Genomic DNA, 126,036 nt, shown 5'->3' on the forward strand with positions numbered 1-126,036 from the left:
AAAAGCAAGTGGAGAGGGTACTTCAGGACATGGTTTAGTGGGCATGGTTAATGGTTGGACTCGATGATCTTGAAGGTCTTTTCCAACCTAAATGATTCTATGATTCTATGATTCTATAAGAAGCTGGATGCCGATTGCGATGGCGATACTTGATGCCGGTGGCAGTGCTGATGCTGATGACAATGCCTGGCAGCAGGGGAACCTTCCCGGGGCCCATGGCCGAGAGGGGCCGGTTGGGGTAAGGTGGCCCCGGCGAGCAGAGCAGCAGCGCCGCCCTGGCGGGCATGTCTCGGGCTGCCAGAGACGCCTACAATCGGTTGGGTTGGAAGGGACCTTGCAAGACCATCTAGGCCGACCCCCCCGCCAGGGCAGGGACATCTCTCACTCGATCCGGTTGCTCAAAGCCCCGTCCAGCCTGACCACGAACACTTCCAATGACGGGGCATCCACAGCTTCTGTGTGTGACCCATTGCAGTGTCTCACCACCCGCGGGGGATGTCTGTCTGCGTCCCGGTGGGAGAGTGGGGGTGCAGGTGCCGGTGCCGGTCGGGCGGGGGAACGGCCCCGGGGCCCGATGGGCGGGGCTGGGCGGGGGCGGGCGGGGCGGCAGCGCCCCCTGGCGGCCCCGCCCGGGGCTGTCCCCCCCCGCCCCGCCCCGCAGGCCCGGCCCCGCCCGCGGCGGTTCGTGCCCGGCCGCAGCCCCGGCTCCTCTCCCCGTGTCTCTCAGGCCGCAGTAATACACGGCCGCGTCCCCGCGCCGGGGCCGGGCGAGCCACAGGGCGCTGGACCGGCGGTCTGCCGCCACCGACAGCCGCCCCGGCGGGTCCGACAGCTCTTTGGTCCCTTTGTGAACAAGCGTGAGGAATGCGGGGCCTTGGCCCGGGAGCTGACGGTACCAGTGGATGGACTCGGTGGACTGTATGTTGGGGTGTGAGCAGTTGATGCTGATGCTGGTGCCCTCGGTGGTCTCCGCCGACGCCTCCTGCTGCACCTGGGCTCTGACCTCAGCCACTGGCGAGAAAGGAGAAGGAAAGACCAAAGATCACCAAAGATCGCTCAGCTCTGGTGGCTCTTTTCCCAGAGAAACTGTCAGGAACAGTGGCAGTGAGACAGAGCTGGACTGGAACGGATGGCGACATGTGCCCATCAACAGGGATGGAGCGTGGTCCTGGGGCAGGTGTGTGGAGCAAGGGGAGAGGTCTGGGAGGGAATGTGAAATTGATGCATGCAGAGTTAGAATGAATGTCGGGTGCAGGGATGGACGGATGGATGAATGGATGGATGGACGGCGAGAGAGAGAGGAGACAGGAGAGTTGGGTGTCTTGCAGCGAAGGATGAAGGGTTGAATTCAGAGGAAGGGGAACGAGGGATGGCAGAGCGGCAGGGAGGGGGAAAGACACGCTGAAGAAGGAGAGGAACAGCCCGGGCACAGCCCCCGGCCCCGTCCACCGCCGCCAGCCCCGCGCACCCAGGAGCACCGCGGCCAGCGCCGCCAGCGCCGCGCCCCGGCACCGCCGCATCCCGCCGCTCCGCCGCCCGCGCCTCGCTGCCCCCCGCCAGCCCCGGCTCTCTGCTCCGGCCGCGGCGCCTCCTCTCCGCCGCCTCCGCCAGCTCCGCCCCGGGGCTGAGCCCTGCGCCGGCGCCGCTCGGGGTCTCGCCCGGGCTGCGAGGGCGCAGGGGCTCTGCACGGGCACCGCTTTGTCTCCTGGGCAATGCCCTCTCCCGCTCCTCCGGCAAGGACACCTCCCCAGCAAGAAGCAGCCTGCGCAGCGCCAGCAGCAGCCTGGCACAGCAGCAGCCGGGCACAGCAGCAGCCTGGCACAGCAGCAGCCGGGCACAGCAGCAGCCTGGCACAGCAGCAGGGCCCTGACCCGGGAGATGGACCAGCTTCCCAGAGCTGTCTCCGAGCTCAGGGGCTGCCAGCAGCAGCCACTGGTTTCCTGCGGATGGCAGGGAGGAGGCTGAGAGCCTCCCTCCCTTCAGCTGCCTCTCTGCACTCGCGGCACAGGGCCTGAAAGTTGTGCTGTGGCCAAGGGGCTCGGAGGACACATGTGCCCATGGCAGCGCAGGGCTCAGGGCAGGGGAGAGGGGGAATCACTGAGTCAGAACGCAGGTCGGAAGGGACCTGCAGAGGTCATCTACATCACCCCTCTGCTCGGAACAGATCCCGTTAGATCAGGTTGCTCGGGGTCACGTTCAGTCCAGCCTTGAACACTTCCCAGCCTGCATGACTGCCTAGGCTGGTTTCTCCCTCAGATGCAAAATCTTGCCCTTGCTCTGTCTGGCCTTCATGAAGTTCCAGTCAGCCCATTTCTCCAGCCTGTCCAGGTCCTCTAAACAGGAGCCGTGTCTGACAGTTACGGCCCATTCCCCTTGCTGGGTGTTATCCGCAGACTTGCTGGGAGTTCCCACTCATGACATTCCTGACAACGTTAAAGAGTATTGGTCCTGCTACTGATCCCGACTACTACACCCCATCCGTAAGTGGTGGCCAGCTGGGCTTTGCACCATGGTCACAACTCTCTCAGCCTGGCAGTAACAGCCATGTTTCCACCCACCTTGTCATCCTCTAACTGAACCCATGCGTCTGCAATTTGGTCATCAAGGAAGTATGGGAGAGGCTGTCAAAGGTCTTGCTAAACTCTAGGTACACACCTCCCCTGCCCTTCCCTTTTTCCACAGTGCCTGTTACCTGACGAGGAAGCAATGAGTCTGGCGCTCAGATGCAGTAGAGCCTCAGCTCAAAAGCAGACCCACGAGGAGGGGAATCAGCCCTGGCTGAGCTCTCCCAGCAGAGCTGCCTGGCACTGATCTCACCGAGGTCACTAAAGGGAAGGGGGAAAGTACTGCACTTGACTGCACTGAGTCCAAGATGGTCCTGGCCTCAGGCTGACAGCCATTCAGGCAGGGAGATGGGCTCAGAAAATTTACCCGCTGTGCACGGCCCTTGTCAGAAAGAGGGTCTGTTCTGGACACCCCTGTGGGACAGCAGCTGGCTTTGGGCGATGCGGTCTTGAATCCAGTGCCCCTTCCCTCCCAGGGGCAGTTGCTGGGCTCTCAGACTGGGATTCCAATGTGGGGCAGGAAGGTCCTTGTGGGCTGAAGTCCAAAGCAGTCACCAGTTCTTTGCCTTTCCTGTGCAGGCCACAGGGTCTGGCCTTCCACTCACAGCACAGGGATATCATGCTCTGTGTTCCTTTCATTCAGTACCTGTTTGACACAAGGTCTCAGTCCCTGCCTGACAGAGCACCAGGCCGATGAACTGCACAAGTACATTTGGCCTTGACACGGACATGAGAGAGGTTGTGCACGGCCCCAGGCACCACTGACCCTGCACTGGAAGCAGATCCACTCAGGGATGGCCAGCGCAAGGTCAGCAGGATTCCTCAGCTTCTCCTTCCCCAGAGAGCAATCCCCATCCTTTTGAGCGCTCTTGCGCTGGGGAGAGCCGCTGTGTCCTGACCTGGAGAGGCAGGCAGGGAGGACTGCCAGCCATGCTGAGGTATTCCCAGTATCGTTTCCACTGAATTAAACTGTGGATCAGAACTGGTGTGAAACCATCCTTGTTGGGGCCTGAAATCAGCAGCAGCGGAGCGTGAGCTTTGGAGGGGCAGGGAAAGGAGGGCTCAGGAGACACTGGCTGCATTCCAGTGCCTCTTGCCTGGACAGTTCTGTAGCAGTCTGGTGCCATCACCACTCAGCTGCACTCAGGCTCCTTCTGACCCTGGGAACCTGCTGCTCTGCGGTGCTCCTGGAGAGAGCCGTGGAGAGTGTCCCTGCCGTGAGCAGCATATTCCCTTGTGATGAGGGACACACAAGGACACACAGACACAGGATTATGCAGACCAGCTTTGGATTGCACACATAAATATGCTCCAACGTGCATCCACACAAACCTGGTTGCTTACAAGTACACGCAAGACAAGAACACACACAAGAACACCATGAACCATGGACCGTGCTGAGGACCCCTGGGGACTGGGCAGTGTTAGGCAGGAGGGGGTCAAAACCTAGGAGCACAACGCACACACCTGGGGAGGCAAGAACAAGAATGGACCATCAGGTTGAGCTGAGGAGGGAAGGAAAGACCAGGACATGGCACGTCCTCATGCACGGGAGCCCATGACAGCCAGCTGAGCATTGTTGGAGCTCCTTCCTGAGAATGACATTTCAAACAGCCCCAACAGGGTGAGCCAGGCTGATGTCACTTGTCTGCTCTGGACCTGTCCAGCACTTGAGCTGTGTCTTCTGCCTGCACTGCTGCATTCCTGCCCGAGAAATCCTGGGCCTTTCATCCCGCTGCTCAGAAGAAGCCTTCTTTGGGGAATGGGCATGGAACAAATCTGGAAATGAAAAGGCAGCAGTGCAGGAAACCAAAGCACAGCCCATATCATTAGCTGCGACGGTTTGCATTGAAGATGAGCTTGTCCGAAAATTGTTACCTCTGCCTCTGGTCCTGCAGCAATGAAGGGCAGGTATAAAAGGCAGCCCAAGTCCCTGCTCTCTCATCCACTCCTCTTGCCTCCTTCTCCTTGGGAACCAGGTGAGTCTGAAGCCCCTTCTCCTTCTCTTCCAAAGCGAGATCTCTCCTCGATGGACCTCTCCGTTGATACTGGCTCTGGCCTCTGCTGGGGTTTGGATCTTCTTGTCCTGAGAGGGGGAAGCAGGGAGAAGGAGTGCTTGGAGAGAGGCTGGGACATGGTCGAGGGGCGCTTTGGTTTATGAATTAGGAGAGAGTCTCCCTGGGTCAGGCAGTTCTTTGTAGGGCAATGAAGACTGCGTGTCTTCTGGCCGAGCCTCTGCTCCCCACTCATTATTGGCCTTGGCTCCTTTGTGACAGGGTAACCAGGCTGCTCCTCAGTCACCCTTGTGCTCTACTTCCTCCCTGCTTCTCTCCCAGGTGCACCTCCAGCCCCACGACATGTCCTGCTACAACCAGTGCCTGCCATGCCGGCCCTGTGGCCCGACCCCGCTGGCCAACAGCTGCAACGAGCCCTGTGTCAGGCAGTGCCAGAACTCCACCATCGTCATTGAGCCCCCGGCTGTGGTGGTGACCCTGCCCGGCCCCATCCTCAGCTCCTTCCCGCAGAACACCGTTGTGGGCTCCTCCACCTCCGCTGCTGTTGGCAGGATCCTCAGCTGTGATGGAGTGCCAATCAACTCTGGGTGCTGTGACCTCTCTGGCATTTCCAGACGCTACTAGGCAGGAGGTGCCCCATCTCCAGATAAAGATGCTGCAAAAGCCCCAGGGTGACACCTTGAGGAACTCAGAACATGGTGCTGGGCAGAGGATCCGTCTTTGGATGCTGTTTTCAGTATACCTGAATGGTTTTGCCTTTCTTTCCCTTTTCTTTGTGGCTGCCTATCGCCTTGCCCACACCGTCTCCCAAACACCAGCCTGGTAGAGACCATCTGTCTCCTCTCCCTCCACGCGGCAGGCATGATGCAGGAACTTCCCCATGGCCAAGGACTCCAGACTCTCGGCTGTCCCCAGCACTCCCTGCACTTCTGTCCTCCACTTGGAGTGAACTCGTTGCCCTCTTTTGACTCATTAAAGCTCTGCTGCATTCAAGCCTTGCCTCCCTGTGGTCCTTCCCCCTGTGGACACTCGCCAAGCGGCCAAAGCAGAAGGATGTTGCTGTGGGGTGGATGGGGGGAGGTGAGGGCACAAGGAGACTCTTCTCCATCCAGAGAGGAATGAGAGGCTCCACACCCTGCAGTGGATCCTCTTTGGGGCACTCTCTCATGGAGCTGAGGAAGTCATCCCTGGCTGCTCTGCTGCCTGTGACGATCAGGCCTTGCCCTGCTGTCCACAAACATCCAGAAAGGCAGGAGGCCCTCAGGGGTCAGCAGCCACATGACCTCTTGAGGAAGAGTGTTCCTCTTGCTATGGTTGGAGCTGCACTGGTCTGACAGGGGGTGGTATTGAGTTCTGGAAGATGATTTGCTTTGCGGAATGGGAAGAGGGCTAAAGAAGGGAACAGCCCTTGGGATGGCCCATAGCTGCTACTCCACCTTCCAAGTTGTCCATGAAAATCCTTCCTTTCTTTTATCTCATGCAGAACCATTATGTGGATGGAGCCTCACATGACTGCTTCCCCTCACCGCATGCCATGCAGCCTCAAGCATGAAGTGCTGGATGCCCCTGCCCTCCAGCCACACCAAAGCTCCTCCTTCTCTTCTACACCACACAAGGAACTGGGCTGTTTAGTGATCTCTCTGCCACCGTTGATTTACAGGGCATGGGACAAGGGGGACAGGTCATCTCTGGTACTTCCAGCCATAACATCACTGCTCTTCTATGCTTTCTCTCTTTTCTTTACGTGTCTGAGGCAGATTGACCTTGGCTGGTTGCCAGGTGCCCACCAAGCCGCTCTATCACCCCCCTCCATCAACAGGACGGGAAGAGAAAAATACGATGAAAGGCTTGTGGTTCAAGATAAGGACAGGGAGATAACTTACCAATTGCTGTCATGGGAAAACCAGACTGGACTTGGGGAAATTAATTTGATTTATTGCCAATTAACTGCAAGAGAGTAGGATAGTGAAAAATGAAACAAAACTAGAAGCAAATTGCCCCCACCTCTCCCTTCTGGCCAGGCTCAACTTCACTCCTACCTAACTCTTCTACTTCCTCCCCCCAAACAGCACAGGGTGATGGAGAATGGGTGTTGCGGTCAGTTCATACTGCTTCATCTCTGCCGCTCCCACCTCCTCATGCCCTTCCCCTGCTCCAGGCTGGGGTCCCACCCACAAGACACAGTCCTTCACAAAATTCTCCAACATGGGGCCTTCCCATGGGTGCCATTCTTCATGAACTGCTCCAGCATGGGTCCTTTCCATGGGCTGCAGTCCTTCAGGAATGGGCGTCTCCAGTGTGGGTCGCCCGTGGGGCCACACGTCCTGCTAGAAAACCTGCTCCTGTGTGGGCTCCTCTCCATGGGCCACAGTTTCTACCAGGAGCCTGCTCCAGTGTGGGTTCTCCACAGGCTGCAACTTCCTTCAGGCCATCTCCACCTGCTTTGCTATGAGGTTCTCTGTGGGCTGCAGAGTGGATATCCGCTCCGTCGTGGTCCTCCATGGGTTGTCAGGGGACAAGCTGTGTCACCATTGTCTTCTCCAGGGCTGCAGGGGTATCTCTGCTGTGGCTCCTGCAGCAACTCCTCCCCCTCCTTCTTCACTGATCTTGGTGTCTGCAGAGTTGTTGCTGTCACTTTTCTCACTCTTCTCCTCTGGCTGCTGCACACTGTTTTTTCCCCTTTCTTAAATATGTTATCACAGAGGCACTACCAACGTTGCTGACGGGCTCAGCTTTGGCCAGCAGCAGGTCCATCCTGGAGGCGCCTGTTACTGGCTCTTTCTGCCATCTTCTCACAGAAGCCATCCGTGCAGCCCTTCAGTACCGAAAACTTCCCAGGTAAAGCAAATACACCGTCATGACTCTTGTATTATTACGGGCAGAAGGTCTTTTGCATATCTTGGCTGCAAGATAAACTCAGCCAGCTCAAGGTTAACAGGGGAGGCTGCAGGCAGCTCCCTCTCACTACAGGCAACTACACCACCTGCACCTGCATGCAAAAGACAAGCAGAAACAAGGCCAGCACATCAATTCCAACTGGGGAAAAAAGAAAATGAATGCATGGAAAATCACAGGGCAGCTAAACCGTTTTTTTCAGCTGCTCTGTAATTTAAGGTTGCGTCTGCACTTCTCTGCCTTTGGAAGAGAGGGCATTTACCTTAAAGTGAGTCTAGAGACAGGTTTCCTACTACATCACTTCTGATGTCCCAGCCTCACTGTCTGTAGCCAGAGGGGAGTCTGCCTTGTCCCAGACACACACCCTTCTGCTGCCACATGAGTGAGTCCCTGTGGCACCGCTCCCTTTGCAAGGGCCGGGGCTGGTCCCAGACCCTTGAGGAGATCACCAAGGTCAGGTGGGACCTTCTAGCACTGGAGGATTTTTTTTCTTTTCCTTGTAATATGGGACTTCTTTGCAGGGTGGAGGCGGGAGAGCATGAATGTGTGTGGCTGGTCTGCATGTACATCACTGTGTGGGCACAGGTGTGTGTATGGGTGTGCTTTTGTGTGTGTACAGCTGTGTGGAGGAGCAGGACCTTTCCTGGTTTGCTTGTGCCCGGCCATTTTGCCCCTGAGGCAGATGCTGAGGTGCTAAAACCCAGCCGTGGTTCCCAGGGCCTAGGATGGTGAGGCTTTCCCCAACTGCCTGAAGGTGGCGTCATCTGCCTCCTCTTCTTGAGCAGGAGGGGTGGAGCAGGCTGTGCTGGTTTTGGCCTGGACAGAGTTAATTTTCTTCGTAGTAGCTGGTATGGGGCTATGCTTTGGATTTGTGCTGAAAACAGTGTTGATAATTCAGGGATGTTTTCATTATTGCTGAGCAGTGCTTACACAGCATCAAGGCCTTTCTGCCTTTCACACCACCCGTCCGGTGAGGAGGCTGGGGGTGCACAAGAAGTTGGGAGAGGACACAGCTGGGACAGCTGACCCCAACTGACCCAAGGGATATTCCATACCATATGATGTCACAGGCAGCATTTAACACTGGGGGAAAAAACTTCTTCCTTATGTCCAATCTAAACCTACCCTCTTTCAGTTTAAAGCCATTGCCCCTTATCTTGTCACTACAAGCCCTGGTAAACAGTCTTTCTCTCTCTTCCTTATAAGTCTCCTTGAAGTATCGAAAGGCCGCAAGAAGGTCTCCCCAGAGCCTTCTCCTCTCCAGGCTGAACAACTGCACTTCTCTCAGCTTTCCCTCATAGGAGAGGTGTTCCATCCCTCTGACCATTTTCATGGCCCTCCTCTGGGCCTGCTCTAAAAGATTCTACAGACTCTTCCCACAGTCCCTGAAGAGACACCAGCTCACACACGGGACTTATGCCATCCCAAAGCAGACGTCCATGGTAAACGAGACAAGTCATCTTTCTGGAGACACTGATCCTGTAACTGACCGGTCGTGGCCTCTGAACTGCCCAGCTAGCATAAGCTCACAGCAAGGCCTGCACACCTGGTCACGTGCGCATGGCTTGCTTCATCATGCGATCAGAAGTGAACCCACAGGCTGTCCTACCAGAGCCTACAAGCACCTCCATCCCATGGCTAAACCCCATAGCCACGTCCACGCTACTCAGGGACAGGCAGATCGCAGGGAAAGGGCTTTTGTGGGAGTGAAATGGTTTCAAGCTGGGCCCATTACTCTCATCAGCTGCACCTCCCACTCTCACCGACTGCAGATCAGTCTTCCCCCTGACTCTGTCAAGTCCAAGACTTGTGCGGTGGCCCTGGATAGTGTAGACAGCCTCTCTTGGGGTGCCTTGAGCCTTCTCAATTCGCTCTAGATGACTGGAGGTCTGGATGTGTGTGTGCGTATGTGCGTTGTCTAAGCCAGCTGTTTAGTCTACCTTGAGTGTCCTTTACTGGACTCCTCCAGCATGTGAGCTGAGTCCTCTGCCCACGCTGACGTGTTTTGCTCCGGAAATGCTTGGGCCTCTCATCCTGTCACACAAAAGATGCCGTCACTGGGGAATGTGCCTGGCATAAAGCAGGAAATGAAACGACAGCAATTCAGGGAGCCAAAACATGGCCTATAGCATTAGGTGAGACGTTTTGCATTCAAGATGAGCTTGTCAGAAAATAATCACCTCTGCAAGGGATGCCTCTGGCAGCCTGGGGCAGCAAAGGTCCATGATAAAAGCCAGCCCAGCTGCTCACTGTCTCATCCACTTCTCTTGCCTCCATCTCCTTGGGAGTCAGGTGAGTCTCAACCCCCTTCTCCTTCTCTGCTTTCTCTAAAGGCAGGTCTCACCTCAATGGGCCTCTCAGCTGACACCAGCTTGGTTCTATGCCACATCATGGGGCTGCTTGTCATGGGAGAGGGAAGCGGGGAGAAGGTTAGACATGGAGGGAGGCTGAGACTGTACTCGGGTGCCTTCTGGACTCAGGGCTAGGCAGTAGCCGCATGGGAGCTCGTGGCTCTTTCTGGGCCCTGGCAGGACGAGGCCAAGAAGCCCTCAGACATCTCTGCACAGCCTCCATCTCCCGGCCCTGCATCTTCTTGGGCTCCCTCGTGGTGTGGTGACAGAATGCTCCTCACGCCTCCCCATGTTTTGCTTCCTCCCTGCCCTCTCTCCCAGGTGCACCTCCAGCCCCAAGTCATGTCCTGCTGTGACCAGTGCCAGCCCTGCCAGCCCTGTGGCCCAACCCCGCTGGCCAACAGCTGCAATGAGCCCTGTGTCAGGCAGTGCCAGAACTCCACCGTCGTCATCCAGCCCTCTCCCGTGGTGGTGACCCTCCCCGGCCCCATCCTCAGCTCCTTCCCGCAGAACACCGTTGTGGGCTCCTCCACCTCTGCTGCTGTTGGCAGCATCCTCAGCTGTGATGGAGTGCCAATCAACTCTGGGTGCTGTGACCTCTCCTGCATCACCAGCCGCTACTGTGGCAGAAGGTGCCCCCCCTGCTAAAGATACTGGCAACGGCCTTGGATCAGGACCACTAGGAACCCAGAAGATGCTGCTGGACGGAGGATCAAAATTCATGCTGTTGTTTTCAGACTAGCTGGTCACCTCTGGCTTGCCCTGCAAGGGTAGCATGGAAAGGACCAGCCTGGGCTCTCTGAAAACATGGCCAATGTCTACCTTTCCTCTCTTCCATTCACCCCTTTTCTCTCTTTCCTTTGTTGTCTTGTGCTCCCCTCAAAGCCTGCTCTGAGGACCCCAGAAACCAGCCTGGAGTGACCTGCTAGGCTCTCTCCCTTTGCCGGGCAGGTCAACAGATGGCCGGTGGCAACTCTGCCACAGGAAAAGGGGAACAGATTCTTGGCTGCTCCTGCTCCTTCCTGCACTGGGGGGCCTCCCCTTGGACTGACCTCATTTCCCTCTTTAGAGTCATTAAAAATTGCTGCAACCCTACCTGTGTCCCTTAGGTGGTCTTTCCATCTGCACACTGACTGCTGAAAGAGGGAGATGTTGCTCTGGGGGGCAAATAGGTGGGAGCACCAGGGGACCCTTCATCACTCTTAGAGGCATGGGAGGGTGAGACACAGTGCAACGAGTTCTCTTTCAGGCACTGCCTCTTGAAGCTGAGGAATCATAGAATCATAGAATAGTTCGGGTTGGAAGGGACCTTTAAAGGTCATCTAGTCCAACCCCCCTGCAATGAGCAGGGACATCTTCAACTAGATTAGTTTGCTCAGAGCGAACCTGAACTTGAATTTTCCCAGGGATGGGAAATCTGCCATCTCTCTGGGCAACCTGTTCCACTATTTTACCACTCTCATTGTAAAAAATGTCCTCCTTATACCTAGTCTGAATCTACCTTCTTTTAGTTTAAAACCATTAGCCCTTGTCCTATTGGAACAGACACTGCTAAAAAGTTTGTCCCCATCTTCCTTATAAGCTCCCTCTAAGTACTGAAAGGCTGCAATAAGGTGTCCCCGGAGTCTGCTTTTCTCCAGGCTGAACAACCCCAAGTCTCTCAGCCTTTCTTCATAGGAGAGGTGTTCCATCCCTCTAATAATTGTCATGGTCCTCCTCTGGACTAGCTGCAACAGGTCCATGTCTTTCCTGTGCTGAGGACTCCAGAGCTGGACTCAGTACTCCAGGTGGGGTCTCACCAGGGCAGAGTAAAGGGGCAGAATTACTTCCCTTGACTTGCTGGCCACGCTTCTTTTGATGCAGCCCAGGGTACGGTTGGCCTTCTGGGCTGCAAGTGCACATTGCTGGCTCATGTCCAGCTTTTCATCCACCAAGGAAGGCATCCCTAGTTACTCCACATCACGCCTTGCCTTGCTGCAACTCTGCTCACAAATACTCCCTTGGCCCTGGAGCATGTCATGTGAACAGGAATCCTGACAACTGCTGTCCTCAGGAGCATTACTGTGGGCATGTGGGTAGTCCTGAGGATGTCAGCAGTCCCACAAGCTCTTGGGGAAGAGTGCTGCTCTTGCTTTGGCTGGAGCTGTGCTGGGCAAGGAGGCTCAGAAGACAATGTTGCCAAAGGATGGCAGGAATTGGGAAGGGGCAAATAGCCTTGGGGATGGCCCACAGTCCCTGCTCTGCCTGCTCCTTCTCTCCATCAGCCACTCTAGGGGTCATGGCCAGCACGCCTGGGCGTGGGCAGCAGGGACAGCTTCCCTGTGCAGCGCTATCACCCTTCAGCACAGCACCTGGCATGGCCCACCTCTTGCCTCCATGTGTAGGGCTGAGGTGTTCACAAGTTAGTATTGGTATCAGCTACAGCAGGCCACACACTGGAGTCCCCTGTCCCTGTGAACCAACCACCCCCTTGGGTGAAGGCAGGCCCAGGACAGTGACTGGTGCCCAAATATGCAACATTGTTCTGTGCTGCCTTGTGTTCCTCGAGCACAGTTTTCCTGAGGCCCAGGAACTCTACAGCCTCACAAGTGCCACAACCCAACTCTGGTCCGGAAACGTGCCATGTGAGAGGAGATACTTCCAGCTCCTCATAGACATGGCAGTGGCAGTTGGATTTTATTCTACACTCAGCAGGATCCATGACCTGTCCCTGAATTGCACAGGGCATGCACTCGCCCAACCACAGGGCACACATTGGAGTGCCTTCCCCCAGGTACCAAGTTCCTTCAGCATTCCCAGAGCCCTGAGGCTGAAGTAGCCCTTGTGTTCTGTGCAACACCCCTGCTCCCTACACACAGGCCAAGGCCTTCCCACAGCTGCAGACCCTGGGACCCTGTGGTGTGGGGGTTTGCCCTCACACAGACCTCACACACCACCAACACCACAGGACCAGGACAGAGGGCAGGGTCATTCCTACATGGGGTGAGGATGGGGGTGCACCTCTCCCCAGGCTGGGTTGTGTGGGAGAGAGGGCTGATGGTAACACAAGGACATTTGGGAGCCATCTGTGGGAAGCTATTAATACTTACACCATTCACCCTTCCTCCTCAGAGAGCCAGTCTATGGGTTAGACACCTTTCTTCCCCAGTCTAGTTATAATGGCATTTGAGAACTTGGGAAAATTTGAAAACCCTTGGGATGTTGAGACCAGTATGGTCCTATTGCTAGGAACTAGCGTATTCCTGAATGTGGTTCAGCTCTTGTTTAAGGTTAAACAACTGTTTTAGAAGATCACCAAGAGGTCTGCCCCGAGGCTGGATAATTATGAGTGGCAGGGTGCGTGGGGTAGTATGGGCAAATGCCTAGGGTGTTGTTGCAAAACACCTCCAGTGTTTTGGAAGTTCACCCTTGAACAAGTGCAGAATCCTGAAAAACTAGCAGAATATTTGGAAAATGACAATGAATGGAGCAAAGATGAGAAGCTTACCTGGAGACCTGCTCTGGAGGCAGGGGAGATCAGTTTTCCCCTACTCACCTCTTGACTTTGTGCTTAGATCTTACTTAGATCTTTACTTTAATGAAGACTGAAGACTTAGGCCTTAACTGCGGTTAGAAGCTCTGAAATGAGGTAGGTGAATCCCTTACCTTACTCCCTCTGTATTCATGTGTCCATAGTCGCCTTTAGTTATGTCCCACCCTGGAGGTTTCAAGACCACATTACTATCCAGCACCAAATACTTGACACTTCCAGTCTCTTGGGCATAGCTATTTCAGACACCTCCTGCGTGTCAGCAAATGGCTACACAAGAGAGCACTGAGTTCCTGACAAGGTTCACATACCACAGCTGCAGGCAGGAGGCAAACACCCAGCCTGACAGCAACTTTAGAGAATTGCATTGCTGTTCTTTAATTGGCCTGTGTGAAGAGAGAGCATTATCCACCTCTGACAAGCCCATGAGATCCCCCAGAGATCAAACTCCCTGTGGCACACAGAAGGAAAACAGAAACCTGTCTCCTAGGTGTGGCCAATTTGAGCTTCAGTGTGTTAATGAGGTGGGTGTGGGGATGTTCTTACGCTAATGATGCTGGTGACTCTCTGATGTATGCTCTCGCTATATGGAGCTGAATTGGAGAGACTTTACGCTGTGTGTGTGCACACGAGGATCCCCTTTGTGGAAGTGCAGTGGTGGCTGTGAGGGGGAAAGAAAATCGGGAGCCCAGGCTGTCAATACCTGCTAGGTAAATGGAGAGGAAATAACGTCAGGCAATAGTGTACAGCTTGAAGTGCATTGGCAAGGGGAGAGCTGTTCATCCACACTTGTGACATCACTGCATCCAGAGCTCCTCCAATAAATCAGCCTCTTTCCAATGTTCTCCCTCAGTGAAGGAGACCATGGCTTCATGGCTTCAACTGCAGGATGGTGCATGTAGAGATGTCTTTTGGATCATTTCCATCGGCTGAATTGGTGAGTGAAGCCTGCCCAAGAGCTCTAGCATAGACTTCCAATGCTTTGCATGTTTAAGGAGAGCTGGGTTTAGGGGGTTTCCTCTGCTCTTTAGCCACATGAGATTTCTGGTATGTATTGCTAAGGAGGAAGAGAGGAGAGAAAGGGATCCTTCAGATGGTGGTTCAGCTCCATCTGTCTTAGACATTCACCTAAGAATGAGATCATTTCTGCCCTAGAGAACTGATCAAGAATCCTCCCTTGTCTGCAGGGAGGGCATAGATTATATCCAGCAATTCAGCTGGTTTCTCAGCAGAACTGCCTTGGTGGGGATTCACCTAAGAGGATTTTGCCTTCAACCACTGAGGCATGGATACGTCTGCCCAAGTTGAGATGTCCGACTTATTCATCTAAGCTGCTTGCTAGACTCCTGCCTTAGTCCTCAGAGACAACCTGGCACTTCTAAAGGGCTTTTAGCCATGCATATAAGACAAGCTAAGCCATGTCTCCCTCGTGCCTTTTCTCTGTCCATGGAGAAAGAAGGGTGTAAGCTGAGGAGGTGAGATAGGAGTATTTCACTGTAGATCGTTCAACTTCATCAGCAGAAGTCCTTCCCCTGACTCTGAGATGGCAAAATTATGGAGGTGAATCCTACCCCTAGTAGCTATTCTGAGAAGCAGACATCAGTGGAGGAAATGGAGGTATTTGAAAAGCTTCCTGTGCTGAGACTTGGAAGAAAGCACCTACACAAGACCATGAGTCCTTGAGTAATGACTGTCATACTAGCCTGCTGCCCTGTGTCACTGCCATCTCAGTCCAAAATTTCTTGTGATAAACTCACCTAGAAGAGGTGAGAAACTCTCTTCCAGTACCACATTGTCATGACAGTTTTCTCATCCCTCAGTCTCATTGGCTGAAATCACAAGTCAGTATTGCCGGCCTTGATGAGTGCAGGTAATGTCATTCCCTTCCTCTACAACAGCCTTTCACGTAGCTGGAGACCCTCATCCTGCCATTGAGTTTCCTAAATGGGATTTTCATCTCAGGGAAGCAATTGCATTCACCATGTTCTAAAGGAGATGCCTGCGCTTGATCTGATAAATAATTCTCCGCTTTCATTTGATGGTGTAGGCCTGACCTTCAGGGTCAGTTCTAGTTGTTCAAATGTGTTTCTGCAGCAAAGGATTTCCCTGACAATTTTAACTTAGGGTAGATGCCATTTTCCCATGCTCTGCACCAACTACTGTTGCAGGGATGGTGGTTTTGTTTCACTACTAGTGCATCTAGTAGTATCTGAAGTAGCATCTGAAGGACCAGCACAGGCATGCAAGCTCACAGAAACATTCCTCTCTTTGCAGATGAACCTCCACACTTGGGAGGACATGGCAAATGGGACAGGTGTGGAAGAATTCATCCTTCTTGGCTTCCCAGGCACGTGGCATTCTCGGGTCTCCCTTGTGGTGGTATTTGCACTGACGTATTCCCTGACAGTAATAGGCAATGCATGCATCATAGCTCTGGTGTGGATGAACAGCAACCTATGGACCCCAATGTACTTCTTCCTCTGTAATCTCTCCTTTCTAGAGATCTGGTACACTACGGGCATTGTTCCCAAAGCCATAGGAGTCATGCTGGGGACTAGCCAGACCATCTCCTTCAGAGTCTGCATCCTCCAGTTGTTTTTTCTTCTCTCCCTAGGCTCCACTGAGTGTTTTCTCCTGTCTGTCATGGCCTATGACCGCTACTTAGCCATATGCTACCCCTTGAGATACAGCTCCCTCATGAACAGTGGCCTCTCTGCTCGGCTAGCGCTCAGCTCCTGGCTGGGAGGCTTTCTGGTTGTCTCGTTGCTGGCCTTTCTGACATCCAGGCTGACGTTCTGTGGGCCAGATGTCATCAATCATTTCCTCTGCGATATAGATTCCTGCCTTGCCCTCTCCTGCAGTGACACATGGCCCGTGGAGCTGGCAACCTTCCTTGTCTCCATAATTGTTGTGGTGGCCTCCTGTGTGGTCACCCTGGTCTCCTACATATACATCATCTCTTCCATCCTGAGGATCCAGCCAGCCCATGGCCGAAAAAAGGCTTTTTCCACTTGCTCTGCCCATCTCAGTGTTGTCACAATCTGGTATGGCTCTACCATGTTCCTGTATGTCAAACCATCAGCCCAGAACTCCCTGGATCTGAACAAATTCGTGAATACCTTTAACACTGTTGTAACTCCTTTGTTGAACCCCTTCATTTACACACTCAGGAACAAAGAAGTGAGGCAAGCTATGGGGTGGGCTTTTCAGAAAAAGTGAAGTGCACCTGAGCATCACAGGTAGTGAGAAGCCACCAATTCCCCATTGAGCTGATCTCACTCACCTTACAGCCATCTTAGGATGGGCTGAGCCTCACTTCTTATGCTCCCACCTCCCTCTGTTCATTCCTGAGTTAATTCAAAATGCCTCTGTACTGTTTTTTTCTGGGATAGAGTTAATTTTTGTCATAGCAGCTGGTATAGAGCTATGTTTGGATTTGTGCTGAAAACAGTGTTGATAATACAGGGATGTTTTTGTTACTGCTAAGCAGCGCTTACACAGTCAAGGCCTTTTCTGTCTCTCACAGTGCTCCACCAGGGAGTAGCCTGGGTGTGCACAAGAAGTTGGGAGGGGACACAGTTGGTACAGCTGACCCCAACTGACCAAAGGGATATTCCATACCATATGATGTCATTATCAGCATATAAAGCTGGGGGAAGAAGAATGAAGTGGGGGGAATGTTCAGAGTTATGGCATTTGTCTTCCCAAGTAACACTTAAGGGTGATGGAGTCCTGCTTTCCTGGAGCCCTGCTTTTCCTGGAGGTGTTCAACCTGCCTGCCAATGTGAAGTAGTGAATGAAGTCCTCGCGTTTTGCTTTGCTTGCGCACGTGACTTTTGCTTTAGTTATTAAACTGTCTTTATCTCAACCCACAAGTTTTGTCACTTTTATCCTTCTGATTCTTTCCTCCATCCTACCAGGGGGGTGTCGCGGTAGAGACGGACACGACAAGTAATAGATCATGCAAAATGGCTACTTTGTTGTTCTAACACACCTTTTTATACCCTTCTTTAGAGTATGTGTTAGTATATGATTGGTTTGGTTAGTAACTAACAATTCATGATTGGTGAGTTCGTTAGGACAGTTCTTCTTATCACTATCTTGTTTTTGTACTGGTCTTCTCGGATCTTTCCAGACTCCCAAGGATACACTACAAGCTGCTCAAGGTCGCGCTGTTCTCGAACTGTCAGGAATTCCGTAGGCTCGTTGCATCCCCCGACAGGGGGGAGTAAGTGGGTGGCTGTGTGGTGCTTAGTTGCTGGCTGGGGTTAAACCACAACAGCCTCACAGTGCTCTAAAGACCAGTGCTTGGAAAGGGTCACAAATCCCATCCAGAAATGGTTCTCCAACAGAGCTGGAGGAGTGGTCCTCCCACAGGTTTGTCTTCCACTTAGCAAAGTGCTTCATTTTGTCAGGGATTCATGTGAATCCCCTAAAGAAGTCCCAGCAGCTGGCTTACTGCTTTAGGAAATAGACATGTATTTCTCTGTTTAGTCTGATGTTTTCTAGATGTATCTATGCCCCATTCTTGTGGCTGTTTCATCAAATCATACTCTGGTTCAAGATAAAATTTGGCAATGTCTAGGTTCTCTACCTATAGTCATTATTCCTAGCATAAGACTGACAACAAAATTTACATTCCCCTCCTTTTCTCTCTTCTGTATCTGAATGTATTTTTTATTAAAAATATGGAAACTGCTGTGCTTCATGCTAGGTGTGTCAGGGTATTTCCACATCTAAAACCCCACATCAGTTTTAACAATCCATCGTTCCACCCATTTTGGGCTTTGTTGTGGAAACACTTCAACGTGATTGGCAAAGTCCCAAAACTGCAGAGCTGTGAAAGGCTGGGTAGCAAGTCTCTCCTCACCCTTATTGGGAGGACATTAGCACTTCCAAAGGGCACTTGCTCTTCCCCTTCCTACGGTTTTTGTTTCAGAATCACATTCTCAAAGCTCTTCGTTCTGCACACTGACAGTGAAGGCAGTCCACGCGACCACTTCATAAGGAGGAGGCATCAACATGGTAGATACACCTTTATGAACAGTGTGGGACTGAATTCACCTGAGTGTAGAGCTCTCCAAGGGACATGATGGAGTCTGGACTGAACGTCTTCTCCTCCCTTCTGGAAGCAATGGTGCTTCTGGAGGCGACTCACCAACCTCCCGTATTGACCTCTCCTTGGCCACTTGGCTCTTGACCTGCAGCCAGGCCCAGGCACCAGTACCCAAGGACAGGCTGATGCCCACCCTTCTCAGCTGTGCTCTCTTTCTCAGTGGCATTTAGGAAAATCCCTGGGACAGCCCACTGAGGTTGGAGAAAGAGCCTGAGCCTGGATCTGTCCTCAGGTAGCCATTGCTGCTTGTCAACCCTGCTTTAGGGATGATGTTGCTTTTGGGGGAAGAATTGTGTCTCCGGATTGTTGAAGCCCTCTGCAGCCCTGGAGAGCAGCCAAAAGCAGGACCTGAAATGTCCAAGGCACCCTAGATGCAGTGGAGTGCAGGACACTGAGGGCTGATGTCCATTCCTCATCAACGCTGTCTGAGATAATGCCCTCTGAGATGAATAGGGGCATGCAAAGCCTCCAACAGGGCAGGCAGAGCAGACCCATGCCACTTGCCAGAGGCAGGCCATTCTGGAACAGCAGTAGGTCAACAACCAAGTACTTTAGGCTTTCTCAGGTGAACTGGATGATACTTCATGAGCAACAGTCTCCACTTCATAGGGTGGGATCCAGCTGGAAAGCCAGTACCCTCCAGCTGAGCTTCCACATGCAGTGCTGGGGTGGGATTGCCTGAGAATAGGTCCCCAGAACCATTCCTGTTGCCTATGGGTGGAAAGAAGTTCACTGAGAAGTGATTGCCAGCTGTTGGGCAGAGAAGCCAGCATGGACTCATGGACATAGGGGTTCCTTCCCATCTGAGCCCTGGCGATTTCCCGGGGAAGGAGAAAAGACATGAAAAAGGGTGGGACCACTCTCTGGCAGTGGATGAGGGTGGGAAGGGTTTGAACAGAGAATCTCGTCCAGCACCTGGCTGATGGGTCTTTTTCTCTTGCTGATGCCCAGATGCAGGGCAAGGAAGGGCTCTTCCCTTCTTGGGCTACTATGGCCAAATGGCAAAACCATAAGAGCAGTTGTGCCTCCTACCACAAGCTTCGTTCTCCAGCTATGGCCATCAGCGGAGGCACAGGGAAAGGGAACAGGACAACGAGCTGATAGGTTACTTGCCCTGAGCCCTCACTGCTGTGTACCAGCCATTTTAAGCAGAGGGCATTTACAAGCCTGGCTTGGCTTGTTTACGGTGCAGCCTCCAATGACTCTGCCCCAAGTCAGGTTTCCTGGACTCTTTTCATCATCAAAGACCCTGGTTCTAGATGCAGCTGTCAAAGTCATGCTGGCATACACCTCATAGCAGCACAGGCTGGGGAGGCAGAAGCCCAGCCTCACCACAGCCCCCTGGTGCTTCTGCTGGGCAGGCTGAGCTCAGAGCTACAGACAAGCAGTGGCAGGGAGGGAACTGCTCCTCAGAGCACCCCCCACGTTTCTGTGCAGTGCTGCAAGCTGTGGGCACCAGTGTGTGCTCAGTGCACAGAAATAGGCAGCGCTGTCCTGGAGCTCGGCATCCCGCACATTCAGAAGCACCTGGGAGGTCTCCACAGTCAGTGTAGAGGAGAATCTCCCTGAATCCACACGAGATTTCCATTTGTTGACCTGCAGCAGCATCTGAGGGGACTGGGACTGGCGCTGCTGGTACCAGTAGATGGAGGGATTGGTATAGCTGGTGGAGAAATTGCAGTGCAGAGCTGTGTTCTCTCCTGCCTGGATGGTAATTTCTGCTGGAAACTGGAGCACAGAGTCCTTTTGGGCATGACCTGTAAATCCAGACAGGGCTTTCAGCTTTGCTTGCTTGTCTACCTGTCCATCTATCACTTCATCAGCTTGCTCACTCTCCCCACTTTCCAGCTCACTTTTCCTAGTCTCTGAAACGCTGAGCTGTTTGTCCCTGCACACTTCTTTCTGCAGGTTCTTGCCACTACTCACCCCCCAGACCATCCTGCTTTTCAGCAATACTCACTGGTCTTTCAGTCCACTGGTTCTACCCATATCTGCCTCTGATCTATGCTAACTGCTGGCCTCTCCTTCAGCAGCAGAGGACATGAACTGTTCCTCTCCCACCTCTGACCATATCTTCTTGCTATCTTCTTGCTAGAACAGTTCCTCCATATGACACACCGCATCCTCTGCTCTTCTGTTGACCTTGTAAGGCATTTCAGCTCTTCTTGCATTGAGTTAGCCTTCCCTGTCCCACAAGGTTTATGACCAACCCTACAGAGATTAGTAGCATTTTATCCAGTATGTCTAGGAGAGAAGCTCCTATACACCACACTGCTCCATTCCCTAGCATCTTTCCCTCTTTCAGGCTTCATGTGTATTAGCAGCACGTTCAAGAATGCTCAGTAGCTGCAAGTTTAAGGCGAGGTCTTATTCCTCCTCTGATGCCCATTACTCATGACATCTCCCACGTTATTTGCTGTACCCACCTGCAGCCCCTGCTCTGCCTACAGAAACACTCCCAGATCCCCCAGGCAAACAGGACTCACGTCTCCCCACTTCCACCACCAACTGCATAAAGTCTTGCCTCATTCTCCCCAGCCTGAAAGTCACATCTCACCAAAGTCTGCCAGTCCCACCAGTGCTGCCAGGAAAAGCAGGACTGTGTCACGCTCTCCCTTCATGGGGGGCCCAGGGACCTGTCAGCAGGAGGGACCCAATGCTTGCAGCTTCACCTTTTCTGCCTCTGCCAGATCACAGAGGCCTCCAAGCCACAGCCCAGAGGGTGGAGCAAAACTCTCTCCCTGCTGCTCCAGGCAGGCCTCTTTGGGTCTGTCCTCTAACCTCTGCCACAAGAAGGCTCTCTAGAGATATAACAGACTCATGGTTTAAGTCCTGTCAATCAGAGGGACATGGATCCTTTGTGACATTCTCCCGACATCAACCACCTAGCGAGCTGCACAGACCTGCACCCAGCTCTGCAGGAGATGGAGAAGGCACCCCTGCACCCACCCACGTCCACCCTGTCCCTGTGTCCCTGGGACTGTCTGCATGGAGAAAGGACCAGGCACACACTGAAGTGCCTGGGCCCAGGTGTCGCACACTCCCTCCCTTTGCCTCTGGCCATAGAGGAGGAACCTGAAGAGAAACGTCTCTGTAAAGAGCATCTGCTGCAGAAACCAGCCGCACAGGGACAGACGCACTCCCGCACTCTGGCAGGGGGAGGATGTGGCAACACAGCTCTCTGCTGTACAGGCACTCCCTCTGTGTCCCTTCACCTACCCACATTACCCACAATCTCCAGCTGCTTGTCCCACCCTGGGCCCCAGAACCCCAATAGCCAGGCAAGCAAAAGGGCTACTTGATTTTCTTGTCTTCTGATGTCTGCTGCCTGGAGCAGGGCTCCTCTGCCACTTGCACCCAGGGCCCTTTCCTCACATGGTTGGCAGGGACTGCAGGAAGCAGGTGATAGTGTAGCAGCCCCCATTCACAATCCCGCTCCCACAAGGCCTTCAGGGTCCTGTTTTTCAGTCGAGGCCATGGCAGAAGGACGGTGGGCTGCCCTCTGCTCTCCAATGACTGCAAACCTGCCAGGAGTCCCCTTGTAATACTGCTATAGCTGCCACAACAATCCTCAGCTGGAGCAGGGGACAGGGTTGAACTTTCCCTCTTTCAGGACACGCATGGCAAGGAGGCTCCGGTGGGTGGAGCGGCAGCGCCCCCAGGTGCACTTGGCCATGGTTGTCTCCTTTCCTCCACCGCGCACATCCAGCTCTGCCTGTGTCCGTTTATGCTCCTCTCCTGCTGTATCCTGGAGCTCAGGAATACACCGCCACTTCCCCATGCCAGGGCCAGATGAGCGACAGGGAGTTGGACCAGTGGTCTGCCACCACCACCAACAGCCACTCAAGTGGGTCCAGAAGCACTTTGGAACCTTTTAGACCTCTCACGAACAATGCGGGGCCTCAGCCAGGAAGCAGACAGTACCAGTGGATGAACTTGTTAAGACTGTATGTTGGGCTGTGAGCAGGTGATGTTGATGCCCGTGCCCTGGGCAGCCTCTGCCAGTGGCTCCTTTAGCACCTGGGCTCCTCCAGCAACCACTGCTGAGAAAGGAGAAGGAAAGGCCCAAAATCACCAAAGATTGCCCAGTTCTTATGGCTCTTTTCCCAGAGAAATGGTCAGGAACAGTGGCAGTGAGACAGAGCTGGACCAGAATGGATGGGGACATGTGCCCATAGAGACAGGGATAGAATGTGATCCTGCTGTTTGGTTGTAGAGCAAGGCGAAAAGGCTGGGAGGGAATCTGAAACAGGTGCATAGAGAGTTGGCATGAATGTCAGATGCATGGATGCCTGGATGGATGGAGAGAAGAAGAGTAGACAGAAGAGTTGGGAGTATTACAGTGTAGGACAGAGGGCTGAATTAAGAACAAGAATGAATGCTGAATGCAAAGGGGGACTCATGAATGTATGGAATAATGGAAATGTGCAGGAAAGAAAACTTGTGCCTGCAGATATGAAGAAAGCAGAGGGAAGGATGAGAGAGGGCTCTCAGAGAGTAGGAGTAAGGGTTAGAAATAGTAGATGCATGGAGAGATGGGTCAAAGGATGGATGGATGGATGGATGGATGGATGGAGAGAGAGAGGAAAACTGGAAGGAAAAGTGGATGTTACAGTGAAGGACAAAGGACTAAATTCAGGGCAATAACTGCTGAGTGCACAAGGGAAATAGTGGGTATATTGAAAGGCAGCTGTATATGCAAAAAAATCATACTACTAGAGTTGATGGAGACAATGCAAGAATACTGAGCAAGGACTCTGAGTTGGGAAAGAGGGCCATGAGATGGCAGACAGGCAGGGAGCGGGAGAGATGCCTTGAAGAATGAGCACAGCCCTGGGCACCCACACCTGATGCCTGTCCTGCACACCCAGTAGCACTGTGGCCAGCCCCACCAGCCCTGCACATCCCACGCTCTGCTGCCCAAAACTCACTGCCCATTGCCAGCCTGGGCTCTCTGCTCCAGCCCCCACATCTCCTCTCTGCTGCCGCCACCCACTGCCACCAGCTCCAGCCTGGGGATGTGCCATGTGCTGGCGCCGCTCTTCTCTGTCTCCTCTGAACAAGGAGTTGTAGAAAGCAAGAAGGTCTCCCCTGAGACATCTCTTCTCCAAGAGGAGCAGGCTGACGTCTCTCAGCCTGTCCTCGCATGTCGTGTTTGTCAGCCCCCCTAATTGACTTGGTGGCCTTTGTTGGGCTCGCTTCAGTATGTCGATATCCTTCTTGGACCAGGGAGCCCCAACCTGGATGCAGTACTCCAGCTGTGGTCTCACAAGGCCCAGAGGGGCAGGGTCACTTTCCTGGACCTGCTAGAAACACTGTGACTAACTTGGCTCGGGATACAGTTGCCCTTCTGTCCTGGTTTCAGCTGGGATAGAGTTAGTTTTCTTTCTAGTAGCTGGTACAGTGCTATGTTTTGAGTTCAGTATGAGAAGAATGTTGATAACACACTAATGTTTTCAGTTGTTGCCAAGTAATGTTTAGACTAAAGTCAAGGATTTTTCAGCTTCTCATGCCCAGCCAGCGAGAAAGCTGGAGGGGCATAGGAAGCTGGGATGGGACACAGCCAGGACAGCTGACCCAAACTGGCCAATGGGGCATTCCATACCATGTGACATCATGCCCAGTATATAAACTGGGGGGAGTTGGCCTGGGGGGATCGCTGCTTGGGAACTAACCCAGTTAGTTAATTTCTTCCTTTCTGTTCTATTAAACTGTTCCTATCTCAACACACGAGTTCTACCTTTTTCCTTCTGATTCTTTCCCCCATCCCACTGGGTGGGGAGGGGTGAGTGAGCAGCTGCGTGGTGCTTAGTTGCTGGCTGGGGTTAAACCACAACACAGTGGGAAAATAGCTGACTGAACCACTGCCAAACCCCTGAGCTACTAAGGCTGATGTGGCTGGCCACCACCTGATCTGTTGCCTTAACTGTAGGGTCTGAAGGACTTCCTAGAATCATCCCAAAAGGCTGAGAGCTGGCATTGGGCATCCTGGTTGTCAGTGGTGTGTGTGCATGTTCATGCTCACATCCATGTTCCTCTGGCTCTACTCATGTGTGCATTCACACATACGTGTGTGCCTGGGGAATGCATACGCAAGCATGGCTGTGTACAAATATTGTGTGTGTGTGTTTAGGCATGCTTGTTCATGAGTGTGTATGTGTTTTAGCACATGCACATGGCTTCAAGCAGGTGAGTATGGACATGTGTGGCACTGATCTGCATATATTTAAGTGTGTGAACATAGGTGTGTGTGTATGTATGCTTTTATGTATTATTTCTGTACAGAAGTATACACATATATCTATGCAAATATATGTGTGCAGGAGCATGCATGTGTAAGCATGCATCCTTGGGCACGCGGACGAGAAGCACGAGCGTGCTGCCCATTTCCTGACACCTTTGCCACAAACAAGCCCACAGGAATGACCCAGGTGTACATCACCTGCCTGCTCGGGACCCCTCCAGCAATTGAGCTGAGTCTTCTGCCTGTGCTGATGTTTGCCTCTGCCCAGAAATCCTTGGGCCTCTCATCCCAGCACTTACAGAAGCCTTCATATGGGAAAGCACGTGGCGTAAGCCAGGAAATGAAAAGGCAGCAGCGCAGGAAACCAGGACACAGCCCATACCATTAGGTGGGATGGTCTGCATTTGACATGAGCTTGTCAGAAAATTATTACTTCCACAAAGGGTGCCTCTGGGCCTGAGGCAGTGCAGGACTGCTATAAAAGGCAGCCCGACTCTCTGCTCTCTCATCCACTTCTCTCGCCTCCTTCTCCTTGGGAATCAGGTGAGTGTGAAGCCTCTTCTCGTCCTCCTTCAAGATCAGGTCTTTCCTCCATGTATGTCTCAGCTGCTATGGGCTGTCCTAGCCCAGGGCTGGGAGCTGCTTCTCATGGCAGAGGGAAGGGGAGAGAAGGTCTTCTGCAGACAGAGGCTGGGACTTAGTTGAGGTGCCTCCTGGCCTTGGAGCTGGGCAGCGTATGCTGAGCCAGGAGGTGCCTTGGCTCCACTGTGGATGGGTGCAGTGCTGCTTCTCATGTGTCCCCGTGCTCTGCTTCCCCTCCCCTGTCTCCCAGGTGCACCTCCTGCCCAGAGACATGTCCTGCTACAACCAGTGCCAGCCCTGCCAGCCCTGCGGCCCGACCCCGCTGGCCAACAGCTGCAACGAGCCCTGCGTCAGGCAGTGCCAGAACTCCACCGTCGTCATTGAGCCCTCCCCTGTGGTGGTGGTTCTTCCTGGCCCCATCCTCAGCTCCTTCCCGCAGAACACCGTTGTGGGCTCCTCCACCTCCGCTGCCGTTGGCAGCATCCTCAGCAGTAACGGAGTCCCCATCAACTCCGGGTGCTGTGACCTCTCCTGCATCACCAGCCGCTACTGTGGCAGCAGATGTCAACCCTGCTAAAGCTGCTGGCAACGTCCTCGGGCAAGAACCTCAATAACATGGTGCTGGCCAGAAGATAAGAGCTTCGGGGCATTGTTTCCTTCTTCCACTCGCTTCTCTGTCTCTTTCTTTTGCTGTCGGCATCTCCCAATGCCAGCCTAGTGGGGCCTGCGTCCCTCTGCAGGGCAGGCAGACGGACACCCTGCAGGAGCTCCACTGCATCTTCGTGGCTGCCCCTGGTGCTCCCTGTGAGCCACCTCCTTTTCTTCTTTAGACTCATTAAAGTTGTGCTGCATCCCAGCCTGGGCCTCCGAGTCCTCCTTCCTTCGGAGGCAACTCTTCCAGTCGGCTCAGGGAAAAAGGGGGAGGAAGGGGAGGGTGGGATCCCCTGCAGTGGATTTTGTCACTTGGCAAGACGGTAAATTAATTTCATGGTTTCATGAATGAACTGATTGTAACTGCTTCCGAGGGATGCTCAGCTTAGTGGGTGTCTCACTCTACCTTGGCTCCTCTGGGCAAAGACATTGCCAGCTCTCGCCAAGTGTTGTCTCTTCTTCCCCATCACACTTGATGAAATCTCTAGCCACCGTCTACATTCCTACTAACAGGCACCTTGGGCATTTGAAGTAGGCAATTAAGAATGAGGCAATCAAGAAACCAATGCACCCAGGAATTACCACACAGACAATGAGTTGCAACGGGAGTCAGCCATTTCATGGCAATGGTCAGTTCCAGCAACCCAGTAATGTCAGTCGGAAGGCTGCCGGGTCCTCCCTGCTCTGGTGTACTACCCGCACCTCAGCCCAGGCGTGGTCAGACCTTCATCTGGGGTAAATGGGTTCTGTCAGTCAGCCACAGGGGCTGGTTTTGTCCCTCTGACAGCAACAGAAATCACAGATTTAACCCACCACAGCTTTGTTCCTTCACTCTTGTCTGGGCAGCCGATTCCTTCTGGTCACGCATTGGGCCACGGTAAAGGAGAACAAGACGCTGGTAACGGATCTCATTCCCCTGGGCTTCCCAGACCTCTCATGGTGGGCACATGGCCCCACGTGCCATTATCTTCTCCATGTATCTTCTAACTCTGGTGGAGAATGGCCTCTTCATTGTCACTGCGTGGACCAATCAGCACCTGCAGACCCTGCTGCATTTCTTCTTCCTCATCGGGTTTCCTTTGTGGAGATCTGGTACACCATAACCGTTGTGTCAAAAATGATGAAGACTTTCCTTGTCACCAGGAAAATCATTTGTGTTGCCTGCTGGCTGGCACAGTCGTTTTCCCCCTTCCTCCTGGCTACCACCGAGTTCATGATCCTCTCGGTGATGCCCTTTAATTGTGATGTCACCATACGCAAACTGCTCCAGTATACCACTCATATGAAAAAGAAAATCTGCTTCCTGCAAGCCCTGGTAGCATGGACATGGGGTTTGTGGTCATCTTCACCCAGGTGGCTCTCCTGCTGAATGGCCATTCTGCAACAAGAAAGCTACCGCTGGGATCCAAGTCCCCTGACTCGGCCTCTGCTGATCCAGATCCAGCACCCACCACCACATCCTTGTACCTGTTAAAGATGACCGAAGGGCTGGAGAACCTGTCTTATGAGGAAAGACTGAAGGAGTTATGTCCTTTCTCCCTGGGGAACAGAAGGCTTGGGGGGAACCTCATCACAGTATTCCAGTGGCTACAAAGAGGACGGAGACTCTCTCATCGCAAGGAGTCACAAGGAGAAGACAAGGGCCAACGAGTACAGGTTGCCCTGGGAGAGGGTTCATCTTGACATAAGAAATACATTTTTTACGGTAAGAACAATCATTCACTGGAACAACCTCCCCGGGGATGTGGTAGAGTTCCCACCCCTGGAAGTTTTCAAGATGCGCTTGGACAGGGTTGTAGATGATCTCATCTAGGCTCCCTTTCCCATGAAACGTTGGACCAGATGATCTGTCAAGGTCCTTTCCAGCCTGGACTATTCTATGATCCTCTCAGTGATGTCTTTCAGTCGTGATGTCACTGTATGCAAACGGCTCCACTGCACCACTGTCAAGACAAAGAAAATCCGCATTCCAGAAGAGTTTATTGCAATTGAGACTAACATTTATTTTGCAGAGAAATGGGATGCTGCATGACTAATGTCCTCTTCATTTCCTAGACTTGTTCACCTAGTGAGGCATACACTGCAGGCAGGGAATAGCAAAGAGGGACATGATCATTTGAACTTCTTCTCTAGAAGGCTGTTGTCACAATCCAGAGAAATGAGAACCCCCAAAGAGTGAGTCAGCAGGTCCACATTAGACTTCTGCCTAAGGCAGCAGATACCTCTACCCGGAGGAGTGTACTGGTTATCTAGGTCTTCCAGGTGAAAGCTCTGTTGTGTGTTGAAGGGCTCCATCCGGGGGTCCATTGCCTGGGGCCAGGGCAGAGCAGGGCCTTGGACCCATGCTGGGGCTGTGCCTTCCTGGGCTTAGTACTAGTACTCTTCCTCCCCGTGTAACTGCCCAGACTGGTCCTGTTCCCTGCAGAGCCTGGCATGGGGAGAGGTGTCCTACTGTGAGGGCACAGCCCTGCCCTTCGGTGTGTCCATGTGGTTCCCAGTGGTGTGCAGGGTCTGTTGGAGGACAGATCTCCAACGGCCAGGGACTGCAGGACTAGGAAGACCCTGCCCTGCAAGTGAGGAGCAGTGGTGGTGTGAGCAGAGCCCGGGCTGGCCCTGCCTCAGAGCACCTGGGGAGCCAGGGAAGCTGAGTATGGGCAGGGTCATCCCCAGCATTCGTGCTGTGCTTGGGTTGGTGCCTGTCCTGTACCGCTGAAGGTGCCCAGTGCCGAATGAGCTGGACAAAGATGGTGTCTCTGCCCTGAACTGTGGGCAGGAGGAGCATGAGGGGAACCTCACGTGGTCCATGGGCCGCTGTGTGCCTGAGACATCATTTTGAGCCCAGCATTGTCTTCAGGAGCTCCTTTCCTGCACCCAGGAGACCACGGATACCCAAGGGACGCCAGGATATAGAGCATTGCCTGGGGCTAAAAGGCCAGGGTCCAAAAAGAAAATTTCAAGTGTAATTGAAAAGCATACCTAAACTTTGGCATTAATAGCAAAGCCACAAATCCTTTGCACAAACTCAGGGAAGACGGGCACCTGAAACAAGCCATGAGAAGGCAGGGGGGTCACTGGACTGCGGAGAGCGCAAGTAGCTGTGGGGCTGCTCTGTGCACTGCTGCCATCTGCCCAGTCACCCGCTGCCTGTAAATGGTGGGGTGGTGGCCAGAAAGTGGATCTTTGGGCACTGGCTGCTCTCCTGGAGCCCCAGTGGCCCATGGGGCTGTTGGGTTCACAGGGAGGGGGGACTCCATTGTGCAGCCTCAGTGCGGCTGATCCCAATCCTAACTTGTGAATTACCTCAGCCCTGCATGTCTGGAGAGCAGCTGGGCCCTGCCAGGTGCTGAAGGACTGTAAGCGGTAGCTGTCTCATCTGCCTGTGCCCATGTGTGCTGGCCATGGACCTAGATCAAGTACTGGAGGGGAGGGGAAGGCGGAGATGAGGCTGTGGGCTGCCCCCAGGCATTCTTGTCTCCCCATCCCCACTCCTGCCTCCCTTGGGAGGAATCCTCTCTGATGGCCACTGGCTGTGAAGTAGCTAGGGATGTCTTTGTCAGCTGCAAGGGAAAGGGCACAAACCAAAATCCACCTGCAGGGAATCCCACCCTCCCCCTTTTTCCCTGAGCTGACTGGAAGAGTTGCCTCCGAAGGAAGGAGGACTCGGAGGCCCAGGCTGGGATGCAGCACAACTTTAATGAGTCTAAAGAAGAAAAGGAGGTGGCTCACAGGGAGCACCAGGGGCAGCCACGAAGATGCAGTGGAGCTCCTGCAGGGTGTCCGTCTGCCTGCCCTGCAGAGGGACGCAGGCCCCACTAGGCTGGCATTGGGAGATGCCGACAGCAAAAGAAAGAGACAGAGAAGAGAGTGGAAGAAGGAAACAATGCCCCGAAGCTCTTATCTTCTGGCCAGCACCATGTTATTGAGGTTCTTGCCCGAGGACGTTGCCAGCAGCTTTAGCAGGGTTGACATCTGCTGCCACAGTAGCGGCTGGTGATGCAGGAGAGGTCACAGCACCCGGAGTTGATGGGGACTCCGTTACTGCTGAGGATGCTGCCAACGGCAGCGGAGGTGGAGGAGCCCACAACGGTGTTCTGCGGGAAGGAGCTGAGGATGGGGCCGGGCAGGGTCACCACCACAGCCGGGGGCTCAATGATGACGGTGGAGTTCTGGCACTGCCTGACGCAGGGCTCGTTGCAGCTGTTGGCCAGCGGGGTCGGGCCGCAGGGCTGGCAGGGCTGGCACTGGTTGTAGCAGGACATGTCTCTGGGCAGGAGGTGCACCTGGGAGACAGGGGAGGGGAAGCAGAGCACGGGGACACATGAGAAGCAGCACTGCACCCATCCACAGTGGAGCCAAGGCACCTCCTGGCTCAGCATACGCTGCCCAGCTCCAAGGCCAGGAGGCACCTCAACTAAGTCCCAGCCTCTGTCTGCAGAAGACCTTCTCTCCCCTTCCCTCTGCCATGAGAAGCAGCTCCCAGCCCTGGGCTAGGACAGCCCATAGCAGCTGAGACATACATGGAGGAAAGACCTGATCTTGAAGGAGGACGAGAAGAGGCTTCACACTCACCTGATTCCCAAGGAGAAGGAGGCGAGAGAAGTGGATGAGAGAGCAGAGAGTCGGGCTGCCTTTTATAGCAGTCCTGCACTGCCTCAGGCCCAGAGGCACCCTTTGTGGAAGTAATAATTTTCTGACAAGCTCATGTCAAATGCAGACCATCCCACCTAATGGTATGGGCTGTGTCCTGGTTTCCTGCGCTGCTGCCTTTTCATTTCCTGGCTTACGCCACGTGCTTTCCCATATGAAGGCTTCTGTAAGTGCTGGGATGAGAGGCCCAAGGATTTCCGGGCAGAGGCAAACGTCAGCACAGGCAGAAGACTCAGCTCAAGTGCTGGAGGGGTCCCGTGCAGGCAGGTGATGTACACCTGGGTCATTCCTGTGGGCTTGTTTGTGGCAAAGGTGTCAGGAAATGGGCAGCACGCTCGTGCTTCTCGTCCGCGTGCCCAAGGACTCTCATGTGAGAGGACGTGCCGCATCCTTTTCTCTTGCTTCCCCCATCTCTCTCTGGTGGTCGCCCATTGTTGCACGCAGGTGGGCTTCTGCTGGGAGTGTCTGACCCCATTGCAACAGTAACAGAGCTCACAGGACAATTTTGCTGGGCTCATTTGCCTCATCCCCTGCCTGTGCAGACCCTGCAGGTCGTCAGGCAATGCCAGGAGGGTGTCTGGGGCCTGGTCCTTCCCCAGGGTACTTGAGTCCTGTCCTGCCAGTGTGGTCCTGAGCATCTCCTCAGCAGAGTCCCTAGCTGATGATGTGCTTTATGTGAGTGTACAGACTTTTGACGGTTCCATGCAGGCATGCCTGAGCACACGTGCATCCTCCATCTTAGTCTGCCTTGCCTCCGATCCAGCTTAGAGGCAGTGTAACTGAGGTCTACCCGCTCCCCTTCGTTGACCTTGCTGAGACCATTGCCAGATGTTGCTGCTGGGAGGCTTCAGCCACTGCCACCTCCTCGTCCCGTGGGAGCAGCTTTCAAGCTTAAGTCCTAGTGCTCGGCCCCAACCTGAGTTACAGCTCCAGCTGTGACACATCTGTGCCTGTCTCGGGCCATGGACCACACTGATCTCAGCCTGGACCCTGACGTGCGGGTGACTTCCCAGCTTCACCTGAGACCTGCCTTGCCTCTACGAACACACCTGGTGATTGCTGGACAATGCTGAACCCTGATGACCATCAAGCTGACCTGGACTCACTGACTCACTGACTTGCCTTTCCAGCCTGAGCCCAGACACATGTAAGACAAGAGCCTGAGCCAGAACACGAGCAGGACAACCTCAAAGTCTGCGCACACTTGCAGACCCATGATCTTACTGGGGCTTTGGAGAAAAGCTGGGATAGCTCTCATGTCTGGAGTGTGCAGTGGCTGTGCAAAACAGAAGGCAAAACTGCAACCCTGCACGCCGTCAGAGCAGGTTTCTGTCCCCTCAGGGACCTGCCAGGCAGAATGCTTTGGGAAAGTGCCATGGGGTTTCAAAGCGGCGCAGGGAGCACGTGAAACACAGCAGTGAAGATCTGGTGGTAATAGAGATAAGGAAACCACCATAACTAGTTCCATCCACTCCGCTTGATAAAGGCATTCAGAAAGATTTGCCAGGGACATTAGATGGCTGTGGTTTTGGAGCATTTCTTTCCAAATCGTAAAGCGTGACCAGCAAGAGCGTTTTTCTTGAGGCTATTCACAGTTACTTCTGTCCCTTACTGAAGCCTGGAATGGTTCTCTTCTGTTGAAACTCCTATCCCTCTATCTGTGCTTCTCTCTCTGTTGGACCCACTCTATCTATTGGGTTTGTGTGGCAAGGGTTCAGCAGCTGGGGGACAAGGTTGCAAGGGTGGCCTCTGTGGGAAGAGTCCAGCAGCTACACCCACGTCTGACCGAGTCAGATCCAATTGGCTCCAAAAGGGACTCACCGCTGCCCAATGCTGAGCCCGGTAGCGACGCTGGTGGTGCCTCCGTGAAAACATATTTAAGGAAGGACAAAACACGGCACAGGAAGTGAGGAAGGGAGAAAAGGAAATTGTGAGAAACAACCTTGCAAACACCAAGGCCAGAGAGGAGGGAGGAGGAGGAGGAGGAGGTGCTCCAGGCAATGGTGCAACAAGTGTACACAACGATATACACAGATGCACGGAGTCAGGCATACGTGCATAAGGACACAGACACGTGTAGTTGCATGCAAGTACTCACACTTGTGCAAAAAAATACACATGTACGCAGAAACACGATCTCGCCAGAGGCATACGGCTGGGTGTACGCACAAGCATAGATGTGCATGCAGGTAATCCCACAGACTGCTACACAGTCACACTCCCGCGCACGTTGCTGCTGCTAAGCACATGGGGGCAGAGGCAATAGGAAGGGATGTGGCTGAGGCGCTGCTGGGGACCTCCCTGCCAGAGCAGGGACGGGGCACTCTGAGCAGGACAGATGCACAAGCAGCACAGCTAGAGGAGTCTCAGGGACTGTCCAGAGAGAGGAGGAGGCCAAAGAGGTTGGCAACTTCCTCCTGAGGGCAGCTTAAGGTGAAAGAGCATTGAAAACCTGAAGTGCAGCACGCCTGCCTGGGAAGACAACAGCCACTGACTGTTGGACTGAGCTGGGTGGGAAGGAAAGAGCACAGGCCACGTACTGACAGGAGCCCTTGGGTGACGAGCCAAGGATTGGAGGGCTGGGAGCAGCCAGGGCCCCTCCTGTCAGCAGGACCATAAAAACCCCACCAGAGTGCCCCAGCGTGACATCACCTGCCTCCACTGGACTCTTCTGGCACTTAGTCCCTGTCTCCTGCCCACTGTGATGCATCCTTGACCTGGAAATCCTGGGACTTCTCATCCCAGCACTCAAAAGAAGATTCTGTGATGGAATGGGCATGACATAAACCGGGAAATACAAAGGCAGCGTAGAGGCAAACAGCAGCACATCCCGTGTCATTACCTGGGATGTTTCCGTTCATTAGGAGCATGCAGGAAAATTGTTGCTTATGCAGAACTGCCTTTGGGCCCTGAGGCAGTGCGAGGCCAGTATAAAAGCCAGCCCAACTGGTCGCTCTCTCAACCACTTCTGTCACCTCCTTCTCCTTAGGAACCAGGTGAGTTGGAACCCCCTTTTCCCCTCCTCCTTCTCTAGAAAAAGGTCGAGCCTTCAAGAACAACTCAACTGCTACCGGCTCCTTGGTCTTATGTCAGGGCTCTGAGATCGTGGTCGGTGGAGAGGGCAAAGGAGAGATGGTCTGTCACAGAGAGAATCTGAGGCTGGGCTGAGGTAGCTTTTTGACTACAGGCTAGGCAGGAGCATTGCTGGGCCTTCCTGCTCTGCGAAGGACTTGGCTGAGCTCAGGCAAAGAAGCCCTTGTTCCCCCCTGCACAGCCTCTACCTCCCCACCCAGCAGGTGCCCTGGCTTCCTTTTGGTGGGGTTGCAGGCTGTTCCTCAGGTGTCCCTGTGCTCTGCTTCCTCCCTGGCCTCTCTCCCAGGTGAACCACCAGCCCCGAGACATGTCCTGCTCCGACAAGTGCCAGCCCTGCCAGCCCTGCGGCCCAACCCCGCTGGCCAACAGCTGCAATGAGCCCTGTGTCAGGCAGTGCCAGCCTTCCACCGTTGTCATCGAGCCCTCTCCCGTGGTGGTGATTCTTCCTGGCCCCATCCTCAGCTCCTTCCCGCAGAACACTGCCGTGGGCTCCTCCACCTCCGCTGCTGTTGGCAGCATCCTCAGCAGTAACGGAGTCCCCATCACCTCCGGGTGCTGTGACCTCTCCTGCATCACCAGCCGCTACTGTGGCAGCAGAAGGTGCTCCCCCTGCTAAAGCCACTGGTGACAGCCCAGACAAAGAGCCCCGGGAACCCGGAAGATGTTGCCAGACCAAACAACGGAGATCGTGACCATTGCTTGGAGAGGGCCTTAGCATGCCCCACTCCTCTTGCAAAGGGTGTCAGCCCTTTGGAAAAGGCCAGCCTGGGCTCTCTGAAAACAGGGCCAATGCCTCTCCTTCCCTTCCTCCACTCTCTCCTTTCCCTCCTTTCCCTTTCTTGTTTTCTGCTCCCCTCAGCCTTGAGGCCCACCAAAGGCAGCTTGGGGGGACCTGCCTGCCCCTTCCCCTCTGTGGGGTGTTGACGCTTGGCCACCTGTGGTGATCCTTTCACTGTGGCCTCCTCTCAGAGACATCTTGTTTCCCTCTTTAGACTCATTAAACTCTGCTGCATCCCAGGCTCTGGCTCTGTGTGGTCCTTTCCTCTCTGAGTGCTCTCCAAAGCTGTCCAGGGAGAAAGGAGCTATGCTGGGAGGGAGCAAATGGGTGGGCAGCCGGACCCTTTCTCATTCCTAGAGGACTGGGAGGGCAGGACACACTGTCTGTTGGCCTCCTTCAGGCCCTGTCCCTTGGCCTCCTTCAGGCCCTGTCCCTTGGCGCAGAGGACAACATCTCTGGCTACTCCACAGGCAGTGACCACCAGCCCTTCCCTCGCTGCATCTCTGCCCAGAAATATTCCCCTTGGCCTCCGAGCATGCCCTACAGGTGGTGATCCCAACTTGTGCTGTCTTCATGGGAGGACCCCAGTGCTGCAGGAGGCCCTGGGAGGTCGGCAGCCCCACAAGCACTCAAGGCAGCTCCTCTTGCTCTGGATGGAGCTCTACTGGGGGAGAAGGCTCAGACAGAAGACGGCCGTGAGGATGGAAGGAGGGGAGGGGAGGAGAAATCACCTTGGCGAGAGCCCAGAGCCTCCTCCTCCTCACCTTCCCACCCACCTCCAGAAGGAAGGGCCATGGTATGCATCCAAGGGCAAAGACAGCTAGGGCAAGTCGCCTGTTCTTCCGTCACACCCATACAGTGCCCCGTGCAGCCCCAGCGGTTCATTACACAGGTTTGCGGGGCTGAGGTGTCTTGCAGGGTGCACATCCCCAACTCCCATCCGACAGAGCAGCTCCAGGACAAAAAGTTTTTTTGCATGGGCCTGCAAGATGGCACAGGGGAGGGACTGACAGTTCCTCCCATGAAAGTCTAGAGAGAGCACAGGTCAGAACAGCCCGCGCTCCCTCTTTGCAGCTCACGGCAAGGGCAATCCCATCCTGGGCTGCAGGGAAAGAACAGTTCCATGGCAGAAGCTCTCTCACCACCTTCTCCTTTTCCCTCAGGCCACTAACCCCAGACCCTCACAGAAACAGCATCTTCATTTGCAGATCTCTGGGTGCATAGTGGAAATAGGGGTGCCCAGGGAGAACTGAGGGCCCTACCCACAGAGCCCAGCCTGGCACAGACGGGCCTCCTGCCTGGATGCCAAGAGACGAGAACTGTACTGTGCCCCACATCCGAGCTTCCTCCTCTCCTGAAGCCTAGAGCTCATGGGGAACAGCCTTCGGTGCTCGAACCTCAGAAATTGGGGACTACAAAGACAGCTGAGATCTTCTGCGCTGACCTACCTGTGAAAGACTGAGAGTGGATGGGCCGGAAAAGAGAGGCAATGAGGGATGGATGGTTGGGGAAAGAAAAGCTGTAAAGCTGTCCCTAGTTCCCAGGTACACAAGCACAAAGGCCAGCTGACAGCATTGCCCAGCGTCCTCTGAGGGCAACAACAGCGGGAGAAAGAGACTGCTCCTGACGGCACAGATTCAAGCAGAAAAAAAGCATGTGAATGACAAACAGTCATGGCACCTCTAATTGCCATAACTGGTGTGAAACTAAAAAGACCTTGGCTGGCTTCCAGACACCCACCCAGCTGCTTTCTCACTCTCCCTCCTCAACAGGACAGGAGGAGAAAGTAAGGAGAAAAAGGTCACAGGTCGAGATAAAGACAGAGGGATTACTTACCGACCACCATCACAGGCAAAAACAGGCTTAACTTGGGGAAGATTCATTTACCTTATTGCCAATTAAAAGTAAAGCAGGATGGTGAGAAACAGCAAAAAACCCCCTTAAAACGCCTTTATCCCATCCCCACCTCTTTTTCACAGCCTCAACTTCCCTCCTTCATTCACAGCTCTTCTACTTCCTCCACCCTTAAGCACCACAGTGGGATGCAGAATGGGGGACTGTGGTCAGTACACAACTGTTCCTTTCTGCTGCTGTTTCCTCCTCACATGGTCTTCTGCTCCAGCATGAGTCCTTCCCATAGGCTGCAGTATTTCAAGGCTGGCTGCAGCGTGGCTTGTGTCTATGGGCTGCTGGCCTTCTGGATAAGACTGCTTCAGCGTGGGTCCTCCAGGGGCCACAGTTCCTGCCTGGGATATCCACCTGGTCTGGCGAGGCATCCTCCATGGGCTGCTCTGTGGGTATCTGCTCCACCATGGTCTTTCCCTTGGGCTGCCTGGGTATCTCTGCACCATTGCCTGGAGCACCTCCTCCTCCTCCTCCTCCCTCCTCTCTGGCCTTGGTGTTTGCAAGGTTGTTTCTCACAATTTCCTTTTCTCCCTTCCTCACTTCCTGTGCCGTGTTTTGTCCTTCCTTAAATATGTTTTCACGGAGGCACCACCAGCGTCGCTACCGGGCTCAGCATTGGGCAGCGGTGAGTCCCTTTTGGAGCCAATTGGATCTGACTCGGTCAGACGTGGGTGTAGCTGCTGGACTCTTCCCACAGAGGCCACCCTTGCAACCTTGTCCCCCAGCTGCTGAACCCTTGCCACACAAACCCAATAGATAGAGTGGGTCCAACAGAGAGAGAAGCACAGATAGAGGGATAGGAGTTTCAACAGAAGAGAACCATTCCAGGCTTCAGTAAGGGACAGAAGTAACTGTGAATAGCCTCAAGAAAAACGCTCTTGCTGGTCACGCTTTACGATTTGGAAAGAAATGCTCCAAAACCACAGCCATCTAATGTCCCTGGCAAATCTTTCTGAATGCCTTTATCAAGCGGAGTGGATGGAACTAGTTATGGTGGTTTCCTTATCTCTATTACCACCAGATCTTCACTGCTGTGTTTCACGTGCTCCCTGCGCCGCTTTGAAACCCCATGGCACTTTCCCAAAGCATTCTGCCTGGCAGGTCCCTGAGGGGACAGAAACCTGCTCTGACGGCGTGCAGGGTTGCAGTTTTGCCTTCTGTTTTGCACAGCCACTGCACACTCCAGACATGAGAGCTATCCCAGCTTTTCTCCAAAGCCCCAGTAAGATCATGGGTCTGCAAGTGTGCGCAGACTTTGAGGTTGTCCTGCTCGTGTTCTGGCTCAGGCTCTTGTCTTACATGTGTCTGGGCTCAGGCTGGAAAGGCAAGTCAGTGAGTCAGTGAGTCCAGGTCAGCTTGATGGTCATCAGGGTTCAGCATTGTCCAGCAATCACCAGGTGTGTTCGTAGAGGCAAGGCAGGTCTCAGGTGAAGCTGGGAAGTCACCCGCACGTCAGGGTCCAGGCTGAGATCAGTGTGGTCCATGGCCCGAGACAGGCACAGATGTGTCACAGCTGGAGCTGTAACTCAGGTTGGGGCCGAGCACTAGGACTTAAGCTTGAAAGCTGCTCCCACGGGACGAGGAGGTGGCAGTGGCTGAAGCCTCCCAGCAGCAACATCTGGCAATGGTCTCAGCAAGGTCAACGAAGGGGAGCGGGTAGACCTCAGTTACACTGCCTCTAAGCTGGATCGGAGGCAAGGCAGACTAAGATGGAGGATGCACGTGTGCTCAGGCATGCCTGCATGGAACCGTCAAAAGTCTGTACACTCACATAAAGCACATCATCAGCTAGGGACTCTGCTGAGGAGATGCTCAGGACCACACTGGCAGGACAGGACTCAAGTACCCTGGGGAAGGACCAGGCCCCAGACACCCTCCTGGCATTGCCTGACGACCTGCAGGGTCTGCACAGGCAGGGGATGAGGCAAATGAGCCCAGCAAAATTGTCCTGTGAGCTCTGTTACTGTTGCAATGGGGTCAGACACTCCCAGCAGAAGCCCACCTGCGTGCAACAATGGGCGACCACCAGAGAGAGATGGGGGAAGCAAGAGAAAAGGATGCGGCACGTCCTCTCACATGAGAGTCCTTGGGCACGCGGACGAGAAGCACGAGCGTGCTGCCCATTTCCTGACACCTTTGCCACAAACAAGCCCACAGGAATGACCCAGGTGTACATCACCTGCCTGCATGGGACCCCTCCAGCACTTGAGCTGAGTCTTCTGCCTGTGCTGACGTTTGCCTCTGCCCGGAAATCCTTGGGCCTCTCATCCCAGCACTTACAGAAGCCTTCATATGGGAAAGCACGTGGCGTAAGCCAGGAAATGAAAAGGCAGCAGCGCAGGAAACCAGGACACAGCCCATACCATTAGGTGGGATGGTCTGCATTTGACATGAGCTTGTCAGAAAATTATTACTTCCACAAAGGGTGCCTCTGGGCCTGAGGCAGTGCAGGACTGCTATAAAAGGCAGCCCGACTCTCTGCTCTCTCATCCACTTCTCTCGCCTCCTTCTCCTTGGGAATCAGGTGAGTGTGAAGCCTCTTCTCGTCCTCCTTCAAGATCAGGTCTTTCCTCCATGTATGTCTCAGCTGCTATGGGCTGTCCTAGCCCAGGGCTGGGAGCTGCTTCTCAAGGCAGAGGGAAGGGGAGAGAAGGTCTTCTGCAGACAGAGGCTGGGACTTAGTTGAGGTGCCTCCTGGCCTTGGAGCTGGGCAGCGTATGCTGAGCCAGGAGGTGCCTTGGCTCCACTGTGGATGGGTGCAGTGCTGCTTCTCATGTGTCCCCGTGCTCTGCTTCCCCTCCCCTGTCTCCCAGGTGCACCTCCTGCCCAGAGACATGTCCTGCTACAACCAGTGCCAGCCCTGCCAGCCCTGCGGCCCGACCCCGCTGGCCAACAGCTGCAACGAGCCCTGCGTCAGGCAGTGCCAGAACTCCACCGTCGTCATTGAGCCCTCCCCTGTGGTGGTGGTTCTTCCTGGCCCCATCCTCAGCTCCTTCCCGCAGAACACCGTTGTGGGCTCCTCCACCTCCGCTGCCGTTGGCAGCATCCTCAGCAGTAACGGAGTCCCCATCAACTCCGGGTGCTGTGACCTCTCCTGCATCACCAGCCGCTACTGTGGCAGCAGATGTCAACCCTGCTAAAGCTGCTGGCAACGTCCTCGGGCAAGAACCTCAATAACATGGTGCTGGCCAGAAGATAAGAGCTTCGGGGCATTGTTTCCTTCTTCCACTCGCTTCTCTGTCTCTTTCTTTTGCTGTCGGCATCTCCCAATGCCAGCCTAGTGGGGCCTGCGTCCCTCTGCAGGGCAGGCAGACGGACACCCTGCAGGAGCTCCACTGCATCTTCGTGGCTGCCCCTGGTGCTCCCTGTGAGCCACCTCCTTTTCTTCTTTAGACTCATTAAAGTTGTGCTGCATCCCAGCCTGGGCCTCCGAGTCCTCCTTCCTTCGGAGGCAACTCTTCCAGTCGGCTCAGGGAAAAGGGGGGAGGAAGGGGAGGGTGGGATCCCCTGCAGTGGATTTTGTCACTTGGCAAGACGGTAAATTAATTTCATGGTTTCATGAATGAACTGATTGTAACTGCTTCCGAGGGATGCTCAGCTTAGTGGGTGTCTCACTCTACCTTGGCTCCTCTGGGCAAAGACATTGCCAGCTCTCGCCAAGTGTTGTCTCTTCTTCCCCATCACACTTGATGAAATCTCTAGCCACCGTCTACATTCCTACTAACAGGCACCTTGGGCATTTGAAGTAGGCAATTAAGAATGAGGCAATCAAGAAACCAATGCACCCAGGAATTACCACACAGACAATGAGTTGCAACGGGAGTCAGCCATTTCATGGCAATGGTCAGTTCCAGCAACCCAGTAATGTCAGTCGGAAGGCTGCCGGGTCCTCCCTGCTCTGGTGTACTACCCGCACCTCAGCCCAGGCGTGGTCAGACCTTCATCTGGGGTAAATGGGTTCTGTCAGTCAGCCACAGGGGCTGGTTTTGTCCCTCTGACAGCAACAGAAATCACAGATTTAACCCACCACAGCTTTGTTCCTTCACTCTTGTCTGGGCAGCCGATTCCTTCTGGTCACGCATTGGGCCACGGTAAAGGAGAACAAGACGCTGGTAACGGATCTCATTCCCCTGGGCTTCCCAGACCTCTCATGGTGGGCACATGGCCCCACGTGCCATTATCTTCTCCATGTATCTTCTAACTCTGGTGGAGAATGGCCTCTTCATTGTCACTGCGTGGACCAATCAGCACCTGCAGACCCTGCTGCATTTCTTCTTCCTCATCGGGTTTCCTTTGTGGAGATCTGGTACACCATAACCGTTGTGTCAAAAATGATGAAGACTTTCCTTGTCACCAGGAAAATCATTTGTGTTGCCTGCTGGCTGGCACAGTCGTTTTCCCCCTTCCTCCTGGCTACCACCGAGTTCATGATCCTCTCGGTGATGCCCTTTAATTGTGATGTCACCATACGCAAACTGCTCCAGTATACCACTCATATGAAAAAGAAAATCTGCTTCCTGCAAGCCCTGGTAGCATGGACATGGGGTTTGTGGTCATCTTCACCCAGGTGGCTCTCCTGCTGAATGGCCATTCTGCAACAAGAAAGCTACCGCTGGGATCCAAGTCCCCTGACTCGGCCTCTGCTGATCCAGATCCAGCACCCACCACCACATCCTTGTACCTGTTAAAGATGACCGAAGGGCTGGAGAACCTGTCTTATGAGGAAAGACTGAAGGAGTTATGTCCTTTCTCCCTGGGGAACAGAAGGCTTGGGGGGAACCTCATCACAGTATTCCAGTGGCTACAAAGAGGACGGAGACTCTCTCATCGCAAGGAGTCACAAGGAGAAGACAAGGGCCAACGAGTACAGGTTGCCCTGGGAGAGGGTTCATCTTGACATAAGAAATACATTTTTTACGGTAAGAACAATCATTCACTGGAACAACCTCCCCGGGGATGTGGTAGAGTTCCCACCCCTGGAAGTTTTCAAGATGCGCTTGGACAGGGTTGTAGATGATCTCATCTAGGCTCCCTTTCCCATGAAACGTTGGACCAGATGATCTGTCAAGGTCCTTTCCAGCCTGGACTATTCTATGATCCTCTCAGTGATGTCTTTCAGTCGTGATGTCACTGTATGCAAACGGCTCCACTGCACCACTGTCAAGACAAAGAAAATCCGCATTCCAGAAGAGTTTATTGCAATTGAGACTAACATTTATTTTGCAGAGAAATGGGATGCTGCATGACTAATGTCCTCTTCATTTCCTAGACTTGTTCACCTAGTGAGGCATACACTGCAGGCAGGGAATAGCAAAGAGGGACATGATCATTTGAACTTCTTCTCTAGAAGGCTGTTGTCACAATCCAGAGAAATGAGAACCCCCAAAGAGTGAGTCAGCAGGTCCACATTAGACTTCTGCCTAAGGCAGCAGATACCTCTACCCGGAGGAGTGTACTGGTTATCTAGGTCTTCCAGGTGAAAGCTCTGTTGTGTGTTGAAGGGCTCCATCCGGGGGTCCATTGCCTGGGGCCAGGGCAGAGCAGGGCCTTGGACCCATGCTGGGGCTGTGCCTTCCTGGGCTTAGTACTAGTACTCTTCCTCCCCGTGTAACTGCCCAGACTGGTCCTGTTCCCTGCAGAGCCTGGCATGGGGAGAGGTGTCCTACTGTGAGGGCACAGCCCTGCCCTTCGGTGTGTCCATGTGGTTCCCAGTGGTGTGCAGGGTCTGTTGGAGGACAGATCTCCAACGGCCAGGGACTGCAGGACTAGGAAGACCCTGCCCTGCAAGTGAGGAGCAGTGGTGGTGTGAGCAGAGCCCGGGCTGGCCCTGCCTCAGAGCACCTGGGGAGCCAGGGAAGCTGAGTATGGGCAGGGTCATCCCCAGCATTCGTGCTGTGCTTGGGTTGGTGCCTGTCCTGTACCGCTGAAGGTGCCCAGTGCCGAATGAGCTGGACAAAGATGGTGTCTCTGCCCTGAACTGTGGGCAGGAGGAGCATGAGGGGAACCTCACGTGGTCCATGGGCCGCTGTGTGCCTGAGACATCATTTTGAGCCCAGCATTGTCTTCAGGAGCTCCTTTCCTGCACCCAGGAGACCACGGATACCCAAGGGACGCCAGGATATAGAGCATTGCCTGGGGCTAAAAGGCCAGGGTCCAAAAAGAAAATTTCAAGTGTAATTGAAAAGCATACCTAAACTTTGGCATTAATAGCAAAGCCACAAATCCTTTGCACAAACTCAGGGAAGACGGGCACCTGAAACAAGCCATGAGAAGGCAGGGGGGTCACTGGACTGCGGAGAGCGCAAGTAGCTGTGGGGCTGCTCTGTGCACTGCTGCCATCTGCCCAGTCACCCGCTGCCTGTAAATGGTGGGGTGGTGGCCAGAAAGTGGATCTTTGGGCACTGGCTGCTCTCCTGGAGCCCCAGTGGCCCATGGGGCTGTTGGGTTCACAGGGAGGGGGGACTCCATTGTGCAGCCTCAGTGCGGCTGATCCCAATCCTAACTTGTGAATTACCTCAGCCCTGCATGTCTGGAGAGCAGCTGGGCCCTGCCAGGTGCTGAAGGACTGTAAGCGGTAGCTGTCTCATCTGCCTGTGCCCATGTGTGCTGGCCATGGACCTAGATCAAGTACTGGAGGGGAGGGGAAGGCGGAGATGAGGCTGTGGGCTGCCCCCAGGCATTCTTGTCTCCCCATCCCCACTCCTGCCTCCCTTGGGAGGAATCCTCTCTGATGGCCACTGGCTGTGAAGTAGCTAGGGATGTCTTTGTCAGCTGCAAGGGAAAGGGCACAAACCAAAATCCACCTGCAGGGAATCCCACCCTCCCCCTTTTTCCCTGAGCTGACTGGAAGAGTTGCCTCCGAAGGAAGGAGGACTCGGAGGCCCAGGCTGGGATGCAGCACAACTTTAATGAGTCTAAAGAAGAAAAGGAGGTGGCTCACAGGGAGCACCAGGGGCAGCCACGAAGATGCAGTGGAGCTCCTGCAGGGTGTCCGTCTGCCTGCCCTGCAGAGGGACGCAGGCCCCACTAGGCTGGCGTTGGGAGATGCCGACAGCAAAAGAAAGAGACAGAGAAGAGAGTGGAAGAAGGAAACAATGCCCCGAAGCTCTTATCTTCTGGCCAGCACCATGTTATTGAGGTTCTTGCCCGAGGACGTTGCCAGCAGCTTTAGCAGGGTTGACATCTGCTGCCACAGTAGCGGCTGGTGATGCAGGAGAGGTCACAGCACCCGGAGTTGATGGGGACTCCGTTACTGCTGAGGATGCTGCCAACGGCAGCGGAGGTGGAGGAGCCCACAACGGTGTTCTGCGGGAAGGAGCTGAGGATGGGGCCGGGCAGGGTCACCACCACAGCCGGGGGCTCAATGATGACGGTGGAGTTCTGGCACTGCCTGACGCAGGGCTCGTTGCAGCTGTTGGCCAGCGGGGTCGGGCCGCAGGGCTGGCAGGGCTGGCACTGGTTGTAGCAGGACATGTCTCTGGGCAGGAGGTGCACCTGGGAGACAGGGGAGGGGAAGCAGAGCACGGGGACACATGAGAAGCAGCACTGCACCCATCCACAGTGGAGCCAAGGCACCTCCTGGCTCAGCATACGCTGCCCAGCTCCAAGGCCAGGAGGCACCTCAACTAAGTCCCAGCCTCTGTCTGCAGAAGACCTTCTCTCCCCTTCCCTCTGCCATGAGAAGCAGCTCCCAGCCCTGGGCTAGGACAGCCCATAGCAGCTGAGACATACATGGAGGAAAGACCTGATCTTGAAGGAGGACGAGAAGAGGCTTCACACTCACCTGATTCCCAAGGAGAAGGAGGCGAGAGAAGTGGATGAGAGAGCAGAGAGTCGGGCTGCCTTTTATAGCAGTCCTGCACTGCCTCAGGCCCAGAGGCACCCTTTGTGGAAGTAATAATTTTCTGACAAGCTCATGTCAAATGCAGACCATCCCACCTAATGGTATGGGCTGTGTCCTGGTTTCCTGCGCTGCTGCCTTTTCATTTCCTGGCTTACGCCACGTGCTTTCCCATATGAAGGCTTCTGTAAGTGCTGGGATGAGAGGCCCAAGGATTTCCGGGCAGAGGCAAACGTCAGCACAGGCAGAAGACTCAGCTCAAGTGCTGGAGGGGTCCCGTGCAGGCAGGTGATGTACACCTGGGTCATTCCTGTGGGCTTGTTTGTGGCAAAGGTGTCAGGAAATGGGCAGCACGCTCGTGCTTCTCGTCCGCGTGCCCAAGGACTCTCATGTGAGAGGACGTGCCGCATCCTTTTCTCTTGCTTCCCCCATCTCTCTCTGGCGGTCGCCCATTGTTGCACGCAGGTGGGCTTCTGCTGGGAGTGTCTGACCCCATTGCAACAGTAACAGAGCTCACAGGACAATTTTGCTGGGCTCATTTGCCTCATCCCCTGCCTGTGCAGACCCTGCAGGTCGTCAGGCAATGCCAGGAGGGTGTCTGGGGCCTGGTCCTTCCCCAGGGTACTTGAGTCCTGTCCTGCCAGTGTGGTCCTGAGCATCTCCTCAGCAGAGTCCCTAGCTGATGATGTGCTTTATGTGAGCGTACAGACTTTTGACGGTTCCATGCAGGCATGCCTGAGCACACGTGCATCCTCCATCTTAGTCTGCCTTGCCTCCGATCCAGCTTAGAGGCAGTGTAACTGAGGTCTACCCGCTCCCCTTCGTTGACCTTGCTGAGGCCATTGCCAGATGTTGCTGCTGGGAGGCTTCAGCCACTGCCACCTCCTCGTCCCGTGGGAGCAGCTTTCAAGCTTAAGTCCTAGTGCTCGGCCCCAACCTGAGTTACAGCTCCAGCTGTGACACATCTGTGCCTGTCTCGGGCCATGGACCACACTGATCTCAGCCTGGACCCTGACGTGCGGGTGACTTCCCAGCTTCACCTGAGACCTGCCTTGCCTCTACGAACACACCTGGTGATTGCTGGACAATGCTGAACCCTGATGACCATCAAGCTGACCTGGACTCACTGACTCACTGACTTGCCTTTCCAGCCTGAGCCCAGACACATGTAAGACAAGAGCCTGAGCCAGAACACGAGCAGGACAACCTCAAAGTCTGCGCACACTTGCAGACCCATGATCTTACTGGGGCTTTGGAGAAAAGCTGGGATAGCTCTCATGTCTGGAGTGTGCAGTGGCTGTGCAAAACAGAAGGCAAAACTGCAACCCTGCACGCCGTCAGAGCAGGTTTCTGTCCCCTCAGGGACCTGCCAGGCAGAATGCTTTGGGAAAGTGCCATGGGGTTTCAAAGCGGCGCAGGGAGCACGTGAAACACAGCAGTGAAGATCTGGTGATAATAGAGATAAGGAAACCACCATAACTAGTTCCATCCACTCCGCTTGATAAAGGCATTCAGAAAGATTTGCCAGGGACATTAGATGGCTGTGGTTTTGGAGCATTTCTTTCCAAATCGTAAAGCGTGACCAGCAAGAGCGTTTTTCTTGAGGCTATTCACAGTTACTTCTGTCCCTTACTGAAGCCTGGAATGGTTCTCTTCTGTTGAAACTCCTATCCCTCTATTTGTGCTTCTCTCTCTGTTGGACCCACTCTATCTATTGGGTTTGTGTGGCAAGGGTTCAGCAGCTGGGGGACAAGGTTGCAAGGGTGGCCTCTGTGGGAAGAGTCCAGCAGCTACACCCACGTCTGACCGAGTCAGATCCAATTGGCTCCAAAAGGGACTCACCGCTGCCCAATGCTGAGCCCGGTAGCGACGCTGGTGGTGCCTCCGTGAAAACATATTTAAGGAAGGACAAAACACGGCACAGGAAGTGAGGAAGGGAGAAAAGGAAATTGTGAGAAACAACCTTGCAAACACCAAGGCCAGAGAGGAGGGAGGAGGAGGAGGTGGAGGTGCTCCAGGCAATGGTGCAGAGATACCCAGGCAGCCCAAGGGAAAGACCATGGTGGAGCAGATACCCACACAGCAGCCCATGGAGGATGCCTCGCCAGACCAGGTGGATATCCCAGGCAGGAACTGTGGCCCCTGGAGGACCCACGCTGAAGCAGTCTTATCCAGAAGGCCAGCAGCCCGTAGACACAAGCCACGCTGCAGCCAGCCTTGAAATACTGCAGCCTATGGGAAGGACTCATGCTGGAGCAGAAGACCATGTGAGGAGGAAACAGCAGCAGAAAGGAACAGTTGTGTACTGACCACAGTCCCCCATTCTGCATCCCACTGTGGTGCTTAAGGGTGGAGGAAGTAGAAGAGCTGTGAATGAAGGAGGGAAGTTGAGGCTGTGAAAAAGAGGTGGGGATGGGATAAAGGCGTTTTAAGGGGGTTTTTTGCTGTTTCTCACCATCCTGCTTTACTTTTAATTGGCAATAAGGTAAATGAATCTTCCCCAAGTTAAGCCTGTTTTTGCCTGTGATGGTGGTCGGTAAGTAATCCCTCTGTCTTTATCTCGACCTGTGACCTTTTTCTCCTTACTTTCTCCTCCTGTCCTGTTGAGGAGGGAGAGTGAGAAAGCAGCTGGGTGGGTGTCTGGAAGCCAGCCAAGGTCTTTTTAGTTTCACACCAGTTATGGCAATTAGAGGTGCCATGACTGTTTGTCATTCACATGCTTTTTTTCTGCTTGAATCTGTGCCGTCAGGAGCAGTCTCTTTCTCCCGCTGTTGTTGCCCTCAGAGGACGCTGGGCAATGCTGTCAGCTGGCCTTTGTGCTTGTGTCCCTGGGAACTAGGGACAGCTTTACAGCTTTTCTTTCCCCAACCATCCATCCCTCATTGCCTCTCTTTTCCGGCCCATCCACTCTCAGTCTTTCACAGGTAGGTCAGCGCAGAAGATCTCAGCTGTCTTTGTAGTCCCCAATTTCTGAGGTTCGAGCACCGAAGGCTGTTCCCCATGAGCTCTAGGCTTCAGGAGAGGAGGAAGCTCGGATGTGGGGCACAGTACAGTTCTCGTCTCTTGGCATCCAGGCAGGAGGCCCGTCTGTGCCAGGCTGGGCTCTGTGGGTAGGGCCCTCAGTTCTCCCTGGGCACCCCTATTTCCACTATGCACCCAGAGATCTGCAAATGAAGATGCTGTTTCTGTGAGGGTCTGGGGTTAGTGGCCTGAGGGAAAAGGAGAAGGTGGTGAGAGAGCTTCTGCCATGGAACTGTTCTTTCCCTGCAGCCCAGGATGGGATTGCCCTTGCCGTGAGCTGCAAAGAGGGAGCGCGGGCTGTTCTGACCTGTGCTCTCTCTAGACTTTCATGGGAGGAACTGTCAGTCCCTCCCCTGTGCCATCTTGCAGGCCCATGCAAAAAAACTTTTTGTCCTGGAGCTGCTCTGTCGGATGGGAGTTGGGGATGTGCACCCTGCAAGACACCTCAGCCCCGCAAACCTGTGTAATGAACCGCTGGGGCTGCACGGGGCACTGTATGGGTGTGACGGAAGAACAGGCGACTTGCCCTAGCTGTCTTTGCCCTTGGATGCATACCATGGCCCTTCCTTCTGGAGGTGGGTGGGAAGGTGAGGAGGAGGAGGCTCTGGGCTCTCGCCAAGGTGATTTCTCCTCCCCTCCCCTCCTTCCATCCTCACGGCCGTCTTCTGTCTGAGCCTTCTCCCCCAGCAGAGCTCCATCCAGAGCAAGAGGAGCTGCCTTGAGTGCTTGTGGGGCTGCCGACCTCCCAGGGCCTCCTGCAGCACTGGGGTCCTCCCATGAAGACAGCACAAGTTGGGATCACCACCTGTAGGGCATGCTCGGAGGCCAAGGGGAATATTTCTGGGCAGAGATGCAGCGAGGGAAGGGCTGGTGGTCACTGCCTGTGGAGTAGCCAGAGATGTTGTCCTCTGCGCCAAGGGACAGGGCCTGAAGGAGGCCAAGGGACAGGGCCTGAAGGAGGCCAACAGACAGTGTGTCCTGCCCTCCCAGTCCTCTAGGAATGAGAAAGGGTCCGGCTGCTCACCCATTTGCTCCCTCCCAGCATAGCTCCTTTCTCCCTGGACAGCTTTGGAGAGCACTCAGAGAGGAAAGGACCACACAGAGCCAGAGCCTGGGATGCAGCAGAGTTTAATGAGTCTAAAGAGGGAAACAAGATGTCTCTGAGAGGAGGCCACAGTGAAAGGATCACCACAGGTGGCCAAGCGTCAACACCCCACAGAGGGGAAGGGGCAGGCAGGTCCCCCCAAGCTGCCTTTGGTGGGCCTCAAGGCTGAGGGGAGCAGAAAACAAGAAAGGGAAAGGAGGGAAAGGAGAGAGTGGAGGAAGGGAAGGAGAGGCATTGGCCCTGTTTTCAGAGAGCCCAGGCTGGCCTTTTCCAAAGGGCTGACACCCTTTGCAAGAGGAGTGGGGCATGCTAAGGCCCTCTCCAAGCAATGGTCACGATCTCCGTTGTTTGGTCTGGCAACATCTTCCGGGTTCCCGGGGCTCTTTGTCTGGGCTGTCACCAGTGGCTTTAGCAGGGGGAGCACCTTCTGCTGCCACAGTAGCGGCTGGTGATGCAGGAGAGGTCACAGCACCCGGAGGTGATGGGGACTCCGTTACTGCTGAGGATGCTGCCAACAGCAGCGGAGGTGGAGGAGCCCACGGCAGTGTTCTGCGGGAAGGAGCTGAGGATGGGGCCAGGAAGAATCACCACCACGGGAGAGGGCTCGATGACAACGGTGGAAGGCTGGCACTGCCTGACACAGGGCTCATTGCAGCTGTTGGCCAGCGGGGTTGGGCCGCAGGGCTGGCAGGGCTGGCAGGGCTGGCACTTGTCGGAGCAGGACATGTCTCGGGGCTGGTGGTTCACCTGGGAGAGAGGCCAGGGAGGAAGCAGAGCACAGGGACACCTGAGGAACAGCCTGCAACCCCACCAAAAGGAAGCCAGGGCACCTGCTGGGTGGGGAGGTAGAGGCTGTGCAGGGGGGAACAAGGGCTTCTTTGCCTGAGCTCAGCCAAGTCCTTCGCAGAGCAGGAAGGCCCAGCAATGCTCCTGCCTAGCCTGTAGTCAAAAAGCTACCTCAGCCCAGCCTCAGATTCTCTCTGTGACAGACCATCTCTCCTTTGCCCTCTCCACCGACCACGATCTCAGAGCCCTGACATAAGACCAAGGAGCCGGTAGCAGTTGAGTTGTTCTTGAAGGCTCGACCTTTTTCTAGAGAAGGAGGAGGGGAAAAGGGGGTTCCAACTCACCTGGTTCCTAAGGAGAAGGAGGTGACAGAAGTGGTTGAGAGAGCGACCAGTTGGGCTGGCTTTTATACTGGCCTCGCACTGCCTCAGGGCCCAAAGGCAGTTCTGCATAAGCAACAATTTTCCTGCATGCTCCTAATGAACGGAAACATCCCAGGTAATGACACGGGATGTGCTGCTGTTTGCCTCTACGCTGCCTTTGTATTTCCCGGTTTATGTCATGCCCATTCCATCACAGAATCTTCTTTTGAGTGCTGGGATGAGAAGTCCCAGGATTTCCAGGTCAAGGATGCATCACAGTGGGCAGGAGACAGGGACTAAGTGCCAGAAGAGTCCAGTGGAGGCAGGTGATGTCACGCTGGGGCACTCTGGTGGGGTTTTTATGGTCCTGCTGACAGGGGGGGCCCTGGCTGCTCCCAGCCCTCCAATCCTTGGCTCGTCACCCAAGGGCTCCTGTCAGTACGTGGCCTGTGCTCTTTCCTTCCCACCCAGCTCAGTCCAACAGTCAGTGGCTGTTGTCTTCCCAGGCAGGCGTGCTGCACTTCAGGTTTTCAACGCTCTTTCACCTTAAGCTGCCCTCAGGAGGAAGTTGCCAACCTCTTTGGCCTCCTCCTCTCTCTGGACAGTCCCTGAGACTCCTCTAGCTGTGCTGCTTGTGCATCTGTCCTGCTCAGAGTGCCCCGTCCCTGCTCTGGCAGGGAGGTCCCCAGCAGCGCCTCAGCCACATCCCTTCCTATTGCCTCTGCCCCCATGTGCTTAGCAGCAGCAACGTGCGCGGGAGTGTGACTGTGTAGCAGTCTGTGGGATTACCTGCATGCACATCTATGCTTGTGCGTACACCCAGCCGTATGCCTCTGGCGAGATCGTGTTTCTGCGTACATGTGTATTTTTTTGCACAAGTGTGAGTACTTGCATGCAACTACACGTGTCCGTGTCCTTATGCACGTATGCCTGACTCCGTGCATCTGTGTATATCGTTGTGTACACTTGTTGCACCATTGCCTGGAGCACCTCCTCCTCCTCCTCCTCCCTCCTCTCTGGCCTTGGTGTTTGCAAGGTTGTTTCTCACAATTTCCTTTTCTCCCTTCCTCACTTCCTGTGCCGTGTTTTGTCCTTCCTTAAATATGTTTTCACGGAGGCACCACCAGCGTCGCTACCGGGCTCAGCATTGGGCAGCGGTGAGTCCCTTTTGGAGCCAATTGGATCTGACTCGGTCAGACGTGGGTGTAGCTGCTGGACTCTTCCCACAGAGGCCACCCTTGCAACCTTGTCCCCCAGCTGCTGAACCCTTGCCACACAAACCCAATAGATAGAGTGGGTCCAACAGAGAGAGAAGCACAGATAGAGGGATAGGAGTTTCAACAGAAGAGAACCATTCCAGGCTTCAGTAAGGGACAGAAGTAACTGTGAATAGCCTCAAGAAAAACGCTCTTGCTGGTCACGCTTTACGATTTGGAAAGAAATGCTCCAAAACCACAGCCATCTAATGTCCCTGGCAAATCTTTCTGAATGCCTTTATCAAGCGGAGTGGATGGAACTAGTTATGGTGGTTTCCTTATCTCTATTACCACCAGATCTTCACTGCTGTGTTTCACGTGCTCCCTGCGCCGCTTTGAAACCCCATGGCACTTTCCCAAAGCATTCTGCCTGGCAGGTCCCTGAGGGGACAGAAACCTGCTCTGACGGCGTGCAGGGTTGCAGTTTTGCCTTCTGTTTTGCACAGCCACTGCACACTCCAGACATGAGAGCTATCCCAGCTTTTCTCCAAAGCCCCAGTAAGATCATGGGTCTGCAAGTGTGCGCAGACTTTGAGGTTGTCCTGCTCGTGTTCTGGCTCAGGCTCTTGTCTTACATGTGTCTGGGCTCAGGCTGGAAAGGCAAGTCAGTGAGTCAGTGAGTCCAGGTCAGCTTGATGGTCATCAGGGTTCAGCATTGTCCAGCAATCACCAGGTGTGTTCGTAGAGGCAAGGCAGGTCTCAGGTGAAGCTGGGAAGTCACCCGCACGTCAGGGTCCAGGCTGAGATCAGTGTGGTCCATGGCCCGAGACAGGCACAGATGTGTCACAGCTGGAGCTGTAACTCAGGTTGGGGCCGAGCACTAGGACTTAAGCTTGAAAGCTGCTCCCACGGGACGAGGAGGTGGCAGTGGCTGAAGCCTCCCAGCAGCAACATCTGGCAATGGTCTCAGCAAGGTCAACGAAGGGGAGCGGGTAGACCTCAGTTACACTGCCTCTAAGCTGGATCGGAGGCAAGGCAGACTAAGATGGAGGATGCACGTGTGCTCAGGCATGCCTGCATGGAACCGTCAAAAGTCTGTACACTCACATAAAGCACATCATCAGCTAGGGACTCTGCTGAGGAGATGCTCAGGACCACACTGGCAGGACAGGACTCAAGTACCCTGGGGAAGGACCAGGCCCCAGACACCCTCCTGGCATTGCCTGACGACCTGCAGGGTCTGCACAGGCAGGGGATGAGGCAAATGAGCCCAGCAAAATTGTCCTGTGAGCTCTGTTACTGTTGCAATGGGGTCAGACACTCCCAGCAGAAGCCCACCTGCGTGCAACAATGGGCGACCGCCAGAGAGAGATGGGGGAAGCAAGAGAAAAGGATGCGGCACGTCCTCTCACATGAGAGTCCTTGGGCACGCGGACGAGAAGCACGAGCGTGCTGCCCATTTCCTGACACCTTTGCCACAAACAAGCCCACAGGAATGACCCAGGTGTACATCACCTGCCTGCACGGGACCCCTCCAGCACTTGAGCTGAGTCTTCTGCCTGTGCTGACGTTTGCCTCTGCCCGGAAATCCTTGGGCCTCTCATCCCAGCACTTACAGAAGCCTTCATATGGGAAAGCACGTGGCGTAAGCCAGGAAATGAAAAGGCAGCAGCGCAGGAAACCAGGACACAGCCCATACCATTAGGTGGGATGGTCTGCATTTGACATGAGCTTGTCAGAAAATTATTACTTCCACAAAGGGTGCCTCTGGGCCTGAGGCAGTGCAGGACTGCTATAAAAGGCAGCCCGACTCTCTGCTCTCTCATCCACTTCTCTCGCCTCCTTCTCCTTGGGAATCAGGTGAGTGTGAAGCCTCTTCTCGTCCTCCTTCAAGATCAGGTCTTTCCTCCATGTATGTCTCAGCTGCTATGGGCTGTCCTAGCCCAGGGCTGGGAGCTGCTTCTCATGGCAGAGGGAAGGGGAGAGAAGGTCTTCTGCAGACAGAGGCTGGGACTTAGTTGAGGTGCCTCCTGGCCTTGGAGCTGGGCAGCGTATGCTGAGCCAGGAGGTGCCTTGGCTCCACTGTGGATGGGTGCAGTGCTGCTTCTCATGTGTCCCCGTGCTCTGCTTCCCCTCCCCTGTCTCCCAGGTGCACCTCCTGCCCAGAGACATGTCCTGCTACAACCAGTGCCAGCCCTGCCAGCCCTGCGGCCCGACCCCGCTGGCCAACAGCTGCAATGAGCCCTGCGTCAGGCAGTGCCAGAACTCCACCGTCATCATTGAGCCCCCGGCTGTGGTGGTGACCCTGCCCGGCCCCATCCTCAGCTCCTTCCCGCAGAACACCGTTGTGGGCTCCTCCACCTCCGCTGCCGTTGGCAGCATCCTCAGCAGTAACGGAGTCCCCATCAACTCCGGGTGCTGTGACCTCTCCTGCATCACCAGCCGCTACTGCAGCAGGAGGTGCCCCCCATGCTAAAGCCACTGGTGACTTCCCACAGAAGGACCCCCAGGAAGCTAGAAGATTTTGCTGGTCTGAGGACAGAGCATTAGGTCATCACTTTCAGACATGCTGAGCATCCATGGCTCTACCTGCAAAGGAAGGCAGGAAGCGGCGTGCCTGGGCTCTCTGAAAACATGGCCCATGTATAACTTGCCTGCTTCTCTCTCTTTTGTCTCTCTCTTTTCTCTGTTGTCTTCTGCTCCCCAGGGTCATGTTTTTTTCCAAAGCCAACCCTGAAGGGATCTGCTGCCCCCGCCCCTTTGCGGTGTAGGCAGTTAGACACCATTTAGTAACTTCACCCTGTCCTCAGGGCACAGGCTTTTGGATGATCTGGTGCTCCCTGCATCAGAATCTCCACTTGTTTACCTCATTTCCCTCTTTTAAATCATTAAAATTCTGCTGCAACCCAACCTGAGCGTCTGTGTTCTTTCCTTCTCAAGATGTTCTCACAAGCTACCCAGGGACAAAAGCCTTGTTCTAGTCAGATCAGCATGATGCAAGGGCATGTGGGCACCCTCCACTACTATGAGATGAAGGAGGGGTTGGGGCACACTGCACTGCGAAGCCTTGTGCAGTGTCCCTTGGACCTGAGGAAGGTGTTGCCAGCTGCCCAAATAACAGTGGCCACCAGGGACTGCCTTGATGCATCTCTGCCTCCTCAGGCTTGGAGTACATCCTGCAGATCGGAAGCCTGTCTTCTCCTGACCTCTAGTGGGGAACTGGGGGCCTGCAGGAGGTCATGGAGTAGGTCATCAGCTACACAAGCTGTTGAGGAAGACCATTCCTCCTGCTCTGAGTGGAGCTGTGTTAGAGGAGTAGGTTAAGACAGAAGATTTCCCTGAAGGACAGCAGGAATGGGGTTGGGTGAATTGCCTCAGGAATAGGCCCCAAGTAGCAGCATGGCTAGCTTGCACAGCCCCAGATAGTAAGGTTAAGGCTCCCATGCAGCACCATGATCACCTGGAGCAGCACCTGATTTCACCCAGCTGTTGCACAGACAGGCAGGGCTGAGGTGATTCACAAGTTAGTTTTGGCCAGGCCACAGTAAACCAGACACTCAAGCCCCAGTTCCATGAGAACCCAACACCCCCATGGGTCAGAGCAGATCCAGGACCACAACCAGCTCCCAAACTCCCACAGCTGCTCTGTGGTACCTGATGTTCCCCAGCTATACAGTAGCTTTCCTTGGGAACTGGCCCTCTAAGGTCTCATCAGTGCCAGGACTCAGTTCTGATCCTGAAAGGCTCTATGTGAGGGTAGATCCTCCTGCCTCACCTTGGGACATGGTGGTTACAATGGGACGTGCTTCTGCACTCAGCAGCATCTGTGAACTGTCTCTTTTGGGCAGCTCTAGGTTCAAAAGTGGTCTCACTAGCTTTGACTGATATTCTTGGGCACTAGTTGGAACAACAACCCCAGCACATCAGAGTAATTTTGCTGGAGGCATCTCAGAGAGAAGGCTGTAGCTATCCAGGTCTGGGGCTGTGAAAATCAACTTACCCCACGCAGGAAGTTGAAACCAAGACAGAAGGTCTTTTCCTCTGCGTGGAGGTCCCTCGTCTACATCCTGGCCTATCCTGTGGACAGCAAATAGTCTCTCTACTGCCCAAGGGCAAAGAGGTAATGACCCTCTCTGGGGGACCAGATTGCCAGCAGTTCCCATTCTGCTGTGTTCTTATCTACCCGTTTTCAAAACTGTGCCTTTCCTTGGCAGGTCTGTGCCTCACTCCACAACACATTAAAGGCCAAGGGCAGGAGTGGTTCCTAGAGGTGAGCCTGGAGATGTGCACATCCAAAGTCTCCTGTCTGTCCATACCATCAGGGAATCAATATGTAGTCAGGTGCTGCAGGCTGAGTTCAAACATTACTCAAAAATGTTCCATTCATTTAATTCAGAAGAAGTAACATGGCCAGCATTAGATGTTTTTCCTCTGAATTTGAAAGATTGGGATTAGCTCAACTATTACATTAGTGATTCCATATCCAAAAATCAAACCCACAATTCCCCAGGTCCTAAGGTACTACACAGCCACTTAGTAACCATTGTGAGCTGTAGTCTACAGTCTTTGGAAACTCAAAATATATGCTCACAAACCCATGCACGAGTTCCCAATTTTGCAACATCACTCCACAGTTTATTGTTAGTGCTAAGCTGATGGCAACAGAGTGTGGGGTTGTGGGGGCTTCACAGGAAGTTGAGCTTTCCAGGGTCCCATGACTCTGTCTCCACACAGATTACACAACAGATTCAAGTCATTGGCTCACTTCTGTTGTTCATGTCCACTGAGTTTGTGGTAAGGTCATACAGCTTCACTATTAATGCCCACATCTAGGTATTCTTTCCTATGATACTTGCAAATTTCTTTCTAGACCTCCCTCCTCATTTCAAGGTGGTGACAAAAATGCTGGCATCCACAGTCCTGTGGGTGCAGACAAGGAACTCCTGAAGACAGTGTTGTGTTTGAAATAGGGGCTCAGGCACACCAGGGCCCATCGGATCAGGTGAGATTCCCCTCACACCAATGCTATTGTTCTGCTACTGGGTCCCCTCTTGCCCTTGAATTGAAGGGACTGTGACCTGTGGATGAGTCCATATGAGAGCAGGACACTTCAAAGTGTCTATGGCTGTGGTTATGTCAGTGCTGCCACAGGTATACCTCTGAAGGGACTGCGGCCCAAGGATAAGTCTATGCTGGAGAAGGTACTCCTTGAAGCATCTCTGGCTGTGGATAAATCTATGCCACAGCAGGTACACCCTGAAGCATAAGTGGCTGAACATGAGGCCATGCTGGAACACCTCAAAGCATCTGTGGCTGTGGATAAGACTATGCTGCAGCAAGTATAGCCCTGAAGAGACTCTGGTTCATAGGTAAGGCCACACTGCAGCAGGTACACCCCTATGGGACTCTATGTTAAACTCTATCATCTGGTCTGAAGGGACCAGGGGTGGACATTGTAACAGATACACCTTTAAATGGTTGTAACCCATGATTTGAGTTATGGGAATGTTATAGGAAGTACTATAGCAGGAATCACTTGAACCAATGAAGGACAAGCCTTACAAGAATCAATGCAAGTACAGCCATGACCCAATTTAAGCTGGCTTTAGTGCCCAGTAACTCCACGCAACACACTACCTCTCCTGTCCTGAGTGACTACTGTAACTGATGCAGTCCAAAGTCATAGACTAAATGAACTCAATAGACATTTATGGACATTTTACGAACATTTTACAGGGGTGGTCCATGGACTAAGGTAATGATATCTGTGTGTATAGCAAAGGATTGGAAGGGGGGGGGTTAATGAGGATGTACTGGATAGTGTGGGAGCTGAGTATGACATAAATGGTAAGGAATAGAGGTGGAGAATGTACTGGCTTTGGTTGGGGTAGAGTAAATTTCTTCATAGTAGCTGGTATGGGTCTATGTTTTGGATTTGTGCTGAGAACAGCGTTGATAACACACTGCTGTTTTAGTTGTTGCTGAGCAGTGCTTACATAGCATCGAGGCTTTTTGTGCTTCTCGGACTGCTCCACCAGCAAGTAGGCTGCACAAGAAGCTGGGAGGGGATACAGCTGGGACATATGATGTCACACTCAGCAATAAAAGCTGGGGGAAGAAGGAGTAAGGGGGGGGATGTTTGGACTATTGGCATTTGTCTTCCCATGTCGCCATGTCATGTGATGGAGCCCTGCTTTCCTAGAAATGGCTAAACACCTACCTGCTGATGGGAAGTAGTGGATGAATTCCTTGTTTTGCTTTGCCTGTGCATGCAGCTTTTGCTTTACCTGTTAAACTGTCTTTATCTCAACCCATCAGTTTTCTCACTCTTAGCCTTCTGATTCTCTCCTGCATCCCACCAGGGAGGGGGGGAGTAAGCAAGCTGCTTTGTGGTTAAGCCACAACAGACTGCCAAAAGAAGGCTTCATTCCAGCCTCAGCCAGAGTCACTTACAGCAAGATCTACTGTTGAGTGAGAGTCTGGATCATGCCTTACTCCCGGTCCTGTCCTACAAAACTACCAGGAAGAAAAACTGCTGCACTTTTCACCTAAATGCCCTCCTGTGATCAGCTCCCACAGAGTGGGGAAAAATTTATGCAAGTGGTCACAGGGGTGAGCAAACACACAGAAAATCTCCTTCCCACCCCAGGTGATTTCCCCTTCTTGGTTTCAGGGGTCCAGTTTCCACTGAAGCAGCATGCCTTAGATTCTTCAGAAATGCCCCATCTGCACAGATTCTTTGATCTGTTCACAAAGACTCATCAAGTTCTTTTCTGCATGGGAAAAGGGATCTCTAACTGGAGATCCCTGACTGAATAGGGGAAATAACACTGCCAGGGGAGAGCTGAGGACCACCTCCCTAGAGCTCAGCCTTGCACAGAGACACTTGCTCCCTCAGATAGGTTTTTGCACAGCCAAGAAAGCTCCCAGCAGCAGGATATCATGCATAGCACAGAGGTAGGAGGACATCTTGACTTGCTCTAGTGCAGGACATTGAATTTCACTGTGGTGTTTGGCAATGTGGTGAATGGGCTGCTCTCCTTGGAGCCAGTTGCTGCCTGAGATGACAACAACTGGGGGGAACTTGTCCTCTCCTCTGCTGGTATCAGACCATAGTGTGAAAGTTAGAGCTCTGGTAGGTGTGGGTGGGTCTGAAAGGTGTCTCTCACCCACCATGACTAGGCCCTTTTTCTGGTTGGCAGTGGTCTGGCCCATGGTGTCTCTAAGAAAGTGAGAGACAGCAACAGAGCAAGGAAAGACTCCAGGAAGCAAACCTAGAGATGTGATGCAAGTTCTTGTGGAAGAAGGCTTCCTGTTCCTTGCTCTTCAGCAAGAACACAAGGGCTGGGGACAGCAAGGTGGTGAGGGCAAGGGCTCTCAGTTCTCAGCTCAGTGTGGTCCCATTGTGCAATAATGACCATCACCTCATGCTAAGATGCCACTAGAGGACAACTGTATTGTGCCCCACTCCCAGATTCCTGCTGTCCTGTTGCTCAAAGATTCCAGAAACAGCCTTTTGTGTCTGGCCTTCATGCTGGGACCCACAGAACAGCTGAGAAAGTTGCATCCTGCTTCCAATTTCCTGTCAGCCAGGATGGCTCCTGAGTCCCAGTATCCACAAATCAAAGCCAGAATGGAGGAAGGAGGGATCTTTGGCGGTTGTCACATACAAGAAGAAATCAGTGGCCACAGCATGCTTCATTGTATGTGCCAGCCAGAAGAGAGAGTGGCACTGCCTATTAATGTTAATAAGATAAGAGCGGCCACAGCTTCAAAATTTTCACTGAATTTGTGTTGCCAGGGCAGAAATTTCAAACTGCAGTAGAGGAGATTAATCCTCAAGGACATAGCTGTGAAACATCGGCCCAAGTGGATCAGAAGAGAGAGGCAGAGAATAACGAATGGAGGGACAGAAGGAGCAAGGAAGGGAAGGATGAAGAAAGAAAAGCAGAAGTTAGTCTGCAATGATCTGTGGCCTATGGCCATGTCCCAGGCAGTGCTTGCTGCTCTTCTTATGGCTCTGTCAGAAAGGCCCAGATACAACTAGGCTGAGTCAGGCCACAGGGGTATTGACAGAAACCAGGGTGCCAGTCCGATGCAACAGAGCAACAGTGACAGGTCGGGACTTCTCATGAATTGACAACCCCATGCCCCAGTAGAGAAGCCCTGCATCCCTTGGGCCTCAGGGGCAGTCTCTGATGAATTCCCTGATGTGTCTTTGTCTTCAACAGTGCCAAGGTGAGAGAACCTCTTCTGAAGGAGCAGTTCTGCAGGTAGAGCAGCAGCTGTCCTCACACATGGGAATCCTTGGACGTCTGGTCAAGAATTGCAGGGCTGGAAGGATCTTGGCCTTCCCAGCCAATTGGGCTGAAAACAACCCCATAGGAGTGCCCCAGGCCAATGTCTCCAGCCTGTAAGGGAACTGTCCTGGTTTCAGCTGGGATAGAGTTAATTGTCTTACTAGTAGCTGGTACAGTGCTATGTTTTTGAGTTAGGTATGAGAAGAATGTTGATAACACAGTGATGTTTTCAGTTGTTGATAAGTAATGTTTAGCCTAAAGTCAAGGATTTTTCAGCTTCTGACACCCAGCCAGCGAGAAAGCTGGAGGGACACAAGAAGTTGGCACAGGACACAGCCAGGGCAGCCGACCCAAAGTGGTCAATGGGGTATTCCATACCATGTAACGTCACATTTAGTATAAGAACTGGGGGGAGTGGGGGCGGGGGGATTGCTGCTCAGGGACGAACTGGGCATTGATTGGCAGGTGGTGAGCAATTGCACTGTGCACCATTTGTATATTCCAATCCTTTTATTATTACTGCTGTCATTTTAGTAGTGTTATCATTATCATTATCAGTTTCTTCTTTTCTGTTCTATTAAACTGTTCTTATCTCAACCCATGAGTTTTACTTTTTTTCCCAATATTCTCCCCCCTCCCACTGCAGGGGCGAGGGGGTGAGTGAGCAGCTGCATGGTGCTTAGTTGCTGGCTGGGGTTAAACCACAACAGGAACCCTCCAATACTTCAGATGCACCTTATGGTAGCAATGACCTACTCCTGCCATGGAAATTCTTGCAATTCTCATTCCAGACCTCAAAGTAAATATCCATGGGGAAATGAACATGGCATAAACACAGGAATCAAAAGATAGCAATGCAGGAATCTGAAACATGGGCCATATAATTAACTGGCATGTTTTGCAACTTGTATGAACCTTTCAGAAAATTATTACTTGCACAAAGGCTTCCTCTAGGCCTGGAGCAGTGCAGGACAGGCCAATTCTCAACTCTCATCTACTTCACTCCCCTTTTACTCCTTGTGAAACAGGTGAGTTAGAAGCTCTGTTCTCTTCTACGAGGGTGTGGTCTTGCCTCAATAGACAGATCAGCTCAGTCCTGTGATGAAGCATAGGGCTGCCTGTAATGGAATTGGGAGGTGGGTAAAAGGTCTGGTATGACGGGAGAATGCGAATTTGACTAAGTGGATTCTGAGCTAGGCAGAAGCATCCTTGAGCCTGGCAGCTTTTTGCAGGGTCCTTGGGACCTAAAGGCAAGAAATTATGTATGCCTCCCTGCATAGACTCTACCTCCTCACACAGCAGCTACTTTGAATCTCTCATTGTGGGATGGCAGGCTGCTCCTCATCCAATCCCATGCTCCGCTTTCGCCTGCCCTCTCCACAAGGTGCACCTCTGGTGCAGAGACATGTCCTGCTATGACAAGTGCCTGCCATACCTGCCATGCTAGCCCTGCAGCCAAAACACACTGGTCAAGACCTGCAAGGACCCCTGTGTCAGTCAGTAAAAGGACCCTAATATTGTCATCCAGACATCACCTGTGGTGCTGATCCTGCCTGGACCCCTCCTCAGTCCTACCCACAGAACACAGTTATGGGCTCCTCCACCTACGCCACTGTTGGCAGCATACATAGAAAGCTCAAACTCAAGAAGAGTGAGTATGCACCAAGACAGATTGGGACTGGTGCCACCACGCAGGAGGAAAGCAGCACTGCTCGGGATGAAGGTGTGCTGTGACAAAGATGCTGCCCCGCCTCTGCCTGTGCGCTGGGTGGGCAGGGAAGTTCACCAGGGAGCCTTTTGCCCTGCTGGGTGTGGCTGTGAGGGCTGTGTCCCTGGCCGCCTCCTTTGTCTCCTTCTGCCTGAGCACTGCAGTTCCAGTTCTGGGAACTGCCAGCAGGTTCCTACCTGCCTGTCTCAGGTGCGCGGCTCCCCTTGGGCAGCCTGGCCTGGCCTCCGACAAGAGGCGGCAGTTTACAAGCGGGCACGAGTGCCCGTGAGGATGTTCAGGGCCCTTGTGACCAAGAGGATTTTGGAAGGTCGAGCCGTGGCCTGGCTGCACCAGTTGGAGGCTCCCAGCGCTGGAAAACCTGGTTCTGGCACTGGGGAGCCTGGGGCCCGGCAGAGGTGGCTGCTTGGTTCCCTTAGTTTGGCTGAGCAAGTACTTCAGCCACAAGGCAATGGGAGTAGAAAGGTTCCCTGGGGCAGAGGCGTGGCGTCCCAGGCAGCCCTCAGAGTGTTTTGTTCCACCCTTTGGGCTGAGGTTTGGAGGCAGCTTTGAGCTGCTGAGGGAGGAGAGCGCGCGAGCCGGCAAGACTCAGCTCCCGCTTCCTGGGAGCTCCCTGGGCACCTTGCTGAGTGGAGAGCGTGACAGGGTCCAGGTTTTGCCGGCAGCCTTGGTGGGACTGGCAGAGGCGGGTGACACACGCGTGTCGGGCTGGAGAGGAGCAGGGCAGTGGGTTGCTGGGCCTGTCGGCGCTGGAGGGGGGAAAAGGGGAGTCCCGACCCTCCGGCAAAACCGGGAGCTATCCTTTGGGGAGAGCGGAGGCCGCAGGTGGCACGTGGCAAAGGATGGGAGACGTGTTGTGAGCAGCGGTCGTGAAAGGGGGGGCAAGAGTCTACGCATCTCTTTTGCAGATAACGCAAATCCTCCTACGTAGCGTTTCTACGTGCATGCCTAGAGAGACAGAGAGCGAGCTGTCAGGAAACAGACCACGCCTGCACTTAGACACTCCGCCTCTTCTAGCTGTGCTGGAGGAAATGCTGGCAGCCTGAGTGGGGCTGGGCAAAATCCCCCAAGATGTACAAAGAAGATTCAAGTCTGCGCAGGGAGAGCTGAAATGCTGCAGGAGCAACGGCTTGTAGTAGGAAGCCACAAAGGGAGGTGGGCGAGGGAGAGAGAGGCTGTAGCTGGAGAAGTCTTGTGGCCAGGGGTGCACCTGGGAGAGGTGGCAGGGAGGAGCACAGGGGTGTGTGAGGAGCAACCTGTCATGCAACCACCACCACCACCACCACCACCACTCCACAGCTGCCACAGGGAGAGGGGCCCTCCTGAAGCAAGAGCTGCCTGCCAGGGAGAGCTCCCAGGTGCGGCTGGATGCAGAAGCAGCTGCCGGTGCCAGCGCCACCCGCCGGTGCGGCTGGGGAGACGGACTCCTCGCTCGGGCACTGGTTGGGCTCCCCATCATCCGCAGGGCGTTCTCGAAGGCTGAGGAGGGCCTTTGTGTGCCGGGATGCAGCAAGGCAGGCCCTGACGGCTGCGGCTCTGCAGGAGCCAGGGACATCTTCCTCAGCTGCAAGGGACAGTGTCTTGGAAGGAGCGCGCCGCCTGTGTCTCACCGTCCCCTTCCTCCAGGAATGCCGCTGGCTCTCCTTTGTGCCTGCAAGCTCTCCCCAGAGCAACGCCTTTCTGTCTGGCAGCTGGGGGAGCGTCCGGGGAGAGAAGGACCACGCAGAGGCGCAGGCTGGGATGCAGCAGAACTTTAATGAGTCGAAAGAGGGAAAGGAGGTCCTCTGAGTGGCGGCCATGGTGCAGGGAGCACCAGGGGTAGCTAGGAGGCTTTGCCCCTTGGCCAGGGTGGAGTTTGCACCGGGCATCTGCCCGCCTGCCTGCCCGTCCCTGAGAGGGAGGGCGGCAGCAGGCCCTTCCTCGGATGGGGCTTAGCAGGTGCTCACAGCCCAGGGGAGCAGAAGACAACAGAGAGGAGAGAGAGAGAGAGAAGAGAGGGAGAAAGAGGCACGTTAGGCAAGGGCCATGTTTTCAGAGAGCCCAGGCGCGCCGCTTCCTGCCTTCCTTTGCAGGTGGAGCCATGGATGCTCAGTCCCTGTGCAAGCGGTGGCCAGGATCTCCGTGCTCAGTCCGTGACCGTCTTCTGGGTTCCTGGGGTTCCTTCCGTGGGTCCGCCTGCGTCGGCTTTAGCAGGGGAGGCATGTTCTGCCGCAGTAGCGGCTGGTGATGCAGGAGAGGTCACAGCACCCGGAGTTGATGGGCACTCCCTGACAGCTGAGGATGCTGCCAACGGCAGCGGAGGTGGAGGAGCCCACAACGGTGTTCTGCGGGAAGGAGCTGAGGATGGGGCCGGGCAGGGTCACCACCACGGGGGAGGGCTCGATGACGACGGTGGAGTTCTGGCACTGCCTGACGCAGGGCTCATTGCAGCTGTTGGCCAGCGGGGTCGGGCCGCAGGGCTGGCAGGGCTGGCACTGGCTGTAGCAGGACATGTCGCGGGGCTGGAGGTGCACCTGGGGGAGAGGGCAGGGAGGAGCACAGGGGCGCGTGAGGAGCAGCCTGTCCGCCCACCGTGAGGGAGCCAAGGCACGTGCTGGCTGGGGAGCTGGAGACTGTGCAGGGAGGTCCACAGGCCTCTTTGCCGGTCCACCTGGGCACCGAGCAAAAGGAGCCAGGCCCAGGAAAGCTCTTTCCTGGCCAAGAGCCCAAGAGTCCCCTCAGCCCAGAACCAGCCCCCCTCCACGCCAAACCTCCTCCCCGCTTCCCCTCCCAACACAGGCAGCCCCCAGCCCCGGTATAGGACAGAGCTTCCAACTCACTTGCTTCCGAAGGAGAGGAAGGGGAGCAAAGCGGGTGAGAGAGCGAAGAGCTGGGGTGGCTTTTATACTGGTCCTGCACTGCCCCAGGTCCAGAGGAAGCCTCTGTGGAAGTAACAATTTTCTGAGAAGCTCATCTGAAATGCAAAACATCCCAGCTAATGATACGGGCTGTGTTTTGGTTTCCTGCACAGCTGCCTTTTCATTTCCTTGTTTGGCCGTACCTGCTCCTCCTCGAAGGCTCCTTTTCGGTGCTGGGGTGGGAGGCCCAAGGATTTCTGGGACCGGAGCGCATCGGTGCCAGCAGAAGATGAGTCCCAAGTGCCGGAGGGGTCGCGTGCAGGCTGGGGACATTGGCCTGGGGCACTCCTGTGGGCTTGTTTGCAGCCCCATTGGGGGTGTCAGTTGCTATGGTGACGGTTGCCATGGTGACGGTTGCCATGGTAACCGGTTCCCATGGTGACGGTTGCTATGGTGACAGTTGCCATGGTGACCGGTTGCCATGGTGACCGGTTGCTATGGTGACCGGTTGCTGTGGGGACCAGTTGCCATGAATGTCTGCGAGGAAAGATGCCACAAGCTGCCTGGGCAACATCTCCTGGGCTTGGCCACCCTCAGAGTAGAAGAGTTTTTCCTCATGCCTCGGCGGCATTTCCTTTCACACTGCTCCCGTATGCACACAAGGGCAAGTGAGCAAGCACCCCTACCTACACATGAGCACCTGTGGACTCGCCCGAGGACAGACGGGGAAGGCCCTTGGCAGGGCAGGGCTGGAGCACCCTTGGGCAGGACAAGGCCCCAGACACACTGATGGTGTTGGTGTTGGTAGGGGACCGCCAGAGAGAGCCCAGAGAGCAGGGAAGGCCCGACAGGCACACCAAGGCCTCCCCGGAGCAGCATGAGGAGGCAAGGTGTCGAAAGCAGCAGTGCTGACCACCCGCCTGCAGAGAGAACGGCCCGGGACCATCAGAGAGAGCTTGGAGGGTGGGAGAAAGGGGACGCGGCACACCGTCCTGCTTGCCAGCCCTTTGGCATCCGGGCCAGGATTGCAGGGCTGGGAGCAGCAGGGCCCTTCCTGCCAATGGGGCTGCAAACAAGCCCACAGGAGTGCCCCAGGCCAATGTCCCCAGCCTGCACGCGACCCCTCCGGCACTTGGGACTCATCTTCTGCTGGCACCGATGCGCTCCGGTCCCAGAAATCCTTGGGCCTCCCACCCCAGCACCGAAAAGGAGCCTTCGAGGAGGAGCAGGTACGGCCAAACAAGGAAATGAAAAGGCAGCTGTGCAGGAAACCAAAACACAGCCCGTATCATTAGCTGGGATGTTTTGCATTTCAGATGAGCTTCTCAGAAAATTGTTACTTCCACAGAGGCTTCCTCTGGACCTGGGGCAGTGCAGGACCAGTATAAAAGCCACCCCAGCTCTTCGCTCTCTCACCCGCTTTGCTCCCCTTCCTCTCCTTCGGAAGCAAGTGAGTTGGAAGCTCTGTCCTATACCGGGGCTGGGGGCTGCCTGTGTTGGGAGGGGAAGCGGGGAGGAGGTTTGGCGTGGAGGGGGGCTGGTTCTGGGCTGAGGGGACTCTTGGGCTCTTGGCCAGGAAAGAGCTTTCCTGGGCCTGGCTCCTTTTGCTCGGTGCCCAGGTGGACCGGCAAAGAGGCCTGTGGACCTCCCTGCACAGTCTCCAGCTCCCCAGCCAGCACGTGCCTTGGCTCCCTCACGGTGGGCGGACAGGCTGCTCCTCACGCGCCCCTGTGCTCCTCCCTGCCCTCTCCCCCAGGTGCACCTCCAGCCCCGCGACATGTCCTGCTACAGCCAGTGCCAGCCCTGCCAGCCCTGCGGCCCGACCCCGCTGGCCAACAGCTGCAACGAGCCCTGCGTCAGGCAGTGCCAGAACTCCACCGTCGTCATCGAGCCCTCCCCCGTGGTGGTGACCCTGCCCGGCCCCATCCTCAGCTCCTTCCCGCAGAACACCGTTGTGGGCTCCTCCACCTCCGCTGCCGTTGGCAGCATCCTCAGCTGTCAGGGAGTGCCCATCAACTCCGGGTGCTGTGACCTCTCCTGCATCACCAGCCGCTACTGCGGCAGAACATGCCTCCCCTGCTAAAGCCGACGCAGGCGGACCCACGGAAGGAACCCCAGGAACCCAGAAGACGGTCACGGACTGAGCACGGAGATCCTGGCCACCGCTTGCACAGGGACTGAGCATCCATGGCTCCACCTGCAAAGGAAGGCAGGAAGCGGCGCGCCTGGGCTCTCTGAAAACATGGCCCTTGCCTAACGTGCCTCTTTCTCCCTCTCTTCTCTCTCTCTCTCTCCCCTCTCTGTTGTCTTCTGCTCCCCTGGGCTGTGAGCACCTGCTAAGCCCCATCCGAGGAAGGGCCTGCTGCCGCCCTCCCTCTCAGGGACGGGCAGGCAGGCGGGCAGATGCCCGGTGCAAACTCCACCCTGGCCAAGGGGCAAAGCCTCCTAGCTACCCCTGGTGCTCCCTGCACCATGGCCGCCACTCAGAGGACCTCCTTTCCCTCTTTCGACTCATTAAAGTTCTGCTGCATCCCAGCCTGCGCCTCTGCGTGGTCCTTCTCTCCCCGGACGCTCCCCCAGCTGCCAGACAGAAAGGCGTTGCTCTGGGGAGAGCTTGCAGGCACAAAGGAGAGCCAGCGGCATTCCTGGAGGAAGGGGACGGTGAGACACAGGCGGCGCGCTCCTTCCAAGACACTGTCCCTTGCAGCTGAGGAAGATGTCCCTGGCTCCTGCAGAGCCGCAGCCGTCAGGGCCTGCCTTGCTGCATCCCGGCACACAAAGGCCCTCCTCAGCCTTCGAGAACGCCCTGCGGATGATGGGGAGCCCAACCAGTGCCCGAGCGAGGAGTCCGTCTCCCCAGCCGCACCGGCGGGTGGCGCTGGCACCGGCAGCTGCTTCTGCATCCAGCCGCACCTGGGAGCTCTCCCTGGCAGGCAGCTCTTGCTTCAGGAGGGCCCCTCTCCCTGTGGCAGCTGTGGAGTGGTGGTGGTGGTGGTGGTGGTGGTTGCATGACAGGTTGCTCCTCACACACCCCTGTGCTCCTCCCTGCCACCTCTCCCAGGTGCACCCCTGGCCACAAGACTTCTCCAGCTACAGCCTCTCTCTCCCTCGCCCACCTCCCTTTGTGGCTTCCTACTACAAGCCGTTGCTCCTGCAGCATTTCAGCTCTCCCTGCGCAGACTTGAATCTTCTTTGTACATCTTGGGGGATTTTGCCCAGCCCCACTCAGGCTGCCAGCATTTCCTCCAGCACAGCTAGAAGAGGCGGAGTGTCTAAGTGCAGGCGTGGTCTGTTTCCTGACAGCTCGCTCTCTGTCTCTCTAGGCATGCACGTAGAAACGCTACGTAGGAGGATTTGCGTTATCTGCAAAAGAGATGCGTAGACTCTTGCCCCCCCTTTCACGACCGCTGCTCACAACACGTCTCCCATCCTTTGCCACGTGCCACCTGCGGCCTCCGCTCTCCCCAAAGGATAGCTCCCGGTTTTGCCGGAGGGTCGGGACTCCCCTTTTCCCCCCTCCAGCGCCGACAGGCCCAGCAACCCACTGCCCTGCTCCTCTCCAGCCCGACACGCGTGTGTCACCCGCCTCTGCCAGTCCCACCAAGGCTGCCGGCAAAACCTGGACCCTGTCACGCTCTCCACTCAGCAAGGTGCCCAGGGAGCTCCCAGGAAGCGGGAGCTGAGTCTTGCCGGCTCGCGCGCTCTCCTCCCTCAGCAGCTCAAAGCTGCCTCCAAACCTCAGCCCAAAGGGTGGAACAAAACACTCTGAGGGCTGCCTGGGACGCCACGCCTCTGCCCCAGGGAACCTTTCTACTCCCATTGCCTTGTGGCTGAAGTACTTGCTCAGCCAAACTAAGGGAACCAAGCAGCCACCTCTGCCGGGCCCCAGGCTCCCCAGTGCCAGAACCAGGTTTTCCAGCGCTGGGAGCCTCCAACTGGTGCAGCCAGGCCACGGCTCGACCTTCCAAAATCCTCTTGGTCACAAGGGCCCTGAACATCCTCACGGGCACTCGTGCCCGCTTGTAAACTGCCGCCTCTTGTCGGAGGCCAGGCCAGGCTGCCCAAGGGGAGCCGCGCACCTGAGACAGGCAGGTAGGAACCTGCTGGCAGTTCCCAGAACTGGAAGCATTTGTGGTCTGATTATTTCTACTTGTCTTCCATAGATGAGTTGTGACAATGGGGGTGGTAGCGTGGCAGTGACAGAAAGTGCTTGCAACTATACCTTTCAACTTACTTCAAATAGCAGTTTCACTATAAATTATTATTAGGGCTGTATTTTTATCAGCTTTTAAAAGCTAATTAGCAACTAGAAACAAAAGGAGCTGTGAGCATCCTGTGGCCACCTAGATTCCTCTAGCTGGTAAGCAAACACCTGCAGAGTGCAACAGTACAGGACCTCTCTTAATTGCTCATTGGAAGAAGCAGGGAGACACTGATGTGGAAGTGCAGGTACAGGCAGTGAGGAGAAACATGCACATGCTGAGTGCAGGGGAAAGCAGGGGGAATGCAGAGCATTTAGAATGGAAGAACACAGAGGATATCCATAAATTCAGATCTAAGTGAAACAGACATGATGCAGCATCAGCTCCTAACCAATTAATCTTGTACACCACAGTATGCCTGCTTGGAGCAAAGCTCTGCCTACTATTTAAGAGCCTTGGGAGGAAGTGGCAGAGGGTTCAGATCTTTCTGGATACTCAGACTAAAAAAGAAGAATTTTTAGGAACAAAAGAGAAAGACAATAAGCAAAGCCACTGACAACAGCTTAGGCTATATTTATGGAAATCCTCGATGCAGTGGATGTTCCCACCAGCATCCACAGTGAAGGAGATCCCATACAGACTGCGATGGCACATCACGCAATGAAACATTGGGGATGGTAGGCCTTCCCAGTGGCTCTGAGGATCCTTTCCATGATGGGCTTTGCACAGACACTGCATTGCTCCAGTGTGTTCTGCAAACAAAACGTACACAACAGACGTAAGCACCATCTCAGCAGAGCATTTACAAAGGTCAGCTAGGTTGGAGGCTGCTGCTGGTCTACTGGGAGGCTTTAGGTACTTTTCATTTCTTCTAGGTAAGTGCAGTAGAGGCAACAAAGAGTATGGTTGCACAGGGCCTGGGTCAAGCCTTTAGTATAGTTTGAGAACAGAAACCAGAGCCATCTTTCAGCAGCTCTGGTGCCCATTAGGTGGGTGCATCTGAAACATTACAGCTTCTGTAGCCAAGAGCACACGAAGGAGTTATGCAGCTTGCACTCCTGGGTTTTCGCCTGTGGATTGCCCAGTCTGAATGACCTTTTGCAGCTGAGTTTATTAGAGACAACCTCCACAGCATGCAGGGCAAAGCTGAAGCACAAACTCCTGGGGATACACAGAGACTGCCTAACTGCTCTGCCAATACAGTTCCCATGAAGAATCTTTATCTGCCTTGTAAGAAAATCTTGCTCTTCCTCTCCCACCATGGAAACTACTGTTGAGTCTGGAGAGAGAACAAAGCAGTGTCTGCAATGAAAGCATTGCAAGGACAGGAGTTCAGGATGACTTAAACTGTTCATTTATCTCTGGCCCAAGATGTTTGAGATAATGATTGTGAAATGCCAGCCCTAAGGCCATGATCCTTACTGCACAGCTTTTACATACTGGCCTGCTCTTGAAGTGCTGGAGCCAAAAAAAACCACCTTTCAAGTTGGGTCCATTGAATGATTCATCTCATTTCAATCCTCAGCCACCCTTGCAGTTAATTATGGAAACACCAAGATAATTTTGCTCCAGATGATTGTCTGTGAGCCACACCAGCCCTTCTGACACCAGCTGTGCAACTTACTCTTTCAAACCAAGCACGTTGAAGATACATGCCATGAATGGAGGGTGCAACGCACATAGATGCAAACAATAAATCTGTGGCAATGTTTTGAGTCATTTCAGTGGACTTTAGGAAAGCAAACTTCACCTATTATTCTTGCTTGGTGCATCTGGAGTTATCAAATAACGTTATCAACCAGCGTTTGAATCTTGGATGAGGTAGAAAGTCTATGATTACAATATTATGATTAAGATAGACAGAAATAAGGGGGAGTGGGGGAATCTAATGTGACAGAAATATAAAAAGCTGCTGGAAGGCAGATCATGTTGACAAACATAGGAAGCCTAAAGTTCTTCTGCTTCCTCATGCAACAAAATTCCCAGGGAAAATAGTGCTCTGACTGACCACATTGTTATTGCTTCTTTGAGCCAATAGTCTCAGGAGCAAGATCCAGTCCTTACATGTGCAGCCAAAATGTATTGTCAGGAGATGAATCACCCAGGAGTTCAGAAAGTTTACTTCTACACTTCTACATATTTGTTATTGGACGTTATCTCTGGGCTGCAAATCACTGGTAAGATACAAACATAGAAATACACAGGTTCGTATCAGAAGATCAAAAGGAGTGGTTTTGGAAAGGTCAGTATGAACAGTCCTGAATTTCAACCCATATGAGAACCGCCTCCCACATTTGTGAAGAGAGCACAGCCAGATCAGTGTTGGTTTCAGACTGGGTTTTGCTTTATGCCTTGTAATAATGGGCAGGAAAGAATTATTGCTGGCCTTTCTGTCTGGTTGGTGTCACCATCATCATCATTGTAACAGTAGCTGGTATGCCAGAAAAAGCAAGGTCAATAATTTTCTCCTTGGAAGAAATAACCTGGCAAATTTACCATTTTGCTTTGCATAAGCAGATCACATCATCTGAGTCCATATTCATGCTATTCTCTATATTGCCAAGGAAGGAATACAGCACACCTGCAGATACTAATGGAAGATTGTGCCACTCATAAGGCATTTGCTATGACGCCTTCTGAATATGTGCAGGTATGGAGCGTTTGCCTCACCAAGTCACTGCTTGCTTCATTTCCAACAGTTGCCAACAACAGAGGCCAAAGTATGAGAACAAGGCAAGCAAAACGCAGCAATTCCTTAGGCTATGCTTCCAGCCTCCAGCGATTTCTGGCTTAGGGACTTCCTGAGCCAGAGCTTGGCTTCTCCGTACTTAGACTCAAGTGGATGTTTCTCCCATGAACTTCCCTAATCACTTTTTGAATTCTAATAAACCTTGAGCACCCACAACATGGCCAGGAGTTTCATGGCTTACCGACACATTGGGGGCTCATCTGCTAAGCAGTTCCCCTGGTCTGCTACCGCAGCCTATGTAACAGCGCTCCAGACAGCAACACTGAGCACAGCCTACCTGGTATTGTGAACAGAGCGGAAACCTGCAGCTGCAATCCACCCTGCACAGGGATTTAACACCAAACAGCGTGACCTGGAAACGCTCTCACTATGGATCCGATACAACCCCTACTCGCATGTTTCAGACACAGAGTTTAAGACCGCAAAGGATCATTACAATCATCTCATCTGACATCTCGCATTAGCACTGACTTTGGTGGGAGTTTTGCAGTGACCAAGACAGCAGGTAATCACGCTTCTGGATTATACCTTCAGAAAACACATCTTCTGCTCCCAAATCTCAGCTCAGTCACACTGTTTGACATTCTTGCAGCTAAGACAAGCATTTTAAATTAACCAACTCATGATTAAGCCTTCTATACAACCTGAAAATCAGACCTGAGAAATTTATTCTTTTCATCCTTCCAAGTCTGTACCAATGAGGAAAAACAAAGTCATTAGTTTCAGACTCCAGCTCACTCCCTGTCTGGGAGTGTATTTGCTTAAGCCTCTTTCCTTGTTAGAACCCTGGCTCAGACCCTTCTCTTCAAGGTGTTACCAGAAGATGCCAAAAGCTTCCTTCATTCACACCCATTTGACATCAGGTTGCTGTTAGGCAGGATTTGGCCTGTGGAGCTAACAGGGTTTTCTCTGATTCTCTAATCAGGTCATCCCACATGTCTAAGTGCTGCCCCAGCAGCTAACAACCTGCACAAAGGTATTTCTGCACATTATGGGAATAGCATCCCTGTGGGATGAGAGGTGTGCCTTCTTGATTTTGCTCTCTTTAACAGTTTAGCTAACTCTTGTGGCACCTCCTGGAGCTTTCAGACCTTCAGAAAGCCAAACAAGATTGTGGCAGTACACCTCCCACACACACACCCATCCCACCAGCAGGAAACGAAACTTCCCCAGGCAGGGAGAAGGGGAAGGAAACCCTGGAGGCCGCAGGTTGAAATTTGAACTGGCCAATCAAGACGTGCCAGGTAGACTGAGGTGACCCTCTTGGCCAATAGGGATTAAACGATCACAGGTCAGATTCAACAGGGGTATAAACGGGGTCCTGCCGGAGGACATGTTGGAATCAGTCCTCCTCGGAGCAGCGGGTCTGCAGTCGGGGACTCCCCCTTGGGTTGGGGCACTGCCCAAGGTAACTCCTCGAGGGAGAGAGCCCTCAGCTTTTAGGTGAGTGATAGGTGCATTTTGGAGCCATCATTTTAAATCTTGGGGATTCTTAAGTCGGCTCTGTAGTATTAATTCTCTTCACATCATTGAGCCTGTGGTTTTATAAAATGTTACCAGACTTCCAACTAACTTTTGCTGAAGAATAAATCTGTGGTTTAACACCTGTTGGATTTGGTTATGCGTGCATCCATAACAAAGATGAAGAAAAAAACAAACAGCCCTATTTTTCTTCTTTTCTCCCAAGCTGCCATTTCCAGCCCTCTCTGTAATCAACAGGTAGAGCTAAATGCATCTGATGAGCTACACAGAGGGCCTAAACAAAGCACAGAGAAGAAAGATAAGAACCACCTAGGAAACATCAGACCTAAGAGCTGTGATCAAATTCATGTCACAAAAATATGGACCACAAATCCAGCATGGGCTGAGGGGAAAGTTTATCATCTTTTCCCATATTTTTGGCTAAGAGGCAGGGGGTGCCCTTCTTTTTTAAAGACACTTATGTCTCCATATCTGACTAATTTGGGGGGTTTGAAAAGGTTGGGGAAGGAATCATCCATTTCTAAATGGAAGGTTGGCCCAATGTTAAAGGCTGATTCTGGGTCCAATTGTATAGTATCAGATAGACCTCCGATCAAGGCATGGCAGAGAATGCAGACCCTATCCGCGGAGAGTATTGCTGTTATTTTGGTCCTTTGAGTTCTGTTAGGGTTTTCCTGAAATAAAATAATTCTAGTCGTCATTTCTAATCTCTACTGTTTAACCTTTTCATTAGTGACCTGGACAATGCATAGAGTGCACCCACAGCAGGTTTGCAGATGACATAAAACTGGGAGGGATGGTACCATCCCTCCTGTTGAGTCACGAGGTTCAGAGCAGACCCTCTCACTTTCTAGAATCCTCCTCAGACAAGGGCCCAGGGGCGGCTGGATCCACTCTAAGTCTCAGACTTGGTCAACAGTTTATGTCCTGAAACAGATGAGGTGTAGGGATTGTGGAAAAGGAAAAGGAAAGAGAGAAGACGACAGAGAGAGAAAAAGAAGAGAGAAAGATTTCACCGGTCCTGGGTCCAGCGTTGGTCCAGTCAGCCAAGGGGTCCAGTTCCCAGTGGGCTTCCACACCTGGGGTTTCAGTCGGTGTCCTTTTATCATCCTTGGCCCTCCTTCGGGTGGGAACCGGAGCCTTTGGGCTTGGGGGTCGTTTGGGGAGTAACTTCTCCTTCCCTGCAGACATTGCCATTGTTTGATCTTTGTATCAGAACAGCTTATCAGAACAGGGAGCTGCACACTCTCCAGCACACCCTCCCCCTCCTGTTGCTGATGTCCGAGCTGATGGGCTTTTCACCTTGGTTCCTTGCTGTGCAGGGTTTGTCTTTAAGCTGAACTTGCCCCACCACAATGTTTGAGACATTAACTCTTTCAGTCTCTCACAGCTCCTGAGCAGCGATCTGCCCCCCCAGCCCAACTTCCTGCAGTTTATACACTAGACATGAAGTCACATGGTATGGAATACCCCTTTGGCCAGTTTGGGTCAGGTGCCCTGGCTGTGTCCCCTCCCAACTTCTTGTGCCCCTCCAGCCTTCTTGCTGGCTGGGCATGAGAAGCTGAAAAATCCTTGACTTAGTCTAAACACTACTTAGCAACAGCTAAAAACATCAGTGTGTTATCAGCATTCTTCTCATACTAGATCCAAAACGTAACACTTTACTAGCTGCTAGAAAGAAAATTAATTCTATCCCAGCTGAAATCAGGACACACCTGTAAAGAACCAGGATCATCTGGGAGTGGCATGGTTCCCATGGTTTTCTGCAGCCCAAGGTAGCCCGGAACAATCAGATCCTTCTCTTTTTTTTCTTCTTTTTTTTTTTTTTGCCAGAAAACACCAGTATCTCCACTAGGTGCCAAAACCTGGAGGGTGGAAGACAACTTTAGCCAGTCCTTCCCTCTCCAGAGACATCATGGGATAAGAAAAGACACCTGCTCTATGGAAAGTTTGCATCACATGCCTTCGTTTGTCCTGGTGTTCAGCTGTGGCACCCTCTATCCCAATCCAAAGCAATGTGCCAGAGAGAAGGAGCCCAGGGCTCGGCTCCAGGCTGACCAAACCCTTTCCAAGGGGAAGCTGCTCCCTGGGGCAGCACAGCTGCCAGGCTGGGGTCTGTGCATCTTGTGAATATGTGTACTATGATGTTTTACAGAGTGGTGACTTCTCCAACTAAGGGGCAAAAAAGGGTGGCATAAACAGGCCATGTGTCCAGCAGAGGGGTGGGACTTCTGGGGCAAAAGGGACACGCATTGGCCCAGAGGATGGGATTCCACCCATAGGACCCGACTTTCATAGGAAGTTGGGGATGTGACACCTGTGACTTATAGATAAAATTTGACCTTATACTGCCAATCTCCTCCAGTGTTTTATTCCCTAGTAAAGACAGAATTACCAAGACAAAGGAGCATAGTAAAAAGCTGGATGGTTTCTCTTCTGGCGAGAACCTTCTGTCCCAGGTGGAGTATTTTGTTCGCTCCCTCTACATGTATCAATGGCTGTGTCAGCATAACCACCCATGACAGCGGATTTATCTTGTCACTTGTGACTGCAAGCTGCAGAGCAGAGACAGAAAAGACATCACAAATACATCGAAATTCTTCTAGACATAGGCAAACACTCTGTGGCAGGCTCTTACAAATGCACACACACTTGCTATAGGTGTCTGCAGGGAGCTGCTACTGAATAATGGCAAAATGCTGTGAAACTTTGGATCACATGTGGGTTTCTGCCTGTTTTCTCAAGGTACTGTTACTGCTGAAAAACAAAAGAGAAGACAGAGAGGAAAAAGGCATTTCCTTCCTGATCCCCAAACCAACCTGCTTCCTTTTTCCTTTCTCCATCCATTCCTCTCTCTCTTACTGTCTCTTCTGATGGACTTAGGACCAATGTTTATAGTTGTTGTATTGGGTTTATGTGGAAAGGTTTTGGTAGTGAAGGGGAAAGGAAGGGAGCAGGAGGAAGAGGGAGTTCTGTGAGAAGACACCAGAAGCTGCCCGCATGTTGGATAGAGCCAGCTTCACCCGGCTCCAAGATGGACCTGCCACTGGCCAAAGCCAGGTCAATCAGTGACACTGGTAGCAACTCTGTGATAACATATATAAGAATGGGTAAAAAACATTGTGCAACAGCTGAGAGAGAGAAGTAAGGAAATCTGAGAGAAACAACCCTACCAACACCAAGGTCAGTGGAGAAGGAGGGAGAGGAGGTGCTCCAAGCACCCACACTGGAGCAGTCTGCTCCTGAACAACTGCACCCATTAGAAAGGACCCACGCTGGAGCAGTTCGTGAAGAACTGCAGCCCTTGGGAAGGACCCACATTGGAGAAGTTCCTGGAGGACTGTCTCCCATGGGAAGAACCCATGCTGGAGCAGGGGAGCAGTGTGAGGAGGAAGGAGCAGCAGACACCAAGCATTATGACCTGACCACAACCATTCTCTACCCCCTTACACAGCTCAGGGTGGTGAAGGAGGAGGTAAAAGAGTTAGGAGTGAAGTTGAACCTGAGAAGAAGGGGGTGGGGGAAACTGGGTTTAGATTTGTTTCATTTCTCACTATCCTACTCTTATTTATTGGCATTAAATTCAATTCTTCTCCCCAAGGTGAGTCTATTTTGACTTTGACAGTAATTGGTAAGTGATCCCCCTAACCTTATCTCAATCCATGAACTTTTTCATCATATTTTCTCCCTCTGTCCTGTTGAGTAGAGGGAGTGATAGAGCAGCTTGGTGGGCACCTGGTAGCCAGCTGAGGTTAACACACTACAGCTGTATATCACTGTGGGAGCTCTCTGTTGTCCTGCAGATGTGATTTTTTCCTCTTACAACACAGATACATCAATATCCTGCAGGGATAGCAGGAAATTGAAAGTCCTTTTCCTATTAACAGTATTAGGATATCCCAGTCTCTCTCGTGCTCACACATGCCATGCAGCATGCTGTGGCTATCACTTTCTTCCTACATGTCAACACCTCTAGGCCTTGCTATTCCCTCCTTTCCAGTTCTGCTTTCTGAGTACTCAGGGACCCAGGAGAAACGCAAGATGACAGGGAGTGGGAAGTGGGATGTAACTTTCACAGCAGCTCCTGTTTTTCTCACCCTGCTGGAGGTGTCCTGGTCCCAGCACACAAGGGCCAGGCACTACAGGCTGTTCCCTGGGGCTCTGGGAAGCAGCAGACCAGCAACCTGGAGCAGGGGCACAGCACAACTCCCCTGCCAGGCCATCCTACGAGAGGTGATGGGCATATCTGTACTGCAGGATCCACACTGAGCCAAGAGTTCTGAGCTCCTGCCCCAAACAACTGTCCACCTTGCTGTCTCCAGCCTTCCAGTTCTTGCTGCAGAGTCAGGAAAATGTTGCAGAACAAAAAGGACACTGACATACAGCTTCCATGGGAAGTGGACTGCCAATCCAGAAGATAGAAATTTCATGGCATTGGAAGGATTACCAGATGTGGACCAAGTTATTCTGGTGCATTATAGAACCACAGTGCACTTTCTGTGTGCACTTTCCCTCCACAGCGTTTAAGGTTGGCCAAGGGTGTCATTCAGAGTAAAATCAGTTTTGCAACTGAAATATTATCAGCCTGATGGTTTTCAAAAAGGCAGATAAGTTTAGAAAGCAGAGAGTAACTCAATGCATGCCTAAGCACACTCTGGGCAAACCTAGGTTACCAGTCACTGCATAACCATACCCAAACACCTCCTCCGAGAAATAACCTTGAGCAACATCTCTCTCCCTGTGCATCTTGGGAGGGCATCTGCAGGAAAAAGAATGACACAGAACCATGGGCTGGGGTGCAGCAGAACTTTAATGAGTCAAAAGAGGGAAACAACATCAATCTGAGTTGAGATCCCGGTGCAGGGAGCACCAGGGGCAGAAAAGAATGTGCCCCATGGCTGTGGTGGAGATCCTGCCAAGTGTACATCTGCCTGCCCCACAGAGGCTGCAGGGTCAGCAGGTCTTCTCTAGGCTGGCTTTGTGGTGCTCACAGCCCAGGGGAGCACAAGAGAACAAAGATATGGGAGGAAAAGTAGAGAGTGGAGGAGGGGAAAGGCAGGCAAGGGCTGTGCTTCCCAAGAGCCCAGCCTAGCCCCGTCCTTTTGCAAGGGGTGTTGGTGTTGCTCAGGCTGTCTGAAAGCAACAAGCCAACGCTCCGTCCCCAGTGCGGTTCCATCTCCTGGGTCCCCGGTGGCCTTGCCCAGGGCCATCGCCAGCAGCTTTAGCAGGGGAGGCACCTCCTGCCGCAGTAGCGGCTGCCAAAGCCGGAGAGGCCAAAGCCCCCGGAGGAGATGGGCACTCCCTCAGAGCTGAGGATGCTGCCAACGGCAGCGGAGGTGGAGGATCCCACGGCGGTGTTCTGTGGGAAGGAGCTGAGGATGGGGCCGGGCAGGGTCACGACCACGGGGGAGGGCTCGATGACAACGGTGGAGTCCTGGCACTGCCTGACACAGGGCTCATTGCAGCTGTTGGCCAGTGGGGTCGGGCCGCAGGGCTGGCAGGGCAGGCACTGGTTGTAGCAGGACATGTCGTGGGTCCGGAGGTGCACCTGGGAGAGAGGGCAGGGGGGAAAGGAAAGCACAAGGGCTGGGTGATGAGAAGCCTGTAGGCCCACCACAAGGGAGAAAAGCCACAAGCTGGAGATGAGAGCTGGAGGCTGTGTAGGAAGGCCCACTGTCCTCACCATCCTCTCAGCCCAAAAGAGCCCTGAGAAGAGCAAACATGCCCAGGGAGATCCCCTCCTAGCCCATAGCTCAGGAGACAACTCAGCCAAGCCCAACCACTTTCCATATCACACCCAATACCTCCAACATACTCTCATGACAAGGAGCTCCATGACCCAGCAAGGACAAAAGGCAGTTTTCTGCTGAGAAATCCCGTAGGAGGAAGAGGAGGAGGAAGAAGAAAAGAAGGAAGAGAAAGAGCTTCAGACTCACCTTTTTCCCAAGGAGATGGAGGTGAGAGGAGTGGATGAGAGAGTGAGGAGAAGGGCCCGCTTTTATACTGCTCCTGCACCGCCCCAGGCCCACAGTCACTGCACGCGGGCAGTAATTTTCCAACAGACTCACCTCTAAAGCAAAATATCCTACGTAATTGCACAGGTGGTGTTTTTGTTTCCATCAACGCTGCCATTTCATTTCCTCATTTCAGACATACCCATGAGACCACAGAGGCTCCCGTCATGTACGAGGATGAGAGGCCCAAGGACTTCCGGGGCAGGAACACATCAGTACAAGCAGAATATGCACCAACAAGTGCAGGAGGGGTCTGTGCAGGAAAGGGACATCGGTTTAGGGAAATTTGGTGAGGTTGTTTTCAACCCACATTACAGGAATGTCCAGATATCCTGCTGCCAAAACAGTGCATCCTGGGTACCCAAAGACTCCTGTCCCTGATGATGTGACACATCCTTCTCCCTTAATCCTTTACTGGTTTATTTTACAAAGAAGTGATCCCCACTTGTTACAGTCTATGGGTGTCTCTGATCACTCCATTCAGCAGGCATGAAAAAGGAAAACGTTACCCTTCTGAACACCATGATTATTGAAAAAGCCTGGTAGACTCAGGTCCCTCCCCACTAACAAAGGGGTGTGTTGGGGCTCAGGACAGCGCCTCGTTCCTCCCATTCTCCACACACTACCATGCACTTTGGCCAAATGCTTTGGACACTGACCTGCAGGAGACACAAAGGCCTGGCCACTTTTCCAAAACACACTGACCATGCTGTGACCACCCCCAAGCTGTGGGAGCGCTGGCAAGAAGGTCATGCTGAGGGCAATGGCCCTTGGGTCTCCCTGGAGCTGTGTACTTGGGCACAAGCCCAGTGCTCGGACATGGTTTTCCTGGGGCAGGGATGGAACCGCCCTGGCTGCAGGGGAATTCAGCCCTGCATGGGACACGGCCCGCAGACAGCACGCGCTCCCGGCTTGGCCTCACGCCAAGAGGCTGACACACGGCCAACCCAAAATTAGAGCGTGACTCGCCATGGGTAGGGAGAGTCTATCCCAGGAAGCTTGGCTACTGAAGGCAATGCCTTGCCCTCCTGGGGAGGCAGTTGTGGTCTCAGCACTGCTGAGCAGAGAAGAGGGATCACCTTCCGTGACCTGATGGCAAACCCCTTCCTAATGCAGCCCAGGATGCTTTCAAATGCCATTTCTGCAAGGGTGCAGGCCTGCCTCATGGTGTCCACCGGGACCCACATCCTCCGCTGCAAAGCTGTTTGGCAGCCCATCGGCCCCAGCCTGGAGTAGTGCAGGAGGTTCTTCCTCCCCCACTGCAGGACTTTGCATAAAGGGGCTTAAACGTCATTGGCCCCAGGCTGGGCCCCTGCAGTGCACCAGGAGTGAGTGTCTGCCAGCTGGACTTGGTGCTGCTCATCACAACCCTTGCAGTCCAGCAGCCATGCCAGATTTCAATCCCCTGCACTGCCCTCTTCCCCAGCCCGTATTTTGGTAGTTGGTCTCTCGGATTGTGTCCTGGTTTCGGCTGGAATAAAGTTAATTTTCTTCCTGGCAGCTGGTAGAGTGCTCTGGTTTGGATTTAGGATGACAATAATGGTGATAACGCACTGATGTCTCAGTCGTTGCTAAGCGGTGCTTCTACTAACTATGCTGCTGACCTACCTGGAAGAAGACTTTCTTGTTGCCCTCCACGTGCTTTGCCTGATTCAACGCCAGGCGGGCTTTGATTTTGCTAACACCAACCCCGCATACGCAGACAGCAGCGGCAGGCAGAGCCGGGCCTCTTCCTGCAAAGGGAGGTGCAAACAATCGCACTTCACTGCCCCAAGCCAGCATCCCCTGCCTGCACAGGACCCCTCCAGCACGTGGGAGGCATCTTCCGCCCAAATTGACGCAGCCCTGCCCGGGATATCCTTGGGAGTCTCATGCCGGCACATGAAAGGAGCCTGCATGGCAGACCAAGCAAGTCAGAAACGAGGAAATGAAATGGCAGCGTTGACGGAAACAAAAACACCACCTGTGCCATTAGGTAGGATATTTTGCTTTGGAGGTGAGTCTGTTGGAAAATTACTGCCCGCGTGCAGTGACTGTGGGCCTGGGGCGGTGCAGGAGCAGTATAAAAGCGGGCCCTTCTCCTCACTCTCTCATCCACTCCTCTCGCCTCCATCTCCTTGGGAAAAAGGTGAGTACGAAGGCCTAACTCCTACTCCGCATCCTCCTCCAGCATTTCTCAGCACACACCCTATCTTATGCTGGGTCGTGGGGCTACTTAATCATGGGAGAGGGAAGGGGGCTGAAAGTGTGGCATGGAGACAGGCTGGGGCTTGGCTGAGGTGAGCTATGGGCTCTTGCCTCCAGCTCGTGCCTTGTCTCCTCATGGTGGGGTGACAGGCTGCTCCTCACCCAACCCTTGTGCTCTGCTCCCCGCTGCCCTCTCTCCCAGGTGCACCTCCGGACCCACGACATGTCCTGCTACAACCAGTGCCTGCCCTGCCAGCCCTGCCAGCCCTGCGGCCCGACCCCGCTGGCCAACAGCTGCAACGAGCCCTGTGTCAGGCAGTGCCAGGACTCCACCGTCGTCATCCAGCCCTCCCCCGTGGTGGTGACCCTGCCCGGCCCCATCCTCAGCTCCTTCCCGCAGAACACCGCCGTGGGATCCTCCACCTCCGCTGCCGTTGGCAGCATCCTCAGCTCTGAGGGAGTGCCCATCTCCTCCGGGGGCTTTGGCCTCTCCGGCTTTGGCAGCCGCTACTGCGGCAGGAGGTGCCTCCCCTGCTAAAGCTGCTCCCTGCACTGAGGCCTCCGCTTGGATCGACCTCGTTTCCCTCTTTTGACTCATTAAAGTTCTTCTGCATCACAGCCCCTGCCTCCGTGTCATCCTTTCCCCTGCAGATGCTCTCCCAAGATGGCCAGGCGGAGAGCTGTTGCTCAGGAGTGGTTCTGGGAGGGGGTTGTTGGGGATGGTTTCACACTGATTGTCAACAGAGGCTTGCATCGAGTATGCTTGCTCATGCAGCAGCTGATGCTCTAGTTTCTAAATTTTACTGCCTCTTTGGACCGGGATAGAATTACCCAACAAAGTTCAGTGACTACCGTCGACTTTGTCGTGCACACCTTTTGTTTTTCCTCAGTAAACTCAACGCTGTGATGCAAGTAGTCAGGAGGGAATGTGGTTTTGACAAGACGTACGCACTAGCTTCCCAGGAGAGCCCAGGAGAACCCATCCTAACCTTCGCATTCTCAAAGGGAGGGACACAGTGCAGTGCGCTGCCTCATCGTAGAGCCATCTTACCATAGAATCAGAGAATGGTAGTGGTTGGAAGAGACCTTGAAAGATCATCCAGTCGAACCCCGCTGCCATGGGCAGGGACATCTGTCACTAGATCACGCTACTCACAGTTCTGTTGAACCCGTCTTTGAATACTTCCAACGATGGGGCATCCCATCATTCTGTGGGCAACCTTTTCCAGTGTCTCACCACCTTCATCATCATCAAATTCTTCCTTTTGTCCAATCTACATCTACCCTATTTCAGTTTAAAACTGTTGCTCCTTGTCCTATCGCTAGAGACCTTGACAAAAAGTCCCTCTCCGAATTTCTTGCGAGTCCCCTTTATATCTGGAGAGGCTGCAATAAGGTCTCCCCATAGCCTTCTCTGCTCCGGGCTGAGCAGCCCCAACTCCCTCAGCCTTTCTTCACAAGAGGGGTCCTAGAGCCCCCTTACCATTTTTGCAGTCCATCTCTGGAGCTGCTCTAAGAGGTCCCTGTCTTTTTTGTACTGGGGACCCCAGGCTGGGTGCATTGCTCCAGGTGGGGTCTAACGAGAGCAGACTAGAAGCAGAGAATCTCCACCCTCAGCCTGCTTGGCCACACTTCTTTTTGTGCAGCCCAGGCCACGAGTGGCTTTCTGGGCTGCAAGCGCCCATTGCTGGCTCATGTCCATGACTCATGTCCATGACTCCCCCCAGAGTCCTCCTCTGCGGGGCTGCTCTCAACCATTCATCCTTCAGTCCGTATTGATAGAGTTGATACAGGGGATTGCCCCAACGCAGGCGCAGGCCCTTGCACTTGGCCTTGTTGAAGTTCCTGAGTTTCACATGGGACCATTCCTCACGCATGTCAAGATCCCTCTGGATTGCATGCCTCCCCTCCAGCGTAACAGTTGCACCCCTCAGCTTGGTGTCACGCACAAACTTGCTGAGGGTGCACTCAGTCCCGCTATCTATGTCACTGATGAAGGTATGAAATAGTATGGGTCCCGGTACAGACCCCTGAAGGACACCACTCGTTGCTGGTTTCCACTTGGAGATTGAGCTGTTGACTAGAACTCCTTGGATGCAGCCAAAGTGCCCTTGGGGCACTGCCAGTTGCAGGTGAGGAAGGCATCCATGACTCCACCAGAGCCCCTGGCCATCAGGCCCGGCTTTGCTGAGCCTCTGCCCAGACGTGTCCTCTTGGCCTCGGGGCACGTGCTGCGGAAGGGGCACATGGACACTGCTTGACCTCAGCTGAGGAGCCTGGGCTGTGGAAGGCGCTGGGAGGGCAGCAGCCCCACAGGCTCCTGGGAAGCGGACAAGAGGGGAGAAGAAGAGAGGCGAGACGAGGGGCGGCAATTCCTCTTGGCCTGGCTGCCACTGTTCCGGGGGAGGAGGCTCGAGTACAAAAATGGCCCCAGAGGACAATAGGAGAGGGAATGGGGGAACCAGGCCGTACTGGCGCTGGCTGCGATGGAGGTAATTTTCTTCATAGCAGCCTCTGTGGTGCTCTGTTTTAAATGTAAGGGTAAACCAGTGCAGATAACACTGCAGTGCTTGCACAGCTTCAAGGCCATCCCTCTTTCCTAGTCTGCACCCCTGCAGGGAAGGCTAGTGGTGGGCAAGCAGCCGAGAGGGGACACAGCCAGGACAGCTGATCTGAATTGACCAAAGGGCTACTCCATGCCATATAACATCATGCTCAGCAATGAAACTGCGGGCAGTCTTTCCAAAGTAGCTGTCCTTTGCAGACTGGCTGGGCATCAGTCTGCTGGTGCTAGGTGGTGGGTGATCGCCTTTGCATCACTTGGTTTCTTTCTCTTTTTTTCCCTTCCCCACTTAAACTGTCCTGATCTTGACCCCAAGGTTTTTTTGGAGTCCTTCTCTTCCAATTCTTGCCCCATCCCACTCGGACAGCAGACGGAGAAAACAGCTGGTGAGTGCTTAGTGCTGGTTGAGGTCAACGGACCACACAGGCCCATAGGCAGCGCATGTCCTGCTTGCCCTGCTCCTTCGCTGTCTGTGCCCAGGGCTTCCTGGGAAAGTTTCTGGAGACAGGGAGGCAGGGAGAGACTCAGGGCAGGAAGAGAGGGAGCGGGTGTGGGCTGAGCGTCTCGAAGGGCTGCCTGGGAGCTCTCCAAAGCGGTGCGGTGACCAGCAGCAAAGGCTGCAGAAAGACTTGCAGCCGAGAAAGGGGAGCTGCTGAACGGCTGCAGGACACCGCTGGGCAAGATGATACATGTCCACCCAGAGCCCTGATCAGCAGCTAAACTTGGTAGCAAGCGGCCCTGTCTCTCCACACGTGCTTCTACCCCTGGCAAGCAGCAGCCCAAAAGCGGGGCCAGGGGAAGGTGCTCTTGCAGTAACACCATCCAAACGGGTGCGACTCCCAGCACTGCTCAGCGCTCTCCAGACGGCATGTAGAAAGCTGTGTTGAGTTTTGGGCTGAAAAGCAAGGAAGACCTTGAGCAAGTGGAGCGAGTTCAGAGGAGGGTGGCCAGGATGGTGAGAGGGCTTGAGCACTTGGCTGGGGAGGAGAGGCTGAGGGTGCAGGGCTTGCTGAGCGTGGAGAAGAGAATGCTTTGGTGGGAGCCCTAAAATCATCTTTGGAGTAGCTATGGTCATTAGACTGCATCGGGTCATCCTATCCAGCCCCAGATAGGCAGGGAAGTTCAGAAAGCAGAGGGTCAACCTGAGCATGACTAAGCGTCTTCAGTGCAAGCCTCTGTTGAAAATCACGGCACAAGCATCCCCAGCAACCCCCTCCCAGAACCACCCCCGAGCAACATCTCTCTCCCTGGGCATCATGGGACAGTGTCTGCAGGGGAAAGGATGAGACGAAGGCATGGGTTGGGATGCAGCAGAACTTTAATGAGTCAAAAGAGGGAGACGGGGTCGGTCTGGGTGGGAGTCCCAGTACACAGAGCACCAGGGGCAGAAAAGAATCTGTACCCCATGGCTGTGGTGGAGATCCTTCCAGGTGTCCATCTGCCTGCCCCACAGAGGCTGCAGGGTCAGCAGCTCTTCCCTAGGCTGGCTTTGTGGTGCTCACAGCCCAGGGGAGCACAAGGGAACAAGGAGACGGGAGGGAAAGGAGAGAGCGGAAGAGGGGAAAGGCAGGCAAGGGCTGTGCTTTCTCAGAGCTGAGGCTGGCCCCGTCCTTTTGCAAGGGGTGCTGGCGTTGCTCAGCCTGTCTGAAAGCAACAAGCCGACGCTCCGTCCCCAGTGCGGTTCCATCTTCTGGGTCCCCGGTGGCCTTGCCCAGGGCCATCGCCAGCAGCTTTAGCAGGGGAGGCACCTCCTGCCGCAGTAGCGGCTGCCAAAGCCGGAGAGGCCAAAGCCCCCGGAGGAGATGGGCACTCCCTCAGAGCTGAGGATGCTGCCAACGGCAGCGGAGGTGGAGGATCCCACGGCGGTGTTCTGCGGGAAGGAGCTGAGGATGGGGCCGGGCAGGGTCACCACCACGGGGGAGGGCTGGATGACGACGGTGGAGTCCTGGCACTGCCTGACACAGGGCTCGTTGCAGCTGTTGGCCAGCGGGGTCGGGCCGCAGGGCTGGCAGGGCAGGCACTGGTTGTAGCAGGACATGTCGTGGGTCCGGAGGTGCACCTGGGAGAGAGGGCAGCGGGGAGCAGACCACAAGGGTTGGGTGAGGAGCAGCCTGTCACCCCACCATGAGGAGACAAGGCACGAGCTGGAGGCAAGAGCCCATAGCTCACCTCAGCCAAGCCCCAGCCTGTCTCCATGCCACACTTTCAGCCCCCTTCCCTCTCCCATGATTAAGTAGCCCCACGACCCAGCATAAGATAGGGTGTGTGCTGAGAAATGCTGGAGGAGGATGCGGAGTAGGAGTTAGGCCTTCGTACTCACCTTTTTCCCAAGGAGATGGAGGCGAGAGGAGTGGATGAGAGAGTGAGGAGAAGGGCCCGCTTTTATACTGCTCCTGCACCGCCCCAGGCCCACAGTCACTGCACGCGGGCAGTAATTTTCCAACAGACTCACCTCCAAAGCAAAATATCCTACCTAATGGCACAGGTGGTGTTTTTGTTTCCGTCAACGCTGCCATTTCATTTCCTCGTTTCTGACTTGCTTGGTCTGCCATGCAGGCTCCTTTCATGTGCCGGCATGAGACTCCCAAGGATATCCCGGGCAGGGCTGCGTCAATTTGGGCGGAAGATGCCTCCCACGTGCTGGAGGGGTCCTGTGCAGGCAGGGGGTGCTGGCTTGGGGCAGTGAAGTGCGATTGTTTGCACCTCCCTTTGCAGGAAGAGGCCCGGCTCTGCCTGCCGCTGCTGTCTGCGTATGCGGGGTTGGTGTTAGCAAAATCAAAGCCCGCCTGGAGTTGAATCAGGCAAAGCACGTGGAGGGCAACAAGAAAGTCTTCTTCCAGGTAGGTCAGCAGCATAGTTAGTAGAAGCACCGCTTAGCAATGACTGAGACATCAGTGCGTTATCACCATTATTGTCATCCTAAATCCAAACCAGAGCACTCTACCAGCTGCCAGGAAGAAAATTAACTTTATTCCAGCCGAAACCAGGACACAATCCGAGAGACCAACTACCAAAATACGGGCTGGGGAAGAGGGCAGTGCAGGGGATTGAAATCTGGCATGGCTGCTGGACTGCAAGGGTTGTGATGAGCAGCACCAAGTCCAGCTGGCAGACACTCACTCCTGGTGCACTGCAGGGGCCCAGCCTGGGGCCAATGACGTTTAAGCCCCTTTATGCAAAGTCCTGCAGTGGGGGAGGAAGAACCTCCTGCACTACTCCAGGCTGGGGCCGATGGGCTGCCAAACAGCTTTGCAGCGGAGGATGTGGGTCCCGGTGGACACCATGAGGCAGGCCTGCACCCTTGCAGAAATGGCATTTGAAAGCATCCTGGGCTGCATTAGGAAGGGGTTTGCCATCAGGTCACGGAAGGTGATCCCTCTTCTCTGCTCAGCAGTGCTGAGACCACAACTGCCGCAACGAGCGTCGAGTCTGTGCCTCCCCAGGATGAGAGATGCACGGTGTCGTGGTTCAAGCTCAGTCGGTATCAAAGCACCACGAAGCCGCTCGCTCCCTCCTCCCCTGCCGCGGCCCCGGTGGGATGAGGAGAAAATATAAAGAAAAGCTCGCGGGTCGAGACAAGGAGAGGGAGGGATCACTCGCCGCTTACGGTCGCGGGCAAAAGACAGGCTCAACTTGGGGAAGAAACAAAATCAGTTTAATTTACTACAAATCAAACCAAAACAAGGATACTGAGAATCTGTAAACCCAAACCTTAGAACATCTTCCCCCCACCCCTCCCTCCTTCCCGGCTCAGCTCCACTCCCGGTTTTCTCTACGTCCTCCCCCAGCGGCACAGGGGGACGGGGAATGGGCGTTGCGGTCAGTTCGCCACACGTTTGTCTCTGCCGGTCCTTCCCCCGCAGGGGGACGACTCCTCACACTCTTCCCCTGCTCCAGCGTGGGGTCCCTCCCACGGGAGAGAGTGCTTCACAAACTTCTCCAGCGTGAGTCCTTCCACGGGCTGCAGTCCTTCACCAGCTTCTCGGGCATGGGTCCTTTCCGCGGACCGATCTTCAGTCACAGACTGCTGCAGCGCGGGCTTTCCCATGGAGTCACGGCCATCTTCGGGGGCATGCGACTGCTCCAGCGTGGGGTCCTCCACGGGCTGCAAGTGGGCATCTGCTTCCCCGCTCACCTCCACGGGCTGCAGGGGGACAGCCTGCCGTCTCACCACGGGCCGCAGGGCCCTCACCTCCTCCCCCTCCTTCTTCCCTGACCTTGGTATCTGCACAGGGGTTTCTCTCACATTCCAATCTCCTCCCCCACTGTAGGTTCCCCTTCTTAACTATGTTATCCCAGAGGCGCTACCGCCATCACTGATTGGGTCGGCCTTGGTCAGAGGCGGGTCCACCTTGGAGCCGGGGCATCTTCCAGGAGCTTCTCACGGGAGCCAACCCTGCAGCCCCTCCCCCGCTACCAAAACCCTCCACACAAACCCAAAACACACGGCCATACTGGCGCGAGTCCAGCAAAGGGTGACGGAGCCCACAAAGCGACTGGAGCCCCTGAGGCAGGAGGGGCTGTGAGCGGTGGGGTTGTTCACCCTGGAGGAGCGAAGGCCCCGCGGCACGCCTCTTAGCAATGCGTAAAAGAGCTGAGGGGAGAGGGTCAAGAACATCGAGTCAGACTGTCCTATGCGGTGAAGGGGCAAGAGGTGAGAGGCACATATTGAACTATGGGAAATCCCACAAAAACATAAGGAAAGACTTTGTTAGTGTGAGGGTGGTCACGTACTGGATGGGGTTGCCACGGACACGTTGTGGCTTCTCCATCGTTGTAGGGATGCTGAGCTTGACAGGACTTGGCCCTGAGCATCCTCCAAAGGCTGACCGTGCTCTGAGCAGGGGCGGTTGGACTAGACGATCTCCAGAGGTCCCTTCCAACCTCAGGGATCCTGCGATTCTGTCATGGGCAGAAGACGGGTGCCCCGAAGAGGGAAGAACTGGTTGGGAACATTGGAATCAAGGGCAGGCGTGGTTGTCACACCGGAGAAACAGTGGAGTTCACGACCTGACCCGACGGCAGGGAGGAAAGCGAGTAGCAGAGTACAGCCCCTGGACTTCAGGCACGCTGACTTTGGCCTAGTCAGGCAGCTGGTAGGTCGGATGCCGCGGAGGCAGCTGTGAAGCACAAAAGAGCTCAGAAGAGCTGGCAGTGCCTTAGGCACCTCATGGTCCAAGCGCAAGTATGGTCCAGCCCGGTGCACAGGAAAACAAACAGATGTCTCGGCAGACCAGCTCTGGCTAAGTGGGGTACTCAAGGCAGAGCACCAACGTCAAAAGGCAGCATCCTGGAGTGGTAAGGAGGGACGAGCTGCAAAGGAGGAATTTGGACATAATTCCTAGGCATGTTGGGATGCTGTTAGGAAAGTCAAAGCTCAGCGTGCCTTGAGTCTTGCAAGGGGCATGAAGAGCAACAGGCAGCAAGCATCAAGAGCAAGATCGACCCCTGCAAGAGTAGCCGAAGAGTGACGGAGGAAGAAGCGGGCCCGCTGCTGACTGGGGTGGCTGATTTCCTGAAGAGTGGACAGAGAGCAGTCTGGGGGGCGCCCATGCCTTCTCTCTGTCACTCTTTATGTACAAGTTCTCCCGGGCCGATGTGCCCTCTGAAAGAGTTGAAGGAAGGAGGCGCGGCCCTCCCAGCAGTGGCTGGGCTTCAAATCAAGGACTGCCTGAGAAGAGTCAACCCATACAAGCCAGGTGACGTGCTCCAGGGCAGCCGTGCTGCAAGGGGAGCCGTAGACCAGCTGGAGGACGGGGCCACAGGAGCCTCATGGCACTCAGGAAGGTCAGATGGCAAGTCCTGCACCGGGAAGGGAAGAACCTCTTGCCTAAGTACGGACGGGGGACTGAACTATGCTACGATCTTAGAGCCCTTGAACCTCCTCTGGGCAGATGTGCCGCCAGGGTCAGCCTTGGGGAGAGGCGTGGAGGGTGGACGGACAGGCCTCATCTTCCTGGCCAAAGAGACTGGGCTGTGGCGAGGAGCTCTCCGGAATGCTCCGTGGAGGGAAAGAAAGGGTTGCCGAAAACATGTCCCCAGCGGCTGGGACTCATCCCTGGGTCCCAGGCAATATATGTCCTCTCATGGCATTGGTGCTTCAGCATGCCTTCTTTCCCATGCCCCACAGGCCTCCTCAGCTTGCAGCACCGCTGGAGATGTAGGGAAACTTCCCCCAGTTCCCCAGCGAGCGAGGGCTGGCAGGACCCCGCAGTGCTATGGGCCTGGGGATGCTCAGGGAGGGGATGTGCTCAGAAGGGCCCTGGGTGCAAAACCAGCTCTCGACTACATCAAGGAGGTGATGCACTTCCCTGCCCTGCAGCCACGGAGGAGCTGGGACGCGCCCCAGGAGGGCAAGGGAATGCCTTCAGTAGCCAAGCTTCCTGGGATAGACTCTCCCTACCCATGGCGAGTCACGCTCTAATTTTGGGTTGGCCGTGTGTCAGCCTCTTGGCGTGAGGCCAAGCCGGGAGCGCGTGCTGTCTGCGGGCCGTGTCCCATGCAGGGCTGAATTCCCCTGCAGCCAGGGCGGTTCCATCCCTGCCCCAGGAAAACCATGTCCGAGCACTGGGCTTGTGCCCAAGTACACAGCTCCAGGGAGACCCAAGGGCCATTGCCCTCAGCATGACCTTCTTGCCAGCGCTCCCACAGCTTGGGGGTGGTCGCAGGATGGCCAGCGTGTTTTGGAAAAGTGGCCAGGCCTTTGTGTCTCCTGCAGGTCAGTGTCCAAAGCGTGCGACCAAAGTGCATGGTGGAGAGTGGGAGGAACGAGGCGCTGTCCTGAGCCCCAACACACCCCTTTGTTAGTGAGGACGGACCCGACTCCACAGGGCTTGTTGAGGAATCGGGTGGTGCGGGAGGGCAAAGCTTTCCTTCCGCAAGCCTGCTGACGGCGCTGGGGGGGGACCCCCAGAGGCTGCCACGAGAGGGGACGACTTTGCCAAACAAACTGTCAAATGTCTCCCCAGAAGGAGAAGCTTTCCTTGGGTGAAGGCACTTGAAAACAGTAGGGCAGCCCACCTGCCAATCGGGTCAATGACCAGTGACTGCTGGAGCGAGCGTGGAGGCAGTCAGGGTGGGAGAAGGATGCGGCATGTCCTCAGTCACAGGAGCCTTTGGGCACCCAGAGGAGGACTGCATTGGCGGAGGGATATGCGCACATGCAAGGAGGGTTGTAAACGAGCTCACCAGATTTCCCCAGACCGATGTCCCCTGTCGGCATGGACCCTTCCAGCACTCGGGGGCACATCTTCTGCCTGTACTGCTGTGTTCCTGCCCAGGAGATCCTTGGGCCTCTCATCCTGGTATTTGACAGGAGCCTCTGTGGCCTCATGGGCGTGTCAGAAATGAGGAAGCGAAATGGCAGCGTTGACGGAAAGCAAAACACAACCTGTGCCATTAGGTAGGATATTTTGCTTTGGAGGTGAATCTGTTGGAAAATTACTGCCCGCGCGCAGTGACTGTGAGCCTGGGGCGGTGCAGGAGCAGTATAAAAGTGGGCCCTTCTCCTCTCTCTCTCATCCGCTCCTGTCGCCTCCATCTCCTTGGGAACAAGGTGAGTCTGGAGCCCTTTGTCCTCCTCGTCGTCCTCCACCTCTGTCATTTCTCAGCACATACCTGCCTCTTTGTCCCGCGCTGGGTCTTAGAGCTGCTTGCCATGGGAGAGGGAAGGGGGCAGAAGTTACGGGATGGAGAGCAGCTGGGGTCTTGGCTGGGGTGTCTATTGAGCCATGGGCTAGGCGGGGACCTCCCTGGGCTTAGTGGATCCTGGCAGGGCTCTTTTGGGATGAGGGGAAGGAGAAACCCGCGGACATCTCTACAGCGCCTCTGGCTCTCACCTCCACTGTGAGATTTGGCTCCCTTGTGGCGGGGTGACAGGCTGCTCCTCACCCAACCCTTGTGCTCTGCTCCCCGCTGCCCTCTCTCCCAGGTGCACCTCCGGACCCACAACATGTCCTGCTACAACCAGTGCCTGCCCTGCCAGCCCTGCGGCCCGACCCCGCTGGCCAACAGCTGCAACGAGCCCTGTGTCAGGCAGTGCCAGGACTCCACCGTCGTCATCCAGCCCTCCTCTGTGGTGGTGACCCTGCCCGGCCCCATCCTCAGCTCCTTCCCACAGAACACCGCCGTGGGATCCTCCACCTCCGCTGCCGTTGGCAGCATCCTCAGCTCTGAGGGAGTGCCCATCTCCTCCGGGGGCTTTGGCCTCTCCGGCTTTGGCAGCCGCTACTGCGGCAGGAGGTGCCTCCCCTGCTAAAGCTGCTGGCGATGGCCCTGGGCAAGGCCACCGGGGACCCAGGAGATGGAACCGCACTGGGGACGGAGCGTCGGCTTGTTGCTTTCAGACAGGCTGAGCAACGCCAGCACCCCTTGCAAAAGGACGGGGCCAGCCTCAGCTCTGAGAAAGCACAGCCCTTGCCTGCCTTTCCCCTCTTCCGCTCTCTCCTTTCCCTCCCGTCTCCTTGTTCCCTTGTGCTCCCCTGGGCTGTGAGCACCGCAAAGCCAGCCTAGGGAAGAGCTGCTGACCCTGCAGCCTCTGTGGGGCAGGCAGATGGACACCTGGAAGGATCTCCACCACAGCCATGGGGTGCAGACTCTTATATGCCCCTGGTGCTCTGTGTACTGGGACCCCCACCCAGACCGACCCTGTCTCCCTCTTGTGACTCATTAAAGTTCTGCTGCATCCCAGCCCATGCCTCTGTGTCATCTTCTCCCCTGAAAAATCTCTCCCAAGATGCCCAGGGAGAGAGATGTTGCTCGGGGGTGCTGCTGGGAAGGGGTTCTTGAGGATGGTTGTGCAGTGACAAAGGCTTGCCTTGAATATGCATAGTCATGCACCAGTTCACCCTCCCCTCCCTTTGGGAATGGTGAAGGCTCCCCATGTGCCTAATGCACCCCAAGTTTCCCCAGGGCAACACTCTCCTCACCATTGCTGTTTCAGTTTTCACAGAGGGAAGGACCATGCAGAGCCGGTTAAAAATCTTTCTTGTGGTGGGTTAACATTGTCTTGCCCACAGATTGGTGAGGATACCGTTTTTATCTTATTGATCACATCCATGGGGATGTGACAACATCCACCCTGCCATTTTACTCCCAAGAACTGCATCTCCTGTGCAGGTCCTTTGACCTTGCTTCTTTTTATGCCCAATCCACCTTTCAGAAGAATTGGAATTGTTCTTTTGCCCTTCTCAAACACTTCTCCTTTACTGCCCCACATGATGGGGCAACTAAACTGACAGCCTTCTTGCACAGCTCCTCCTTAGCAGCTGTCTTCCCCCTCAGTTTGCATAGACAGGCTTCCAGCTTAAAGGGGGACTCACCATCCCACTTCCTCAGTCCTCTCCCGGTCATGCAGGAGGAACCAGAGAGGGCCACACACCATGGTCTTGGGGGTCCCTTTCCCACTGACCATGGTGGGAGAGACCTGGCTCCACGGGGCGCCCCTCAAAGCTGAGGTGCTGGCCTGTGGGGACAAGAAGGGAGAGGGATTTTCTTCAAAATTTCAGAGGCGGGAAGATGCTCTCTCCACAGTTGCTGTATCCAGATCTGGGCAATATGTTGCTGCCAAGCTGTTAGAATATGACACTGGTGCATTCTGGACAAACTTTTTGACATGGCCCATATACACAGGGCATTATCTAGACATTTGGAGACCTTGTTGTCATCGTGGTCACCATAGATGACTTCCAGCACCGCTAATTCTCTCAGGTACTCAATGCCTTCCTAAGCAGGAGTCCACCTTCCTTGCTAAATCACAAGATCTTCCTTGATGTCCTGGTTTCAGCTGGGATAGAGTTAATTGTCTTCCTAGTAGCTAGTATAGTGCTATGGTTTGGGTTCAGTATGAGAAGACTGTTGATAACACACTGATGTTTTCAGTTGTTGCTAAGTAATGTTTAGACTAAGTCAAGGATTTTTCAGCTTCTCATGCCCAGCCAGCAAGAAGGCTGGAGGGGCACAAGCAGTTGGGAGGGAACACAGGCAGGACAGCTGACCCAAACTGGCTAACAGGGTATTCCATACCATGTGACGTCACGTCTAGTATATAAACTGGCAGTAGTGGGGCTGGGGGGATCTCTGCTCGGAAATTAACTGGGCGTCGGTCGGCGGGTGGTGACCCATTGCATTGTGCATCACTTGTAGATTCCAATCCTTTTATTATTATTATTATTACTGTTGTCATTTTATTACTGTTATTATTATCATTATTAGTTTCTTCCTTTCTGTCCTCTTAAACTGCTCTTATCTCAACCCACGAGTTTTACTTATTTTTTTTCTGATTCTCTCCCCATCCCACTGCGGGGAGTGGGGAGTAGGCGACTGGTTGCATGGTGCTTGTTTGCTGCCTGGGGTTAAACCACGACACTTGAACAGGTATCTTGCCCTCACACTTGACAGGAGACACCTCCAGAGACTGCAATTCATTGCCTCTTTTCCAATTCCACTGTCAACTCCCCAGTCCCTAGCGAGGGATCTCATCTGCTGAGCTTCCTTACCTTCCAATTCCTGACTGTTGGCCCCACTCTCCCAGCTTTGGAGTTGCCAGGCAGTAATCCACTCACCCGGCAGGTGCCTGTAATCTTTACACTCCTCTCAAAGTTCTCTCGAGGTCAGGGACCAGGTACTTTCCATCTCTTGAGTGATTGAGTGATTTCTCTCACTTCTTCCTCCCCTTCTTTGCTGAAGGACTGGCTTCCCAGACAGACTGCCTCCTCCCCACTCCCTTACTAATCAATGATATGGACCCATTCACCTCCTTGCCCACTATTTCTTTTTCACTACTGGAGCGATTACTGTAGGTGGTGTTTGCGTCCCTATTTCCACCATGGTGTTCTCAGATGTGGTTTGGGTCTCTGCCTCAACTACCACGTTCTTACATGTAGTTTGGATCCCTGGCTGAATCGTGACATTTGCAGAGATAGTTTGGGTCCCTGTCTAACCACTGTCCTCTGGTAATACTGAGTCGTGGCTCGATAGGCACAGGTCAAGCTCCAATACAGTGCTAAAAGCTGCCCCCCAGGGACCGGCCATGGCAGGGCGTGTTTCACTGTTGCCTCACCCAAAAGTTGTCTCTTCTTTTGCCAGCATGACACCAGATTCCACAAAAGCCATAGTAGGCCAACAGTGTTAATTAGCAGTATTAAACACCTCACGTAAGGGTGGACAAGGACCTCGGGAGCTTGCACAACAAACAACTCACGTCAGTCCCAGATGGGAAGAGGGAGGTGTATTCCCTCATCCTCTCCACAAGACAGCTCTCCCAGCGCAGTAAAGGGCATGAATACCAGGGCAAACCACATGGCCTTTGGTTCTATTCACAAGTTCCCAAGCTCAGCCAAATAAAGAGATAAGTAGTGCAGCAAGCAAACTCCCTGACCTGCACAGAGGCCAGACCATTAGTAACTACTACAGCTATAGCACGCTCAGTTCAAAACTGCCATTGTCTTGAGCCCCATGTTAAGCACCAACAAGACCGTGGTGACTTGATATTGCCTGGCCACCAGGTGCCCACCAAGGTGTTCTACCACTCCCCTTCCTCATCAAGAACGGGCGGGCAAAATAAGATGAAAAAAAACGGAGTTAAGATACAGGTAGTTTAATGAAGAAAACCAAAGAGTCCAAGAAGATTTAGTCTCTACTTCCCATCAGCAGGTGATGTCCAGGCACTCCTGGGAAGCAGAGCTACAGTATGCTTAGCAGTTGCTCGAAAGACAAACAACTTAATAATGAATGCCTCTCCGCCGCCCCCGCCCCCCCACCCCACTTTCTCCTTTCTCTTAGCATTTATTGCTGCATATGATGTCACAGGGTGTGGACTATCCCTTTGTTCAGTCTGGGTCAGCTGTCCTGGCTATGTCTCCTCCCAACCTCTTGCCCACGCGCAGCCTACTGGCATTTTGGAGAAGGAGTTGGAGAGAATGGGTTGCTGCTGTGACACCACTGCCCAGCAAAAGGAACACATTTACCTGTTATCAACACCATTTTAGCTACAACTACCAAGAACCAGTAGGAGGGCTAATATGGTGAAAATTAAACTCCATCCCAAGTAGAACCTATACAATGCTGTTACAATCACTGCCCATTCACCCCCAACTACCCCTTCCCAGAAAGAGCACTGAGCAACATCTCTCTCCCTGGGCATCATGGGAGAGTGTCTGCAGGGGGAAGGATGACAACGAGGCATGGGATGGGATGCAGCAGAACTTTAATGAGTCACAAGAGGGAGACAGGGTCAGTCTGGGTGGGGGTCCCAGTACACAGAGCACCAGGGGCATATAAGAGTCTGCACCCCATGGCTGTGGTGGAGATCCTTCCAGGTGTCCATCTGCCTGCTCCATAGAGGGAGCAGGGTCAGCAGCTCTTCCCTAGGCTGGCTTTGTGGTGCTCACAGCCCAGGGGAGCACAAGGGAACAAGGAGACGGGAGGGAAAGGAGAGAGCGGAAGAGGGGAAAGGCAGGCAAGGGCTGTGCTTTCTCAGAGCTGAGGCTGGCCCCGTCCTTTTGCAAGGGGTGCTGGGGTTGCTCAGCCTGTCTGAAAGCAACAAGCCAATGCTCCGTCCCCAGTGCGGTTCCATCTCCTGGGTCCCCGGTGGCCTTGCCCAGGGCCATCGCCAGCAGCTTTAGCAGGGGAGGCACCTCCTGCCGCAGTAGCGGCTGCCAAAGCCGGAGAGGCCAAAGCCCCCGGAGGAGATGGGCACTCCCTCAGAGCTGAGGATGCTGCCAACGGCAGCAGAGGTGGAGGATCCCACGGCGGTGTTCTGCGGGAAGGAGCTGAGGATGGGGCCGGGCAGGGTCACCACCACAGAGGAGGGCTGGATGACGACGGTGGAGTCCTGGCACTGCCTGACACAGGGCTCGTTGCAGCTGTTGGCCAGCGGGGTCGGGCCGCAGGGCTGGCAGGGCAGGCACTGGTTGTAGCAGGACATGTTGTGGGTCCGGAGGTGCACCTGGGAGAGAGGGCAGCGGGGAGCAGACCACAAGGGTTGGGTGAGGAGCAGCCTGTCACCCCGCCACAAGGGAGCCAAATCTCACAGTGGAGGTGAGAGCCAGAGGCGCTGTAGAGATGTCCGCGGGTTTCTCCTTCCCCTCATCCCAAAAGAGCCCTGCCAGGAGCCACTAAGCCCAGGGAGGTCCCCGCCTAGCCCATGGCTCAATAGACACCCCAGCCAAGACCCCAACTGCTCTCCATCCCGTAACTTCTGCCCCCTTCCCTCTCCCATGGCAAGCAGCTCTAAGACCCAGCGCGGGACAAAGAGGCAGGTATGTGCTGAGAAATGACAGAGGTGGAGGACGACGAGGAGGAGAAAGGGCTCCAGACTCACCTTGTTCCCAAGGAGATGGAGGCGACAGGAGCGGATGAGAGAGAGAGGAGAAGGGCCCACTTTTATACTGCTCCTGCACCGCCCCAGGCTCACAGTCACTGCGCGCGGGCAGTAATTTTCCAACAGATTCACCTCCAAAGCAAAATATCCTACCTAATGGCACAGGTTGTGTTTTGCTTTCCGTCAACGCTGCCATTTCGCTTCCTCATTTCTGACACGCCCATGAGGCCACAGAGGCTCCTGTCAAATACCAGGATGAGAGGCCCAAGGATCTCCTGGGCAGGAACACAGCAGTACAGGCAGAAGATGTGCCCCCGAGTGCTGGAAGGGTCCATGCCGACAGGGGACATCGGTCTGGGGAAATCTGGTGAGCTCGTTTACAACCCTCCTTGCATGTGCGCATATCCCTCCGCCAATGCAGTCCTCCTCTGGGTGCCCAAAGGCTCCTGTGACTGAGGACATGCCGCATCCTTCTCCCACCCTGACTGCCTCCACGCTCGCTCCAGCAGTCACTGGTCATTGACCCGATTGGCAGGTGGGCTGCCCTACTGTTTTCAAGTGCCTTCACCCAAGGAAAGCTTCTCCTTCTGGGGAGACATTTGACAGTTTGTTTGGCAAAGTCGTCCCCTCTCGTGGCAGCCTCTGGGGGTCCCCCCCCAGCGCCGTCAGCAGGCTTGCGGAAGGAAAGCTTTGCCCTCCCGCACCACCCGATTCCTCAACAAGCCCTGTGGAGTCGGGTCCGTCCTCACTAACAAAGGGGTGTGTTGGGGCTCAGGACAGCGCCTCGTTCCTCCCACTCTCCACCATGCACTTTGGTCGCACGCTTTGGACACTGACCTGCAGGAGACACAAAGGCCTGGCCACTTTTCCAAAACACGCTGGCCATCCTGCGACCACCCCCAAGCTGTGGGAGCGCTGGCAAGAAGGTCATGCTGAGGGCAATGGCCCTTGGGTCTCCCTGGAGCTGTGTACTTGGGCACAAGCCCAGTGCTCGGACATGGTTTTCCTGGGGCAGGGATGGAACCGCCCTGGCTGCAGGGGAATTCAGCCCTGCATGGGACACGGCTCGCAGACAGCACGCGCTCCCGGCTTGGCCTCACGCCAAGAGGCTGACACACGGCCAACCCAAAATTAGAGCGTGACTCGCCATGGGTAGGGAGAGTCTATCCCAGGAAGCTTGGCTACTGAAGGCATTCCCTTGCCCTCCTGGGGCGCGTCCCAGCTCCTCCGTGGCTGCAGGGCAGGGAAGTGCATCACCTCCTTGATGTAGTCGAGAGCTGGTTTTGCACCCAGGGCCCTTCTGAGCACATCCCCTCCCTGAGCATCCCCAGGCCCATAGCACTGCGGGGTCCTGCCAGCCCTCGCTCGCTGGGGAACTGGGGGAAGTTTCCCTACATCTCCAGCGGTGCTGCAAGCTGAGGAGGCCTGTGGGGCATGGGAAAGAAGGCATGCTGAAGCACCAATGCCATGAGAGGACATATATTGCCTGGGACCCAGGGATGAGTCCCAGCCGCTGGGGACATGTTTTCGGCAACCCTTTCTTTCCCTCCACGGAGCATTCCGGAGAGCTCCTCGCCACAGCCCAGTCTCTTTGGCCAGGAAGATGAGGCCTGTCCGTCCACCCTCCACGCCTCTCCCCAAGGCTGACCCTGGCGGCACATCTGCCCAGAGGAGGTTCAAGGGCTCTAAGATCGTAGCATAGTTCAGTCCCCCGTCCGTACTTAGGCAAGAGGTTCTTCCCTTCCCGGTGCAGGACTTGCCATCTGACCTTCCTGAGTGCCATGAGGCTCCTGTGGCCCCGTCCTCCAGCTGGTCTACGGCTCCCCTTGCAGCACGGCTGCCCTGGAGCACGTCACCTGGCTTGTATGGGTTGACTCTTCTCAGGCAGTCCTTGATTTGAAGCCCAGCCACTGCTGGGAGGGCCGCGCCTCCTTCCTTCAACTCTTTCAGAGGGCACATCGGCCCGGGAGAACTTGTACGTAAAGAGTGACAGAGAGAAGGCATGGGCGCCCCCCAGACTGCTCTCTGTCCACTCTTCAGGAAATCAGCCACCCCAGTCAGCAGCGGGCCCGCTTCTTCCTCCGTCACTCTTCGGCTACTCTTGCAGGGGTCGATCTTGCTCTTGATGCTTGCTGCCTGTTGCTCTTCATGCCCCTTGCAAGACTCAAGGCACGCTGAGCTTTGACTTTCCTAACAGCATCCCAACATGCCTAGGAATTATGTCCAAATTCCTCCTTTGCAGCTCGTCCCTCCTTACCACTCCAGGATGCTGCCTTTTGACGTTGGTGCTCTGCCTTGAGTACCCCACTTAGCCAGAGCTGGTCTGCCGAGACATCTGTTTGTTTTCCTGTGCACCGGGCTGGACCATACTTGCGCTTGGACCATGAGGTGCCTAAGGCACTGCCAGCTCTTCTGAGCTCTTTTGTGCTTCACAGCTGCCTCCGCGGCATCCGACCTACCAGCTGCCTGACTAGGCCAAAGTCAGCGTGCCTGAAGTCCAGGGGCTGTACTCTGCTACTCGCTTTCCTCCCTGCCGTCGGGTCAGGTCGTGAACTCCACTGTTTCTCCGGTGTGACAACCACGCCTGCCCTTGATTCCAATGTTCCCAACCAGTTCTTCCCTCTTCGGGGCACCCGTCTTCTGCCCATGACAGAATCGCAGGATCCCTGAGGTTGGAAGGGACCTCTGGAGATCGTCTAGTCCAACCGCCCCTGCTCAGAGCACGGTCAGCCTTTGGAGGATGCTCAGGGCCAAGTCCTGTCAAGCTCAGCATCCCTACAACGATGGAGAAGCCACAACGTGTCCGTGGCAACCCCATCCAGTACGTGACCACCCTCACACTAACAAAGTCTTTCCTTATGTTTTTGTGGGATTTCCCATAGTTCAATATGTGCCTCTCACCTCTTGCCCCTTCACCGCATAGGACAGTCTGACTCGATGTTCTTGACCCTCTCCCCTCAGCTCTTTTACGCATTGCTAAGAGGCGTGCCGCGGGGCCTTCGCTCCTCCAGGGTGAACAACCCCACCGCTCACAGCCCCTCCTGCCTCAGGGGCTCCAGTCGCTTTGTGGGCTCCGTCACCCTTTGCTGGACTCGCGCCAGTATGGCCGTGTGTTTTGGGTTTGTGTGGAGGGTTTTGGTAGCGGGGGAGGGGCTGCAGGGTTGGCTCCCGTGAGAAGCTCCTGGAAGATGCCCCGGCTCCAAGGTGGACCCGCCTCTGACCAAGGCCGACCCAATCAGTGATGGCGGTAGCGCCTCTGGGATAACATAGTTAAGAAGGGGAACCTACAGTGGGGGAGGAGATTGGAATGTGAGAGAAACCCCTGTGCAGATACCAAGGTCAGGGAAGAAGGAGGGGGAGGAGGTGAGGGCCCTGCGGCCCGTGGTGAGACGGCAGGCTGTCCCCCTGCAGCCCGTGGAGGTGAGCGGGGAAGCAGATGCCCACTTGCAGCCCGTGGAGGACCCCACGCTGGAGCAGTCGCATGCCCCCGAAGATGGCCGTGACTCCATGGGAAAGCCCGCGCTGCAGCAGTCTGTGACTGAAGATCGGTCCGCGGAAAGGACCCATGCCCGAGAAGCTGGTGAAGGACTGCAGCCCGTGGAAGGACTCACGCTGGAGAAGTTTGTGAAGCACTCTCTCCCGTGGGAGGGACCCCACGCTGGAGCAGGGGAAGAGTGTGAGGAGTCGTCCCCCTGCGGGGGAAGGACCGGCAGAGACAAACGTGTGGCGAACTGACCGCAACGCCCATTCCCCGTCCCCCTGTGCCGCTGGGGGAGGACGTAGAGAAAACCGGGAGTGGAGCTGAGCCGGGAAGGAGGGAGGGGTGGGGGGAAGATGTTCTAAGGTTTGGGTTTACAGATTCTCAGTATCCTTGTTTTGGTTTGATTTGTAGTAAATTAAACTGATTTTGTTTCTTCCCCAAGTTGAGCCTGTCTTTTGCCCGCGACCGTAAGCGGCGAGTGATCCCTCCCTCTCCTTGTCTCGACCCGCGAGCTTTTCTTTATATTTTCTCCTCATCCCACCGGGGCCGCGGCAGGGGAGGAGGGAGCGAGCGGCTTCGTGGTGCTTTGATACCGACTGAGCTTGAACCACGACACCGTGCATCTCTCATCCTGGGGAGGCACAGACTCGACGCTCTTTGCGGCAGTTGTGGTCTCAGCACTGCTGAGCAGAGAAGAGGGATCACCTTCCGTGACCTGATGGCAAACCCCTTCCTAATGCAGCCCAGGATGCTTTCAAATGCCATTTCTGCAAGGGTGCAGGCCTGCCTCATGGTGTCCACCGGGACCCACATCCTCCGCTGCAAAGCTGTTTGGCAGCCCATCGGCCCCAGCCTGGAGTAGTGCAGGAGGTTCTTCCTCCCCCACTGCAGGACTTTGCATAAAGGGGCTTAAACGTCATTGGCCCCAGGCTGGGCCCCTGCAGTGCACCAGGAGTGAGTGTCTGCCAGCTGGACTTGGTGCTGCTCATCACAACCCTTGCAGTCCAGCAGCCATGCCAGATTTCAATCCCCTGCACTGCCCTCTTCCCCAGCCCGTATTTTGGTAGTTGGTCTCTCGGATTGTGTCCTGGTTTCGGCTGGAATAAAGTTAATTTTCTTCCTGGCAGCTGGTAGAGTGCTCTGGTTTGGATTTAGGATGACAATAATGGTGATAACGCACTGATGTCTCAGTCATTGCTAAGCGGTGCTTCTACTAACTATGCTGCTGACCTACCTGGAAGAAGACTTTCTTGTTGCCCTCCACGTGCTTTGCCTGATTCAACTCCAGGCGGGCTTTGATTTTGCTAACACCAACCCCGCATACGCAGACAGCAGCGGCAGGCAGAGCCGGGCCTCTTCCTGCAAAGGGAGGTGCAAACAATCGCACTTCACTGCCCCAAGCCAGCACCCCCTGCCTGCACAGGACCCCTCCAGCACGTGGGAGGCATCTTCCGCCCAAATTGACGCAGCCCTGCCCGGGATATCCTTGGGAGTCTCATGCCGGCACATGAAAGGAGCCTGCATGGCAGACCAAGCAAGTCAGAAACGAGGAAATGAAATGGCAGCGTTGACGGAAACAAAAACACCACCTGTGCCATTAGGTAGGATATTTTGCTTTGGAGGTGAGTCTGTTGGAAAATTACTGCCCGCGTGCAGTGACTGTGGGCCTGGGGCGGTGCAGGAGCAGTATAAAAGCGGGCCCTTCTCCTCACTCTCTCATCCACTCCTCTCGCCTCCATCTCCTTGGGAAAAAGGTGAGTACGAAGGCCTAACTCCTACTCCGCATCCTCCTCCAGCATTTCTCAGCACACACCCTATCTTATGCTGGGTCGTGGGGCTACTTAATCATGGGAGAGGGAAGGGGGCTGAAAGTGTGGCATGGAGACAGGCTGGGGCTTGGCTGAGGTGAGCTATGGGCTCTTGCCTCCAGCTCGTGCCTTGTCTCCTCATGGTGGGGTGACAGGCTGCTCCTCACCCAACCCTTGTGGTCTGCTCCCCGCTGCCCTCTCTCCCAGGTGCACCTCCGGACCCACGACATGTCCTGCTACAACCAGTGCCTGCCCTGCCAGCCCTGCGGCCCGACCCCGCTGGCCAACAGCTGCAACGAGCCCTGTGTCAGGCAGTGCCAGGACTCCACCGTCGTCATCCAGCCCTCCCCCGTGGTGGTGACCCTGCCCGGCCCCATCCTCAGCTCCTTCCCGCAGAACACCGCCGTGGGATCCTCCACCTCCGCTGCCGTTGGCAGCATCCTCAGCTCTGAGGGAGTGCCCATCTCCTCCGGGGGCTTTGGCCTCTCCGGCTTTGGCAGCCGCTACTGCGGCAGGAGGTGCCTCCCCTGCTAAAGCTGCTCCCTGCACTGAGGCCTCCGCTTGGATCGACCTCGTTTCCCTCTTTTGACTCATTAAAGTTCTTCTGCATCACAGCCCCTGCCTCCGTGTCATCCTTTCCCCTGCAGATGCTCTCCCAAGATGGCCAGGCGGAGAGCTGTTGCTCAGGAGTGGTTCTGGGAGGGGGTTGTTGGGGATGGTTTCGCACTGATTGTCAACAGAGGCTTGCATCGAGTATGCTTGCTCATGCAGCAGCTGATGCTCTAGTTTCTAAATTTTACTGCCTCTTTGGACCGGGATAGAATTACCCAACAAAGTTCAGTGACTACCGTCGACTTTGTCGTGCACACCTTTTGTTTTTCCTCAGTAAACTCAACGCTGTGATGCAAGTAGTCAGGAGGGAATGTGGTTTTGACAAGACGTACGCACTAGCTTCCCAGGAGAGCCCAGGAGAACCCATCCTAACCTTCGCATTCTCAAAGGGAGGGACACAGTGCAGTGCGCTGCCTCATCGTAGAGCCATCTTACCATAGAATCAGAGAATGGTAGTGGTTGGAAGAGACCTTGAAAGATCATCCAGTCGAACCCCGCTGCCATGGGCAGGGACATCTGTCACTAGATCACGCTACTCACAGTTCTGTTGAACCCGTCTTTGAATACTTCCAACGATGGGGCATCCCATCATTCTGTGGGCAACCTTTTCCAGTGTCTCACCACCTTCATCATCATCAAATTCTTCCTTTTGTCCAATCTACATCTACCCTATTTCAGTTTAAAACTGTTGCTCCTTGTCCTATCGCTAGAGACCTTGACAAAAAGTCCCTCTCCGAATTTCTTGCGAGTCCCCTTTATATCTGGAGAGGCTGCAATAAGGTCTCCCCATAGCCTTCTCTGCTCCGGGCTGAGCAGCCCCAACTCCCTCAGCCTTTCTTCACAAGAGGGGTCCTAGAGCCCCCTTACCATTTTTGCAGTCCATCTCTGGAGCTGCTCTAAGAGGTCCCTGTCTTTTTTGTACTGGGGACCCCAGGCTGGGTGCATTGCTCCAGGTGGGGTCTAACGAGAGCAGACTAGAAGCAGAGAATCTCCACCCTCAGCCTGCTTGGCCACACTTCTTTTTGTGCAGCCCAGGCCACGAGTGGCTTTCTGGGCTGCAAGCGCCCATTGCTGGCTCATGTCCATGACTCATGTCCATGACTCCCCCCAGAGTCCTCCTCTGCGGGGCTGCTCTCAACCATTCATCCTTCAGTCCGTATTGATAGAGTTGATACAGGGGATTGCCCCAACGCAGGCGCAGGCCCTTGCACTTGGCCTTGTTGAAGTTCCTGAGTTTCACATGGGACCATTCCTCACGCATGTCAAGATCCCTCTGGATTGCATGCCTCCCCTCCAGCGTAACAGTTGCACCCCTCAGCTTGGTGTCACGCACAAACTTGCTGAGGGTGCACTCAGTCCCGCTATCTATGTCACTGATGAAGGTATGAAATAGTATGGGTCCCGGTACAGACCCCTGAAGGACACCACTCGTTGCTGGTTTCCACTTGGAGATTGAGCTGTTGACTAGAACTCCTTGGATGCAGCCAAAGTGCCCTTGGGGCACTGCCAGTTGCAGGTGAGGAAGGCATCCATGACTCCACCAGAGCCCCTGGCCATCAGGCCCGGCTTTGCTGAGCCTCTGCCCAGACGTGTCCTCTTGGCCTCGGGGCACGTGCTGCGGAAGGGGCACATGGACACTGCTTGACCTCAGCTGAGGAGCCTGGGCTGTGGAAGGCGCTGGGAGGGCAGCAGCCCCACAGGCTCCTGGGAAGCGGACAAGAGGGGAGAAGAAGAGAGGCGAGACGAGGGGCGGCAATTCCTCTTGGCCTGGCTGCCACTGTTCCGGGGGAGGAGGCTCGAGTACAAAAATGGCCCCAGAGGACAATAGGAGAGGGAATGGGGGAACCAGGCCGTACTGGCGCTGGCTGCGATGGAGGTAATTTTCTTCATAGCAGCCTCTGTGGTGCTCTGTTTTAAATGTAAGGGTAAACCAGTGCAGATAACACTGCAGTGCTTGCACAGCTTCAAGGCCATCCCTCTTTCCTAGTCTGCACCCCTGCAGGGAAGGCTAGTGGTGGGCAAGCAGCCGAGAGGGGACACAGCCAGGACAGCTGATCTGAATTGACCAAAGGGCTACTCCATGCCATATAACATCATGCTCAGCAATGAAACTGCGGGCAGTCTTTCCAAAGTAGCTGTCCTTTGCAGACTGGCTGGGCATCAGTCTGCTGGTGCTAGGTGGTGGGTGATCGCCTTTGCATCACTTGGTTTCTTTCTCTTTTTTTCCCTTCCCCACTTAAACTGTCCTGATCTTGACCCCAAGGTTTTTTTGGAGTCCTTCTCTTCCAATTCTTGCCCCATCCCACTCGGACAGCAGACGGAGAAAACAGCTGGTGAGTGCTTAGTGCTGGTTGAGGTCAACGGACCACACAGGCCCATAGGCAGCGCATGTCCTGCTTGCCCTGCTCCTTCGCTGTCTGTGCCCAGGGCTTCCTGGGAAAGTTTCTGGAGACAGGGAGGCAGGGAGAGACTCAGGGCAGGAAGAGAGGGAGCGGGTGTGGGCTGAGCGTCTCGAAGGGCTGCCTGGGAGCTCTCCAAAGCGGTGCGGTGACCAGCAGCAAAGGCTGCAGAAAGACTTGCAGCCGAGAAAGGGGAGCTGCTGAACGGCTGCAGGACACTGCTGGGCAAGATGATACATGTCCACCCAGAGCCCTGATCAGCAGCTAAACTTGGTAGCAAGCGGCCCTGTCTCTCCACACGTGCTTCTACCCCTGGCAAGCAGCAGCCCAAAAGCGGGGCCAGGGGAAGGTGCTCTTGCAGTAACACCATCCAAACGGGTGCGACTCCCAGCACTGCTCAGCGCTCTCCAGACGGCATGTAGAAAGCTGTGTTGAGTTTTGGGCTGAAAAGCAAGGAAGACCTTGAGCAAGTGGAGCGAGTTCAGAGGAGGGTGGCCAGGATGGTGAGAGGGCTTGAGCACTTGGCTGGGGAGGAGAGGCTGAGGGTGCAGGGCTTGCTGAGCGTGGAGAAGAGAATGCTTTGGTGGGAGCCCTAAAATCATCTTTGGAGTAGCTATGGTCATTAGACTGCATCGGGTCATCCTATCCAGCCCCAGATAGGCAGGGAAATTCAGAAAGCAGAGGGTCAACCTGAGCATGACTAAGCGTCTTCAGTGCAAGCCTCTGTTGAAAATCACGGCACAAGCATCCCCAGCAACCCCCTCCCAGAACCACCCCCGAGCAACATCTCTCTCCCTGGGCATCATGGGACAGTGTCTGCAGGGGAAAGGATGAGACGAAGGCATGGGTTGGGATGCAGCAGAACTTTAATGAGTCAAAAGAGGGAGACGGGGTCGGTCTGGGTGGGAGTCCCAGTACACAGAGCACCAGGGGCAGAAAAGAATCTGTGCCCCATGGCTGTGGTGGAGATCCTTCCAGGTGTCCATCTGCCTGCCCCACAGAGGGAGCAGGGTCAGCAGCTCTTCCCTAGGCTGGCTTTGTGGTGCTCACAGCCCAGGGGAGCACAAGGGAACAAGGAGACGGGAGGGAAAGGAGAGAGCGGAAGAGGGGAAAGGCAGGCAAGGGCTGTGCTTTCTCAGAGCTGAGGCTGGCCCCGTCCTTTTGCAAGGGGTGCTGGCGTTGCTCAGCCTGTCTGAAAGCAACAAGCCGACGCTCCGTCCCCAGTGCGGTTCCATCTCCTGGGTCCCCGGTGGCCTTGCCCAGGGCCATCGCCAGCAGCTTTAGCAGGGGAGGCACCTCCTGCCGCAGTAGCGGCTGCCAAAGCCGGAGAGGCCAAAGCCCCCGGAGGAGATGGGCACTCCCTCAGAGCTGAGGATGCTGCCAACGGCAGCGGAGGTGGAGGATCCCACGGCGGTGTTCTGCGGGAAGGAGCTGAGGATGGGGCCGGGCAGGGTCACCACCACGGGGGAGGGCTGGATGACGACGGTGGAGTCCTGGCACTGCCTGACACAGGGCTCGTTGCAGCTGTTGGCCAGCGGGGTCGGGCCGCAGGGCTGGCAGGGCAGGCACTGGTTGTAGCAGGACATGTCGTGGGTCCGGAGGTGCACCTGGGAGAGAGGGCAGCGGGGAGCAGACCACAAGGGTTGGGTGAGGAGCAGCCTGTCACCCCACCACAAGGGAGCCAAAACTCAGGCAAGAGCCAGAGGCGCTGTAGAGATGTTCGCGGGTTTCTCCTTCCCCTCATCCCAAAAGAGCCCTGCCAGGAGCCACTAAGCCCAGGGAGGTCCCCGCCTAGCCCATGGCTCAATAGACACCCCAGCCAAGACCCCAACTGCTCTCCATCCCGTAACTTCTGCCCCCTTCCCTCTCCCATGGCAAGCAGCTCTAAGACCCAGCGCGGGACAAAGAGGCAGGTATGTGCTGAGAAATGACAGAGGTGGAGGACGACGAGGAGGAGAAAGGGCTCCAGACTCACCTTGTTCCCAAGGAGATGGAGGCGACAGGAGCGGATGAGAGAGAGAGGAGAAGGGCCCACTTTTATACTGCTCCTGCACCGCCCCAGGCTCACAGTCACTGCGCGCGGGCAGTAATTTTCCAACAGATTCACCTCCAAAGCAAAATATCCTACCTAATGGCACAGGTTGTGTTTTGCTTTCCGTCAACGCTGCCATTTCGCTTCCTCATTTCTGACACGCCCATGAGGCCACAGAGGCTCCTGTCAAATACCAGGATGAGAGGCCCAAGGATCTCCTGGGCAGGAACACAGCAGTACAGGCAGAAGATGTGCCCCCGAGTGCTGGAAGGGTCCATGCCGACAGGGGACATCGGTCTGGGGAAATCTGGTGAGCTCGTTTACAACCCTCCTTGCATGTGCGCATATCCCTCCGCCAATGCAGTCCTCCTCTGGGTGCCCAAAGGCTCCTGTGACTGAGGACATGCCGCATCCTTCTCCCACCCTGACTGCCTCCACGCTCGCTCCAGCAGTCACTGGTCATTGACCCGATTGGCAGGTGGGCTGCCCTACTGTTTTCAAGTGCCTTCACCCAAGGAAAGCTTCTCCTTCTGGGGAGACATTTGACAGTTTGTTTGGCAAAGTCGTCCCCTCTCGTGGCAGCCTCTGGGGGTCCCCCCCCAGCGCCGTCAGCAGGCTTGCGGAAGGAAAGCTTTGCCCTCCCGCACCACCCGATTCCTCAACAAGCCCTGTGGAGTCGGGTCCGTCCTCACTAACAAAGGGGTGTGTTGGGGCTCAGGACAGCGCCTCGTTCCTCCCACTCTCCACCATGCACTTTGGTCGCACGCTTTGGACACTGACCTGCAGGAGACACAAAGGCCTGGCCACTTTTCCAAAACACGCTGGCCATCCTGCGACCACCCCCAAGCTGTGGGAGCGCTGGCAAGAAGGTCATGCTGAGGGCAATGGCCCTTGGGTCTCCCTGGAGCTGTGTACTTGGGCACAAGCCCAGTGCTCGGACATGGTTTTCCTGGGGCAGGGATGGAACCGCCCTGGCTGCAGGGGAATTCAGCCCTGCATGGGACACGGCCCGCAGACAGCACGCGCTCCCGGCTTGGCCTCACGCCAAGAGGCTGACACACGGCCAACCCAAAATTAGAGCGTGACTCGCCATGGGTAGGGAGAGTCTATCCCAGGAAGCTTGGCTACTGAAGGCATTCCCTTGCCCTCCTGGGGCGCGTCCCAGCTCCTCCGTGGCTGCAGGGCAGGGAAGTGCATCACCTCCTTGATGTAGTCGAGAGCTGGTTTTGCACCCAGGGCCCTTCTGAGCACATCCCCTCCCTGAGCATCCCCAGGCCCATAGCACTGCGGGGTCCTGCCAGCCCTCGCTCGCTGGGGAACTGGGGGAAGTTTCCCTACATCTCCAGCGGTGCTGCAAGCTGAGGAGGCCTGTGGGGCATGGGAAAGAAGGCATGCTGAAGCACCAATGCCATGAGAGGACATATATTGCCTGGGACCCAGGGATGAGTCCCAGCCGCTGGGGACATGTTTTCGGCAACCCTTTCTTTCCCTCCACGGAGCATTCCGGAGAGCTCCTCGCCACAGCCCAGTCTCTTTGGCCAGGAAGATGAGGCCTGTCCGTCCACCCTCCACGCCTCTCCCCAAGGCTGACCCTGGCGGCACATCTGCCCAGAGGAGGTTCAAGGGCTCTAAGATCGTAGCATAGTTCAGTCCCCCGTCCGTACTTAGGCAAGAGGTTCTTCCCTTCCCGGTGCAGGACTTGCCATCTGACCTTCCTGAGTGCCATGAGGCTCCTGTGGCCCCGTCCTCCAGCTGGTCTACGGCTCCCCTTGCAGCACTGCTGCCCTGGAGCACGTCACCTGGCTTGTATGGGTTGACTCTTCTCAGGCAGTCCTTGATTTGAAGCCCAGCCACTGCTGGGAGGGCCGCGCCTCCTTCCTTCAACTCTTTCAGAGGGCACATCGGCCCGGGAGAACTTGTACGTAAAGAGTGACAGAGAGAAGGCATGGGCGCCCCCCAGACTGCTCTCTGTCCACTCTTCAGGAAATCAGCCACCCCAGTCAGCAGCGGGCCCGCTTCTTCCTCCGTCACTCTTCGGCTACTCTTGCAGGGGTCGATCTTGCTCTTGATGCTTGCTGCCTGTTGCTCTTCATGCCCCTTGCAAGACTCAAGGCACGCTGAGCTTTGACTTTCCTAACAGCATCCCAACATGCCTAGGAATTATGTCCAAATTCCTCCTTTGCAGCTCGTCCCTCCTTACCACTCCAGGATGCTGCCTTTTGACGTTGGTGCTCTGCCTTGAGTACCCCACTTAGCCAGAGCTGGTCTGCCGAGACATCTGTTTGTTTTCCTGTGCACCGGGCTGGACCATACTTGCGCTTGGACCATGAGGTGCCTAAGGCACTGCCAGCTCTTCTGAGCTCTTTTGTGCTTCACAGCTGCCTCCGCGGCATCCGACCTACCAGCTGCCTGACTAGGCCAAAGTCAGCGTGCCTGAAGTCCAGGGGCTGTACTCTGCTACTCGCTTTCCTCCCTGCCGTCGGGTCAGGTCGTGAACTCCACTGTTTCTCCGGTGTGACAACCACGCCTGCCCTTGATTCCAATGTTCCCAACCAGTTCTTCCCTCTTCGGGGCACCCGTCTTCTGCCCATGACAGAATCGCAGGATCCCTGAGGTTGGAAGGGACCTCTGGAGATCGTCTAGTCCAACCGCCCCTGCTCAGAGCACGGTCAGCCTTTGGAGGATGCTCAGGGCCAAGTCCTGTCAAGCTCAGCATCCCTACAACGATGGAGAAGCCACAACGTGTCCGTGGCAACCCCATCCAGTACGTGACCACCCTCACACTAACAAAGTCTTTCCTTATGTTTTTGTGGGATTTCCCATAGTTCAATATGTGCCTCTCACCTCTTGCCCCTTCACCGCATAGGACAGTCTGACTCGATGTTCTTGACCCTCTCCCCTCAGCTCTTTTACGCATTGCTAAGAGGCGTGCCGCGGGGCCTTCGCTCCTCCAGGGTGAACAACCCCACCGCTCACAGCCCCTCCTGCCTCAGGGGCTCCAGTCGCTTTGTGGGCTCCGTCACCCTTTGCTGGACTCGCGCCAGTATGGCCGTGTGTTTTGGGTTTGTGTGGAGGGTTTTGGTAGCGGGGGAGGGGCTGCAGGGTTGGCTCCCGTGAGAAGCTCCTGGAAGATGCCCCGGCTCCAAGGTGGACCCGCCTCTGACCAAGGCCGACCCAATCAGTGATGGCGGTAGCGCCTCTGGGATAACATAGTTAAGAAGGGGAACCTACAGTGGGGGAGGAGATTGGAATGTGAGAGAAACCCCTGTGCAGATACCAAGGTCAGGGAAGAAGGAGGGGGAGGAGGTGAGGGCCCTGCGGCCCGTGGTGAGACGGCAGGCTGTCCCCCTGCAGCCCGTGGAGGTGAGCGGGGAAGCAGATGCCCACTTGCAGCCCGTGGAGGACCCCACGCTGGAGCAGTCGCATGCCCCCGAAGATGGCCGTGACTCCATGGGAAAGCCCGCGCTGCAGCAGTCTGTGACTGAAGATCGGTCCGCGGAAAGGACCCATGCCCGAGAAGCTGGTGAAGGACTGCAGCCCGTGGAAGGACTCACGCTGGAGAAGTTTGTGAAGCACTCTCTCCCGTGGGAGGGACCCCACGCTGGAGCAGGGGAAGAGTGTGAGGAGTCGTCCCCCTGCGGGGGAAGGACCGGCAGAGACAAACGTGTGGCGAACTGACCGCAACGCCCATTCCCCGTCCCCCTGTGCCGCTGGGGGAGGACGTAGAGAAAACCGGGAGTGGAGCTGAGCCGGGAAGGAGGGAGGGGTGGGGGGAAGATGTTCTAAGGTTTGGGTTTACAGATTCTCAGTATCCTTGTTTTGGTTTGATTTGTAGTAAATTAAACTGATTTTGTTTCTTCCCCAAGTTGAGCCTGTCTTTTGCCCGCGACCGTAAGCGGCGAGTGATCCCTCCCTCTCCTTGTCTCGACCCGCGAGCTTTTCTTTATATTTTCTCCTCATCCCACCGGGGCCGCGGCAGGGGAGGAGGGAGCGAGCGGCTTCGTGGTGCTTTGATACCGACTGAGCTTGAACCACGACACCGTGCATCTCTCATCCTGGGGAGGCACAGACTCGACGCTCTTTGCGGCAGTTGTGGTCTCAGCACTGCTGAGCAGAGAAGAGGGATCACCTTCCGTGACCTGATGGCAAACCCCTTCCTAATGCAGCCCAGGATGCTTTCAAATGCCATTTCTGCAAGGGTGCAGGCCTGCCTCATGGTGTCCACCGGGACCCACATCCTCCGCTGCAAAGCTGTTTGGCAGCCCATCGGCCCCAGCCTGGAGTAGTGCAGGAGGTTCTTCCTCCCCCACTGCAGGACTTTGCATAAAGGGGCTTAAACGTCATTGGCCCCAGGCTGGGCCCCTGCAGTGCACCAGGAGTGAGTGTCTGCCAGCTGGACTTGGTGCTGCTCATCACAACCCTTGCAGTCCAGCAGCCATGCCAGATTTCAATCCCCTGCACTGCCCTCTTCCCCAGCCCGTATTTTGGTAGTTGGTCTCTCGGATTGTGTCCTGGTTTCGGCTGGAATAAAGTTAATTTTCTTCCTGGCAGCTGGTAGAGTGCTCTGGTTTGGATTTAGGATGACAATAATGGTGATAACGCACTGATGTCTCAGTCGTTGCTAAGCGGTGCTTCTACTAACTATGCTGCTGACCTACCTGGAAGAAGACTTTCTTGTTGCCCTCCACGTGCTTTGCCTGATTCAACGCCAGGCGGGCTTTGATTTTGCTAACACCAACCCCGCATACGCAGACAGCAGCGGCAGGCAGAGCCGGGCCTCTTCCTGCAAAGGGAGGTGCAAACAATCGCACTTCACTGCCCCAAGCCAGCACCCCCTGCCTGCACAGGACCCCTCCAGCACGTGGGAGGCATCTTCCGCCCAAATTGACGCAGCCCTGCCCGGGATATCCTTGGGAGTCTCATGCCGGCACATGAAAGGAGCCTGCATGGCAGACCAAGCAAGTCAGAAACGAGGAAATGAAATGGCAGCGTTGACGGAAACAAAAACACCACCTGTGCCATTAGGTAGGATATTTTGCTTTGGAGGTGAGTCTGTTGGAAAATTACTGCCCGCGTGCAGTGACTGTGGGCCTGGGGCGGTGCAGGAGCAGTATAAAAGCGGGCCCTTCTCCTCACTCTCTCATCCACTCCTCTCGCCTCCATCTCCTTGGGAAAAAGGTGAGTACGAAGGCCTAACTCCTACTCCGCATCCTCCTCCAGCATTTCTCAGCACACACCCTATCTTATGCTGGGTCGTGGGGCTACTTAATCATGGGAGAGGGAAGGGGGCTGAAAGTGTGGCATGGAGACAGGCTGGGGCTTGGCTGAGGTGAGCTATGGGCTCTTGCCTCCAGCTCGTGCCTTGTCTCCTCATGGTGGGGTGACAGGCTGCTCCTCACCCAACCCTTGTGGTCTGCTCCCCGCTGCCCTCTCTCCCAGGTGCACCTCCGGACCCACGACATGTCCTGCTACAACCAGTGCCTGCCCTGCCAGCCCTGCGGCCCGACCCCGCTGGCCAACAGCTGCAACGAGCCCTGTGTCAGGCAGTGCCAGGACTCCACCGTCGTCATCCAGCCCTCCCCCGTGGTGGTGACCCTGCCCGGCCCCATCCTCAGCTCCTTCCCGCAGAACACCGCCGTGGGATCCTCCACCTCCGCTGCCGTTGGCAGCATCCTCAGCTCTGAGGGAGTGCCCATCTCCTCCGGGGGCTTTGGCCTCTCCGGCTTTGGCAGCCGCTACTGCGGCAGGAGGTGCCTCCCCTGCTAAAGCTGCTGGCGATGGCCCTGGGCAAGGCCACCGGGGACCCAGAAGATGGAACCGCACTGGGGACGGAGCGTCGGCTTGTTGCTTTCAGACAGGCTGAGCAACGCCAGCACCCCTTGCAAAAGGACGGGGCCAGCCTCAGCTCTGAGAAAGCACAGCCCTTGCCTGCCTTTCCCCTCTTCCGCTCTCTCCTTTCCCTCCCGTCTCCTTGTTCCCTTGTGCTCCCCTGGGCTGTGAGCACCACAAAGCCAGCCTAGGGAAGAGCTGCTGACCCTGCAGCCTCTGTGGGGCAGGCAGATGGACACCTGGAAGGATCTCCACCACAGCCATGGGGTACAGATTCTTTTCTGCCCCTGGTGCTCTGTGTACTGGGACTCCCACCCAGACCGACCCCGTCTCCCTCTTTTGACTCATTAAAGTTCTGCTGCATCCCAACCCATGCCTTCGTCTCATCCTTTCCCCTGCAGACACTGTCCCATGATGCCCAGGGAGAGAGATGTTGCTCGGGGGTGGTTCTGGGAGGGGGTTGCTGGGGATGCTTGTGCCGTGATTTTCAACAGAGGCTTGCACTGAAGACGCTTAGTCATGCTCAGGTTGACCCTCTGCTTTCTGAACTTCCCTGCCTATCTGGGGCTGGATAGGATGACCCGATGCAGTCTAATGACCATAGCTACTCCAAAGATGATTTTAGGGCTCCCACCAAAGCATTCTCTTCTCCACGCTCAGCAAGCCCTGCACCCTCAGCCTCTCCTCCCCAGCCAAGTGCTCAAGCCCTCTCACCATCCTGGCCACCCTCCTCTGAACTCGCTCCACTTGCTCAAGGTCTTCCTTGCTTTTCAGCCCAAAACTCAACACAGCTTTCTACATGCCGTCTGGAGAGCGCTGAGCAGTGCTGGGAGTCGCACCCGTTTGGATGGTGTTACTGCAAGAGCACCTTCCCCTGGCCCCGCTTTTGGGCTGCTGCTTGCCAGGGGTAGAAGCACGTGTGGAGAGACAGGGCCGCTTGCTACCAAGTTTAGCTGCTGATCAGGGCTCTGGGTGGACATGTATCATCTTGCCCAGCGGTGTCCTGCAGCCGTTCAGCAGCTCCCCTTTCTCGGCTGCAAGTCTTTCTGCAGCCTTTGCTGCTGGTCACCGCACCGCTTTGGAGAGCTCCCAGGCAGCCCTTCGAGACGCTCAGCCCACACCCGCTCCCTCTCTTCCTGCCCTGAGTCTCTCCCTGCCTCCCTGTCTCCAGAAACTTTCCCAGGAAGCCCTGGGCACAGACAGCGAAGGAGCAGGGCAAGCAGGACATGCGCTGCCTATGGGCCTGTGTGGTCCGTTGACCTCAACCAGCACTAAGCACTCACCAGCTGTTTTCTCCATCTGCTGTCCGAGTGGGATGGGGCAAGAATTGGAAGAGAAGGACTCCAAAAAAACCTTGGGGTCAAGATCAGGACAGTTTAAGTGGGGAAGGGAAAAAAAGAGAAAGAAACCAAGTGATGCAAAGGCGATCACCCACCACCTAGCACCAGCAGACTGATGCCCAGCCAGTCTGCAAAGGACAGCTACTTTGGAAAGACTGCCCGCAGTTTCATTGCTGAGCATGATGTTATATGGCATGGAGTAGCCCTTTGGTCAATTCAGATCAGCTGTCCTGGCTGTGTCCCCTCTCGGCTGCTTGCCCACCACTAGCCTTCCCTGCAGGGGTGCAGACTAGGAAAGAGGGATGGCCTTGAAGCTGTGCAAGCACTGCAGTGTTATCTGCACTGGTTTACCCTTACATTTAAAACAGAGCACCACAGAGGCTGCTATGAAGAAAATTACCTCCATCGCAGCCAGCGCCAGTACGGCCTGGTTCCCCCATTCCCTCTCCTATTGTCCTCTGGGGCCATTTTTGTACTCGAGCCTCCTCCCCCGGAACAGTGGCAGCCAGGCCAAGAGGAATTGCCGCCCCTCGTCTCGCCTCTCTTCTTCTCCCCTCTTGTCCGCTTCCCAGGAGCCTGTGGGGCTGCTGCCCTCCCAGCGCCTTCCACAGCCCAGGCTCCTCAGCTGAGGTCAAGCAGTGTCCATGTGCCCCTTCCGCAGCACGTGCCCCGAGGCCAAGAGGACACGTCTGGGCAGAGGCTCAGCAAAGCCGGGCCTGATGGCCAGGGGCTCTGGTGGAGTCATGGATGCCTTCCTCACCTGCAACTGGCAGTGCCCCAAGGGCACTTTGGCTGCATCCAAGGAGTTCTAGTCAACAGCTCAATCTCCAAGTGGAAACCAGCAACGAGTGGTGTCCTTCAGGGGTCTGTACCGGGACCCATACTATTTCATACCTTCATCAGTGACATAGATAGCGGGACTGAGTGCACCCTCAGCAAGTTTGTGCGTGACACCAAGCTGAGGGGTGCAACTGTTACGCTGGAGGGGAGGCATGCAATCCAGAGGGATCTTGACATGCGTGAGGAATGGTCCCATGTGAAACTCAGGAACTTCAACAAGGCCAAGTGCAAGGGCCTGCGCCTGCGTTGGGGCAATCCCCTGTATCAACTCTATCAATACGGACTGAAGGATGAATGGTTGAGAGCAGCCCCGCAGAGGAGGACTCTGGGGGGAGTCATGGACATGAGTCATGGACATGAGCCAGCAATGGGCGCTTGCAGCCCAGAAAGCCACTCGTGGCCTGGGCTGCACAAAAAGAAGTGTGGCCAAGCAGGCTGAGGGTGGAGATTCTCTGCTTCTAGTCTGCTCTCGTTAGACCCCACCTGGAGCAATGCACCCAGCCTGGGGTCCCCAGTACAAAAAAGACAGGGACCTCTTAGAGCAGCTCCAGAGATGGACTGCAAAAATGGTAAGGGGGCTCTAGGACCCCTCTTGTGAAGAAAGGCTGAGGGAGTTGGGGCTGCTCAGCCCGGAGCAGAGAAGGCTATGGGGAGACCTTATTGCAGCCTCTCCAGATATAAAGGGGACTCGCAAGAAATTCGGAGAGGGACTTTTTGTCAAGGTCTCTAGCGATAGGACAAGGAGCAACAGTTTTAAACTGAAATAGGGTAGATGTAGATTGGACAAAAGGAAGAATTTGATGATGATGAAGGTGGTGAGACACTGGAAAAGGTTGCCCACAGAATGATGGGATGCCCCATCGTTGGAAGTATTCAAAGACGGGTTCAACAGAACTGTGAGTAGCGTGATCTAGTGACAGATGTCCCTGCCCATGGCAGCGGGGTTCGACTGGATGATCTTTCAAGGTCTCTTCCAACCACTACCATTCTCTGATTCTATGGTAAGATGGCTCTACGATGAGGCAGCGCACTGCACTGTGTCCCTCCCTTTGAGAATGCGAAGGTTAGGATGGGTTCTCCTGGGCTCTCCTGGGAAGCTAGTGCGTACGTCTTGTCAAAACCACATTCCCTCCTGACTACTTGCATCACAGCGTTGAGTTTACTGAGGAAAAACAAAAGGTGTGCACAACAAAGTCGACGGTAGTCACTGAACTATGTTGGGTAATTCTATCCCGGTCCAAAGAGGCAGTAAAATTTAGAAACTAGAGCATCAGCTGCTGCATGAGCAAGCATACTCGATGCAAGCCTCTGTTGACAATCAGTGCGAAACCATCCCCAACAACCCCCTCCCAGAACCACTCCTGAGCAACAGCTCTCCGCCTGGCCATCTTCGGAGAGCATCTGCAGGGGAAAGGATGACACGGAGGCAGGGGCTGTGATGCAGAAGAACTTTAATGAGTCAAAAGAGGGAAACGAGGTCGATCCAAGCGGAGGCCTCAGTGCAGGGAGCAGCTTTAGCAGGGGAGGCACCTTGTGCGGCAGTAGCGGCTGCCAAAGCCGGAGAGGCCAAAGCCCCCGGAGGAGATGGGCACTCCCTCAGAGCTGAGGATGCTGCCAACGGCAGCGGAGGTGGAGGATCCCACGGCGGTGTTCTGCGGGAAGGAGCTGAGGATGGGGCCGGGCAGGGTCACCACCACGGGGGAGGGCTGGATGACGACGGTGGAGTCCTGGCACTGCCTGACACAGGGCTCGTTGCAGCTGTTGGCCAGCGGGGTCGGGCCGCAGGGCTGGCAGGGCTGGCAGGGCAGGCACTGGTTGTAGCAGGACATGTCGTGGGTCCGGAGGTGCACCTGGGAGAGAGGGCAGGGGGGAGCAGAGCACAAGGGTTGGGTGAGGAGCAGCCTGTCACCCCACCATGAGGAGACAAGCCACGAGCTGGAGGCAAGAGCCCATAGCTCACCTCAGCCAAGCCCCAGCCTGTCTCCATGCCACACTTTCAGCCCCCTTCCCTCTCCCATGATTAAGTAGCCCCACGACCCAGCATAAGATAGGGTGTGTGCTGAGAAATGCTGGAGGAGGATGCGGAGTAGGAGTTAGGCCTTCGTACTCACCTTTTTCCCAAGGAGATGGAGGCGAGAGGAGTGGATGAGAGAGTGAGGAGAAGGGCCCGCTTTTATACTGCTCCTGCACCGCCCCAGGCCCACAGTCACTGCACGCGGGCAGTAATTTTCCAACAGACTCACCTCCAAAGCAAAATATCCTACCTAATGGCACAGGTGGTGTTTTTGTTTCCGTCAACGCTGCCATTTCATTTCCTCGTTTCTGACTTGCTTGGTCTGCCATGCAGGCTCCTTTCATGTGCCGGCATGAGACTCCCAAGGATATCCCGGGCAGGGCTGCGTCAATTTGGGCGGAAGATGCCTCCCACGTGCTGGAGGGGTCCTGTGCAGGCAGGGGGTGCTGGCTTGGGGCAGTGAAGTGCGATTGTTTGCACCTCCCTTTGCAGGAAGAGGCCCGGCTCTGCCTGCCGCTGCTGTCTGCGTATGCGGGGTTGGTGTTAGCAAAATCAAAGCCCGCCTGGCGTTGAATCAGGCAAAGCACGTGGAGGGCAACAAGAAAGTCTTCTTCCAGGTAGGTCAGCAGCATAGTTAGTAGAAGCACCGCTTAGCAACGACTGAGACATCAGTGCGTTATCACCATTATTGTCATCCTAAATCCAAACCAGAGCACTCTACCAGCTGCCAGGAAGAAAATTAACTTTATTCCAGCCGAAACCAGGACACAATCCGAGAGACCAACTACCAAAATACGGGCTGGGGAAGAGGGCAGTGCAGGGGATTGAAATCTGGCATGGCTGCTGGACTGCAAGGGTTGTGATGAGCAGCACCAAGTCCAGCTGGCAGACACTCACTCCTGGTGCACTGCAGGGGCCCAGCCTGGGGCCAATGACGTTTAAGCCCCTTTATGCAAAGTCCTGCAGTGGGGGAGGAAGAACCTCCTGCACTACTCCAGGCTGGGGCCGATGGGCTGCCAAACAGCTTTGCAGCGGAGGATGTGGGTCCCGGTGGACACCATGAGGCAGGCCTGCACCCTTGCAGAAATGGCATTTGAAAGCATCCTGGGCTGCATTAGGAAGGGGTTTGCCATCAGGTCACGGAAGGTGATCCCTCTTCTCTGCTCAGCAGTGCTGAGACCACAACTGCCGCAAAGAGCGTCGAGTCTGTGCCTCCCCAGGATGAGAGATGCACGGTGTCGTGGTTCAAGCTCAGTCGGTATCAAAGCACCACGAAGCCGCTCGCTCCCTCCTCCCCTGCCGCGGCCCCGGTGGGATGAGGAGAAAATATAAAGAAAAGCTCGCGGGTCGAGACAAGGAGAGGGAGGGATCACTCGCCGCTTACGGTCGCGGGCAAAAGACAGGCTCAACTTGGGGAAGAAACAAAATCAGTTTAATTTACTACAAATCAAACCAAAACAAGGATACTGAGAATCTGTAAACCCAAACCTTAGAACATCTTCCCCCCACCCCTCCCTCCTTCCCGGCTCAGCTCCACTCCCGGTTTTCTCTACGTCCTCCCCCAGCGGCACAGGGGGACGGGGAATGGGCGTTGCGGTCAGTTCGCCACACGTTTGTCTCTGCCGGTCCTTCCCCCGCAGGGGGACGACTCCTCACACTCTTCCCCTGCTCCAGCGTGGGGTCCCTCCCACGGGAGAGAGTGCTTCACAAACTTCTCCAGCGTGAGTCCTTCCACGGGCTGCAGTCCTTCACCAGCTTCTCGGGCATGGGTCCTTTCCGCGGACCGATCTTCAGTCACAGACTGCTGCAGCGCGGGCTTTCCCATGGAGTCACGGCCATCTTCGGGGGCATGCGACTGCTCCAGCGTGGGGTCCTCCACGGGCTGCAAGTGGGCATCTGCTTCCCCGCTCACCTCCACGGGCTGCAGGGGGACAGCCTGCCGTCTCACCACGGGCCGCAGGGCCCTCACCTCCTCCCCCTCCTTCTTCCCTGACCTTGGTATCTGCACAGGGGTTTCTCTCACATTCCAATCTCCTCCCCCACTGTAGGTTCCCCTTCTTAACTATGTTATCCCAGAGGCGCTACCGCCATCACTGATTGGGTCGGCCTTGGTCAGAGGCGGGTCCACCTTGGAGCCGGGGCATCTTCCAGGAGCTTCTCACGGGAGCCAACCCTGCAGCCCCTCCCCCGCTACCAAAACCCTCCACACAAACCCAAAACACACGGCCATACTGGCGCGAGTCCAGCAAAGGGTGACGGAGCCCACAAAGCGACTGGAGCCCCTGAGGCAGGAGGGGCTGTGAGCGGTGGGGTTGTTCACCCTGGAGGAGCGAAGGCCCCGCGGCACGCCTCTTAGCAATGCGTAAAAGAGCTGAGGGGAGAGGGTCAAGAACATCGAGTCAGACTGTCCTATGCGGTGAAGGGGCAAGAGGTGAGAGGCACATATTGAACTATGGGAAATCCCACAAAAACATAAGGAAAGACTTTGTTAGTGTGAGGGTGGTCACGTACTGGATGGGGTTGCCACGGACACGTTGTGGCTTCTCCATCGTTGTAGGGATGCTGAGCTTGACAGGACTTGGCCCTGAGCATCCTCCAAAGGCTGACCGTGCTCTGAGCAGGGGCGGTTGGACTAGACGATCTCCAGAGGTCCCTTCCAACCTCAGGGATCCTGCGATTCTGTCATGGGCAGAAGACGGGTGCCCCGAAGAGGGAAGAACTGGTTGGGAACATTGGAATCAAGGGCAGGCGTGGTTGTCACACCGGAGAAACAGTGGAGTTCACGACCTGACCCGACGGCAGGGAGGAAAGCGAGTAGCAGAGTACAGCCCCTGGACTTCAGGCACGCTGACTTTGGCCTAGTCAGGCAGCTGGTAGGTCGGATGCCGCGGAGGCAGCTGTGAAGCACAAAAGAGCTCAGAAGAGCTGGCAGTGCCTTAGGCACCTCATGGTCCAAGCACAAGTATGGTCCAGCCCGGTGCACAGGAAAACAAACAGATGTCTCGGCAGACCAGCTCTGGCTAAGTGGGGTACTCAAGGCAGAGCACCAACGTCAAAAGGCAGCATCCTGGAGTGGTAAGGAGGGACGAGCTGCAAAGGAGGAATTTGGACATAATTCCTAGGCATGTTGGGATGCTGTTAGGAAAGTCAAAGCTCAGCGTGCCTTGAGTCTTGCAAGGGGCATGAAGAGCAACAGGCAGCAAGCATCAAGAGCAAGATCGACCCCTGCAAGAGTAGCCGAAGAGTGACGGAGGAAGAAGCGGGCCCGCTGCTGACTGGGGTGGCTGATTTCCTGAAGAGTGGACAGAGAGCAGTCTGGGGGGCGCCCATGCCTTCTCTCTGTCACTCTTTACGTACAAGTTCTCCCGGGCCGATGTGCCCTCTGAAAGAGTTGAAGGAAGGAGGCGCGGCCCTCCCAGCAGTGGCTGGGCTTCAAATCAAGGACTGCCTGAGAAGAGTCAACCCATACAAGCCAGGTGACGTGCTCCAGGGCAGCAGTGCTGCAAGGGGAGCCGTAGACCAGCTGGAGGACGGGGCCACAGGAGCCTCATGGCACTCAGGAAGGTCAGATGGCAAGTCCTGCACCGGGAAGGGAAGAACCTCTTGCCTAAGTACGGACGGGGGACTGAACTATGCTACGATCTTAGAGCCCTTGAACCTCCTCTGGGCAGATGTGCCGCCAGGGTCAGCCTTGGGGAGAGGCGTGGAGGGTGGACGGACAGGCCTCATCTTCCTGGCCAAAGAGACTGGGCTGTGGCGAGGAGCTCTCCGGAATGCTCCGTGGAGGGAAAGAAAGGGTTGCCGAAAACATGTCCCCAGCGGCTGGGACTCATCCCTGGGTCCCAGGCAATATATGTCCTCTCATGGCATTGGTGCTTCAGCATGCCTTCTTTCCCATGCCCCACAGGCCTCCTCAGCTTGCAGCACCGCTGGAGATGTAGGGAAACTTCCCCCAGTTCCCCAGCGAGCGAGGGCTGGCAGGACCCCGCAGTGCTATGGGCCTGGGGATGCTCAGGGAGGGGATGTGCTCAGAAGGGCCCTGGGTGCAAAACCAGCTCTCGACTACATCAAGGAGGTGATGCACTTCCCTGCCCTGCAGCCACGGAGGAGCTGGGACGCGCCCCAGGAGGGCAAGGGAATGCCTTCAGTAGCCAAGCTTCCTGGGATAGACTCTCCCTACCCATGGCGAGTCACGCTCTAATTTTGGGTTGGCCGTGTGTCAGCCTCTTGGCGTGAGGCCAAGCCGGGAGCGCGTGCTGTCTGCGGGCCGTGTCCCATGCAGGGCTGAATTCCCCTGCAGCCAGGGCGGTTCCATCCCTGCCCCAGGAAAACCATGTCCGAGCACTGGGCTTGTGCCCAAGTACACAGCTCCAGGGAGACCCAAGGGCCATTGCCCTCAGCATGACCTTCTTGCCAGCGCTCCCACAGCTTGGGGGTGGTCGCAGGATGGCCAGCGTGTTTTGGAAAAGTGGCCAGGCCTTTGTGTCTCCTGCAGGTCAGTGTCCAAAGCGTGCGACCAAAGTGCATGGTGGAGAGTGGGAGGAACGAGGCGCTGTCCTGAGCCCCAACACACCCCTTTGTTAGTGAGGACGGACCCGACTCCACAGGGCTTGTTGAGGAATCGGGTGGTGCGGGAGGGCAAAGCTTTCCTTCCGCAAGCCTGCTGACGGCGCTGGGGGGGGACCCCCAGAGGCTGCCACGAGAGGGGACGACTTTGCCAAACAAACTGTCAAATGTCTCCCCAGAAGGAGAAGCTTTCCTTGGGTGAAGGCACTTGAAAACAGTAGGGCAGCCCACCTGCCAATCGGGTCAATGACCAGTGACTGCTGGAGCGAGCGTGGAGGCAGTCAGGGTGGGAGAAGGATGCGGCATGTCCTCAGTCACAGGAGCCTTTGGGCACCCAGAGGAGGACTGCATTGGCGGAGGGATATGCGCACATGCAAGGAGGGTTGTAAACGAGCTCACCAGATTTCCCCAGACCGATGTCCCCTGTCGGCATGGACCCTTCCAGCACTCGGGGGCACATCTTCTGCCTGTACTGCTGTGTTCCTGCCCAGGAGATCCTTGGGCCTCTCATCCTGGTATTTGACAGGAGCCTCTGTGGCCTCATGGGCGTGTCAGAAATGAGGAAGCGAAATGGCAGCGTTGACGGAAAGCAAAACACAACCTGTGCCATTAGGTAGGATATTTTGCTTTGGAGGTGAATCTGTTGGAAAATTACTGCCCGCGCGCAGTGACTGTGAGCCTGGGGCGGTGCAGGAGCAGTATAAAAGTGGGCCCTTCTCCTCTCTCTCTCATCCGCTCCTGTCGCCTCCATCTCCTTGGGAACAAGGTGAGTCTGGAGCCCTTTCTCCTCCTCGTCGTCCTCCACCTCTGTCATTTCTCAGCACATACCTGCCTCTTTGTCCCGCGCTGGGTCTTAGAGCTGCTTGCCATGGGAGAGGGAAGGGGGCAGAAGTTACGGGATGGAGAGCAGTTGGGGTCTTGGCTGGGGTGTCTATTGAGCCATGGGCTAGGCGGGGACCTCCCTGGGCTTAGTGGCTCCTGGCAGGGCTCTTTTGGGATGAGGGGAAGGAGAAACCCGCGAACATCTCTACAGCGCCTCTGGCTCTTGCCTGAGTTTTGGCTCCCTTGTGGTGGGGTGACAGGCTGCTCCTCACCCAACCCTTGTGCTCTGCTCCCCGCTGCCCTCTCTCCCAGGTGCACCTCCGGACCCACGACATGTCCTGCTACAACCAGTGCCTGCCCTGCCAGCCCTGCGGCCCGACCCCGCTGGCCAACAGCTGCAACGAGCCCTGTGTCAGGCAGTGCCAGGACTCCACCGTCGTCATCCAGCCCTCCCCCGTGGTGGTGACCCTGCCCGGCCCCATCCTCAGCTCCTTCCCGCAGAACACCGCCGTGGGATCCTCCACCTCCGCTGCCGTTGGCAGCATCCTCAGCTCTGAGGGAGTGCCCATCTCCTCCGGGGGCTTTGGCCTCTCCGGCTTTGGCAGCCGCTACTGCGGCAGGAGGTGCCTCCCCTGCTAAAGCTGCTGGCGATGGCCCTGGGCAAGGCCACCGGGGACCCAGGAGATGGAACCGCACTGGGGACGGAGCGTCGGCTTGTTGCTTTCAGACAGGCTGAGCAACGCCAGCACCCCTTGCAAAAGGACGGGGCCAGCCTCAGCTCTGAGAAAGCACAGTCCTTGCCTGCCTTTCCCCTCTTCCGCTCTCTCCTTTCCCTCCCGTCTCCTTGTTCCCTTGTGCTCCCCTGGGCTGTGAGCACCGCAAAGCCAGCCTAGGGAAGAGCTGCTGACCCTGCTCCCTCTGTGGGGCAGGCAGATGGACACCTGGAAGGATCTCCACCACAGCCATGGGGTGCAGACTCTTATATGCCCCTGGTGCTCTGTGTACTGGGACCCCCACCCAGACTGACCCTGTCTCCCTCTTGTGACTCATTAAAGTTCTGCTGCATCCCATCCCATGCCTCATTGTCATCCTTCCCCCTGCAGACACTGTCCCATGATGCCCAGGGAGAGAGATGTTGCTCAGTGCTCTTTCTGGGAAGGGGTAGTTGGGGGTGAATGGGCAGTGATTGTAACAGCATTGTATAGGTTCTACTTGGGATGGAGTTTAATTTTCACCATATTAGCCCTCCTACTGGTTCTTGGTAGTTGTAGCTAAAATGGTGTTGATAACAGGTAAATGTGTTCCTTTTGCTGGGCAGTGGTGTCACAGCAGCAACCCATTCTCTCCAACTCCTTCTCCAAAATGCCAGTAGGCTGCGCGTGGGCAAGAGGTTGGGAGGAGACATAGCCAGGACAGCTGACCCAGACTGAACAAAGGGATAGTCCACACCCTGTGACATCATATGCAGCAATAAATGCTAAGAGAAAGGAGAAAGTGGGGTGGGGGGGCGGGGGCGGCGGAGAGGCATTCATTATTAAGTTGTTTGTCTTTCGAGCAACTGCTAAGCATACTGTAGCTCTGCTTCCCAGGAGTGCCTGGACATCACCTGCTGATGGGAAGTAGAGACTAAATCTTCTTGGACTCTTTGGTTTTCTTCATTAAACTACCTGTATCTTAACTCCGTTTTTTTTCATCTTATTTTGCCCGCCCGTTCTTGATGAGGAAGGGGAGTGGTAGAACACCTTGGTGGGCACCTGGTGGCCAGGCAATATCAAGTCACCACGGTCTTGTTGGTGCTTAACATGGGGCTCAAGACAATGGCAGTTTTGAACTGAGCGTGCTATAGCTGTAGTAGTTACTAATGGTCTGGCCTCTGTGCAGGTCAGGGAGTTTGCTTGCTGCACTACTTATCTCTTTATTTGGCTGAGCTTGGGAACTTGTGAATAGAACCAAAGGCCATGTGGTTTGCCCTGGTATTCATGCCCTTTACTGCGCTGGGAGAGCTGTCTTGTGGAGAGGATGAGGGAATACACCTCCCTCTTCCCATCTGGGACTGACGTGAGTTGTTTGTTGTGCAAGCTCCCGAGGTCCTTGTCCACCCTTACGTGAGGTGTTTAATACTGCTAATTAACACTGTTGGCCTACTATGGCTTTTGTGGAATCTGGTGTCATGCTGGCAAAAGAAGAGACAACTTTTGGGTGAGGCAACAGTGAAACACGCCCTGCCATGGCCGGTCCCTGGGGGGCAGCTTTTAGCACTGTATTGGAGCTTGACCTGTGCCTATCGAGCCACGACTCAGTATTACCAGAGGACAGTGGTTAGACAGGGACCCAAACTATCTCTGCAAATGTCACGATTCAGCCAGGGATCCAAACTACATGTAAGAACGTGGTAGTTGAGGCAGAGACCCAAACCACATCTGAGAACACCATGGTGGAAATAGGGACGCAAACACCACCTACAGTAATCGCTCCAGTAGTGAAAAAGAAATAGTGGGCAAGGAGGTGAATGGGTCCATATCATTGATTAGTAAGGGAGTGGGGAGGAGGCAGTCTGTCTGGGAAGCCAGTCCTTCAGCAAAGAAGGGGAGGAAGAAGTGAGAGAAATCACTCAATCACTCAAGAGATGGAAAGTACCTGGTCCCTGACCTCGAGAGAACTTTGAGAGGAGTGTAAAGATTACAGGCACCTGCCGGGTGAGTGGATTACTGCCTGGCAACTCCAAAGCTGGGAGAGTGGGGCCAACAGTCAGGAATTGGAAGGTAAGGAAGCTCAGCAGATGAGATCCCTCGCTAGGGACTGGGGAGTTGACAGTGGAATTGGAAAAGAGGCAATGAATTGCAGTCTCTGGAGGTGTCTCCTGTCAAGTGTGAGGGCAAGATACCTGTTCAAGTGTCGTGGTTTAACCCCAGGCAGCAAACAAGCACCATGCAACCAGTCGCCTACTCCCCACTCCCCGCAGTGGGATGGGGAGAGAATCAGAAAAAAAATAAGTAAAACTCGTGGGTTGAGATAAGAGCAGTTTAAGAGGACAGAAAGGAAGAAACTAATAATGATAATAATAACAGTAATAAAATGACAACAATAATAATAATAATAAAAGGATTGGAATCTACAAGTGATGCACAATGCAATGGGTCACCACCCGCCGACCGACGCCCAGTTAATTTCCGAGCAGAGATCCCCCCAGCCCCACTACTGCCAGTTTATATACTAGACGTGACGTCACATGGTATGGAATACCCTGTTAGCCAGTTTGGGTCAGCTGTCCTGCCTGTGTTCCCTCCCAACTGCTTGTGCCCCTCCAGCCTTCTTGCTGGCTGGGCATGAGAAGCTGAAAAATCCTTGACTTAGTCTAAACATTACTTAGCAACAACTGAAAACATCAGTGTGTTATCAACAGTCTTCTCATACTGAACCCAAACCATAGCACTATACTAGCTACTAGGAAGACAATTAACTCTATCCCAGCTGAAACCAGGACATCAAGGAAGATCTTGTGATTTAGCAAGGAAGGTGGACTCCTGCTTAGGAAGGCATTGAGTACCTGAGAGAATTAGCGGTGCTGGAAGTCATCTATGGTGACCACGATGACAACAAGGTCTCCAAATGTCTAGATAATGCCCTGTGTATATGGGCCATGTCAAAAAGTTTGTCCAGAATGCACCAGTGTCATATTCTAACAGCTTGGCAGCAACATATTGCCCAGATCTGGATACAGCAACTGTGGAGAGAGCATCTTCCCGCCTCTGAAATTTTGAAGAAAATCCCTCTCCCTTCTTGTCCCCACAGGCCAGCACCTCAGCTTTGAGGGGCGCCCCGTGGAGCCAGGTCTCTCCCACCATGGTCAGTGGGAAAGGGACCCCCAAGACCATGGTGTGTGGCCCTCTCTGGTTCCTCCTGCATGACCGGGAGAGGACTGAGGAAGTGGGATGGTGAGTCCCCCTTTAAGCTGGAAGCCTGTCTATGCAAACTGAGGGGGAAGACAGCTGCTAAGGAGGAGCTGTGCAAGAAGGCTGTCAGTTTAGTTGCCCCATCATGTGGGGCAGTAAAGGAGAAGTGTTTGAGAAGGGCAAAAGAACAATTCCAATTCTTCTGAAAGGTGGATTGGGCATAAAAAGAAGCAAGGTCAAAGGACCTGCACAGGAGATGCAGTTCTTGGGAGTAAAATGGCAGGGTGGATGTTGTCACATCCCCATGGATGTGATCAATAAGATAAAAACGGTATCCTC

The 126,036-nt window shown here is 55.0% G+C and overlaps 13 protein-coding genes and 8 pseudogenes across 15 annotated transcripts; 12 read left to right on the plus strand and 9 right to left on the minus strand.

The window, feature by feature from the left end:
* Window positions 1-4,464: 4,464 nt before the first annotated feature.
* Window positions 4,465-5,561, plus strand: LOC142034594 (feather keratin Cos2-3-like). Its single transcript, XM_075036135.1, has 2 exons — window positions 4,465-4,543; window positions 4,869-5,561. Exons 1-2 carry the CDS (start codon window positions 4,465-4,467, stop codon window positions 5,201-5,203), a joined length of 414 nt encoding a protein of 137 aa, XP_074892236.1. The 3' UTR covers window positions 5,204-5,561.
* A 4,069-nt stretch (window positions 5,562-9,630) lies between these two features.
* LOC142034592 (feather keratin Cos1-1/Cos1-3/Cos2-1-like) lies at window positions 9,631-10,914 on the plus strand (annotated as a pseudogene).
* Window positions 10,915-14,193: 3,279 nt separating this feature from the next.
* LOC142035020 (olfactory receptor 6F1-like) lies at window positions 14,194-16,573 on the plus strand. Its single transcript, XM_075036843.1, is given in 3 exon segments — window positions 14,194-14,232; window positions 14,235-14,291; window positions 15,629-16,573. Coding segments are annotated over 3 exon segments (1,041 nt in total).
* An 8,550-nt stretch (window positions 16,574-25,123) lies between these two features.
* Window positions 25,124-26,152, plus strand: LOC142035021 (feather keratin Cos2-3-like; annotated as a pseudogene).
* Window positions 26,153-29,621: 3,469 nt separating this feature from the next.
* On the minus strand, window positions 29,622-30,650 carry LOC142035023 (feather keratin Cos2-3-like; annotated as a pseudogene).
* Window positions 30,651-33,349: 2,699 nt separating this feature from the next.
* LOC142035024 (feather keratin Cos2-3-like) lies at window positions 33,350-34,699 on the plus strand. Its single transcript, XM_075036844.1, has 2 exons — window positions 33,350-33,590; window positions 33,974-34,699. Exons 1-2 carry the CDS (start codon window positions 33,483-33,485, stop codon window positions 34,301-34,303), a joined length of 438 nt encoding a protein of 145 aa, XP_074892945.1. The 5' UTR covers window positions 33,350-33,482; the 3' UTR covers window positions 34,304-34,699.
* A 4,061-nt stretch (window positions 34,700-38,760) lies between these two features.
* Window positions 38,761-39,789, plus strand: LOC142035025 (feather keratin Cos2-3-like; annotated as a pseudogene).
* Window positions 39,790-43,265: 3,476 nt separating this feature from the next.
* Window positions 43,266-44,287, minus strand: LOC142035026 (feather keratin Cos2-3-like; annotated as a pseudogene).
* A 4,061-nt stretch (window positions 44,288-48,348) lies between these two features.
* LOC142035027 (feather keratin Cos2-2-like) lies at window positions 48,349-49,707 on the minus strand. Its single transcript, XM_075036846.1, has 2 exons — window positions 49,467-49,707; window positions 48,349-49,083 (listed from the first exon to the last, which is right to left on the minus strand). The coding sequence occupies exons 1-2, from the start codon at window positions 49,572-49,574 to the stop codon at window positions 48,745-48,747; spliced, it is 447 nt and encodes a 148-aa protein (XP_074892947.1). The 5' UTR covers window positions 49,575-49,707; the 3' UTR covers window positions 48,349-48,744.
* A 2,699-nt stretch (window positions 49,708-52,406) lies between these two features.
* On the plus strand, window positions 52,407-53,584 carry LOC142035028 (feather keratin Cos2-3-like; annotated as a pseudogene).
* An 8,858-nt stretch (window positions 53,585-62,442) lies between these two features.
* On the minus strand, window positions 62,443-63,659 carry LOC142035029 (feather keratin Cos2-3-like; annotated as a pseudogene).
* Window positions 63,660-64,859: 1,200 nt separating this feature from the next.
* LOC142035030 (feather keratin Cos2-3-like) lies at window positions 64,860-66,078 on the plus strand (annotated as a pseudogene).
* A 10,690-nt stretch (window positions 66,079-76,768) lies between these two features.
* On the minus strand, window positions 76,769-80,150 carry LOC142034897 (uncharacterized). The gene is made up of 5 exons (XM_075036720.1): window positions 80,144-80,150; window positions 79,599-79,723; window positions 78,133-78,243; window positions 77,913-78,044; window positions 76,769-77,524 (listed from the first exon to the last, which is right to left on the minus strand). The coding sequence occupies exons 1-5, from the start codon at window positions 80,148-80,150 to the stop codon at window positions 77,198-77,200; spliced, it is 702 nt and encodes a 233-aa protein (XP_074892821.1). The 3' UTR covers window positions 76,769-77,197.
* LOC142035031 (feather keratin 1-like) lies at window positions 80,087-80,795 on the plus strand. The gene is made up of 2 exons (XM_075036847.1): window positions 80,087-80,118; window positions 80,380-80,795. Exon 2 carries the CDS (start codon window positions 80,401-80,403, stop codon window positions 80,713-80,715), a length of 315 nt encoding a protein of 104 aa, XP_074892948.1. The 5' UTR covers window positions 80,087-80,118; window positions 80,380-80,400; the 3' UTR covers window positions 80,716-80,795.
* Window positions 80,796-84,040: 3,245 nt separating this feature from the next.
* On the minus strand, window positions 84,041-85,090 carry LOC142034595 (feather keratin 1-like). Its single transcript, XM_075036136.1, has 2 exons — window positions 85,061-85,090; window positions 84,041-84,799 (listed from the first exon to the last, which is right to left on the minus strand). Exon 2 carries the CDS (start codon window positions 84,776-84,778, stop codon window positions 84,473-84,475), a length of 306 nt encoding a protein of 101 aa, XP_074892237.1. The 5' UTR covers window positions 84,779-84,799; window positions 85,061-85,090; the 3' UTR covers window positions 84,041-84,472.
* Window positions 85,091-90,265: 5,175 nt separating this feature from the next.
* LOC142035033 (feather keratin 1-like) lies at window positions 90,266-101,964 on the plus strand. Of its 3 annotated transcripts, none has more exons than XM_075036851.1 (2): window positions 90,266-90,295; window positions 90,671-91,428. In XM_075036851.1, the coding sequence occupies exon 2, from the start codon at window positions 90,692-90,694 to the stop codon at window positions 90,995-90,997; it is 306 nt and encodes a 101-aa protein (XP_074892952.1). In that variant the 5' UTR covers window positions 90,266-90,295; window positions 90,671-90,691; the 3' UTR covers window positions 90,998-91,428. The 3 variants fall into 3 exon arrangements, with proteins under 3 accessions (XP_074892952.1, XP_074892953.1, XP_074892951.1); XM_075036852.1 differs by lacking the exon at window positions 90,671-91,428 and adding an exon at window positions 101,558-101,964 and having other exon boundaries at window positions 90,276-90,295; XM_075036850.1 differs by lacking the exons at window positions 90,266-90,295; window positions 90,671-91,428 and adding exons at window positions 101,267-101,296; window positions 101,558-101,964.
* On the minus strand, window positions 94,514-96,091 carry LOC142035032 (feather keratin 1-like). Its single transcript, XM_075036849.1, has 2 exons — window positions 96,062-96,091; window positions 94,514-95,686 (listed from the first exon to the last, which is right to left on the minus strand). Exon 2 carries the CDS (start codon window positions 95,663-95,665, stop codon window positions 95,360-95,362), a length of 306 nt encoding a protein of 101 aa, XP_074892950.1. The 5' UTR covers window positions 95,666-95,686; window positions 96,062-96,091; the 3' UTR covers window positions 94,514-95,359.
* A 3,245-nt stretch (window positions 101,965-105,209) lies between the features above and the next one.
* Window positions 105,210-106,366, minus strand: LOC142035034 (feather keratin 1-like). The gene is made up of 2 exons (XM_075036853.1): window positions 106,337-106,366; window positions 105,210-105,968 (listed from the first exon to the last, which is right to left on the minus strand). Exon 2 carries the CDS (start codon window positions 105,945-105,947, stop codon window positions 105,642-105,644), a length of 306 nt encoding a protein of 101 aa, XP_074892954.1. The 5' UTR covers window positions 105,948-105,968; window positions 106,337-106,366; the 3' UTR covers window positions 105,210-105,641.
* Window positions 106,367-111,541: 5,175 nt separating this feature from the next.
* On the plus strand, window positions 111,542-112,591 carry LOC142035035 (feather keratin 1-like). Its single transcript, XM_075036854.1, has 2 exons — window positions 111,542-111,571; window positions 111,833-112,591. Exon 2 carries the CDS (start codon window positions 111,854-111,856, stop codon window positions 112,157-112,159), a length of 306 nt encoding a protein of 101 aa, XP_074892955.1. The 5' UTR covers window positions 111,542-111,571; window positions 111,833-111,853; the 3' UTR covers window positions 112,160-112,591.
* Window positions 112,592-115,847: 3,256 nt separating this feature from the next.
* LOC142034597 (feather keratin 1-like) lies at window positions 115,848-116,545 on the minus strand. Its single transcript, XM_075036138.1, has 2 exons — window positions 116,514-116,545; window positions 115,848-116,252 (listed from the first exon to the last, which is right to left on the minus strand). The coding sequence occupies exon 2, from the start codon at window positions 116,229-116,231 to the stop codon at window positions 115,917-115,919; it is 315 nt and encodes a 104-aa protein (XP_074892239.1). The 5' UTR covers window positions 116,232-116,252; window positions 116,514-116,545; the 3' UTR covers window positions 115,848-115,916.
* Window positions 116,546-121,718: 5,173 nt separating this feature from the next.
* Window positions 121,719-122,874, plus strand: LOC142034599 (feather keratin 1-like). Its single transcript, XM_075036140.1, has 2 exons — window positions 121,719-121,748; window positions 122,117-122,874. Exon 2 carries the CDS (start codon window positions 122,138-122,140, stop codon window positions 122,441-122,443), a length of 306 nt encoding a protein of 101 aa, XP_074892241.1. The 5' UTR covers window positions 121,719-121,748; window positions 122,117-122,137; the 3' UTR covers window positions 122,444-122,874.
* The last annotated feature ends 3,162 nt before the right edge of the window (window positions 122,875-126,036 follow it).

The sequence above is a fragment of the Buteo buteo genome, chromosome 9, assembly GCF_964188355.1.
Source record: "Buteo buteo chromosome 9, bButBut1.hap1.1, whole genome shotgun sequence".
In the NCBI taxonomy this organism is placed as follows: Eukaryota; Metazoa; Chordata; class Aves; order Accipitriformes; family Accipitridae; genus Buteo; species Buteo buteo.

Excerpts from the sequence above, each read along its gene's own strand:
- LOC142034594 (XM_075036135.1), top strand. The coding sequence starts at position 4,465 with ATGAAGGGCAGGTATAAAAGGCAGCCCAAGTCCCTGCTCTCTCATCCA. Across the intron at positions 4,544-4,868 it reads TCCTTCTCCTTGGGAACCAG|TGTGCTCTACTTCCTCCCTG; the intron begins GTGAGTCTGAAG and ends CTCAGTCACCCT.
- LOC142035024 (XM_075036844.1), top strand. The coding sequence starts at position 33,483 with ATGCAGAACTGCCTTTGGGCCCTGAGGCAGTGCGAGGCCAGTATAAAA. Across the intron at positions 33,591-33,973 it reads TCCTTCTCCTTAGGAACCAG|GTGAACCACCAGCCCCGAGA; the intron begins GTGAGTTGGAAC and ends CCTCTCTCCCAG.
- LOC142035027 (XM_075036846.1), bottom strand. The coding sequence starts at position 49,574 with ATGCAGAACTGCCTTTGGGCCCTGAGGCAGTGCGAGGCCAGTATAAAA. Across the intron at positions 49,084-49,466 it reads TCCTTCTCCTTAGGAACCAG|GTGAACCACCAGCCCCGAGA; the intron begins GTGAGTTGGAAC and ends CCTCTCTCCCAG.
- LOC142034897 (XM_075036720.1), bottom strand. Across the intron at positions 78,045-78,132 it reads GAGCCTCTGTGGTCTCATGG|GTGAGTCTGTTGGAAAATTA; the intron begins GTATGTCTGAAA and ends TTTGCTTTAGAG. Across the intron at positions 77,525-77,912 it reads TCCATCTCCTTGGGAAAAAG|GTGCACCTCCGGACCCACGA; the intron begins GTGAGTCTGAAG and ends CCTCTCTCCCAG.
- LOC142035031 (XM_075036847.1), top strand. The coding sequence starts at position 80,401 with ATGTCCTGCTACAACCAGTGCCTGCCCTGCCAGCCCTGCCAGCCCTGC.
- LOC142034595 (XM_075036136.1), bottom strand. The coding sequence starts at position 84,778 with ATGTCCTGCTACAACCAGTGCCTGCCCTGCCAGCCCTGCGGCCCGACC.
- LOC142035033 (XM_075036851.1), top strand. The coding sequence starts at position 90,692 with ATGTCCTGCTACAACCAGTGCCTGCCCTGCCAGCCCTGCGGCCCGACC.
- LOC142035032 (XM_075036849.1), bottom strand. The coding sequence starts at position 95,665 with ATGTCCTGCTACAACCAGTGCCTGCCCTGCCAGCCCTGCGGCCCGACC.
- LOC142035034 (XM_075036853.1), bottom strand. The coding sequence starts at position 105,947 with ATGTCCTGCTACAACCAGTGCCTGCCCTGCCAGCCCTGCGGCCCGACC.
- LOC142035035 (XM_075036854.1), top strand. The coding sequence starts at position 111,854 with ATGTCCTGCTACAACCAGTGCCTGCCCTGCCAGCCCTGCGGCCCGACC.
- LOC142034597 (XM_075036138.1), bottom strand. The coding sequence starts at position 116,231 with ATGTCCTGCTACAACCAGTGCCTGCCCTGCCAGCCCTGCCAGCCCTGC.
- LOC142034599 (XM_075036140.1), top strand. The coding sequence starts at position 122,138 with ATGTCCTGCTACAACCAGTGCCTGCCCTGCCAGCCCTGCGGCCCGACC.